Consider the following 133,403-nt stretch of genomic DNA (forward strand, 5'->3'; position numbering starts at 1 on the left):
AATGGAGAAGTTCTAAGGTGTCCTTGAAGGAAGCTACGCCTTAAGGATTAGAAAACCCTATGGCCCAGTAAGAAATGAACTTTGTGGTCTCTTTGTACTGTTAAAGTTTCTTCTGGAAGTGAACTCCCACTGTCTAAAATACTATAACATTTTACAAGTTTGCGAAAGATGAAAATGYTACCAGATGTGCAGTTCAAGGAGCAAGTTAACTACTGTTGTCAGATGGAGCTGCTTTTGCTGTTTGATAACTTCTTCACCTTTTCTCCCTCTCCTTTTGCTTAGTCCCAGTTAACCGTGACCGCTAAAAACTGCTCTTTCCTCCTGCAAATCCCGTTGCAGTCACATAAGTGAATGGAGAGGTGTATATGTTGTGCAGTATGTGCAATTAAGTGAATTTGGTTTGCCAAACTCCATTAATATAAATGGATTAGCAAGCCATACTGTGTAATGAACATAGTTTACTATTAAATGCACACGCAGTAAGAGAAGTAACTGACTTTGACATACTRAAAAAATCTGTCAAGGTCACACAAAAAGGGTGGCTGTTATCAGGCAGTCTCACCTCCGTGCTATGACAATACTGCTGTTTTTGCCTTAACGCTCTTTTTCATGACGTGGTTCAAGTGTCTAAAAGGTTTATGGATTTGAAGCCCATCGGAGGTCATTTCTTCCCGTGACTTGTTAATCAGCGCTGCTACTTTCATGTGTGCACCAGGAACCTGCAGACAACAGCAAGATTAGCAGGCAGCAGACAAAGAGAAAGTGGAGGAAAATAATAGCAGTGGTGAGTCCTTGCATCAAGTGGGGGTGGTCCAGTGTTTTTAGGGCCTCTTTGATAGATTGCTTTGGATACTTGTGGGAAACATTGAATGCAGCATTTTTTATCTCTACCCCAGAAGGAAGGATTATTCCAGTGGTTCACCTTAGATTCTGCCGAGAATATTACTTTGATACTGTAATCGCTTTGGAAAAGCTCTCCTTTGATGTCGAGAGCAGTATGGGACTGTTCTTTTGATTAAGAAATACTTACATGCTTGAAAAACCTAATAATAGATAAAAAAGGAGAAAAGTGATTGTCGATTGTGCTTTAACAGAGTGTATCTATAGCAGAGATGCAGAATGTGTGTGCATCTGTATCTCGCGTCGTGCTCTGTTATCTTTCTGTTGGAAGCCCTCACAGTAGGCCTGCCTCTCACTGCCTTGAATAGCTCACGAGGCTCTTGGCTCTTTTTTTTTTTTTTTTTTTCCCATCACTCCAGATCTTTCCTTCTTTCTTCTTCCATTGAGCACATGTAGACGGAACAACATGTCCAGTCTGGTTGTTTTATTCCCCCTCTTCCCATGTTAATGGTCAAAGATGACTGTGTACAGTTACTGTGCAAAACCCAGCCTGGTCTATACTGGGAAAGCAATGGGTACTAGTGGCAAAATATTTAACTTCATCTCCCATCTACAATCGGGGCCATTTCAGACTAAAACATTTCAGAATTTTAGTCAGTTAGTGGCAGGACTTGTTAGGCTCCGAGACCCCAGACCTGCCATTGAAAGTTTGGGATAAGGGGAAAGTCAGAGCATCGTTCAAGTGCCCGGGCAGCTTGGGAGCCAGCGGAGAAGGTGCCGTTGTCTGACTGTTAATCCCCAAGCTCTCACCATGAAAAGAACCAGACACAAGCCTAAATGCTCAAGGTGGGAAAACTATGTGCTTGGGAGAGATTTAGCAAAAAGCTTGGCAACTGTGAAGCAATGAGAAGCAGCTGATGGGCTGCTTCATCATTTACTGATTTTTATCTATAAAAAAACAGAGAGATGAGGAGTATGTAGGTCTGAGAGATCACCTATGGCTTCACAGTGCTGGTAAGTGCATGTTCAGCCGTGGATAAGGATACTCCTGTTGACAGAAGTCACTCTCCTGTGAAGGACAGACACACAGATGTCTTTGTCTGTATTTGTGCACTGAGCCCGTCGGAGATGCAAGTAGGTTGAACTGRATCTTGTCTTTGGCTGCTCAGAGGTGGCGAAACGTCCCTGGAAGGTGCCTGTTGCTTGGGTCGTGTGGTTTTGGGTGTGAGGGGTGACACATGGCCCCTGGATACCTCACTGTGAACTTCCACAGTTCTAACAAGAGCCTGGTATTAAGCATGTAATGGGACGCTGTTAGCAGCTTTTATCACAGGCACAAATATCTTCCCCTTCCCTCCTCCTGTGCCTGGTCCTGAGCTCGGGGGGTCTGTGGCTACCTGCCATCTCCTCTGAACTGGTGAAGCAGACCTAGATCGCTGGCACATGGGCTGAGAATCCACAGAAGCAAGAACCTACGATTTTTGGTGGAAGAAGGGGCTTCGCTTGGTTCACCTCCTGGAATTAGCAACTGAAGCTTGATATTTTGTGGTGGGGAGCCTGGCCCGGGGAGCAGGCTGCAGTGCCCCCTCCAAACATCATTCGTGAGCAGTACCCTGAGGTCCCCTCCTGCTCTCCCACGCTGAGGTTCTAGCCATGGAGTCGCGTTTAACTTTATTCTCTGTTTCCTCCGCATTCAGGATAACTCTTTTGTTCCCTTTCCAGCCCACACGCTGACACAGCTCTGCCTTGCTCTGCTTCCCCTCGCACTGTTGTTTAAGCATGCTGTAAACTTAGCCGTTCCCTACAGGCAAGCGCAGCTATCTGAGCAACACTTTGTCAGCATAATACATTTACAGAATGCATATTTATGAACCTTTGAGCCTTTATTGTTCCAGAGGGCAAATAAAAAACATGAAAAGTAGCAATATAGTGTTTCAAAGGTCCCTCAAGGAAAACAAAAGTAGTTGGAAATAAATTTAGAAAAAGAAAAGTTCTTCTCCAGAACAGGACCTGGAATTAGTACGGACGGAGTATCGGCTGCTTAACGCTGTTCTCTTCCACTAGCTACCCCAGGTGCTCTTAATACATCTTGCAAGAAATCTTRAACTTGAAAAAAATCTATTTTAAACTTTTTAAAATAGAGTAAATGAAGTAGGGATTTAGGCATATAGATAGATAGGTAGGTAGATAAGCCTGAGCTTGCTGGAACAGCGGTTGTGTTTGGTGACAGTAAAGTTAATACAGCTTTTAAATGGAAATAGTCACTTTTYTTAGATGCCTCAAGATCACTGCATTATATAATGCAGAATTGGTGAAGGAGGAAGTTGCAAAATCAGTAAAATTCCCCAATTATTATTTTGTCTGACTGCACAATTTTATTAACTTTATAATGTACATGTTGACTTCTAAAATGAATGGGTTGCAACACATTATTGCTGGTAATAAAGCCAGAGAGCCACTGTCTGTGTGCTTAGATGTGTTCATTAACTCAATTACCACTAAAAGGCCATTATTCCACTATTCTTTGATGATGCAGCCTAAAATTAAAAAACCTGTTTTCTCCCTGCACAAACAGTCTCGTATTTCAAAAGGAGAGGTGCGACTATGACTGCCTGTGGCTGCTACAAAATATTAATTTTAAGTGCTCTCAGCAGTTGAATTCACAGGAATTTTGCTAAACTAAAATCTGAAGTAGTTGAGAAAGGGAAATAGCTGAGCACTAGGAGAAAATAGAGCGAGTTCCAGATGGCCAAAAGGAACTGCAGCCAATCCACGTTTCAGCTCACCTAGAGCAGCGGAGCTGTTTGGGTTTGTATGTTGCCTTTTCACAAGAAAGCACAACTGGGAACTGTTATCCTGAAAGCACATATTAAGTGGGAAGCTCATGTGGCCCTGATCTCCATTGCTCCTTTTGACTTAGATTAAGGGATGAGGTAGGAAAGCTCTTCCTTGCAACTCTGCAGAATCCCAGGGAAAGGAAAAGTCAGCCCATGGATGAGCTGCAAACTGCTAAAGTCTACCCCAAGGTCCTGGATTATTTGTGATGAGAGGGAAGGCTGATCCAGTGCCATGGTGTCCTTAGTCAAAACTGTTTTCCAAAGGGATGGTGGATGTGTGGCCACATCCGTTGGCACCAGGGCTACTGGTGACTTAAATAAGTGACGTGTTGTGAGGCTTGTGTGTGTGTTTTTGATGAGTTTAGAGTGAAAAGAAGGTCTTCATCTCCCCGCTTTTACATACTTATAGACTCCTATTTCAGATTGATGGAAAACTTTGGTTCAACCCCAAACGAGATTTTCCATGTMATCTTTGCTTTTGACAAATGCCGTCTTTCTTTTAACAGAACTTTATATTAGAAAGAATAATTAGAAAGAATAATACACATATTGAATATTGTTTTTAGCTAAAACAGTACTYGGAATGCACATGAACTCACGGGTCATTTCACTGTCTCCAGAGCCATATTTTTAGCTGTTATTAACAAATTTCTCATTTTATTCTTTTCTTTCCTCTTGAAATGTCTTGTTCTGCTCAGCATGACCCTGGACATTGAGCACCGCAGATCAACTTTGCTCCTGAATATCATTTTCCAGCAAATCATGGCAATCGTTACTTTTTACTAAGCAGAAGAACAAACTTTATAATTACYCAGTAACACCTACATGGTTCATGCTCATCCGCTAGGGTGCAGTGATTTAAAAATTTTAAAGAAAAACAAAAAGATACATTTTGAGTTGGTATAAGAACAAGGATGCTCGCAGTGCTGCATGTGCTCTGGCGTGAACCTTTCCCTTAACCCTCTGCCAGCGTTTAAAGGATGTGGGTTTTTTAATTTTTTGTTTCGTTTTCTTTTTTTAACATATATGTAAACTGGTGTATAAAAAAGCTCTAGCTGAAAGGCTGGTGACCCAAATGCCACTTGTGCTTTTGGTCTTCCAGCAAGCTCAGCCAAGTGGTGCAGGTCGGCTGGGCCCTGCACCAGCCCTTGTGCCTGTCCTTTAACTAACAGTGGGAACAGGTACAAGGGCATACAGGAAAGTGCATACAGGAAAGTGGGTAAAGTGTTTAAGCTGTGCTGGGGTGCAAACTAAGTGTTAATAAGGTTAGTGGGCAAGAAGAGGAAGGAGAAGGTGAGCTGGAGGCAGGCCTAGCAGGCGCACTGCTTCACCTCGGGGCTTATCTCAACTGAGCATCTTGCAGGAGGTACCTTGCTAAGGACCCTTTGCTGTGGCTTGGGCAGGAAATTCAAGTGAGGGGAACGCCTGGTTCCTGTTCCAGTCCAGATTCACGGAGACTKCTTAAAAAAATAAATAAATACTCGGTGTGCTTCAATTAAGAGCTCTTAGAGAAGTGGCAGCTCAGTCTCTGCTCGTGCACTTGCTGCTGGTTCATCCAGGACAGAACTGCATCCTTTTCGAGCAAAAGAGGCTCTTGGACAAGTGCTCATGACATACAAACTTCCCACTACTATGGGAAACATCTAAAACCATAAATATTAATTAATAGAAAACATGAGAGAAAACTCAATTTGCTCTCTCCAAGCTATGGTTGTCTGTTCTAAATGTCTTTTCAGTGTGTGGTAGCTCACACAGATTATTTACACTCTTGGCTCGCTGTGAGGAAGGCTGATGTATGAGGAGATCTGCAAGTTAAGAAACATGCACAGAGCACACTGTCGCACTTAAATCTCCTATACATGACAAAAGTGGCAGCATGCAAATATGAGGCATTCTAGATCAAAGCAGTAAATGTGAAGAAATTTTTATCCAAAAATCATACAGTGATATTGATAATAAATATTTTAAATCCAGTGAATGGAAAAAAAATCTATAGGAATCTTTCTATTTCACTAGGAATGTTGGTGTTGCTTAAGAGCTTCATATTATTAAGTGTTGCTAAGATTGGAGGCCTCTAACACTAAACCAATGGGAATGTCACACAGTATTTATAGATATTTTAAAAATGAAAGGTTTAGCATTCTTGTCTCTATAATTTCATTTAAAAAAACCCACAGGGATATATACAAAATTTGTGCTTATGTTAGAAAAGGTACAATAAAGGAATTGTACTTGGAATGGAAATATGGTAATAGCTGCTACCAGTCTTCATTTCTTCTTCATGTTTGCTTTATAGGACAAGATTATTCTGGATGATGAAAGTGAAGAGTACGTGAACAGAGAGTACGTTTCATCCCCAGCAGATCAGGTGAAAATAGCAAGGAAATCTGGGCAACAACTTTCTTTTTGAAGAAAAGCCAAAAAAAAMCAACAGAGAACTGACATTTCCAAAGAAATCACATAGAGCATCCTCTATCATAACTGATGAGTCGGGAAGCATAGATTGTTTGGGCTCAAGATGCTCCAGTAAGAGGAATAGAGACAWATTGGATTTTGGAGAACTTTATAATTCTTTTTATGGATTAATTTAATGCCTTAAGCCCCACGTCTTGTGGAAGGGGTGACCTTTCATTTATGCTTATAAAGGTCAAGCTACAAAATCCAGTAATGAAGTTGATGTGCTGAAGGAAGGGAGGGMATCCCTCCGCCAAGCCTGCTTTCGAGCTTGACTTGTGCCCAGCCTTCACTTTGGCTGCCTGGGCTGGCTCTGAGTTTTATAGATAGGTGTAAAGAGAGGAAATTAATCATTGCACTTCAAGGCAGCGCAGGCTTTGCCAGGGGGGTGCCTCTTCCTGAGGGAGAGGGAATTGGGGGATGATCTGACTGACAAATGAGAAGAGCGGGTGCCAGAGGAGCTGTCAGAGGCGCGAGGGCAGCAAGCTCCCCGCAACTCTCAATTCCCTCCTGCCTGTCAGGGTAGTTTTAATATATTTTGTACATAGCAGTCATGATAGCGGAGCAGAGCCCAAGATCTTGAGAGGGAGCTCGCAGTGCTACATGAGATTGATAGTATTTCAATAGGAGAGGGAGAAAATATACACTAGGGAAGACTGGGGATGGAAGGGATTCATTTTATGATTTAACTCTGAAGGTGATGAAGTTTGGGACTTTTTTGCTCTTTTGCAGAGTAGGGAATTCAACCTGCTTATTTGTCCTGCATTCCCACATCCAGTTTGTTCCCGATYGGATGTTAGTTAACATTTTAACATTACTTAATGTTGAACTGTTAAGTAGTGTTAAACATTCTTTTTAATCAGAGAAAATAACGGTTTTAATATTGTGCTGGAGAATGAATCTGTGAGGGTCAGGTCCCAACAACTAGAGCCCAAAAGCAGAAATGCAGAATTTTTGAATGCATTAAATTGAGACAAGTCACGGTTTGTTATTTACCTAATATTTATTTTGCAGCTGCTATGTTAGTCTATATTTAAAAGTCTCTAAAATTATTGTTGTATCCAAGATGATAATGTTAATAACATTTTATAGTAGTAATTTCTTAAACCTCTTTTAGTATGGTTGCTTGTTAGGTCCTGATCACACCTCAGAGCACTCAAGTTTGGTTTATTCCCATTCCCATTTGCTAGCTGTGGAAGATGTTGGATGGATATTTTGCCTTGTCTGCTRTTCAGTGTGGTTCATGTTCATGCCACTTTCCTGTTCTCTGCTTGTACGTGGGTGTGAGCAAGCCTGAATCCTTTCAAATGGGGGCTCCTACACCCAGCCCTGGCCAAAACGTCCTGTTCCCTTTGAACGACTGAAGTTTCTCTCTGTTCGTAATTTGGCTGTGCATTAGTGGCTCTGTTCTTAAAAAATAAATACCTAATGGAGGGTTTGGTGTGAGGCTTGGCCAAGTCGAGCTGGCTGCCCATGCATGACTCACAAGTTGAGGTGTTCTTCCCGAATTGCATCTTTCTGTCCAAGGGAGAGTTCGGTGCTGCTAAGGCAGGGGCTGCCTTTGCCACCTCCTTGTTTAAGGATCTAAGACCTGGTCTGATAGTAGCAAGGGTTTGCTGGAGACTCTGCGCCAAACTGAGGCAGAAAAAGAGAAAATTTTGGAGAGAACGTGTTTATGTGAAAGAGGCAGTGCAGTTCTTGTTTCTGCTGATGATGCAGTAATGCAAGACACCAAGAGTCTAACGTATTTATTAAAAATAAATATGAAGATTTACATTTATTGGCATTTCATTTGGGTGTTTTTCACTACTTCAGCTTCTGAGAAGCAGGATTAGTTTGGCTAGAGGATAAAAAGCCCTTTCTTGAGCTCTTTCCACTGGCAGGTCGGTGACACCAGCCATAGGCTGCACCAGGAGCATCGTACTTCTGCCTAATAATTAAATGAGATCCTCATTTTAATCACAGCCTCTAACATGAGCTAAACCCAGTGAGCCCACCAGCTGTGTGCTTGCTCTCAGAAAGCTACTGCTCTGATGTTGTACTGAATTTCTCCCAGTCATCCCAGTCTTATTAATGCCTCAGTGTGGCATAAAGCTTCATTCATTATTCATAATAATCCAGTCAGAGGGCACTCTGAGACCTGATAAATTCTCACCTAAATGACAACAGCTGACAGGGCCTAGGGTTTTATAGCCCTGCTCTTGCCATAGCAAGGTGCTGTGGGCAAAGGTCCAGAATGATCCTCTACTAATGACCAACGTGATATATGAGCGGCTGCTGATTTCCTGACGTGAAGTCTACTCTGCTGAGCATCCGACCCACCAGCAGCRAGCAGAGCAAGAATATCTGACAGACGATATACTTCAAGAGCAGGTCACGCAAAATCTGTCTCAGGTGGGAGGGAATAAAAGGGTTAATCCTGTGCTGGAGCACTGGCAACATCAACAACAGCAAAAAGTATCCTGGGGGGAGAGAAATCAGAAGTCTGTAAATTCTGGTCGTGCTGATGTGGAAATGAGCATGCAGTTCTTACTTCTGAAAGCTCTTCCTTTCTGACACCCAGAGGGTTGAATAATCATGACTTTAGAAGCCTGTAAATTGCTTTATAAAAATCAATAATCATCCGCTGAAGGATATTAATTGCACTTTTTCACAAAGAAAAAAGCTTCATAATATTTTATTGTTTTTTAATGGGCTCTTTGATACCACAGGAGGTAAGTGAAAAGCCTCTTTCTTTTGTTCACGCCCAGACCTTGCTTTTCAAAGGAGTCTGTCTACCTATTTGAGTTTTAACTTCTCCCTTGTGCTGTGGGTTCAAATTAAAAGCAGGTGGAGTCCTTTCATTTTGCCCTTCTGTTTTGCTTTCAGCAGTGATTGATACTCAATTATATCATCTTACCTTTCCAAATTATATAGATAAACGTCCATTCTTTTGTGTGCTTTATTTGCCTTGCAAATCTAGGGCTTAATCCTGACGGCTGACACYGAGACAGCTCGTGAAGCTGAAGCTCTGAGTGCTTGTAAGGGGTTAGGACCAACAGTGCTGAGCAGCTTTTGCTTTTAAGCATAGTGAAGATCTGTTTCCAAGTGCCTCATCCTYGGAAGAGTGAGTGTCAAGGAGTGTGGTTCCTGTTTTCTGCATCTGCTGCATGTTGGGTCTGTGGGCCAGGAGGCCACACGGTGGTTCTGTGGGTCAGTGCCCGTCAACGTGAGTTTCTGTCCACTTGACCAAGCACCACTCGAGCGGCAAAAACCATGGCCTGAGAAGGTGGAGAGCTGGAGGCTAAGATGGTCCTTGGATGACTGGAGTTGAAGGTAGGAAGGGTTTTCTGTGATGTGGTGTTTTGACCCAGTTCTTTCTATGCCACAGCAACAAGGAGAGACCCGCGGTCAATGGGAATCTCTTCCCCCTCTCTTCTCACACTGGTGCTTCCTAGTCAGTCAATGGAGAAACAAAATCTCCCTGGCTCCCCAGTGAGGTCAGGGGAAGTAACCATTCAGTAGATAAGATATTAACAGAAAAAAAGAAGTCAGGTTAATGGAGACGGAACAAGCCCTAGACCGATTCTTGCACTGTGTCCTAGGCAATGCCTKGGGCTGTCAGAATAATTTTGGACTCGCCCATCGACTGTGGAGGAGATTGGATTATGGGAAAGTGGGATGAAATATCCCTGGAAAAGGCAGAACTTAGAGCCTACTAGCTTCTTAACTCTTAAACTCCAGTTTTGGTCCTTCTGACAAGAGAGAAAGTTCCTCATTTTGCTCAGGGAGTGTGATTTCAGGGTGTGTTAATTCCTGCTGTGTGTTGGGGGGCATCTTGACAAAACAAAAACAGGGCCATCTAAAACTCATGAAACATGAAACATTATGGAGGCCTAAGCCCTGTTCCCAGTTCTCTTCCATCTTTCTGGCCTGTAACACTGGCATTGCTGTGTCAGAGGCTGCTGCCTATGAGCCAGCTTTGGGGTCTGAAGGCCATGGAAATTCYCAGTCCACTGGAATTATGTGAAGACTTCGTTTTCTTGACTCCRTTCTTTCCAACAGCCTTATTTGGACTTGTTTTAAGAACAAGTATTTCTATTAAAACTGACACAAGACTATTTACAATGAGGTGTGCCTGAGCTATATGAAACTTAAACATATTCCAGACAAGTTTAGGCTTTGTGATTTGCAAGGGCTGTGGGTGAAAGTATTCCTGGAATCTCCCATGGTTGCCAGAGCGACCTGTGACTACAACCAAAACATGAGTCATTCTTGCTAGGTTCCTCCGTCAGCTTCCTCAACACTTTCTCCTTCTTTCTGTTATTTTTTTTCTGTAGAAATAAACAGAACTTAACATTCTTTTTGGATGATCTGTACCAGTTGGAATATGGTCTTGCTGCCCATGACCTGACATGTAGTTTGTCAGGCCAAGTGGTTGGATTTAGTGATCCTCTGCTGATATCTTGACCAGTATCTCCATTGGGTTTCTTCTCATTGCTCCTCCTCATTCAGGAATGAACAAAGAAGAGGCCGATGAGTTCTTTGAACATTAGGAAAGGTGATGGGAAAACAGACTGGTGGATATGGTAAACCAAGAAAAACTATTATSAATGAATTTCTGAGGTAGCATAGAAAGATAGGTCTTTGATGTTCRTGGGCATCCTGAATGCCTTGTCTAGCTTCTGTTGGCTGTGCAGCTCAGATGGGCTCTGAGTGAGCAAACTCTTGTTCAGGCAACCATCACCTGGTAAGAGGTCCAATAACCCCCTTTACTCCCTCTCACTTGCCTCTTTTTGTTGTGGGATGTTTTGTTGTGTGGTGCTGTGGTCAGCTACAGTTTTTCAAGTGCATTCATACCTAAGTGTGAAAATTGTGTTTTGAGGGATTTTTTTCTGTTTGCTTGATAGTTCCTGGGGGATGGTGGTAGTATTTTGGTGTGCTAATTTTTATGTTTAAAAAAAAATTACTTAATATATTTTGATAGAACATCTAAGTTTCCTCCTACTTGTTTAAAAGGCCTTTAAGTCYCTCAGCTCCGGTTCTCACAAAACTTCTTTCTTCCTCCCTGCTTTCTGTGCCTTCATTTTCAAAGGCAGGGAAGAAGAAAACATCAAAAATACAGGGTTATCTTATAAAATTCTCTAAAAAGAAACTACAACTTTGCAAAATCTTTGTTTTTAATCTGAGGCCGATGCTTTAATTTCATTAATGGTAATCTATCCTTTCGAAAATCAAGCTGTATATTTAAATGTGAACATTTGGTTTCCAGCCTTTAAAAACTTGTCCCAATATCTTAAGTTTTCATATGTAAGGAAGTCATTTAATAAACATTAATGAAAGAGAGAGAAACAAGAGGGAAAAGGTGTGTTCAGAGAGAGAAGATACTTCCACCTTTAATGGCCTCTCTGTGGGGTTTTTGACTTGCGGGCGTTTTGGGCACCCTGGTGTCAGAAGCAATTGCTTTTGTAACTCTTGTTCTTTAATTCCATCCGGGACATTACTTAGGGTGGAAGTCCCTGCAGCGATTTAATGGTAAGTATTTAACAAGGGAATTCTCCTTTTCTTCTAGGATCTCAGATTCTGTAAACTTATTAAGACAGAAAACGTTTCCTTTTGATTCAAGTCCTCAATTCTTTATGACTGGGAATTCTTTTCTTCAGCTGTTTCCATTCCAGGGCTCTCCTGGTAGACAGTTTGATTTGCTCTRCTTGGCAAACAACCTACTGACAGAAAGCATGTCCAGCAACTTGTCCGCTCACAATTAAATGGTCAAAAAGAGATGAAAAATAATAAAAAAAAATTAGTTTTGGATAATATTTATTATTTTGGTTGTTCTTAGAGCCTCTTCAGGACTACCCAGTCACCTGAAGTATGTTCACCAAGTGCCTTCAGAATTCATTCAGCTGCASAATGTTCCCCTCTTGAACTGCTGGCAGTGTTAGGGAGCAAAGACCTTGCAGCACCTTGTAGCATTGCAGCACTGCTTGTTCTTCACTTAAATCCATGCGCTGGAGGGGCGTCCTTGTACCGGGAAAGCAACCCCATGGAGTGAAGGCGGGCGGGGATTTTAGTGAGGTGTAGCCAAATGTACAGACTCCGAGTGGGTTTTCTCTCTGTGTGCCTCTCACRTTCCCATCCCAAGCTACTACTTCTGTTTCTTTGCTCTTTTGCTGCGCCATGGCATAYACCTGGGCAAAGGGATTGCTACAGAAATGTCCAGCTTTGGTGTTTTTCTGGGGCAGGTGTCTTATTTTCTGTAGTACAGCTCTGCACTGTGCAAGCTTGTTTTTTTTTGTGTAGTGGGCAAGTGGGGATTTTTGAAATTCAAGATTCTGGGACATAAAAAGAGAAGTGGGTTGGGTTTTTTTGTTGGTTTTTTTTGTTTTGTTTTTTTTGACAGTTCTGTGGTTTGTCTCTAGGCACATTGGGTGCTGATTTTTCATTCCACTGCATCAAGGCAACTGTCTGAACTACGATCCAAAGAGAAATCCCTCTGACAACACACCACTAATATCACTTGTAGTTCCAGTTGTTCGTGCTTCTGTGTGCTCTGCCTTTCCATGAAAACTCGCTTGCCCGTCCCACCGCCTTGGGCTAATAGTGGGTAACAAAGCTCAATCTCTGCCATGTCCTGTATTTGAGTTAGAAATAAGGTGATATGTGGGAAATATGAGCTCATAACAGTCTGTATTTATCTAATGATACCTATTGACTCGGGAAACAAGGGAACAATTACTTGAAACACAGTGTTTGTGTTTTGCACCACCGTGTACCTGCGTGTGTTGCACCCTGGGGCAAATCCCTGGCAATGCAGCTTGGAGTGAGGGAATCTTCCTTTTCCAGATCAGTGATCCTGGGTGTAATTATTACTCACAATCAATAATGCACAGTGCAGTAAGGCAACTCCATTGGATCCGTAAGGATATTCCTGAAGTAAGGTATTAAATAAGGCCTCAAAATCTATCTGACTGCCTAGAAGTGCCATTGAAAATCAGAGTGAGTGGGAAGGAAGGAGTCCCTAGTAATCTGGGGGAGGCAACAAGGAAGTAGATGGTCAACGAGGGCAACTATTTCAGTCCATCCTAAGTCAACCATATCCGTGCGTGCTTCGGCATGTGCTTTTCTCCAAGTRATCTGCTGAATCAGGACTGTTATCAGTGCCCAGCCATTCCTCCTGTAAGGTAAAACACAACAGCAGGAAGTTAGGTAATTTTGAGAGGTTTTCTTTATGGAAAACTTTGCATTTTTATAGGGCCTTTTATTTAAAAATCTCAGCAAGCTAAGCTACAGCGATAAATTAAATTTTACAGCTACCCCATGCCCTAAGTAAACACTGCATTATTATTTTTTGTTTTAATAAAGAGCAAATGTAGGATACAGAGAGAAAAATTTTGAAGTGTGTCCAGTCAGCTGAGATGGCTCCTTTTACTCATTTTTAATTCCCCTTCTGACTCCCCACAGGATCAATGTTATTCTCTTGATAACTAGAGTCAGATGGACAGTTTCATCTTAAGTGTGCTGTAAATCAGGAATAAATTCTTGGAAGACAACTGAAACAGATTTAAAGTACAGCCAGAGAAGAGTCAAGTCCCTTTGTAAATTTAGGGAAATATTTGGTTCAGCTTTTTTTAGTCCCAGTTTCCCCAAAATGAGCAGGTTTCCAAGTGTGCAGTAATCAGTATGACTATTTGCCCCCCCARGATACAAGCCTGAGTAGCAGATGTTGGGGAAGTTGAGTTACAGCTCAGCAGGTTTGGGGTGTAGAAGGTCCTGAATATGGTAYGTTCCTCTCATCTCAGAAAGGATATGATGTGATTGAGGAAAAATAATTACGAAAGAAGGATGTTGCACGTTTCCTAAGTGGAACCAATTTTGTTCATAGCCCTTTTTAACGAGACAAGCACATAAGGTGAGAAAACTTTCTAGTTGTGGGAGCAGTTGCTGTGTTTTGTGCTATTTTGTTGAACTCGTTAGGCAAAGGGTGGTGGCTCTAAGCAAGCATCATAGCTGTGGGATGGGTCTTTCTCTGGTGACAGGTCCTAGGAATGAGCGTGATGCAGAAGGGGACACGTGTGATGATGGAAGAAAACTTATTATTATTAAAGGAAAGAGCATAAAGGGCATTTAATGAAAAAGGAAGGTCAGTTCTTCTCTGATCAGACATGGTGGTTCTTTATGTACATGGGTAACTACCTGTACTTTGCAAAAGCTTCCATGAGGCAAGCCATAACTTTAACCAAGTCATTGAAAAGAACAATTTGAACTGAATTTGCAAGCTAGAGAATTAGCCAATCTAGGGCAACTTGACTTTTATTTACTATCACCTCCTCTTATAGACTGCGTAAGAATGAGAGGCTGAAAACGGGAAGAAAAGCCGTGTTGTGCCCCACGATGTGCTTCTAGCTCAGTTGCATGGAGCTTCAGTGGGGTGTTGTCCCTGAGGGTGCAGACGCCCGACCAGGTGTGATCAGTTGGTGGGGCTTCCTCGGCCTGTCTGCACCTGGTGCTCGTAGTAAGATGCTTGTGCTCCGTGTGTGGCGGTTCTCCTGTGCCGGCTGCRGGGAAACCTGGGAGACACCTCGGCCGAGAGCGCATCTCGCCTTTGCCCCATGGAGGCAGCCCCACGGAAGCAGCACGACTGTCATCATGGGGGACCTTGCTGTGCAGGTCCCTGTCCTGTCTGCTCCCAGCCGGGCCGCTCTTTCTGCCCCGCTTTGGCAAAGCGTTTGCCTTCCAAGTGCTTCCAGAAGGTTCTGTGTGCTGTGCCAGCTGAAGAGCTTGTGGGAAGATGCAAGGGGATTTCTTAAAGGGAGGTGAGGCCTTCGCTGACGTTGGATGGAGCTTTGTCAGTGTGTGGAAAGTTGTTTTTATTCCCAGCCTTGGCAGCTCCCGTAATCATGTGTTAATCTGAGGTAATGGAAATGTATAGAATATGGCAGTGGTTCAGGGCAAGGGATGAGCGAGGCATCCGCCTGGCCGCGCTGGCGACGGGGAGGAGGAGGCGGGTGGCAGCCGGCGGCGGGGAAGCACTCGGTGTCCTGCGTCCCCGTGTGTCCCACGGGAGCCATCCGAGGAGGAGGAGCGGCGGGAGCCATCCAAGGTGCGGGTGGGAAGCTGTGGGCTCTGCGTGATCAAGGCCATGGAGACAAATATCCCTAACGTKGAAGGGGGTCAGTGGTGTGTCAAGCGGTGGCGTTTGAGAGCATCGTGCTGAGGTGAAAGCTGCGTTCATAGCGTGCCTGCATGAGCGAGTTGTCACTCACTGCCTTTAATGCCGTGTGTGAGGCTGCGTTTTGCTGAGGCGACACCCCTGAATACATGAGTCAATAGTAAATCCTTCTTTGCAGTTCCAGCAGGAATTTTCAGGGACTTAAAGAAGTTGAAGTGCTGAGCCTCCTATTCCAAGTTGCTTGTGAGAAGTGGCTCTTGGGGCCCCGATGCTGGTCCTCCTCGCGGTCGGCGCGAGGCCGAGTTCCCCGGATGCCCTGGGGGCTGTGGCCACCAGCAGGACCCGGGACCAGGGTGACTCCCAGATGTGGCTCCTGGAGCTCAACYTGCGTAAGTGCTGTGGGGCTTCCAGGGTGCCTATGGATGCGGGTCCAGGCCTGCCCCTTTGGGAATGTCATGCCGAAGCTTCTCCTTTGTTCAGGCCTGGTGCTGGCTGCTCAAAGCCCAGTGCCATCTGCCCAGCTTGAACTTGTGAGGGCAGCAAAGCCCCTCTGGGGAAAAGGGACATATGGAAAAGGAGAGTTGGTGCATCCCGGGAAAGGAAAGTCACAGAAACTGCTTAATTACCAGTGCTTAATAGCTGGCAAATTGGCAGCCGGGCGCTCGGTGGCGCGGTCCTGTGGCATAGCTGCTTGATTACGCTGACAGCCGCCGCTCCTGGGATACTTTTGTGTTTGCAGGGCTTTTCTGCGCTATCGCTGGAGGCCTTCAAGCTGCAGATAGTCCCAGTGTCTATTCAGCCCGGCCTAACAAGGGTCCTCGCAGGAGCACCCGGAGCGACACTGAATGGAAGTGCAGGGGCCACCGGAGCTCGGGGGTTGTGAGGTCCCCGAGGGAGGCAGCGGGGAGGGGACACAACAACCCGGGTGCCTGGAGGCACCGCTTCAAAGGGTGTTAAAATCTGCAGAAAGGAGAGCTGCTTTTTCTTTCTTTTCCTTTTTYTTTCTTTTTTTTTTCTCCCCCTCCCTTTTTTTAACTTGGATCCTAATTAAAACAAGGCATTCAAATTGTTGCTCGTAGCCTTAGAAGCTGCTTGCAAAAGCATTGCCATGGCAATTGAAGGGACTGAATGATGCTGATATTAAGTCATGCTTGTAGGTACACACACCAAATCAAAGAGCTGAGCTGTGTGATTTTTTTGTTTTGTTTTGTCCAAGGTGTGTTAAATACTGTTTYTGACAGATCCCAGGCAATAGCAAGTTGTTCAATCAAAAATTAGTTTGGAAGGAGGTATCTGAGATGGAAGGTTTGTGAAAGGTGCTTATATGAAAAAATATAAAGTTAATGGTGTATTTGTATGTTTTTGAAAGCCTTTTTCTTTCAAAATAGGCAACTTAATTCACCGCAGTGTAAAAGTAACAGTGGCAAGCCCTGGAGTGCATTCATCTAGTGCTATTTTTTCACAGATTAGAAGTTTGCATAGGTTTAGTTTTGCCTGAGCACGTGWCAGTGCTTTAGATGGGGATGGCAGATGTGCCAGAGCTGCCGCCTCCGCGACGCTCCCGCCCGTGCAGCTCCATGAGGAGCGAGAGGGAAGCGGGAGAGCGGCCAGAGCACCCGTTTCACCCTGCACTGTCCTCAGCTCTTGCTAGGCAGCTTCCTGGTGGGATTTTCCTTTATTTTCCCCCCCACCTCTAGAAAGGGTTATTGCAAATTGTGCAATTGTGGCAGGAGAGAAAATACTAGCTGGGATTTGGTGCAGTTCGTGGTACTGAGTTCCTCTGTGTAGCACTTGTCAGCTTTTTGGTGGGATATATATATATATATTATTTTTTATGTGCTCTAATTAAGCTCTAAATAAGATGGGTTTTCCTGGGTGCTTTATTTTAGCATATTGGAGAGTATTTAAAGCATCATTTTTTTTTGTTGGTAACTGGTGACACAATCAGCAATGCAGTTTTCGCCCTTCTGTGTGCACCAAAAAGAGATGATGCAAGTGTGTGTGTGTGGGGCGGGGGGGAAGCTCATAATTTCACTGCACAGAAAAATAGTTCTGCTCATTCAAAGAGCTGTCCCGGTGCAGGAGCTGCTCAAGATTCAGCAGAGCACGGGGGATTTTACATGGCTGAACGGGTTGTAAACTCTGTCACTTCGGGGTATCGCCCGCTTAAACAACATCCTCATCATTTTTTCTTAGGAAATGATCTGAGACAAAATATTGAATTATTTAGAGTACCGCTGGGAGRGGGAATTGATTCCTTGCTGTATCAGAGAGAAATAGCTGCTCTTTTGAGGCTTGATCCAACGCCTGGAGAAGTCAGTGAGGATCTTTCCATTGATTTCGGGGGGCTTTAGATGATGCTCTTATTCACTCAGCAACTCTTTCTCTTTGGTCAGAACAAAACAATACATCCTCTCATTAAAAGCTAAGCACTTTGCTGTTTATAAAAGAGAAATATGTTCTGCCTCCTTCTCCTGAATATAAAAACAGTTATGAGCAATAGAAATAAGTAGCAAACGGCTTTTTAATATCACTGAAAGTTAGATTAAGGCTGTATGTGGGAAAAGAGCAGCAGAGAGCCCTCATCGTCTTCATCTTTTACCACCGTCTTCATCATTTGCCACCGCAGTGGTAGATCACAGAGTTGCCATGTGGCTTTCTGCTATGTACGTTATCTTATCGTGCACTGTTTTTGCTAAAGCAGTTTTGTCATTGCAGTAGCTGATTGCCCCCAGTATTTTGTTTCTTATCTGTAGCTGTATGATTATTCAGTCATCCAGAGGCACTTGTAGACATCAGATTTAGAGGACCCTCAATAATGCTGAAAATTCMGAAAATGGGCGGTACCAAACTGCAAACCCTACAAAATGATASGGGATGATGAAAGGAAAATGCAGTTAGTGCAATGGGAGCAGCAAGGGTGGTGAAGCCACCACCTGGAAGAACTCGAGGTTTGGTTCCCCTTTCTGTATAGAGTTAACTTTAATGGCAGGTGTATTAATTACACCTGTAAATGTAAATGCATCTGTAGTAGAACCATAATGATTCAACTATGCTGGTTATTTTGCATATAGAAAATTTTATGGGGAAGGTTTGAATAACCTTGTGGAATGAATATTCGATGCTTCATAATTAACAGCTAGGATTTTACCTGCAGCTGTTGATTAGGTTTCTGAATAGTGATCATTATTATTAGGATAGAATTTTGCTCAGTCATTTGTTTTTTTCTACTGTCTAGTGTGCAATCATTGTCATTATAATCAGCAATGAAGCAATGAGCTTGCAGGGTTGCAGTGCTGAGATGTTTTGGTCTTGGAAGATATTTCATAATTACAAATACACACGTATCCCTTTTTCCCCTCCCACTGGCCCCCAGTCTTTGGCAAGCTCAGCCTAAAATATTTCCTTGTTATGTGTTGGTGAATAACATGAAGATGAGCATGAGTAAACACTGCTGATCTGGCCCCACTGCAGCGTGCAGAGATGTGACGGGGAGTTTCTGTTGCCCGAGCCCATTTCTGGGCGCAGAGCGAGATGGGTAGCTGGCGTGAGAACAGCTTTCACTAACTGATTATTTGGCTTATTTGGTTCCCAATCCTGACACTCGCTCAGACCAGGTGTGATTTTGTCTCTCAATAAAATTCCTGGTTAAATTTTACRAAATGATTCTATGAAATTTCCATTTGTGCAGCAGACTTGGTAATTATCTATCTCTCCCTCTTATTAAAAAACTAAAATAAATTGGGGCAATCCCATCCCACATTCAGGCAAGTGTCCTATTTCTGGTCTCCATGCCAACTCTGGGGGGAGAAGTGTCTACTATTTTGTGCCATCATTACGAGCACATTCTCCTGTTACAGATAATAAACCCGCTCTCCTTTCTAATCCCCCGGTCTATTCATGTAAAAACTGTTCCATTTTTTATACCCCACCAGTGTTATTCTCCCCAGCCTGGCAACCCTGGGATAATAGCATAAATCAGTGAATTATTATTTTTTGTTTAAGGCGTTTCTAATTTTTAATTAAGAGGAGCCAGGCCCTCGCCCATCACCTACAGGACAGCGGTTCTCCACGGCTCCCTGTCGCTCGGAGCGGCCCAGCTCCAAGGAACGCTAATTAGCGCCGGTAATTGAGCTGCCCAGACAGCCTGCAGAAGGAGCCCGCTCCCATTCAGCGCTGCCATCTCAATGCACTAATGCAGTCGTGAAGGTAACGCCGCATAAAAGAGGTAGGGTGGGGGGGGGAAAAAAAAAAAAAGCACTCGGGCTGTAATTTTTCATTTTGACTTGCAGGTTGTTTACTGAAGGGTATCCTGGAAACGCGCRCCCGGACCAAAAAAGTGTCACTCGCAGCAGCTTCGCTGGCAACCTGAGCCTGGAAAGTGCCCTGGTTCCTCTGCTTCCCTCATTCCTTCCTTCCCTCGCTGCCAGCAACGGCTGCTGGTGGCCAAGGGGGTGGCAAAGGGTGCCCCGTGTCCCCCTGCGCTGCTGCTCCTTGCGCCTCTGAGCAGGGCAGGGAAAAAGGGCACGCAAGGGGCGGGAAAACAAGAAGGCACTCAACTTGAAACTAGTGAGAGAAAATGCCCCCATTTCCAGTTTTCTCATGGCAAATACTGGTGCTTTTCTAGGTACTTATCTGGCTTCTAGACTTGGAGCATGGAGGCACCTTGGAAGCCTCCCTGCATTTTCCATCATGTTATTTTGCAGGTGGGAAAGGCAGCTGGGTGAGACAGTATCCCCGGGCAGAGCAGGAATTAAACCCAGGCTGATGATGAAGGGCAGGCAGTCCGGCCCTTCGACAGCCCTCATGTCAGGTGCCTCCAAAAGGGCTGGATTTTTGTTTATTTCCCCTTCTTTCCCTCTGAATGTGGACACAGGGCACCTCCTGAAGCTCTGGTGCCTTTGGGGAAGAGGGCACTGCAAGCACCCCGGTCGTGCTGCGCTCTCGAATTTGCCATTTGGATTCCTTGTTTGTGCCTCCTCATTCCCCCCATACGATGCCGCGTCTGAAACTATCTGTGCTTTCAAAACCTGCTGCTGTTTAGCTGGGCACATTTGTGTCATYCCTTCTGCTTTCACAGATCTGCAGCTGAACAGTTACCCCGTCCCGAGGCTCTGCCGCGTGGGCTGCAGTCACACGCTCACTGGCTGTAGGAATAACGATTACTACACTTAAAAATATACTGATCAGCTAATAGATTAAATAGGAATTTCTCTGTTCATCAATGTGTGCAGTTTTAGTAGCAGAAAGATCATGGATTGATCTTGTAATTGGCTAAACAGGGTATGTGCAGTATTTCTAGACTATATTTTATCAAGCCGTGAATATTTAGGAGAGMTGCTCCCTTTAGCATTCCGGGATGYTGATGACTTCTTGTACTAAAATGCAAGGTTACTGTAATRCAGAAAGTGCCCCAGCTGTTACCTTGAGTGCTGAGTGAAAGCCCAAATCCCCTTTATCTGGGATCAGCATCATGCAGTTCCCTCTGCGATGGACTTCCCTGCAGCAACAGCCGTGTGCCAGGCTGCGAGGTGGGCAGCAGGGGAGGGCTCTCTTTATGCAAGTCCATCTTATGTTTAATTAAAACTGCCCCAGTTTGAGCACCTGGTTTGGGGCACCGTGGATAGGARCTTCCCATGTTATATTAGAAAAATATGGTCAGTTCTTTCATGTTCCTGAAAGATTGCCATGGCAGTTGGAAGAAGCGGGTGGAGAAGGACCCGTGTTTCCTTGCTGTATGATTTATACGTCCTGCTGTCCTGGAAAAAAATGTGAATTTCATGGTGTGCTCGGGGTGGGGAGCGACGAGGCTGCCTGTCCGTGCCYGTCTATGGGAAGCATCTCGGGCTGGTGCCCTGGCTCTTGCCACCTATTTGCAGGCTGGRCGCGAAGGGGCGAGACAAGATCTGCTCCTCAGATCTCCTTGAGGACATAGGAGTGACACCAGCTAGATTCACCAGGGAGAGCTCAGGAGATACCAGTTGTCTTGAGCGTGTGTCCTCTTGGTCCGTGCAGGCTGCCAGCAACACAGCAGATATTGGGAAAATGGCACTTCTGGAGGTGCTTTCTGGTCCCTGCCTTGACTTTTCCAGAGCAGAAAAGCCTTTCTCTCGGGCTTTGTCTGCAAAATGGTATTTCTGCCTGTGRTTTTCCAGGTAGAATAATTTATTGAATTCAAAGTCATGTTAACTGGAAGCACAGATAGCTTTGCACCAGTGTCTCTGCTGAGGTCAGTGCTTTGCTGCAGCGCTCTCCATGCAGCAGCAGCTCTCCCCTGTCTAGACAAACCCTCAGCCAAACTCTTGTACACTTTTCCCTTGCAGCAGATAAATTTCCAARCACTGACTGGCCCTCATTAAGGTGAAAGGGGGAGAGGTTTCATAGTGCAAGAAGAAAAGCTTTGCACTGAAAATAGCTTTGTAAATTAAAAAGTACATATAAAATTGGGACGTTTGCAGATGTGCAGGCTCCAGCGGTCGTGGTGCCCGGGGAAGTGTCCACGTTGCTCCTGCTGAGCCCTGGAGCGGTGGGTACCTCTGCCCGCCGAGCGCCACTGCTCCCAACTCCAAACCTGGGGCCATCCMTCCATCCCTTCCAATCCCATCTGTGCCAGGAGCAACCAGAAGGTGCAAGGTTGAGGGCTGCCGCCTTCCCCACGCTGCAGCGCTTTGGGGGCTGCTGTTGGGTGGACGCTGTCCGAAGGCCGCGGCGTTGGGGCTGCCGTGCGGGGCCCCAGGCCGTCCAAGAGCCCGCTGAGGCTGCGGCCGCCCCCACAGGGCTCTCGGGTCCCCCTGCCCGGTGCCGGGCCCCGCTCTGCACCCGCCTCTCTGCGATCCCTGTGTCCTTCCTTCCTTCCTTGGCTGATCCAGCTGTGGGATGGTATCAGAAAGCTCAGCACACGGCTTCACCACCGCCTCGCTGCCACAGCYGCCTTACGGGAGACGTGGGAAGTGACTCACAGCCTCGGCCCCAAGCGGCAGCGCAGCCAAGGAGGGCATCTTCCCCAGGACCAGATAGAAAATGATAATCCGACACTCYGAGGGCTGCATTTCACAGTTTACCCTTCGTGTGAATTGCTTCTCGCGCTGCGAACTTTTGGTCTGCGGGGCCGGGTTCAAGACGGGGAGTTTTCCTCTCTATCCATCCTGGGCTGCAGCCAGCGAAGGTCTCGATGCGGAGACRGTGACACTTGTGGCTGGACCTGGCGGAGGTGAGAATGGAGTTGGGGTAAGGATGTCTGTCCTGTGACAGCTTTCCAAGGCAAGCAACAAACTGCCCTTAGTCTTGTTGAGCATTGGAAACCCTTGGGGGATGCTAGCGTGGCGTGCACTCGCTTCCTGATTAACGATACCTGCTGAAAAAGCTTTTTTTGTTCTCGGCATCTCATGAATTGCTCCAGTCTGAAGGATTACATTTCAGAGCGGTTCATGGGTATGGCATTTCCTGGAACATACGCAAAGAAATATGGTGCAAGTGCATATTTTGGCATACAATTTTCCACCTTCCTGTAAGTGAAATATTACCAAAACTGAAAAACAACCCCCGCCAAGAAAAAGGCCGAAGGCATTAAAGGTCTGTGAGACATCGAAAACCAAGGTGTGGACTTTCTCACAAAGTGTGCTTTGTCAAATAATAATATTATTTTTATATATATATATTATTCTTTCAATTGTAATTGATATAATTGTATAATATAATTCCTTSAAACGTGTTTTTGAAGCAGCTGTTGTTTCTGCAGTACGGAAGCCGTGCGTTTTCCGTGGGAGCTCCGACCCGGGCGCCGCATCCGAGGAGGCCGCGGCCGCTGCTCGGCCACCGCAGGATTCAGCCGTGGGGCTGCAYGTGTGGGTGAGTGCCCTGTGCCCCCCGGGCCGCTCCGTGGGGCGGGCAGGCCCTGCACAGCCTCGCTTTGCAGGGCTGCCTGGGGGGTGCCAAGCCGGGAGATGGGATTCGTGGTCTCCTGTGTCCCGGGGAGCTGCGGGGCGAAGGRAAACCCCACTGAGGAGCAAGAGCTGTCTGAGGTTTGAGGAGCAAGAACTTGTCCACAGGGAAATGTCCTCGGTAATTCCGAGTGCTGGGAGAACTGGAGAGAGGTGGGGGGCTGATGTAAGAGGCGTGTTATTTATCGCCAGAGACAACAGCTAAATTACATTAAATATCTGATTAATTTAGCCATGTTTTCATGTGGACTGTTACTGAAAATTCACACATACCATGTGTTTGTCGCATAAAATTCTGCCCTAAATTACTTCGCRTGTAAGGACTGAACAGAGGTGCTTACAATGAAAATACTGTTTGGAGCTTAATGCCAATCATGGCTTGTATATCATAGCAGGGTAGCAGCCTAGATGTGGAGCAGCTGCAGGTATAGTCAGAAAAGCAGAAATATCAGCGTGTATGGAAAGCAGACACCGGTGCTGAGGCACGTGGTGGTGTGGGGAGAGCACATGGGCTTGGCAGGCTGGGACATGGCCTCGTGCAGAAGCCACCCTGGCAATTCTTGTTTTTATCACTTCCACTTCACAGGCAGGAGGTGGAAGGATTTGGGGTTAAATGACAGTGTCTCTGGCCAAGCTGTGAATTCAGATTCCAGTGAYTGCAATACACCAGTGCATTCAGATTCCTCCCTGTCCTTCAGGAGGACAGCRTATTTTCTAAATCATTGCTGTGAGTGGCCTAGGTAACCTCCTTCAACTTGCGCTCAGCAGTCTCCTTCCTCACTGCAACCCCTAGAGAATGAAATACTCTGTTTCAGCAGGAAGGCAGGGGAGGATCTGCACGGAGAGCGAGCAGAAAAGGCTTGATCCAAAACAGTTGCACTATTAACTTTCAGTATGGATTTCAAATCGGAAAAGCAGGCCCGGAAGCAGCCTGGAGCAGCATTGCACCGTCCCTGCTGCTCAGCAGAGCTGCTGCAGACCGTGCAGGCCTCCCCTCAGCGCTGCAGCCGCCGCTCCCCGGGGACCGGCTCCGGCTCCTTCCCTGTCCCWTTAGCAGGTGTCGCAGGGAAGCCGGGAATATCTTTGTGATTTAATTCCTTGATTCTGCACTGCCGTTTAATGCCCATAGCTCTGTCTTTCCCCAGGAACGTGGCTTCCCACCCTCCATGGGCAATTCCCGCTYAGTGTCTGGCAAACTCCTGCGGAACAGCCAGGAAGAAAGGTGGCTGTGCAGCAGAARCAGCCAGGCAGCATCCCCTCCCAGGGCCCAAGACGAGGTGCTCCGTGGCATCCAAGGTAGGCTCCTCTTCACTGCTCTGCCTTACTTCTCCCTACGTTTTAAAAGTCACCTTTTTCCCTTCTGTGCTGTGGTTGGAACCAAAAATGTTCACAGGACTCTTTGCTATTGACACAATTTACAGGCTTTGTATGGTAGAGCTATTGCTGCTCGGCGCAGCACTCCTGCTGCCGTGGATTTTAATTACCACTCCTTGAGAATAAGATAAATGGAGCTTGAAGCCTATGGTTACAGGTAGACAACCCAACTGTGCCTGTTATTGTACTTAGATGATGTCACATGCAGAGTATTTACTTAACCTATAAATGTCACTTGTGTGATTTGTGCTACTGAAGAAGATTGAGGAGAAATTCTAACACGAAGCAAAAAAAAAAAAAGAAACCTTTAAGGAACAGATGGACAGAGAGGATTTTCACACTCACTCCCCATACGTAAGAGTACTGAGAGCCCCTATTTAAGGCAGCAGGTTTTCTGTGGGGGTGACGAGAGGAAAGAACACTCTAAAACTTTCCCTGCAAAACTTGGAGGAGGCTACGGGGCTATGTAGGTCAGTGGCAGGGCTGGGGACACCTCAGCCACAGCTACTGTTTGTGCCTTAGSGTCTAATGCAGCTTGTCCCACGGCGGGGCGTTTTCTTAGGGGAAGAGGATGAAGGTTGCAGCTTCTGGATTTAACTTCCAATTTATATGTGTCAAATTTGGTGTGTACTTTGTGTTGTTTCTCTTTCTTTTCTTTTTTTTTTTTTCCCCTTTTTTCACCCTTTTTACAGGGATAAATCTCCACTTCTTACAGGTCTCTCATGGGTTTGATGAATTCATGGTGCCATCTTGTGATCAGAGGTGGAATTAGTGCTCGGTGCTAGGCTGGAAGAATAAAATAAGAGGTTGCTTATGTGACTAAGCAATAGCTTAAAACACGGGAAATGCCGAATGCTGGTTTTGCCCCTGGGAAGAGCTCGGCCCCTCTGGTTCCCATTTCTGGAGGGAGCTGAGGATGCAAATTCATCCTTCTCCCTCCCTAGGACCAAACACATCTGTGTTGCTCTGTCACTGCAGAGAGAAATATTTTTCCAAAGCCTGTTTCAGCTTTTGGACTTTTTTATTCCTTTTTTTAAAATTCTTTTCCTGACRTAAAAATAGTGAAAACAAGTAAATAAAAACCCAACCAAACCAAAAACAACAATAAAACCTAACCAAACCAACCAAAGAAATCACCAGGGAGGGGGAAAATCCATCTCGGCTGTCTCCATGCGCGATGATCCTCAGTTTGGGTTCTCGAAAAGCCCCGGCCGTGTGGATTAGCAGGTAAGTTAGTAGCTCGTTGTGTATAATTCTCAGTTTTTCGTGGGGGCTGTTGCTGGCTCCCGTGGCTCTCGTGGCTGCCGCGGCGCTGCTGCTCCCTCCTCGCAGCCGCGGGCGGACGTGCAGCCGCACCAGCCTGCGGGGCTGGCAGCCAACCTGGAGAAGGGGACGGGGCTCCAGGGGCTCCTCCAGCAGCTCCTGAATCCCAGGTGGCCCTTTCCCCTGGACAGGGCTCTCCACGGGGAGGGAACAACAGAAAGTGAATGGAAAAATCCAAGCAAATAGAAATAGCTTTAGAAATATGAGCTCCTCACTGAATGCAAAATGTCCAAGAGGCTTAATTGATATAAATTGGCTTTCCTTCTGCAATATGTGATCCTTTTTCTTTTGAAAGAAAATACAAAATGTAACCTAAACGGCAAACAATTTCTGCATGCGCTTTGAAGCACAACTTCTTTTTTGTCCTTCTCCTGCAAGCGCAGTGATTGCCTGTAATAGCTTGCCGATGCTCCTTAGGTTAATAGATAAAATAGATAAAAGATAATAGTGCTCCATGTACTGCTGCTGTAGGGAATACAGTGAATATTGAGGTAATTGGGAAGCCTGTAAGGGGGGTCACTGAAGAGGAGTCAAGGCAAGATGAGAAAAGCTGAGCTGCACAACTCAGGAATATTTGATAAAGGTCAGAACTAGAGGCCTTTGGATCATTTTCTCTTGAAACATCAAGTCAGGAAAAAAAAATGAAAGAAAAGAAAGAGGTCAGAACTAGAGCAATACCTACTATTCCCAACGCCTAATTATTATATATATAGTTATTTTAATAAGGTTAGCCAGCAGTGGTGGCACGGCAGAAGACCCTTCCTTTCTCTCCATGGGCCAGCAGCCACGGGCCGGCCCGATGGTGCCACCTCRGCGCGGGCAGCGAGGCCCGGCCTTGCACAGAGGCTGGGAGGCAGCCGGGACCTGGCTCGAGTTGCGCTGCCCCTGTGCGTATGGAGAGGGTCTGGAAGTTGGGGGGTGGTTATTTGGAATCCAGGTCAGACCAGGTAAATGAAGCTCTTCCAGTTAAAGCATTACAACGGGAGCTCTTGATGTATGGTGCATCCTTTTTGTTCCACCTAGGGGAGAAACATGAGGAATGTTCTTGCTCTCTGCCAAACCTATGAGGGACAGGTCAGCATTTCCTGCTGCTTTTAGGTCTGGAAAGACTAATTGTGTGGCTGAGCTTGTCCCATTTACAGTCCGGGCTGAGTTTAGTAAATATTGTGCTCAAACTCTAAGCCCTTTGCTATAGCTGGATAGCAATTGCTTCACGATACTTGAGGACGTTCAGYTTGACATGTTCAATAGTGGGTTACCCTGTAGAAAGCTCCTTCTAAGTGTTGTATTCATCTGAATATGTATTCACCTTGCAAAACATCTTGAAACAGGCATGTTCCTCCATCTGTGTAGTGCTCAGCAYCCCAGAGCCACAAACTCTGTTATTAATAGTGAGTATTTGTGCTTGGGAGCACTTGGGCATCTTGGTCACAGACCCTGAGTCTCTGAGGATGGGACGTGGGGTTGAGGTGGGAGGASATGATGGTTCCCCTCTCTAGCAGCTTGCAGGATGTGGTAGAGTGCAGCAGGCCGCAGATAAGTAGGGACACGCTCCCAGGAGAAAATAGAAATTACTGAGCCATTATTGGGTGACATGATAGTCAGAAGTTTCATAACATAGTTTGTTTTATGGCTATTATCTCCTTTTGTTGGGGTTTATGGCAAGAGCAAGCCTCTCAGGTGGAGGAAAATGAAGCAATGAAGCTGTGTCTGCAAGGAAGTCCTGACAGAGAAGGGAGCAGTCTAGGAAAAATAAGGAAGATGGGGAAGCAGGAAGGAACAAGAGTGAGAAAACAAGGTGAGAGGGGAAGCAGTCATCTAGTTTTCCTCCCACTTTGAAAAGCAATTTCAAGTACAAAATGCAGAATAAAAGTAAGCTGTGCCAGACGAGAATGCCAGAGGCAAGTTTCTATGCCAAAAAGCAAGATAATTTTAAGGATATTTTTGAATTTGTTAGTGAATTTCAGAAGGTGTCAGTTAAGATTTCTAGCATTTGAAGAATGAAATATGATGTAGAATATGATGGTTGTACCCTCCTGACACCTGTACCCTCCCGGTGTGGTAGATGCTCGCAGTGTCCCCAAGGATGCTGTGAAAGGGAGCCCAGTGCAGTGTGTAGGGTTACAGGGAGATGATCTCRAGACCCTCATGGTTGTCACAGTTTCCCCCACAGGGAATGCTCCTGCACATGCCCTTTTCTCCCCCCTGAACATTTGCAGCTGCCTCGGTGATGATTTAAGCATTATGGGCAGCTGAACTTGGTTGATATTGTTGCTCAGGAGAACCCTGTGAGCAGCAAAGCAGGAGAGAGGCAGGATAACGTAACCCAGCTGTGCCCGCTCCTTCAAACCCACCTTCACCTTCCTTGGACGTGGCAGCTGGAAGGCAAAGGAGCAGTTAAAGGATATGGAACAAGTGGCAGTGGGGTGGGAAAGCAAAGAGACTCATTAAACTTTATGGATCTCAGCTATAAACAGCAATGTTTGGTTTGTTAGTGCTTTGAGTTTAAATTGTTTGCTGCCTTAATTAGCATGTGTCTGATCTCATCCTTTGCCATCTGACAGGAGAGAGGAGATCTCAAGTGGAGCTGGGCGCTGTGGTTCCGGTTTTGTGGAGTGCTGCGTGTGAGGGGGGGACCAGTCTGCTCCCCATTGCAAGGTACGGAAAGATATTGCCATGCTGAAGCATAGCATGGACTTGAGTTGACTGTCCCCCAAGCAATTAAATTAATAACATATTAGCATATATGACTGTGCTTGGTGTTTGCCGACAAGGCCACATGTCTCTGTGTAGAACAGATTTTCTTCTGAATATGACATCTTTCTTAAGCATGGAAGAATATAAATATTGGTCCTGGTGCTTGAACAAGGCCCGTCTCAAACAAGTGAGGCATACCATATTTTTTGAAGCATTATTGCTCTATTTGAAGCAAGTGGAATTACTGAATTTCTATATAAATCCACGTGGCCACGAATTTCCACACCACATGTGAACATCACCAGGTCATTTGTTCATTCTCAACRGTCCCTCTTCCAGGAGGTGTTGCAATGTGTTCTAGAATAATTTCTGCTTCTAGAGCTGAAYGTTGTTGAAAATAATATGGAATCACAACTTGATTCTTGAGCTGTGGAAGAAATTCTCATGGAAATAACATTTTCTCAGAAAATGCTGATTTATTGAGGCACACTCTTACCTTGAAATTCTCCYTAGTTTTCAGCTCTACAGCCTGTTCACTGCCATCATGCTATTTTGGGACTCAAAGTGCCTGCATAGAGCCCTGGAAAATAGTGACTATGCCCATCATCTTTATTCTGTTACCGTGACATACGTGACAAGGTATTTTTCTTACTGAATCCGCTTTCAGGCAGAAGAAATTATAGAAAAGATCAGCAAAAGTGCTGGCACATTATGGACGAACCCAGCACAGCAACTGCCAAAGGTAGGTGCTGATGCAGAGCTAAGAAATTAACCCAAAAAGGAGTTGCCGACATCTCCACGGCTGTCACTTGACCTATGCTGAGTCACAGCAGTTGGCAATCAAGCTTCCCTCGCCAGAGTTCCTCTAGATAAACAAAATCAAAACAAAAAAGTGCTGAATGCTAATTTGCTTAGGCCACAGCTTAATGAGTAATGGGAAAGTTATTGGGGGGAACAGACTAAATAGGCTCGGCAGCCTGTGCTGCGGGAAGCGCGTCCCGTCGCRCGTGCAGACAGAGCAGCTAAGTGTTAATAGGAAACAATGATGGGTTTTTTTATTTGGTTGGGTTTGTTTGTTTTTTTTTGTTTTTGGAAGATATGTTACTGGGAGGTGTAAATTTGATCCAAGACAAATGATTTCATTTATTAAGCATTCTTTACTACTACTAACAGCTGGAAAACCGTGAGCAGGAGGTAAAACACATCTCCCTGGTGTACAGAGTGCCAGGGTTGTGAAGTGTGTTTAAAACAGGGCATAGAGTAACTGCAGAGGTGATTCAGGTTCCCAGGGGAGAGCACCCACCGACTGTGSCCCTGAGCCCGAGGTGGTCACGGGGCAGAGATGTGACAACCTGCAGGCTCCCATGAGCAGCCTCTGCTTCCTCGTGGTATCACTTACGCACCGTGACCCCCAGGCTCACTGCACTTGTCCTTCACTTAATTTTAAGGTAGGAATAATCCTGCTACCATCGATGGGATTGCCTGTGTATTTGGAGTATTTCCCCAAGTTAAGTTTGAATGGAAAGAGGATGACCACAAAACACTATTTCTGTGCTAAAGTGAAGCACGTGTGCTTAAATTACACTTAAAAAAAATGGGATGGGGATCGATTACAAATTAGGTTATGCTGATTTGCGTTAGACTAGCGTTCTGATTATCATTGATTTGTTATAAGTGAATGAAATTATAAATACCAGGCGTTTTAAAGAGATGGCTATTTAATGCCAAGTACTGAGATGATTTTTTTCTGGCATGGTATCTCACGGAAAGCTTATATTTAACCAAATGAACATTTTCTGAAGCAGCACATGAGTCAAAATGCCTCTGTTTCCAAAAGTGGTATGGAAATCTGGTAGTATGTTTGTGTCTGATTTGCCTGCAAATAAATCAAAAGCTTGATGCAAAAGGGGCTTTGAGGAATCACCCTGGGTCAGGTAATTCAGTCATGGCATATCTTTCATAAAAGCGACCAGGGACCTCAGCACGTTAATAAGCTTGCAAGTCATCAGATTTTCCACATGCAGTCATGTCCTGTAAGTGCAATAGAGTGCATTAACAGGGCTCTGATGTAACATTTTCCAAGTGTTTTGTTGTAAAGCTGGTTGGGTCATGTACTTCTAACAAGCGGTAACATTCCTCGGGGAAGACTCAGCGCTTGAAGTGCCTTATACTACCATAAAATGAGGAATAATCAGATCTGTAAAGGACAGGGCATGGTGAACTCAGCAGGAATATATGGCACTTGTGTATTGTGTAACAGGCATTTCCCCCATTTCTGAGGAGGGCTGGAGAAAATCATGCACTGCTTATGTGAGTAAGAGCATAATTTATCAGTGCAGGGCTGTGGTGGCTTCTCATGGTATAGTGGGACTGAAATTGCCGTAGTTGTCCCTAATCCTTGCCTCGTTCAGACCACAGCTGCCCGTTCTCTGACGAGGTGACATGAAGGATTGCAGGAAGAGGAGCTCCATCACCTCAATGATGAACTCACTGTCTGCTGATCCATTGCTGTCCAGAAAATTATGCCCATCGGTCTCACACCAGAAGCACAGGTGAGCCAAGCAAGGCTTTTTGCTTCACCAAGACTCAGTGCAATGAAAAGCTGCCCACGTCTTGGGCCAACATACCTCATGCCAACCTGCTCCAACCATTCCTACTGCAGTGTTGGAGCTCCACAGGAGCAGCTCATCTCATCTCAGCCCATGGGGAGACTTTGCTTGTGGTCTTTGGAGTAGGCAACATTTTAGGTGAGGAAAGGAAGTGTTTTGCTCCGTGAAGAGCTTCATCCATGCCTTTATATCCTATGTGTGATAATCTGCAAGAGTCACTTATGTTGTACTGTTAATGTTCCAAAAATATTTTAATATGGAAAATTTAATTGCCGCAGCTAYGTAGCGGGAATGGAATCCAATTTCCGTTAACATCACAATTAGTGGAGTTGGCTGAAGCTGGTTCTGATTCCCCAAATCTTGTTTTCCAATCTCTACAGTAGGTAATTAACAGAAAGTCACTAAAAAGCCTTCATATAGAGCATAGTATTTATTCTTCATCTCTGTGAATGAATGCAATCTCGTGCATTCCTGTGCCTTCAGTGTAACTGTGCAGATAATGATAAATATGTTACTGCATGCCTTAAACTAAGAGAATTTCATAAATAACAATTGCTTCTGTTCTCGTTTTTAGACTTCAGAAGGCCTTGTAAAGCTTGTGATGTATTTATACAACAGGGCAGTACCTGGAGTATGGTTTTTGTGCATAAATCTGTACAAGTTGGCTAATTTTGCTTTAAATTAACATACAAAACCTGCAGATAGGTTTTGGTCTGTTCTGTTTGATCAAAAGCTACAGAGTTCCTGTGCACTGTATAAACTGACTAGTTCCTGCATCCCAAACAAAACAGAAATATTCTGTTTCTAATTTTTGTAATATTAGTCTCTTCCACATGCCTTTAAATACACTAAAGATTGGGATGAGCAGATTTCATGCAACATCACGTCTCCTAWGGACCATTTTACACAGAAAAGAAATAATGAAAGTCACTAGAAAGATCTTGGTGTCAAAGAATCATTTATTCTGCTGTTGCTGACTTACTCCCGTGTCAACAACAGGGGCTTAGCTACCATCAGGAAACAACTCCATTCCAGCAAATGCTTGAATATTTTTATACAGCATTAAAAATCAGCGTGGAAGTGCAAGCTTTGGGCTTTAGTGCTCTTCTCTATCACACGTGCAGCAACACTAGGGGAGGAGACATTGATCCCATCAAGAAAAGGGGCTGCTGCTGCTGACAAACCCCTTCCCCAGCACATCAGTGGATCTTAAACTTCATATTTGAAGTTTGGGTGGATTTCAGGATTGATGTCATATATCGTGTTCAAAAGCTTTTTCATCATGCCCTCCATGTTCTTGTGGTAGCTGCCRGTGAGGTTTCGGATCGTTTCCGTTGTTTGCTCCTCTATTTTAGTGGAGAGGTTGCCTTGGGAGCCCATTACCTGCAAAGCAGAAGTCCTCTGAGYAAAATAAAGGCTTCCACATGACTCTGTGCTCCTTGTACCTGAAATAACCTCTAAGAATTTCTCTTTATCGTCCAATATAAACATTATGCAGGCACTCACYGTGCTTTTGAACGGTAAGGGTACGAGCTTGACCAAACCACTCGTGTAATAAACAGGATTAAAGAGAGCTCTCCCACATGCTCATTAGCACTGGAATCTCCCTGTGTAATGCAAGTTTCCCAGCTCCTTGTGGGAACAACATTTTACTCACTTTGTCTTTTATACCARTCGTTATAATTTGCTGTATTTTAATGACTAGTCAACTAAACTCTATCACTGGTTTGCTTCCTTTGGCYTCCCTGAGTATGAACATGGCTATAGAGGAAAACATGGGAAAGTCTTCCTGAAAATGTGCAATTAGAGTYTGGGAGTGTTTGAAAAGCCTTCAGTACTTAGGGATGTGTAACCCTCTACAGGCCCCGGAAAGGCCTCTGAAACGGCAGGCAGCTTCTGGCACGCTAATTCTGGGACATTCCCTTGGAGTCGAATTGATTCGAGCCTAGTTGAACATTTCAGCAAGGTTATGTCACAAGAAGATGTGCATATTCCAAATCCAGGACTTTGGTCCCCTGTCTCCACTGTCCCAACATCCTCTGAATTCCTCCCTGATGGAAAAGTCCACCTGATTGGAGATAATATTTTATTTCTAGCTCCAGAGATGCAGAGGGCACAGCAGGAGACGGTTCTGTACCCTGATGGTGTAAGAGAGGAATAAATCACATATTTTTCTTGTTTCTGCCCCTCGGATGGACAGCCAGGTGAAGCTGGTGAGCAGATGACATCTAGGTAGCAAGTACCTAGATGACCACCACAAACAAAGGGCAAAGCCACTAACTTTATTCTTGATGTGATTTTTACCTCAACTTAGTCCTTAGAAGAAGGAAGAGAAGCTAAATTCTTCTGCACAAAGCACTGCTGGAATTCTTTTTATCTGTACCTGGCGATGTAGTAAGATGTGTGTCTGTAATCCTCATGTAAAATAATTTCTGATTTGGAAGGAATTAAGGACAGAGACACCCATATAAATGCTGGGAAAAGATTATAGCTTTCAGTGGTAGCTATTTTTAGTTTGCATTTTATATTAGCTTTTAGACAAGTAGGGCCTCATGGGGAAAGGATTGTACAGTTTAGACTGTATTTATGGAGCTGAGTTATTCCACCTGGGAAAATAATTTTTTAGAGTTTCCAGATAATTATGTGTTATCCAACTACTAAGTAATTCTGAAATATTTCAAGAAAAGCATGATAATTTTAAAAAAGGGCCTCTGTAAATTGGGAAACTGCTTGCATGATTCATGCTAATTCAATAATTTGAGTAATCAATTCTTACACTTCTATGTACTTTTTCTTTCTGCTTTTCTGCTTCTGAATTTTTAGATCTTGTTCTTGTCAAAGAAATGCCCTCCTTGGTCCATGATTTGTACCGACCTCGAGGGCCTAKTTTGTAACAACTTTACATTGGCTTAAACACAACGTTGAGAATGAGGCTTCATCTCTACAAGGGCAGCGATCTCCAAATCTGGGTGTGGACCCCACAACCAGTAGCAAAATTACCCCCAGCTCTGGGCTTACATTTTCAAAACTTATTTTTTATAAGTTTTCTTCATTATGCAGAACTTTTGCTTATTGTCGCTCAAATGAAATGCCATTTTTTCTCCCTGCTGTCATTGATTCTGGACTGTGGTGACCAATCCACGAGGTGGGAGCAGGGCTGCAACAGGCTCGTGCCACGGGCTGTGTTTTGGGGAGCAATAAGTGATCTTCCTGTGTAGGGTGTTTGGCCAACAAGCCGCACTGGTTTTGTCTGGGAGGAGAAAATTTGAGTTCACACTGGAACACACTAAAAAATTTTTTCTCCTCAGCTATTTTGGACCATAAACCACAATATATGCTTGAACTGAACAAGTGAACGTATTTTAGAGGTATTTTTATTTTAGCATTGCTAATGACCTGAAATTGTGGGTATGAGACAAGTTCACCAGGCCGTGCTGTGTGACATTGTGTCTGGGGGCTGCTTTTCCTTACTAGGGACTTTGCATGTATATAYATGTTCGTAAGGCCTATGATGTCTGATGGAAAATGTTTTAAGGAATTGTGGCTGAAATGGCAGTTTTGTAAAGCGGTTTCTGTTTGACCTCCTTGCCTTTTTTGTTTTGCTGCTACTTTGGCAGATGGAGTTTCCCTTGGCTTTGCACAACACAAGCAAGGAAAAATATAGGAACAAAAAATGGAAAAGGAAGGTCACCGAGGGGAAGAAAAGAGTAGTTTGTGATGAACCTTCATGAAAATGCTAGAGAAAGCTGCAAGATAGTGTAAGTACATAAAATGAGCAACAATTCAGGTATGAAAATRTCAGCCTGACCGCTTTTACTTTGCAAGTGTAGTGAAAACTCCCAGTATTTGGATGGTTTCAGTTGATCAAAGCTGCAGTGCTGTGTGCCGTTAAAAAGGCAGCAAAAGCAGAGCAGGAATCAAAAGAAAGATTCTGAATCTTTGTTTCTACTGAAACAACCTCATTTCTAGTTCCTGTTTCAGGAGGAGGACGAGGTCTGCCAGAAATTAAAGCAAGCAAACGCAAAGGTGTTTTTCCTCTACCATCAAAGGCCACATGGGAACGGGATCCAGAAGGGGGGCAATCCAGAAGAGGGGCAATGATGTTTCAGTCCAGAGCAGTGCCACCCGAAGTGGCTTGTTTTACCAGTGAGCACAAGGAGCTGCCAAGGAGCACGTGGGTTTCTTTCTTACRTTGCTCTGCTTGTGCCTAAACTCTTTCTCCCTCTGCAGCCGGTAGTGGTCCATCTCTGCCATGGCCTCTTCCTTGGCCTGCTTTAGTCTCTTCCCCTTCCCTGGACGTAGAGAAAAAACAGGGAGTGACCATCCCAGAAGATAAATCCCTCCATTTCCCAGTCAACAGCAGTTTTATTTGCAGGGAATTGCCAGAAGAGCCCAAGTGACGTGGTTAGAGTGCTCTGATTCCAGACTGGCTGTGCAGACTCCTTTCTGCTTCCCTATRCAAAAAGTTTGTTGGTTTGCTAGTAACAGAAGCCTTTTTTTTTTTGCAACTAGACATATTCTCATAACACAACTGTGTTTTTTTTTCTCTTTCRTCACAGCTTTGTGTTTAAATAAATATCTAACTTTTCTTTATCAGCAATAGTAGCCAGATAACAGATTTTAGTTGTCACTGATTGGAAAAGGCTTTATTCTGTGAGATTTGCTGTATTGACTGKTTGCCAAAATCCCTTCATCCCACACCAACTGGATTCTGTTTGGGGCTGGCAGATGTCCAAGATGCTGCAAAGATGCATCTTAACCACCAAGGAACCGAGCTGCAGCCTTCCCGCTTTGTTGTCTTCTCTCCCACCTTTTTTCCCCTCTAGCATTTGTTAAATGTGAGAGATTAAGAGAAAAAAGGGTGTCAAAGGTATTCTTTGCTAATGTRTAGAAAACTGTGCAAGTGTTTGGAATAGGAGAGTGATCTACTATCTGATATTTTAGGCTTTCTCCTAAAAAAAGGCTTGATGAAATGCTTAATTTTGTGTGTTGGGAATAGTTGCTTTGTCCTTTGTAAAATACTAAGAGTCTGTAAAGAGAAAGCCATGTAAGGCCTTGCAGGACTGCACATTTGTGGCATTCCCTGTGTCTACCAGGGCTGTTGGGTATCAGATGAGAGGTGAGGCTTGAAGGAAATGTGATCCCCAAGGTGTTTTGCAAGGCAAGGCCTGAATGCATCATACCCATGCAGAGGTGGCACGTCTTTGCTTTSTGTTTTGTATGAACTGGGTAAGGGCCCGTGGGTCTTGGCAGCACTAGTTTCTGAGGAAAGAGCCCTGTCCTAACTGATGGGGCTGTCAGCCTCTTGCTTTTAAAGCTGACACGTTATATCTGAGACTCCTGGGCTGCTGCTCATCTCTTTTGTGGGCCCCTCTGCTGGCAGCTGCAAGTTCGAGGGTGGCAGAGGTGAAGGTTGCTCTCTTCTCTCAACAGATGGAAGGCATCTGAAAATAAACTCATTTAGTTAGTTAAATAAGGATATCATAAGAATACAGCARTGGAAACTGGGCATCTCAAAAGGCTTCCTTTTATTTCTTTGTTTATAACTAYCTGCTTGATATCAATGACTTATGTGAACATTTTGAGAAGATTAAAAAAAWAATAATAATTCAAGTAGGAGAGCTAAACCCAGTGCCCAGTGCTGGAAACCCTAAGGAACATTCTCCAGCCAGACCAGAAGACAAGCATCACTCTTTCTCATTTGCTCTCTCAGGCAGCCGCACTGGATGGGTTCTACTTCTGCTGGGCTTCTGAAGCCTGATCAGATGTGACATACAGGGATCAGCTTCCCCTGGACACGGCACCAAGGTGAACCTGGATGCTGTGAGGATAAACYGTTGGTTTTGATACATCTGTGACTGGAGCAAATCCTGGATGAGAGGCCTGATCCAGTGATGAGCTATTACCTCAGTGGATGACCCATTTGAAGCCAGTGCTTGTGGGTTGGTGAGTAGAGGCAGAGATGCCAAAGACACATGTTTCCTGGTCAGGCCTTGGTTCCTGGCCTGTTTGGCTCAGTGCTGTCCTGCTCATGAGGTGTGAGGAGAGCTGAGGTGAGACTGTGCAAAGGAGCAACACGTTGGGGCCCTTGTTAGATTTACTGCCCCTCAGTCCACTTGGAGAGATCTTCCTCGTAGAGGTAACTGCCCTTATCAGAGCCCACGTGCCACCAGGGAGCTGTGATTGTGTCTAAATGGGCAGAGGGGCCGTTTACAAGCTAGCAAGGTCGTTTCCAAAGTTTGCCTTTGTATGGAAAGAGCTGATCACRTCAGCTTCTGTGGCTTGGGACCAGGAATTAAGGCTTGGGACCAGTAAGTAAAAGCATTGGTCTGGACAGCAAAAGTCAGAACCAGCTTGAGGGTCTGTATTTTGAAGTTCTCCTCATCCCCATGCCCAAAAACGGGGCTCACCAGCCTTTTGCAGAGTATGTCTGCAGCAGAGCTGCAAGTCTGTGGAAACGGGCCGCGAGGAAGCGCTGCCAATTTCACCAGCTGAGGAACTGGAGCTCGATAGCAAATTAAATTATTTCGAAATCAGTGGGATTTCAATTTCAAATTCCATCTGCGGGGCCATCTGTAGTAAATATGTTGCATACTTTGGCCACCAGATAGATAAATAAACCCATTTAAAATGCACGCAAGAGAATGAGACTCTAGGAAACAACAGTTCTTCCTGACAATGCAGCTAGTGAAGCTAAATAAATATATAAATACATGCGTGTGTGCATGTGGCAGCTCTTCAAAGTGCCCTGGATTAGGCACCGTATATAGGGTGGCTGCCGTTTCCCTTCTCCGTGATGCCTTTAGGACTGGCACAGCAGGAACCTGCTGCTTCCTATTTAATTAAGTGGAAAAGCTGTGAGTAAATGACTGCGAGTTCAGCAGTGTTGTGGTCAGAATCTGCAACTGCCAACATATGCTGCACCTGATCAAGCTGAGCAGAAACTAGAGCTTAACCTGCTGTTTCACCAGAGGCACCCCCAAAATTAATTAATCAGCCCGTTAGGAACCGCTCGTTTGCTGCCCTGGTCATRCAAGAGGGAATTGCCTTTTCCAAGCCTTCCTGATCCCATTAATTTTAGGGACAGGGGAGGTGCAGGAAGGTGCAAGGTGGAAACGTTTCTCACCRAGGGGCACATGGGGACGTCTGCCTTGACCCTGCCCCTTCCTCCCTGCGTTAGGTTTTGATCTTACCTAATCACTGGGGAATGTTCTTAGGGATAAGCATARGGAAAATTCCAGTTATCTTCATGGCTGTTTCTGTGATAGCAGCAAACTAGCTCTAKTTTTCTCCTTCCACTCTTTTACGCCATTGGTAATTTTTTAGACCTTACAAGAAAAAGATGGCAGAAACCAAATATTTCTCAAAGTGTGGTGCTCGAATTTGCTTAAACACTGAGTTATCTTACTTTGCAAAAGCTGCCTTGCTAAAACCGGGTTTTTGGTTTTCAGACATAGAATCTAGGTTAAACTTCTTCATGAAAATCATGCTATACAAATAAAGTTGCCAAAAATGAATCAATTTTTACTCTAAGTAGGACCATTTCCATTGTTTTTGAGTGTTAAATTGTCTGCAGAATGGGAATTTGGAATGCTTTTTTTTAAAGCTAAAAAGAAAATCTTAAAAAATGCAATAGAAGCAGCTGATCAGTATACATAGCTTTTTCACTGCAAGAAAGTCCTGGATATTATGAAAAAGAGAGCCAAGGATATAAGTTTGAAAATATTTTATTTTGGTTAATATTTGTTTTATAACCTGATTTCCTGAAAGCTTTCATACAAGCTTTATTTTGACATTAGAAATCAAGCCAAGACATGAAAGCCTACAGGAAACCAATTTTGCTAAATCCTGGGTTCATCACACATTCATTTCCCTTGTTTTACTTAAAAAGGTTTTTCAGGAAATAATTGCCATCTTAGCTCTGACACCGCTCATTTATTTCTGGGATCTCAGTTATACTTAAAGAAGAAACAAGAGCCCAAGTAGTGCAGAGTGCACGAGAACAGGGCACCACAGGCAGTTTTGTTTCGTTTTTAATCAATTCGGGAGTTTCAGCCTTGCTAACCCGCTGTCTCCAAAACTAATAATGTGTCGGGTCTAAGTGACATCAGCCAACGATGCACTAAAGATATTGCACGCCAGGGCAAAGAGTATTGGCCATGAGGTTTACAGAGGAGCTTTATCAAAGTGTTTTTTGCTTTGTTTTGGGTTTATATATAGCATTTTATTTGTTATTTTTTCACGATAAAAGTGGATTTTGCATTACAAAGAACTATGATATGTCAGGAAGAAAATGGGTCTGTCATCTACTCATTTACTCATTTGTGTGTGTTCATGCTAAATTTTGAGATTATCTGAATATCTCTGAATAAGACTAAGGCTTTTGCTTGAAGGTAGTTTTGGTAATCCCATTTCCTTGAGAATGGCTTGGCCTGGTCACCTCCTGCCAATGATTTACCTTTCATTCCTCCTATATTTAAATGTAAATAGTGACTCATGGACGCAGTTGTGCCGTGCRCAGGCTGTGTGTTGTGCAAAGAGGGTCATATTTACAGTTGAACAGGGAAGGGAAGGCACAGGCAGGGCCCAGGCAAGGTCCTTGTTTTCACCTGAAACCGAGACCAGGAGGTGCCCTGGTTCTGAGCAGAACCTGCTGATCTGAACTGGTGCTGATCGGCCCTGAGCTGGCGCTCTCGAAATCCTGTGTGCATAAGTTAACTAATTGCACTGCACCGAGTGGTTGACTGCATTTCAGGTATTTGCCTTTATTTTACTCTGTGCATTTGATCAGGGACAAACTGTGCAGTCCTTTATGACGATGGAAATGCAGAGTAACTCTGGTTAAAAGACTTGGACTCRTTCAGAACAGGATTTGGCCCTGGAAAAGAATCCCGTGGGCTTTGTCCCACACTGCTTGTGCTATGCAGGAAYGTAGGTGGCTTCAGTGACACTGCTGTGGAAAGTGTGGAAGTTAAGGACAGACGTGCAAAACTTCTGCCAATACAATAATGTCTGTTTGGCATATGGGAGAAGGGACAATTATACCAACAAAAATTATTAATGTGGAACTTGCACAATTTGGAGAAATGCAATAAACGAAATCTCCCTTTTTAATTTTTTTTTTTCTTTTTTTTTGGAGTGTGCTTGCTGAAAAACTCTTGGAATTTTGAGTGTAGATTGTCTTGGTATAATTTTTTCTTTACCTTAAATGGTATTTTYTTTATTTCATTTTGTGCTTTGGCCTCACTGCAAACTGAGAAGTCTGGCTCCATTTTCTTTATGCACAGATACTTGTTTTCTAGGTATCTGCCAGGAGTATATATTTTGCTTACTTATTTTTTTCTAAAGGAGGAAAATATATTTAATATATAAAATACATTTAGCTATAAAAGTAACAGAGAGGGAACTCACACTGATGTAATTTTTCTGATCTATTTGCTGATGCCCGGCTTGGTGTAGCTGCTGAGCACTGCTTACCTCAACCTGGTGGTTGTAGGCAGGGGCTTCAYGGAGGTTTCTGGTTTGGAAGGGCTTGGAAAATACTCTCTTTATAGGAAGCTCAGCAGAAGGGCTGTGTTTAGGGCTAAACTGATGTGTTTTTGTGCAGAGGAGAGTAAACACACCTGTAACTCTGTGCTTGCATATTTAGTAAGACACTCATCTTCTGCCATTACTTTGATGTATACTGTTATATCTCTGGTTTTTGGAGTGTTCTTAATTTACCAAGCTTCTTTACAAGTGGCTATTAAAAAACAAACTGGAAAACCTCCCAAGGAGGCACGAGGAGAAGCCAACACCAAGCTGTGGTAGCTCCAGCGCCGGCTCTGCAGCCTGTGCAGACCAGACCTTCGTCCTTGTCTCCATTTAGGGCTGGATGGTGCCTGCCCGGGTCCTATTCTTCCTTCTTGTCCTGAGAAGGGCACGTTGCCAGTGCCCTGCATGAGAAGGGAACAGCAATGCCACCAAGAGCACCTCCTCTGGCTGCCGGGCTTGCAGAAGGGTGCTTGTCTTTTGCCATGTGCACTGTACAAGTTAATATACCATGCTAATAATTAATGAATTAATTATTGATGAATATGCTGATGCATATAGGGCTATGAGAGCTAACAAATTATCTTTATTTAGCTTCTACTTCTCCCTGGAAAACCAAATATATTTCTTCATCGTGCTCTCTTGCTGCACATGACATCATCTTGGCGTGTTTTACGTGAGGTAGGTACCTATGTGAGGCAGGACATCAAGTTTCCCTGCTGCTGTCATCTAAACCACCCTCACTCTGTGAAGCAGCATCAATGTTCCCCCCAAATGCAGCCCGGTGACTCCTGTGGGTCATTACCTACCTCAAGAGAATATGGTCACCATGTCTTTTTTGCATTAAATCACTGGGAGATGAATGCAGGAGGAAAAAATGTAAGAAAAATAGATAATGAAGGGCTCTACTAACAAAATATTTAATTAAACTACTAGCAGATTAAGCTAGAACTTTTTTTTTTGGCTATTGCCCTGATTTTTATATTGGTTCCTGTTATTTTTTGCTTATAGTTGACTGGAATAAAATTGTTTTAATTTATTCTTGAGTATTTACACATGCTTTACCTTGGGCACTTGGGCATTCGGCAAATGAGAGTCTGTTTTAAACTGAACATTTAATCAGTTACTGATTGCCTATGCCAAGTTAGGCTCATAGGTACAAGCTGTCACAGCAGTGGCAATTCTTGTGGTTATAATAATCACTGTTCTAAGTCTGCATTTACTTGCATATACCTTTTTTGAAGCCCAAATGACATTCAAAGGTAAACTCCTAGTTTTCACAGGAAGAACACAGACAATTTTGTATACGACATGTCAGAGTTTGTTTTTCTTGAGAGTTTACAGAAAAAAATACAATACAAACAGGCCAGATACTTACTTTTTTTGGCTTCTTCCAGTTTGTCTTTGGCCCGTTTCTCTGCCTGCAGAAGCTGCTGGATTCCTTGGGACTGGCTGGTCATGCTGGTTTCTGGAGCAGGACTGGGGCTCTGCCGGGCTGTCCGTGTGTTCTGCTCCCCGGCTCTGTCCAGCCGGCTCCACCCGGCACCGCCACCRCTGTCATCAGCAGGAACAGTCTGGGAGGCTCCGAGCGACATTCCCTCCTCCTCAGGGTCACCTGAGAGCTCAAGTGTCTGATTAACACATGGGGGAAAAGAAGGCAGGAACACTTCCAGTAGCTTACAGTCCCGTGGAGAAATACAGGTGTTGTTAAACTCCTGTTGTTGGAGTGGATTTTAGTTAGTCTCGTTAGAACAACTGACAAGAAAATAATTTTGTTTCATGAAGTTTTGATGAAACTTCCCATTGGCTTGTTGCTGTAGGTCCTGCTTTCGATACAGGTGAGCGTGAACGACAGTGGGAAGGGGGAGCTGCACCCGAGCATCCGGCTGCCTGTTGGTGCRTCAGGAACGACCGGCGCGTCCCGGGAGCACCTCTAAAAATCCAACGTCCCCGTCAAAGTGGCCTTCAAACACAGGAGCTGGACGCTTCTAGACTCACAATTAAAGTAGGTTTTTAAAATACTTCCTGGCATGAGTAAAGCATGTCCATTGCAAGTTCCTTTTGCAATGTTAAGGTCTAGAGATCACTTGAACCTCAGATATACCTATTTTATTCTTATTTTTATTTTTGCCTCCTTTTTGGGCTGCAGTTTCCATTTCCATACCTTTGCTATACAGTTATCTTACATTATACCTGACCAGCAATAGAAAGCAGAAGTGGGAAATGAAAGTTAAGAAATGAAGCCCTCTGCAGAAAAGCCAGGCTTAGCACCTTAAAGCAATAGTTCCTTCAAAATTAAATAGGAAGCAGAAATATTGTCAGCCTTATCTCAGACATCAAAGGTACATTTAAGGCACAATGGGCCGTGTCAGTCAATCTCTGTGCTGCAAGAAACGTTACCAAAGGGCTGGCAGGTTGAGCTGCAGTTTCGTTTCAGGGCACAGGTAAAACATCAGGGATCACGGCCTGTGATTTTCAGAGCGGTTCTCAATGTTGTTGCATGTTTTGCGAGGTTACACTGGTCTTAATATTGCTGTAAACGTTCGTATTTACAATCTGTTAGTTGTAATATTTCAGAGGAACGTTTTATATGATTTCTTTAAGGAAAAAAACCCCACCGTTGAACAGGTTATAGCATCCTTCCTTTGCTCAAAAACGCGTGCATTTCCGAAGCAGCTCAGCTCATCTGCAGCTGTCAGACTTTACATATTCCAATGCTGTTTTTTCCCCTTTCTTTGTAATCAAAAGACCCAGGTTTGTTGTTTCTCCCCCAGCTAATGTGTGTGGAAGGAAGCCCAGACGGGAGCTTCCCGCTCTCCCCTTCGCAGCAGCTCCCAGCACTCCTCCCAAGCTGAAGCCCTCGCCTCACCAGCCAGGTAGGGCCATGTCTCCACAGACGACCACTAATTGAGGCTGCTGCTCGTGCACGTTCGTTAGGCTCCGTGCGGGGGGCTGCCCCTCAGAGCTCGTTTGCCAGGGATGATGGTGGGTGATCTCAGCCTCCGCTGCCGTGCCAGCCCTGCACACTCCGCTTGGTGGATAATTCATTAAAATAAAGTGGGTTAAGGCACCGCCTGGCCCCGCAGACTCCTACTTCATCAGGCAAGCTAATGAGATGTGCTGCACTCACCGTCTTCCTCTCCAAGTTGGAGCGAACTCCAGAGTCCTTTAATTAGAGGAGAGAAGCKGAGGTGTCGACTGGCGGGGGGGAGAAGGATTTGTGGAGGGAGGGGGGTAAAAAGTAGGATTTTCAAAGACGAGCCCCTTTCCTTCCCAGCAAGTTGTCCTTTCATCTGGCTGTCTCGGCCGCCGGAATTGCCCGCAGCCCTTCCTGGCCCTTCCTGCTGGCGGGAAAGGGGATCAGCTCCAGCGCGTCTCGCTGCCTCCAAACTAACCCGCAGAGCCAGTAAATGAAGTCAGATGAGGGACGAGAGGCCCTGCAGGGATCTCCCTGCCCTTGGCAGCGCGGCTGGCAGAAATGCTCTAAATTAGGCATTTCTAGCGCAGGTGGAAGTGGAGCCACCCGCTCTCCTCTGTCTGCAGATGGGCTCTGAGCAACCCCCAGGTTGTCCTCATTATTTTGCTGGGGAAGAAATAAAAACCCACGTGTTGTTACTCAGGTTGATCCTTACCTAAGGTGAACCCAGCTTTAAAGACACCGAAGGGTAAAGGCAGAGCCATTGCCTCCTTCTACTCAGGTCTGAGAGCAGCCCTGCACGTAGAGGGGCRTGTGGGATATGTCTAGGTTGAAGGTTTCCTATGTGTTGTGTCTCCTCATAATTAAACAGTCATGTTTGCTTGTATTAAAARAAATATAGTTATGAATTTTGTGCTCAAGCTGTAATTACGCCTGCAGGCTCGGGTTCCCGCCGTCATGTTTTCCAGCAGCGACACTGGTGTCGTCAGAGCAGTCGACATCAGCAGCCCCAGTTGCACCCGGAGGGCTGAAGGTATGGAAGGAAATAGGTAAAGCCAAGCTGAGCCCGYGGTGAAATACTGCCTGCAGCCAGCGGGCCGGGCGGCCTGGCTGGCACAGCCCCAGCCCGGGCTGCGGCCGCGCCGCGCAGCGCCCTGCAAATTTCTCTCTCCCCCACCTTTTTTTTTTTYTTAACATTAACCCAKGTGATCATTCAGATACATTAAACAAMAMAAAAAAAAAGCCGGAGTCTAGAACTCCCTTGTTAAATTTCTGGTAATTTGACCATAAAGATGGCTTGGATTACTTCCCACTCGCAGTGTTTTGTGTTAAACATTTCTATTTTTTTTCTTTCTTTCCTCATACAGCCATTTGCTATTTTCATTCCCAGCCCTTGCACACAGAGCACACCTCTTGTTTACCACATCCTCTCAATGACTTTCAGCSCTGCTGCCTGTCCCAGAAGAGGACATGGGCCTCGCTGCCGCCCTTGTGCAGGCGGCTGTGAAGGCAGAGGAAGTGGGAAGCCCTGTGAGTATATTCTGCATTACATAGGCTAACCAGCAACTTGCACCCATTTCACAGTTCAGCATTCACTTCAAAGCTTACATTTGTTTTTCTTTGCTGGTGTTATGGACCGTCAATTGCATCATTTGTGTGTCTTCCTGCAGATTGTGCATGGTCTCATGTGCACCTTGTAGGCCACCTTACACATCTCCCATTCCACCCAGCTGCGGCATCCCTTGAGCTTTCATCCAGATGCAGCTTTTGCTGGAGCTCCTGAGATTTTTCTACCCAAAGGGCCTCCCTGATCTGTGCTACYGATGTCAAGGAATGGGCTGGCAGGAGAGAGACTTCCTGCCCTGTGGTGCACCCCCTCTTGCAGATCTCCCCCCTGCATGTCTGCATGGCAGCAGGGCCACCCCGGGGAGGACCTGGCAATGTGGCTCCAAGAGCTGGTTGGGGAGATGAGCTGAGCTCCTCAGGTAACGTTCAGCGTGTCCCCACGTGTGGCTAGACGCCGCATTCCTCACAGATGCCAAAGGCTCCGGTTCGAGTTGGCCGGCATGTCTCAAGGCCACCTCGGACACGTGCAGTGTGGCATGGGATGAGCTTTGGGCCCAGGGTGGCCTGTCGAGGGGGCTCTGCCACCTTCAGTYCTACTGGGTGCAGCCTCGGGAGATGGGCCACATCTCATGTTCACTGCAACTTTCCCATTTTTCCACTTCTCAACGGATAGACCATTCCACAACTGTTTTTTTTGTGCTAATAAGACATTTTGTTAACAACCACCATTACCGAGCTGAAAAATAATGACAGGAAGGTCTTTTTATTTTGGTTATTCTGCTTGGGACATGGAAAGTCAAGGATGGGTGAGCTGAAGCAGGAAACGCCCTGCTCTTGGAGGCCCTGCAGACACTGGAATCCGTTCCTGAGAGCCATCCCCGTTGCTGCTGTTTGGTGCAGGGGACGGCCCCTTCCCCACGGAGGCTGCAGGCGGGAGGCCGGGGCGCACAGTGTTTATGCACCAGCTCTCACTGAGGGGACTCCTGAACTTCGGGATGGTCGCCGTGGGTTCCTCCCACTCCATAAAACACRCAGGGAAAAATCCCCCAGAGCATCTAATGCAAATGTTCATTTATTGTTCTGTTACTTTATAGATCTATTTTTTCCTGTTTCTGTTGCAAGTTTTCACATGCGGTATATCATAACATTTTGATGCTGCCTAGAATTAGATTTACGGAGATAACCAAGACATAACAAAGATGATTATCCAGCTCTGCAGCCCAGCAGGGCTAWACCTGTTGTTTTTGGTGTCATTTCACTTACGTGCTTTTCCTTTGCAGATGACTCAAAGAATGTTTAACTGTATGCTGAACTTTGACAAAAACTTGATTTTCTTCTCCATTTCTCGTTGTATTTCATTCCAGAGTTGAGCAACCAAAAATGAGTAAAGGGAGTAAGTTTGAGTCTCAACCAAAAATGAGTAAAGGGAGTAAGAAGGATAGCCCTTTCTTCTGGTGAAAATATTAATATTACAACCAGAGAGAGAGGCATCTTAGTCCTCATAAGGCAAACGAACATTTGGAAAAGCTGATGTATAAAATCTGAATATTGATGAGCTACCTTTAAAACCAGAGTAGATGTTGYCTGTAAATGTTACATTTTATAGCGTTAATGATAAAAATTATGAAGGCGATAAGAGTTTTTCCCCTTGACTTTCGTATGCTCTGATTTTAAATTGCAGACAGTGTTTCTGAAATGGGAAAYCTGTGATCTCTGCACGTACCTGTTTTTGTACACATGCATACATGTGTACATGTACACGTGTGTTTGTGCATTGAGATTAAACTATGTGCTATTTCTTCACCTTTCAGAGCTGCCTTGGATTTTTGGAGCATTTGCTTGCGTGTTTTTGTTTTTAAGAACTTGCATCCCTTCACTAAAGAAATAAGAACATTAATTTCAGGCTATTCCTCACTTTACATCACGTCTCTGGTATTTCTGTTGTTTCTCTTGCTGCTCCTGCAACTGCAAGAAGAGCAAGTCTTGCRTGTCAGCGAGTTCCTCATCTCCGTGGAGGAAGTACTGTGCTCATCAAGGCTCCGTGCACTAAAAAACAGGTTTGTTTCTTCAGCCGGTCCCTTGATACACTGTTCAGGTTTTGCTTTACAGAAAGTGATTCTGCTGCTGGAGAAATTTGCACTTTTGTGYGCAGCACTTGTCCCTATTACATCCCTGGAGAAAAAGATCAAAATTAATCCAATCTGCTTTTCTTTCACTTAATTACAAGTGATTTCAGAGCCTAGCTAAACTAAGCACAGTTATAGCACATTAAGCACATCCTGACTTGTGGTGTAAAACTTGTCTTTAAAAGTTGGATGATTTCAATTCATGAGCATAGAAGGTAAAAAAATAAAAATAACAAATGCTACCATGCAAGGAGTCTTCACTCACCACGGTTCATATTTCTCTATACTGGGAAATACAGAGATGAATTTTGCTGCATTGCTTAGTACAGACATGTACCTAAGGCTGTCTTGATAAATTTTTCCTTGCATTGTCAGGAGTGCTACTTGAAAAATTATATCTGATTATTTTCTCTAAGCCAGCCCTGGTGAATATTTTAAGCCTTGGCGTGATGCTCCATCAGTCAGTCAGGTTTTCTAATGCAGTGCTATCATTTTTAAAGTATTATTTTAAGAATAGCATATTCAAGATGCAAGTATTATGGCAGGAGCTGTGAAGAAAAACAAGGTAGCTACGATTAAAAAGTTAGAGCCAGTCAGTGCTTAAAATTGGGGAGCGCTGAGTTTCCTCCTGAGCCTGGCTGGATTTCTCTCTGTTTGATGGAGAGAAATGGACATGATATTTTTGTCCATGTACGTGGTTTGCAAGGTCCTGTGAAGAAGGAATCCGTGGCCAGCAGATCCAAAGCCCACCACGGGCATCACTTAGTCTCACTTTGGTCGGGAGACGGCTGCTCTCGCAGTAGGATTGGTGTGCAGGCTCATCACAAGAGCAAGGTGGATGCAATTTCCTATTTATTATTTTTATTTAAAATGTATCTTTATTAATGTGTAGGGCAGATGAACATGTATCTCCAGTAAATACATGGTCAGAAGGAAGCTGCTGAAAATGACATTATGGGCAAATTAATGATACTGTGTTGGTTACTCTGAGCAGGTGCCCAATTTATCTTTGACATAAATGGCTGGAAAGATGTTTTTGCAGCAGTGGAGAAAGAGTTGGAATTGGGCTACTGTGAAAGGGGGAAGCTATTCTTGATATTTCTGCCTGAGAACCTTGTGGATATTTGCATGCCTCTCTTTTTGACACCTGGGTGCCAGCAGCAGCAGCACGGATTCATCCTTTTTCCATAGAGCATGGTGCAGGCTGCAGTGGAAGTCTCTCAAAGCAGAATTCATTGCTTTGAAAAACCTCAAAAGGTACATTAGAATAGAAGCTTTGTGCTTATGATAACCCTTGATAAAAGGCTCTGCAATATTGGTTCTCAAAGCTCCCTCAAATGAAACCCATTAAAATCCTTCGCTAAAGACCCAACGTGTGACAGCCTTTGCTTTGTCATCTGCCCCACTGAATCTTTTCCTTGCTGGCCACCCTGATGTCCTCCTGTTAGCAGCGGAGGTGACTGTAGATACTTGTGCTAGAATTCAAAATATTACAACAAAGCAGAAAATGTTCAGTTGTCCATTTCATTTCTCTCCTCTTCCTGGGCAGAAGAGGAGACCTTATGTCAAAGTGCAGAGAACCTCAAAAAAATTCATTTTCTACCTCTTCACGGCCACTTTTTTCATTCTTGCCTTCAGAACAAGGGCAGCTTTGGTTTCCTAACAGGCAGAGGCTTCGTGTCCTAAGCACTGCCTGGAGCCCCGTGTTCAGGACGAGACAGACCAGCTCTGTCGCTCGCTCTTGCAGCTACATTTTTATGAATCCTACATCGGAAGGAGAGGGAAGAGCTGGCGAGGAGGGGGTGAAGGCTGTTCCTTGGGAGCGGCTGCRTGTGGGGAAAGAGCCAGCGCTCACTGGCATTCCTGTATGGACTGCGGCTCTCCAGGTGTCGTGCAAACYGACTCCAAAAGCAGCAGGTTGGGACACTTTCATAAGGTGCATATTGCATCCTGCATAAAAACAAACAACAGCAACAAAACCCCCAGAAAAATATATTATTACATTGTGGGGCACGTCGAAGCACTACACTTGGGACACTGTCACTTCCTTGCAATGATGCAGTGCAATTTGCTTTGTTTCACGGCAATATCTTTGATAATGGTGCTTTTTTCTGACCTTCTTTTTCTTTTTGCAGTTCTGCAGCATGTGAAACGTTTGTTATTACATCAGTGATGAGACTGAAGAACTAACAAGGCTCTGCAGGGTAGAAAGTTGTGTCAAGAGGTATGTGAATTACGGGGTGGGAGGAGAGCTGGCGGTAAGAGGCTCAGAAGCCCAGCACTTTACAGTAACTTTGACTTCCTCAAAGCGAATTTTGACTGTTTTGAAGTTTGCAGAATTGAAAAAAATAAAGGGATGACTTAGCTTGAACTTTCCCTTTCCCCGGACACTATCTGATGAGCTTGTTGCCCATAAACCCAAGGCTGATGTGAACTGCAGAGAGGCCCAGGGCTGAGTGCACCGTGGGCTGCTCTCTTTCCTTCTCCTCCTTTATTATTGACTGTACTATTGTCTTAAGTCCTATGCCAAGATTAAAAAGAGAAGGTGAAATGAAGCTGCCTGAAACAAACTCTGTGCCATGCACAATTTTGCAAATCTTTTGTGGGTTACTTTCAGTTACTGTTCTGCATGCAAATCACAAAATCTAGGTATTAACAGAAAACTGATTTCAGTTACTGATTCATAGCCATCCTCAGAACTCACTATCCAAACGTCCACAAGTAATATTTTCACTGCTGCTTCCTAATATTTCAGAGTGAACTTTTTCTCATGTAGAGAATGATTAAAATTTACCTATGCATGCAAATTCTTATGCGTGCAATATAATATGTTCTGCAGATACTTGCAACTATTTGCATTGTTTTTTCTTGACATTCATATGCTCGGCTTGAAGGGAGAAAAATGGTGAGCCTGTTGCTGAGAAGTTACGGGGTCCTCCTGCAATTAAATAAAGTCTCTCCCCTGCCACCAAGTTTCCATAGGCTAAGCCCAGAGATAATAAAAAAAGGTGGAATGTACAAGTATTGCTGTATAAACCAGAGGAGAACAAAGCCTTTAAGAATATTTTTTTAAAAATGATTTTAGAATTATTTTAGAAAAAGGAAAAACAGCAATAAGATGCAGTGATCACTTTGGTCTAACCAGAGACTACTTTTAACCTGTACCTTTTATCTCTTCTGCCCTTCTCTTCTTGAGATACCATTCCAATGTATTCACAAAAGTGATTTGGGATGTGCGACAAGAGACCACAGGGAGCTAAAGCAGACGGGTGATACCTAGAGCAGACCAAAGCACATGTAGCACCCAACATGTTGTTATTAACAAAGACTGGATAGGCTCTTTACTGTGGGTAGCTGTGTGTCAAATGTTCTGAGTGTATGTGTATATAATTTTATATAYTTTATATACATGTATATACTGATATATAGATAGATGAATGTCAGCACTAGTTGTGTGAAAAAAATCAAAGCTGCCCAAATTCAGCATGATAAATCTTTAGTGGTTATTGGATGTATTTTAAATGCAATTTCTCTTTCCATATGGACTCTGTTTTTCTTGTTGCCTTTTACCTCCCTGAGGTATTCATTTCCTTTGTGCAGGAGGATTTGGTCTATAGTTTTAGTGTTCATGAAAGAAATAATGGTTATCTTTGAAAAAAACAAGGAAAATCAGGGACGTTTTGTCCACTGCTACAGCAGCATTGGCAKTAATTGCCTTATGCAGTTCACAAGTCTTTCCACTTTATGTAAATACATTGCCTTTTGAAAAACCCCTTATATCTGTGAGGTGGGGCCCTTTTGAAGGAGTTGTTCTTTTGAAGATTCACAGCTATCTTAAACACACGTTTTTTTCTTCAAAGTAACTGCTGAAGACTCCCTGTCACAAATCCTTCTTGTTAGGAATTCTGCTTGAAGAGCACTCTGAATTTCAATATCAAGTATTTCAAACAAATACATCTAGTGCCTCGGTGCGTTTTTCTTATGGTCAGTCAGTGGCCCCAAATAAGAAGGGGAACCTTGGATAATTTGAAGTCTTTTCCTAGCAACCCTTTGAAGAAGAAAAAAGTCTACAGTCGTTATAGCTATTCCTGGAAAGTAAGAAAGRGAGAGTAATAGTAAGTAAACCGTGTTTTTTGAAGCTATTACAAAAATCACTGCAAGCCCCGCTGCAAACACTTCCTTAAAGTCTTCTGATTCATTTATGCAGTGGTGCTGCAGAGCAAGGGAATAATTTAGACTGGCAGGGATCTCAGGACAGAGSAGAGTCTGACTCTGTGTCCTCTATAACCACCAGTTACCTATTTCAAGGCAGAAATGAGATCTCTCTTAGCTTTCTTTTCTTCTGGAAAAACAAACTTAGTTCTGTCAGTCTCTGCTTGTTCATCATGTGCTCCAATTCCTTGTGCTCTTATAGATGGGATGCAGCTTCAGGGAARCCTCATACCAAGCTGGACCAGGGGCTCGCTGTCCTGCCCTGTTCAATCAACAAGGAAGGTGGGAAACCCTTAACAGGAGATGAGGCAGCAACACAGGAGTGGCTGAAATAAGTAACCTGTGACCACAGGATATGTTCTAGCTCCTAYGTAATGGAAGTAATTGTAAGTATGTCTGCCATTAGCAATTTAAGATGTGGTGTGAGGCCAGGAGCATTTCAGGTTTCAGCTGCAAACRTTCACACTGTTCTGGAGGCTTTAGCTGATTTCATTGAACTCTGAACTGCTTTCTGAAGCTAACTGCCTATTTTTATATACAAATGTTACCCTCTCAGTGGGTGAGTTTCTTGAAACAAATGTTTGAGGTAAGGCCTTCTTGTAACAGACAGATGGGACATGTAGGGGATCCAGTTTGCCTCATAACATTTCTGTGTAAAAACGCAATTATTTTGCCACTTCRTACATCTGTGTTCATCTATACAGTCAAATATATATATATATATACACACATGTAGACATACCTACACACACTGAGTATTAATTCATTGCCCCTSTTCTCTGTGGGACTTGCCAAATGCTGCAGGGCAGAGGGAGGAGACTACAAGAACCCGACGTGTAGGTGGAACCAAATACAGTGCCGCACGTGGTGCCCGCGCTCATGCTCTCCCTGCTGAGAGCATTATCTGCACCTTGCTGTCACCTGGTGTCTGCATGATCACCTCTTSAGACTTCATGATTTGCTTCTCCTCCTGCTGCCCTCCCACAGGTGTTGGCACCGTTCTGCCCAAACATCTGCAGTTCTTCTGTGTACCTGCCTTGGGCTGGGCTGAGCAAACCATGCGTTGCCCTAGACACTTGTAGGGGTAGGGCACAGCCAGGGGGACCTGAAAGACTCTGGCAAGGCCTGTCTCCAGCTTAGGGGAAGAACAAAGTACACCTCCATAATACTAATATGTGGTCTTCCAGTGTTGAAAATCTGCAGATTATAGCTATGGATGCTGCAGAAGTGGCCATGAAGGCAACAGCTAGAATCACAGCTTCTAACTATAGACAACCTCCCACCTTGTTAACCGTGGAGGGGAGGAGGGCCTCACTGGTGACCCCGCACGGCGTGGATGGAACCAACGTAGGGTTAAGCTGCAAGCCACGGCCCACGGACGCAGCACATGCTCCACGCTCAGCACTGCTGCCAGTGACAGGCCCATTCCATGGAGTCTTTTCTCCTATAGAGCATCTTGTTCAACTCCTGTCTTGTCAACAGGGAGCCATCAACAAGGTGGAGCAGCAGCCCCAGGCCAGGAGGAGCGAGGGAGGCAGAGATGCTTTCAGCACTCTCGCTGGACACGGCTTTGCATTTCCACACACTTCTGCAACCTCACCACTGCCCCGGAGCAGCTCGAGTTGGCTTTGCACAGCCTGGGAGTCAATGTCACTTAGGCTTCTGCTCAAGGCAAACCTTAAATCATCAGATGTATCTTGACAAGAGCTACGAAACCAGCTTATCAATTTAGAAGAACCCCAGGCAAGTGACTGAAAAAGTTGTGCTGAATCTCTCAAGCAGCACTGGCATGAGAGTTTGGCTGGCACTTGCCTGTCACTGTTCTTTTTTACTTCCAGTAAGCACGGGCTGGCTCCTGTGGCACATAACATACCAAGCCAAACTGGTGGCAACGGGTCCTGGGTCTCTCAAGTACCAAATGAAATCTGAGATATTAATTAGGTCCTCCACGCCCCGGGGATACCAGTCATTTCATCAGGCCCAAGGTAAGGAGGTACATGCCAACTGAAAAGGTTCCTCTGTGTTACACTGCGGCCGGGGAGTGGGGCTGGGCGCCAGGATGGATTGGACATGTGGGAAGCGGAGCAGCTCACGGGCATCTCCGCAGCTTGCGGACACGGAGCGGGAAGCGAAACYGCCTTGGAAAGCTGGGATGGGCCCTACTGGCGGGCCAGGCCCAGGTGCTCAGAGCAGCAGCAGCCAGGAGCTCTTAGCGGTTTTCTACCTGTGTTAACTTAATATATGAAAATATCTCAGCCTAATGGGCTTAACCTGACAGTCTCGAAAAAATCTCTGACATTTGTGGAGCAATTGACAGTAGAGATGTTAAATGCATCTCTCAGTGCAGTCAAACAAAATGTGCTTGCAGTCACTAATACGGGTACGTATATGCAGCATAAAAGAGGGATATCATCAGTCAGGAAGTTTAAGTGGGTGTTTGTTTGAATTCAAAATGCATAATGTACTTGATAATGGGTTTTGGTTTGTTTTTGTTTTTTGAGACTTGGCTTGCAATTTTAAGATGTTTTGAGGGTGTAAATGATTTGTAAAACAAGATTTTCACAGCTTACTGTTGTGGCTCACGGAAAGSAGAAGCTAGGCTTTCCCTTAAATAATTGTCCTTCTCATGAAGGCAAAGAACACTTAAAAACTAAATAATGGTCAGAGAGTCCCTCTGACTGGGTGCTAATGCAAAGGACACCTATTGTATCCGCCTACCTAGCCCCCAGGGCAGTGCTGGGACATGTGTCCACATGGGCTTTTCTCAAGACCCCTCTTGACTTCCCGTTCCCCCTTGGAGCTGGACAAGCAGTTCTGGAAGCAGCAACGTGCTGCTCTTCCCAGCCCATGGGCAGCTTCTCCTTTCCCAGGCACTCTGTGGGCCGAGGGTCTCTTGCCAACTGAAGGAAAGAGCTTTCCTGAATGAGCCTGCCCCCAGCTCAAGGTTGGGTTGGTGTTGGCTTGGCAGGACGCTGAGGTTGGGCGCCCTGATGAGCTGAGCCCTGCGCRCAAGTCCCTACTTATGTGCAGCCATAAGGAAGTCTAGGCCTCACCTTAAATACTTGCGTCTTGAGAAGGCAAGCAATCTGTGAGCTGTAGAGTTGAAGTATCCTGCCCAGCACATACTATCGGCTGACCTTGTTTTGATCATTTTTTTACTTGTCCTTATTCCCACTCATGGTGGAAGAAGGACAGAAAAATAGGCAATGGATCAATAGCTTTCCCAAGCAAAAAAATCTTTTGTGAATCCATATACTTATTGGTGGATGTGCAAAAACCTGTCAGAAATTTCTCCCCTCAGAAAGAGTCTCAGTCGATCAGTGTGGGTCATCGCACTGCTGGGCATCAGCAAAAGGAAAATCAGGCTGGGACATCAAATAGATACAAGGTTCATTTCTTCTTAAGTGTGCCTTAGGGTCTGAAAAAAAGACCTTATTTTTAATGTATCAGTTTACAAGCCTGATTGACCTACCTTGCTCCAGGAACTGGCGATATTTAGCCAAGAAATTAGGATTTTTAGATTTTTTTTTTCTTCTAAAAGTAGTTTTAAATAATACCTCTGTGCTTTAACCCAGAATTGCATAAATGTAAAGCGGATCTTCTTATGAGTGGACAGTCACAGCCTCTTGCCAAACCATCATTGCGTGGCGTTTCGTCCTCCGCGCCGTTTCTTAACGAACTAAGTATAGGAAGTAACACTAACTCTAAGATAAAAAGAGGATGTGCAAACATTTTATGCTGATCTTTGGAGGAAGAACATGTTATCTCAGTTGCCCCGTCAGCCTGAGCTTGATATGGGAAAAGTGAGCTCTCGTTGCTCTGCCAAAGTTTATATTGCCGCTATTTTATCAGTTTTTAAAACAAACTGATGAAAAATAGCTTCAATAGGGATTTTCTCTTCTTTTCCTTTTTTTCTTTTTTTTTTTCCAGAGAGTTATTTTTTTCGCAGTGTGTATGCAAGCACAAATTATAAAATTAGCTATGATGGAACTGTAGTATTTCTGTGTGAGACACATGAAAGGATTTTCCTGAGCTCAGAGGATTCAATAGCGTTTTCTTCCCAGTGCTGTTCAGCAGTTTGTGTGCTCTGAGGTGATCACAGCATGAACTGTGTGGGCACGATGCTCCAGCTCTCCCTCCTGCTCTTCAGGAACTTTTTTTTGTCTTTTTTTGTCCCGCAGCCACGTGTTTATAAAAGCTCAGCTCTATGTTCTTGTAACAGTTCTGACACAGCTAAAACAACCAAAAGGTGCTTAAAGCTTCTGAATGTTTGTTACAAAACAAYAGTGAAACAGAAACGAGATATAAAACTGTAATATTAATGAAGCAAACCCCTTTATTTCCAAGTCTTTAAGTTATGCCTACAAGCCTACCTTTTCTCCTATTTGTCTTTAAGTCACCCTGTAATTTCTTGTTTCTCTGCCACAGTTTCTCTCTTATGCAAGAAGCTTCTCTCTACCTGCTTGTTCTTTTAAAACTATTTATTTCTCTACTCTTCAGTTATATGGATATATATATATCCATAATAAGGAGAGCTAGAGAAGCATTTGAGGTTAAATAAATGATTTTGTAAAATATTCATATTACCCTAGTGGAATTGAAATGCTTAATTGAATCTCTTCTCACTTTTGCTGAGATTTAGCTTTTGCAGTTCTCGTTGAGACTAGGTACTAGTCTAATAATCTAGCATTGGCTTCTGTTTATCCATTTATATTTTTATCTTCAATCTTTGCCTCACAGAACAAAAATAAGGATAAAGAAAAAGGGTATAAAGTGACCATCAAAATGGAGGTAGGGAAAAGAAGCCTGGTAATTTAGTAAATCAAGATTTAATGTAACTATTATTGCAGAGGATTAACCAGCTTGAAATATTTTGACCAAGAAGCACATAGAACATGTGGCCATTAATCCTCTTCTCACATTGCCACGTTACCKCTCACACTTCCTGCTTCTGCCTCCTCCTACCGTTTCTGTATCGTGATTTAATTTTTTCAAACTGCTTCATTCTAAGATAATCATGAAAGATATATGGTATTATTATTATTATTATTTTACCTTTCTACTAAAGGAACAAATATGCAAGGCTGTGAATATAGACTGAACTGCAAGTAGTTTGGGACATCAGTGATTTCACAATACATTTCCAAAGCATGTTTCCCAGGATATATCTTCATGAGATTTTCAACTGAAATAAAGAAATCTTCTTCATTCTTTTAGTTTTGCAGTGGCAGTTCCTTGACAAGTCACTGAGGAAGAAGTAATGCCTGCCACATGTTTATCTTCGGAGACATCTTTCTAACTCATTTGGACATCCCTAGAGAGAAAAATCATGTCAAAGCATGGAGAAGGGTAGGAGAGGGGCTATCAGAAGATGCCCGGCAGCATCACCGCAAGCAGACCAGCCTTCTAGGTAAACATTTCTGGTTTATGATTGGAAATACCTTGCTGAGAGGCCTTTTTATGCTTCTGCACTATCATACTTGCAATCAGCTGTAGGAATATATTTCTATCCACAATCGATCAGAGCCTGGATGTCAGGAAAGCATTGGATATGATCTATTCTATAAATATGTTGTCCAAAACTGGACAGAGAAGTGGCAGAATGAAAGCCAGCCTATTGATTCGAGACAGAGGCTAACCTCTAGAAGTAGGAGGGTGTAGGAAGATARTCCAAAGCCCAGGTTCAGCTGCCTACCCTGACACTGCATGCCTTGCTTTGGCAGAACCCGTCATTTAAAACAGAGCAAAATAAGGCAGAACATCACAACAAAAAAATCTGCCCATCCTCTTTGGTTTCATTTAGGGCATATGTTCAAGAATAAACTGAAATATATCTTTATGTAGGCTACAGAGCACGCAGGAAATAGTGTCCAGGGAACTGTAATAATATTTGTGTCTGTTTTTTTTAAACCAGAACAGAAATATTTTGGGAAAGATTGGTTTTGTAGATTTTTATATTCCTTTTTTCTTTCCCCGTAGACTCCTGGGCTGGTGTTAATGTTGCTTTGAGTCGTGTTCCCTCTTTGGTAAATATGGCACTGCTGTGGCTGCTGTGCAGGGAAGGTCTCACCTTTTGCCCAGGATTCTGCCCTGCTAAGTTGTGTGAGCAGCTATGAGAATTTGAGGAGTCTGGGTTGCTGTTTATGTGCTGAGGGTGACCTTTGAGGTTGCAAGTAGGAAAAATGAAACTGGAAAATGAGAAAAAAAAAAAARRAARRAAAAAAAAAGAAAATTCTACCATTGCTGAATGAATCTTGTATTTTTTAAAGGAATTCAGCACATTCTAGTACTACTGTGGCCTATCTCTTGCATTGTATTAAAATTGAATGGCATAAGCAAAGGACTATTTTGAAATCATCCTAATTTCTTGACAGGTGTTTCAAGCAGGCTACTGTTGTAACAAGCAGGATGTTTCAGACATGTCAGGCATATTCCAGATGAAAGTCTTCCTTTCCCTAATGTCTTAAATATAATTCAGCTTAAAGTCATCCTTAAAAAGCAGATGTATGAGATTTATCATCCCTTGTGGCGAGGAACCCTGAGATGTTCATGGCAGAAGAAAAGACACAGAATAATGTGAACTCATTCACTGTGCCCCTTCTGAGCAGCATAGAGCCAAATTCTTAACATTTAGCTCTCATTCAGGAACAGGAGTGGTGCATCTGTTGCCTAAAGTGATCAAGTTCCAAGGAGGGCCTAATATTACATGCCCAAAATTCAAAAATGTCTAGTCGAGAATAACTACAATATCAAGCGTAAGTGAGAGGTAAGTGCAGGAAATCTTGGAGAGCCGATGGGAATTATTGCTCATTTTGGGCCAGACTGTGAATAGTGCCTCAGGGATACCGAAATACGGTCTCTGTCCTGAGCAGGTACAATACAGAGCATGCAGGAGAGGTATGAAGTGAAGATGTCAAATCAGCATTGCCTCAGGGCTGGTAGCAGCACAGCAGTCTGCCTACACAAAGAGCTGTGTTGTATGCTCCTGACCTTAAAACAATTTGATCTAATGTGTCATATTAAGTAAAAATGTTTTCTTTCTTTAAGAAACAGCTGTTGGCAATGGTAAACAAGCCTGATAAAGATATATGCAAAATAGAATCCTTAGCTCAGATTTAGCACAGATTTAGAATCAGATACTCAGCACAGATTTAGAAGCTGTGCAACATCCATCCTTTAGCACAAACAATGTTTTCACAGTGAGTCTGTCAAATTAATTTTACAGGATGAAATGCCTTGTGGAGGAGGCTGCCGTGTAAACAGAGTTGCCCTTGGGAGGAACTGGTCCCGTGTCCTTTACAATTTGCCAAGGTGTGTCCATTGCAGTTTGCCTTCACACTGAGTGGGAAGCTTAATTCTGATGTGCAGACACGGTGCGTGTGGTGTAAGGGAGCTCTGGCATCGCAGCAGACTTCTGCACAAGAAAAATTAGGCAGGCCAAAGAAAGTGTACAGAACTTGTCACTCAAACACGAGTGATATATWGAGTAAATGTGGCATTTCACTTTTATTGAATTAGATGCATCCTACTGCTAGGATTTCTTTGTCTCTGCTGAAATCGTCTGATACATAAAATTTTATATGTTGCAACATTTAGAGTCTTCTGTCTAATGCACCTGCTAGCAGCACACATTCATTCTATCTGCCTAAACCTGTATTATTTGCTTAAATGTGCACTTTTTAAATGTAAGTTTTAGCTTCATGTATGCAGTTGCTAATTACCTGCTTTCAAAGGCTTGAATTCTGAAGCGAGAGAGCTTGAAAGAGCTTCACGTCCTACACTTCCTCCTTCGGCCAGGTACGCAGCTGTCTCGAGGACGTGGTGACTAAAATGCACATGGCAATCCACAGTATCAGYTTATTGATTAGCTGCTTTGAAAAGCCAGTGTGTTAGTGCCACAATAGCTTTCATTTCTTCTTCAGATATTCAAATAGACAAATGTCAAATACACGAGCTGAACTGATATTTGTATTTCTAATGCACTGCAAGCAGATGGAATCTTAAACTTCTGAGGCTAACCTAAGATCAAAGGCACATGTAATTTCTGTGAAGGGTGTTTGTTTTCTCTCAGATACAGGACGGTTGTTAAACTCATTGCCAAACATATTGCTTTCCRAACCACTGAAATGGATTTGTTGAAAGAGGAGTTTGCTCTGGGAAAGAGAGAGCTGTTATTTTTCTTGCTAGCACTTCACTGAAACTCAGGATATTTTGTTTGAGTCCCTGAAACCTCTCCCAAGTTTCATGTGTAGTCTGTGTTCAGTAATTTGGCAATAAAATGGCAATCTATGGTTTATAGTTCCTTAGCTGTTAAATGTGGGGTAATAATAATAATAACAATAACACTAACGATAACATACCCTGATTTACAGTGATGGCTAGTGTGTGTGTGCTGTGTATCATTAAATAATAGCCATGATAGGCTGCAATATTCCAGTGATGTGGAGGGCTCAGCGTAAGTATCACACAGAAAGGTCCATCATGTAGCAGTTCTTCTTGGAAAGACATCTTGARAAATCAGGCAGAAGTTCTGTGAAACTGCTGGGAGGATCTGACAGAAATRGAACTTGGCTCCATTTATTGACAACCTTTCTATGAAATTCTCTGCAGAATGAAAATGGGATACTTCAACGCTATGCCTTTGTCCAAGAATAACGGGGAAGAAGATACCAGTGTTGAAAACAGTATAGGACTGTAGTCTGGATTCATCTTGCAGCAACTTCCCAATGCCTATCAAAGCTAGGGTGTCTGGAAGACTGCCTGATACCACTAGGTCAGATTTATGCTGAGCACGTTTACAATRTTATTATTACAACCAGCTGCTATACTTGTTTTGGTGTTATAGGACTTCACTTGAACTTGGACCTGAGGAAGCTGATTTTAATCTCATGGGGAATCTGATTCACTGCTTTCATATGTGAATTATTTTGTGAATTTGTGCAACTTTACAGTATGGCATGTAGGAAGTCTCTACAGGATTTATGACATGAATGAACAATAAATTCCTTCATTTGGCACTTTCAAAAACTTGAAAATTGTCAATCTCAACATTATTGATGCATTCAACAACATTGATGCAATCTCAACATTATTCCCTTTGCAATTTCACACTACCAACTACTAGAAAGGTACAAAATATTCCATTTTCCAAGGATTTGTAGTTTTTTTATGGAACGAGTGAATAGTTTGACTTTACATTTTGTTGTTGGCTAGAAGTAAGTAGAGCATTGTGTGCAGCTAGCTAATTAGGAACTGAACATCACAGAAAGCAGACGATGTATTTTTCATGTACAACTGTCATACCTAGAATTGCATTCTTAGGCTCTTTAGAAAGAAATACTCCGTGTTTAGAGGCTGTTCATCTAATCAGCAATCACTTCCCTTGAGGACGAGACTTTGCTGAAGGCCGTGCTGCCAGTGTAGCTGTTACGTTCACTCAGGTTTTCTTTCTTTCTTTCTCCYTGGGAAGTGTCTATAAATAAGAAAGGACTCAATGAAATGCACACTACAAAAACATGAATACGAGGAAAAAGAATGGCTCTCGGCWGAAGTGAGTCTTCTGAAAAACTAAGTCTTGTTCGGGTCCTCGGTTGAAATGGCTGAAAACGTTCAATTTCATTTGAATTAAGGAAGCTGAGCATTACTGTAGCAACTTAAGAAAAACCCTCTTGACTTCCTGGAAACTGAAAGAATTTTTTTTTTTTTTCTGAAGAAGTAGTTGTCTCTGACATCACCGAACTGTGCTGCGAGTTTGCAAGTGGTTGGTTTGGGTAGCAGAGGAAGCAGCTCCTTCACTGTGATAAGCAGGCAGTGCGATGTATGTGCCTGGTTATTCTCCCTTTTGATTCAAATTTCACTAAGAAATTATTTTGCAGAGAGATAATGCTTATTTTGCTTTCCAGAGACAGACACATGCTGTTTCATAAGGATACGCCTGATTTCCAGAAATAACCATGTTTTTGTGGCTTAAAGTCTTAGCACTAGCCTTTGTCTTTCTGGACCAGGATGCTTTTGTCAAAGGTAGGTGGCACTTGATATTTCATTCTCTAATTTTGAACCCATAATGTTCTGTGCGGAGTTGAAACAGTTTAAAAGCTTTGAAAAATGGAGAACTAACATCTTTGTTCAGAAACTAGAATCTGACTGTATGTGATGTTGGCAGAACCTAGATCAAGAAGRTGACTCATAATGTGCAGGGCTAAAATGTCTTCCGTGTGGTCATGGGTGAGCGCTGCATGAACTACTGCTTTAAAAAGAAATTCAGTTGCATTTGAAAAAAAATATATTTAGATCTCTTACATGAACCTATTTAATGCAATCTTTCTGTTTGATTTCATCTCACAAGGCAKCACTTCTGTTTTCTGTGCTTAAAAACTTTAAGAAAAAAAAATCCCATCCGTTTAAGCCACTCCCTGATCTGATTCTGCGTACAGTTCCTCAAATTTTATTTTTTTACTGCTGTGAGGCTGGGGAAAAAAAATGAGACGCTGTAGGCTTCTTTCTGCTGTTGGAAAATTACATTTATAAATTATTTATAAAATTATAACTAAGTTTTTATAAACTGCTGCTTCCAAATGCCTTCCAAATTTTCAATAGCCTGTAACTTCTCACCCATGGCAGGTGAATTTAAGTAACTTGACTTGTTTTTGCTTTTAAAAAAGGAAGTTGTAGCTGGAGAGGTTGAGGTCTCAGAACACACTAGATGYGTAAGAGTTGAGATGGCGAGGAGCAAGGCAGTCAATTAGTACTGGACTAACAATTTATGTGAGAGTAAGTGTTTGGTGGATCTATATCTGAAGATTTTATTGAAAACAACATACAGCATCATATATCTATRTCTCTGTCTTCAGTTTAGGTAGTTAATACAATTTGGCTCGGTTTATGGCCAATACAAAGTCTTTTTGATTAGGTAATATTCAGGTAACGTTCATCCTACAAGTGCTTTTAAATTATATGCTCTGAAACGGTAAAAAACTACGTGCAGGGTCAAAACTGCATCTCATTTTTGTTAAATTTACTTGTTTCTATCCTCAGTTTATCGTAATAACTCCAGATTTACAGTGATGTAAGTAAGAAAACGATCTGCCTTGAGTTGATAACCAGCTAAAAGAGCATATGAAGTGTGGACATCAGTTCCTTGTCCTTCAAAGCCTCTCTCGAGAGACATCAGCCAGTGCAGCTGGCTGGGTGTTGTGGGCAAGCAAGTGAATGCTGTGCTGTGAAGGAAAAAAAGCAAATCTTCCTCCCTCCCTTTTTCTCCGCCTTTGTTTTTCATGTGCTGCCCCACTTTTCATTCCACAGGCCTTTTTCTCTGGCTCCCCACGGCCGCCTGTTTTCGGAAGGGCGGGATGAGCCGGCTCGTGCCGCCACCGGCACAGTCGGTGCGTGCGGCAGCTAACRCAGAGGGCTGGGAGGCAGAAAGGGGGGCAGCAGGGCTGTATTTCAAACAAAACTTATTATTTTCTCCTTCTGTAGACGGTAGCCTGGCTTGATCCAGTTCCTCACTACGTGTTGGTGCCGCGCAGAAAAGCCTCAGAGAAATGTAATGATTTAACCCTTCTCTGGACCCCTTAAAGCCATTCGCAGGCCCATTCTGCAGGATGCAACGTGGTGACCGTGTTTGCACCCGGTCACTGAGGTGCCTGATTAGTTGAGACTTCTGCACCACATTTCCACAGCCATGACCTGTCTGTGTAACTTCCCCCACAGGCTGAATTTTGGCTTTCAGGACCTTTCTGTCTACTTAAAACAACGGGGAAGGGCAGGAGCGGAAGGCTCCTGGAGATCAGCTTTCCCATAAGGGTGACAGGAATGTTGTACTTGGTCTTTGCTCTGCAGACTGCTCTGCCTGGCAGCTCTGAACTCACTGCTCAGCCTCTCAGGGAGGAGTTTGCTGCTGGCGGGGCCGAATTAGGAGAAGTGTGTGGCAGGCTTTGGCTTTAGGGCAGGGCAGCGCTGCGTGCRCTTTGGGATTTGTTTTCATGCTATGATTAGTGTCTGAGAGCCTCATCACTCAGTGATTTTGAAGATTCAACAAGATAGCTTTAAAGTTTTTGGATTTTCGCTACATCCTATAAAGCATCTCAAATTCCTTGCACTATCCAAACCACTTTGGAGAGCCTCAAACTGCATTTGAAAAACGTAAGTTTTTCTTACCTAGAACCTGCACAGAGGCCTCTCCACTATCTAAATCCCCCAAATAAAACTCATATAGGACTGCTTATACTGGGAATAAGGAGTGAGTAATGGTATTTGTGGATGAATGGATACCTACGTTCCCATAAATAACAAAGCTTTCATTTGAAAGTGGATGGGGCTGTACACAAAGAACCAAATCCTGGAGCTGGATCTGCCATTGTAAACATTTTCACTGTTGAAATATCCCATTAAACACCGCAGTGCTTGTGCAGTATTGGTTAGTCTTTCATCTCCACCTAGGTAGAGTAGCTATTTTTTTTTTTTTAAATCTTTCGTTGTCAGGAATGTGCATTTGAAATCTTAAGTGCAAGGCTGATACCCTAATACCTTCTATTATCTARACTGATTTCCTGGTTGAAAAGCTAATGCTAACCCAACTGATGCAGTGCATCACACAACTTTGTAAAATGCAACTTTGCTCTTGTTAAAAAGAAAGGAGAAAAAGAAACTTGCAGGATTTGTGGCACTCTTTTTCCACTAGCCCATCAATTCAGGCTGTTCCCCCACCCTCCACAGAAGTATTACCAATTTAGTAGCTTTCAAAAGACTTTACCCACTGCAGAGCAACTTCCTTTATTTCAGAAAACTAAAATAATTACTTGATAGTTTCGTGTGCTACTTTATTTTCCAAGTGTATGTGTAGAGTTTGAGTAGGCACACGCAGATCTGCAGCCCTGGAGTCTGCRTGCTCAGGAATTATGGAGAATTCCCCTGGGAAAGGCTCATGGTCTCACTGGCTGCGTGGATTCTGGGCTAGAATTAGCTACAGGCTTGAACCAAATGCATATTTTCCTCTACCTGCTCACCTAGAGCTAAACAAACAGAGAATGAATGTGTGGTTGGATTGCTGCTATGGTGTATTTATGGATATATAGCTAAATAGAGGTATGTATTTATTGATACATGCAGAATAGTAAAGAGATGTTGGTTCAAGACTAATGGATCCTGCATGGAAAAGATGGTTGTTGGTCACCTTAGCAAGTTGACATACAGAGAACATTTTACTGGTATCAACCTAAAGCCAAAATAYTACATGCAGAGCTTAGTTGAAAGGAAAATCCTGCTCTCAGTGGCATGCAGAGCTGGAGCTGCTTCCTTTACTTTTGCCTTTTCTTTGGTCATCTTAGGTTAATATATTTACGTTCTGAAGAACAAATCAGCAGCAAGTGGAATAGAAACAGCACAGATATCTAATGAAATAAGGCAGAAAAGGTGGGTGGAGGAAGCCCTAGCGAAACCCCGTTCCCATTCTTGGTCTCRCTGTAAAAGCTGACATTCCCAGGCGCATGTGTGTCCCCAGGGAGGCCAAGAAAGTGCTTGAAATTCCTGAGGAGGCCAAACTCAGCCTCCCCACTGTAGGTAGAAGGCTCAGGTGACGCATGGAGTGGGAAGGCTGRTTCCTCCTGCCCCTTTCACGGATGCTGCCTGCGTGTCCAGCTGCCTGTCCCAGACACGGACCGGTCTGGTCACCGGCCCCGCTTGCTGTCCTTGCCGCAGCTTTCAAGCATTTCAGCCATTTCCAGGATTCCTCCTCCTTCAAGTTTGGAGCATTCGGTGCCAGGATTTTAGGAGCTAGCTGTGAGCACCTCAGTGCCAGCTCATGCTGTCTGCAGTGCTGAACAGGCAGCGGCCACCTCGCTTTGCTTTAATGCTGCTCCTTGCAGCACTGCTCTCAGCCATCCCCCCGTGCCGCTGCCTGCTCCCTTCGGTTTCTCTTCTCCAGATTCAAAGGCCTCTCCTTGGTTTGTCTGTTCTTCACTGGAGATCCCACCAGCCCGTCCACAACTGCCTGCTGCAGAGGCAGCTTTTGTTGTGCCCGAGTGGGTATTTTCTGTTGCTGTTGCAGAAACGTGGGCCCTGCGGAGCGGTATTTTTAATTGCCTTTTGAAATACATTTCTCTCCCCGACGAATGGTGAAGCGAGACAAAAAGAAAAATAATCAAGCTAGCTGTCCTGCCAGCAATGGGAAGCCACACAAAGAAGCTTTCATATGAGCAAACAGCAGATCCTTAAATGAATTGTAAGCATCCGAGCACCTGAAAGACTTTGGGATTAGGGCCTGTACTACAATGCAGATCCAGTATGGAGCTGCACAGCTAGTATAAGTATAAGCCTTTCCAGGTAATCATATAGATGCGGCAAAAGTCCTCTGCTGACTACGGCTATGAGTAGAATATTTTAAATGTTAGCTGGTCCTGAACTCTTTTCATTTCTCTAGTTGTCGATTTTGCCATCTGTTAAGTTGAAGGTAGTTATACTGACTGCATTGTAATATGCAGAGCTATAACTCCTTAAGTATTTTAAGAGATGAGTGGTGTTAGTGGAAAATTACTGCGAATTATTCTGAAGAGATTGCTTACATATTAGAGATCTCTGAATAGTGTGTTTGTGCAAAGAATGAAAGCCGTGAAACGTGACTCGTGCACACGTTTGCAGCCTGGTCTCACTCAGAGGTGGGCAATGGGGAGCTGTTACTTTCTGCTGAGTAAGAACAACCCAGATGAGACTGCTAYCGAGCTGCACTTGAGCAAATCCAAAACGGGACGCCCAGTGAATTAGCTTTTTTTTCAGACGTTTGGTGACATTTATGAACTCGAGTCAGTTGTATTGGAGAAATGCAGCKCAAGTCAAGTCCTTTAAAGTCCTGTGCAATGTTGGCCAGTGCTGCTGGTGTCTGTTGTAAGCAGAGCCGCAGTTCCCCTTCCTGCCAGCCCGTGTGTGTGAGCTCGGGCACTTTGCACCTGCGAGTGCAGGGGCAGAGCTTAGGGTGCGTGAGACTCTCCAGCGCTTCTGCGAAAGGACTTGACCTTGTTTGCAGTTTCCTTAGTGCTTCTGTGCTCGGCTGTGCTGGCCCTGCAGAGCTGAAAGGCTTTTCTACATCCTCCACACCTGCAGCCTGGTGCTTTCATCTGGAGCACGAAACGTGCCTGAGATCTGAGGGGAAGGTGTGGAGCAGCAGCGAGAACGGGGCCTCGTGCAGCACGTCTGGTTTTGGTGTCCTGGCCTGCTGGCCACGTGCTGTGGAAAGAGGAGTTCCCAAGGGCTGTGCCACGCACTGCTGCATTGGCCCTTAACACTGTGTTCAAGACTGGCCTGTTTGGCTATGAGGATTTTGAGGTGGTAACGCAGACAAATCCTAATATGTAGTAGGATAGTGTTTGTARGGGCTTACTGACACAGGGAAAGCTGATCTGCAAGCGCAGTGTCCTAAATCCAGTGAAAATCATAGAGATCAGGATAAAAGATCCCACAGAAATTCTGCCTTTTGAGAGTCATTATGAAGTTATGAAGTTATTATCAAGTTATGAATGATAATAAACAAGCCAGGGCCACAACTGTTTCACGACAATGATTAATGCTGGTCTTGAGGGCCTGCTCCATTACCTGCACCTTGGCACCATCCTGACTAACCAGAGAAGCCTTTGGAGCAGCAGCTGCCTTCAGATTTTGGGCTAATATTGGGAAAAAAACCCTTTACATGGTGGAAGTGCTTTGGCTTCAGGGATGGGTGTCACTCGGGTGTCACCTCTGGGGTGACGTCAGTGGAAAGTGTGCGAAAGAGGCAGAGCCTCGAGGCCCTCGGGGCTCTCACAAGATTTATTTGAGCCTTGTGGTTTTTCACTGTGGTTTGCTGAATTTTCTTTGGCTTTATTATTAAAACAGGAAAAAAAAAATCCTCAGTTTCTACTCACGATAAAGGACTTTGGAGTATTTCAACCCCAAGTGCCATGTTCMTGCTGGCTGCCCCAGGAAATTCGTTTATAGGAAATACCCCAGTTTTGACTAAACGCTCCAGAAAACTTGGGAGCCCCTTGTGCTTACAAGGAGGTGACGAGAAGACCTCCATGTGTTGGTCCATGACACGCTGTGGAMAATCTGGGTGTCCAGCAGCAAACTGGCCTCTCCTGGATGTGTCAGTGCAGTGGAAGGGTGTTCACTGTCTGCGCTGCCAGCAACACACGGGTCGTTGTTCAGGCGTTGGTGCCAAGGGCCCCGGTCCTGGTCGGCTGTCACCGCTGTGCTGGGCGCACGGAGAACGTCCCTGCACGTGGCCTTGGCTCTGGACAGCACAGGGACTTCTCTGAAAGGTTTGGGAGAGACAAGCAAAGTTAGGTGGGGGAACCAGCAACAGCCGCGCGTGTGTCCAGCCAAACGGTGTTTCCCTTTTATAGTATTTCCTTTTCTGAGCACTTTAGCTGTTACGAAACTCCTAAAGGGAAAATGCTGATGCCTGTCCAAGGCTCCTCTCGTACTATATAAAAATAATAATTTAAAGAATTCAGGTCACGTATGAAGGTGTTGTATTTACTTGCAGTAATTATTTGCTCCAGTTGTTTTGTCTTAAATATATCGTGTTCTCTCAGCAGTGAGTGATACAGTAAGCAAACAAGAGAACGTGTAGAGGATGTTGCACACAGGCACACGCTCCCTCCTTCCCTTGCAGGGAGGGTGTATAACCTCATGCCTCCGATCCTGATTTTTGTGAGAGAAACCCTCTCTACGTGAAACTATAGAATGTGAATAGCATCTACCTGGGAGAGGGACTGTGTTCTACTCTGTTCGATTCAGAAACTTCTACATTATGTTCAGCATTCTCATATTTGAACCTTCATGAATAATAAGAACAATAATAAATTAATACTGACTTGTCATTGGCCCAACAGGTTTATTTAGACAGAAAAAAAAAATAAAACTATATTTCTTTTGTCTTAAAAAAAAAAAAAAAGGAGTAATAAGAAAGAAATAAAAAGCTTTGTTCGGCGTGCAAAGGATAGCACCACATTTCCTGGATATCAGATGGTGAGTAGATGCAAGCTTTGGGAATTGTCTGCRGTTCATTCAAGTGTCACCTGGATCCTCATTACAGTATTGATATTTTTCAATATTTATTGAACTCCACAGATAAATTGGTTGTGATTCATTTACTCAGCTGAACTTCATTTACTCATCGGGACCTTCAGGTTCTAGATGGTTGCAAGTTTGAGTGGAAAAGATTTTGCTTCAAAATGCTAAGAGTCTGAAAGGCTGCGTTGGGTACTAAAATATTTATTGGAAGATATGGCTGAGTAGGAACTGGAATGAAAGTGGTGTCTAAGAACTGTTTGCAAAGAGCACCTTTCTCTAAATCTCATCTTTCTGTTACATAAGTTTGTCTTCGTGTTGATGGGCAATATATATAGGCAGCAGGAAACAAGTATAACCCTACAGTCTTTAAAAAAAAAAGTGCTTCAGGTCTTCGAGATAGTCTTTGAGAAGTGTTGCACTGATTGATAAAAGATGAAAGATAAAAGTCCCTGAGTTTCACCTCTCCTCTGCTGTCAGCAAATACCTGCAAAACTGATTGATGGAAATGTTCTACCTCTGACCAGCACTTAAGATACCAATACATYAGTGTTGTCGGTCCTTCCTTCACCCCTAGAAGCAGATCTGAACAACAGATAAACACATCCCAATCCAGCACTGCGGTGCTCCTTTCAGAGAGTTTCTGTTTTTCTTGTTTTTGAAGGTGGAGGATGTTTTTAAAGCTAAGAAATCACACGTACAGCAGGACATGAAGATTGCAAGTTAAGCATTCGCAGTGTGGAGGAAAGCAAGCTTGGCAGTACAGTTTTTACTGGCAGGTTCATGTACAGTGTTTCAGCACAGGATTCTTTCCTCAGCATGCAGAATGAAAATACAATCAGTATGTTATTTTATCAGTGTTTTCAATGCAGAATTCCAGCTTATTTACAGAATACTATTCCAAGCTTTCTCTGCAGCTGCAAATGTTTCCTCTTAAGTTATTAGATGATGGTGCTCATCTTCTGCACCGAGGTGCCCCCCACATACACAATTTCGTATTTGTAATGACAAAGTGATCCAAAGAGGGAATCAGTCTGCCAATTCAGAAAGCTTCTTCTGAGACCTAGGAAAACCTACACTTTAGAGGGCCTCTTACTTCGGCTCATTTGCAGTTTTGAAAGCTCATGGTGCTCGCAAGTCAGATTAGTATCACAGCTCAGATTTCTGGAAAATTGAGGTAAGTAGCTTTGCTAGCAACACACAAGCATTCTGTGAGAAGAGCTGGAATATGATCAATATGATCATGTTACCTAAACCAGCATTTCACTCCTTAGCCATAACATCTCTTTTCTTTTGTGGTGCTTGTGTAGATGATGAGGTGAAAGTGTCTTCACTGCAGATCCTGGGTAGTTCTCGGTTTGTCCATCTTGTGATGGGCAAAAAGAGCAGGATGTGACCAGAGAATGGAAGATGTTATCTTGGGGAATATTTGTCGGCATTGGGAAGGGAAAAAGAGCTACGACTTTGCTCTGTCAGTCTGATGGACCTTTGCCAGCTCCTGAATGATTGTCTTTGCTACCCCAACAATGCCTTTGTGTATAGAAGCAAATTATAAAACATTAATCAGATGTGAAAATCATGAGTATCTGTGATCTTCTCTGTCATTCTGTGCTGAAGTTCTTCTGGTGGTTATGAACTTAGGTTCTTCAAACATCTACAGATAAAGTTTCTTGCACTGGTGTTGTATTTATTGCTATTATTTGACAGAGGGCATTAAATGGTGTTTCATAAGGTGCTCTTTCTTCCTGCCAGAGAGTGGAACATTGTGTATTTCACATTTAAAGACAACACAAATACTGAATTTGGGTAATTCATATAACGATCTGCACTAGATTAGCATGGCACCAGAGATGTGTTAATTAGACGTTTTTAGAATGGGTTAAGTTGCAGTTTGGATGAGGATGATGCAGTTGTCCTTCAGTTGCTGGAGCATAAGATTTACATGGGAGTAGAAGGAAACAAATAATACAATCAAATGATTTTCTTTTGTACCTGATTTGAGGTGTAGCCCTTATTTTTATATCCTTAATTAGCACCTAGACTTGGAAAGTTGGTTGTTGGTATGAAATTCAAGAGGAAAATATTATACAGGAGTATGTGATATCTTAGCTCCAGTATAAGAGGTGTTACGGGATTTAAAAAAAAAAGAATAATGAATTGATTTGTTGACTATTTCAAGTCTTTCAAAATTAGGAAGCATATTTTGTGTTACTGCTGTAAGTCTAAAATAAGCATTGAGTAACCAAAAGGAAGTATTTCAGTTCCTGGTTCAGGTTAGGATCCCAGCAGGAGAAATAGTTTTTGCTACGGCTGTTAGAGATGCCGACAGAACGGGGCTTCCTGTATACTTGGTGGGTACAGCAGATATTTTTAGGATCACTAGGCTCCTTGTTTTCTTACATACTTGATAAATTTTGCCTTTGAAATGCTTACAGTGGTTGTACTGATACATTAATAACCTGCACTAATAATCACAGTCTTGCTATCAAAACAATTCCAGTAAATTGGTGGGATTTGTTCCTACCAAGGAGCGAGTGTRTATTGGATGTAACATCATCGCTTTGCATGGGCATCTGGGAAGGATGAAAACCTACGGACCGATCTCCATCATTTATTCAGGGCAGCCGTGGTGTCTGAAAGTGAAACACGGTTGTTCTGGGAGCGGAGTGACCAAGGAAGGTTGTTTTCAGTAGCTCTTGGTGTCCGTTGCTCCCTAGTATCCTCATCCTTTCTGGCAGTCCCCAGAACCAGCCCAGAGCTGTGTTGTGGTGGCTGGAAGGCCTCTATGAACTGGGTGGCCGCCCGGTCCCACCGTGTCAGCTGGAACTGACTCCAGAGCCAGGGCATGTTTGGATCGGGGGCGCCAGAAGGAGCTGTGCAATCTGATAACATAGGTGTTCTGAGCACGGCTGTAGYCATGGAAATCGTGTCCTCCATTTTCACAGTGATTAAATCTGATTCACTTTGAGGGACAAGCACTAAGAAGTCTTGAACTGATTCATCAAGATAGGTAGCATCTTTGTCTCTAGATGAGTATGGAAAATTACCTGACCTTTGATGGATATTCTGATAAAGGCAGACACATAGGTCTGTGTTGAGTTTCCAGGAAGTGTAGGCAGAATAATACCCTTCTTCCATTTATACCAAAGATTAAAGGCCGTTCTTGGGTGAGGTGAGGTGGGGGCAGGAATTCTTGCTCAGAGAAGCAGCTCRCTGATCATGTCTGTGCAGACATTACGGTGTCTATGAGTGAGCAGTGCTGTGCACATTGAATGCAGGTGGCTGGGAGCAAGTACTGCAACTCAGTAATTGCAGGGTTATTGCAGCGGGGTGGGAGGAGAAGCAATATCTAATCAAGAAAAATGCCTTCTTTTTTTTTCCCCAGTGAAGAAGGCATTTCATTCTTGTCATAATAATGGTTACAGCTGCAATACTGTAATGATTATAGTCTCCCTTCAGCAAGTTCTTACTTTTGAACAAGCTTTGAAATTATGGTTGTGAGGACTTGCTAGTCTTCAAAATTAATTTTACTTGTCCTTTACCWGTTTAGAGTCTGTGTCTTTCAGACAGCAAAGGTTCACCCAGTGCTTTAAGAGAAATCTTCAGTGAGATTTCTTGGGGTGAAGATCAGACACCTCCATGCCAAGGTAGGCAACAGAACAAGAGAGAAACACATGAAGCTTCCTCCCATCTGCATGTGGGTGCAGGAGCCACCCAGGGCTTCCAGGCTCTCCATGGCACCACAGTTATTTCTTGAATGAGGTTTCATGTGTGCAAGGAGAAAGGCAGTAATTCCTCCTGAGTGCTGAAGGGTTTCCAGTGATTTCTGTGCTCAGGAAGTTTTCCACAGCTTGATGTATTGCATACATGTAGAAGGGGCCTTGAATTGGAACACCATCTCAGTGATTGTCATCTTCATCTTCTAAGGACATTGATAAGTACATTTTATTTGATTTTATTTTACTTTAGTACCTTTTATTTGATAAATAYCTGGTACTTCACAGAGCTCAAAGCACTTCTGCTGAGTAAGAGAAAACAAAGAGGACAGGGAAACTGAAGACACAAGGAGAATATTCTTTTTAATTCAAGGATTAATTATTTCTCAGTTATTTCACTGAGTAAGATGGATTGAATTTTAGCAAATTCAAACCAAATAAAGTCTTATTTAACACTGTAAAAGGGGAAGGACAGTGTAGCATTGATATTCTGGAGTGCAAGCCGGTTGAGACTTAACTGTAAAGGGTTAATCACAAGTGGGGCAATAATAATACTGCAAATAGCACCGTGCCCTTTGCAGCAGGGTCAGTGCCTTCAGCAGCTGCGCTTGCTGCATGGTCTGGGAGCACTGCAACACTGCAGCAGACAAATGCAAATCAGAATTGGCCTGAGGGCAGCTATAACAACAGGTTTCCGCAAGGCAAATATATATTAAAGATACCATGCACCCTCCCTTGGAGAAGAAAGCCCATCCCCAAACCAAGAGAGTTGAGTTTTGTTGGTTTAAGAGACTCTTGGTCTATACGTTATGTCCCTGAGTGTGAGATCTTTGAGTTGTGTCAATCTGTGCGCCCGCGGTAGCGTTTTTGCTGGAGGTGGAAGGTGTCGCAGAGGATGTGTGGTTGCAGCGCTGGTGCCGACGTGGAGAGCAGGGGGACGTCTCGCTACAGGAAACGTGATCATTAGGGAAATGATCTGTCACGAAATTCACTGCAATGGCACTTTTGAGAACAAAAAGTGCTTCAAAGCTTCTAGCTCAAAAACAAACTCAAACCCAACTCCCTGTGACTCCCACTCATACTGAGACAGGAGGTTTCACTCATGATGAAGAACGCTGGGAATGGCTGAAAGCGCCTCGTGTGGAGTGTTTGAAGTCTTGAACGTGGGTTTTCTTGTCCACAGATTTCGTCTAGAAACTTCGCTGCACTTCTGCTAAAGAGGAAACCAGTGCGACTGCAAACAGATCTCGCTCTGGCTCCCCTCTGCACGCTGGCTTTCTGATAGGGAGCACTTCACGTGCCTGTTGTTGGTAGAGCATCCAAAGCACTTTCTGAATTCCAGTTCTTTGGGTGATTCTTTGCACTAGATAATGTAATTTTAGTGGTTATTGTTTACAGTTTTACTGGTGCATGTTTTAATATTGCTTTTGATAGCTTTTGTTAACATAATACACTGGTTAACACCAGCTCAGATCATGACRTCTTTGCAGGGAAAGCCTTGCAAGGAAGAAAATAAAAGGAAGTTGAAAAAATCCTGTAGAATTTTGTAATTAGAATGGGCGTTTTCTGCATGCTACAGATACAGAAAGGGGGAGGGGAAAAAAAAGTGCAAACCTCATTCTCTGCAAGTTCTCCAAATCTGGGGGGTTTCAGAGGATTCTCTGAGACAAGGGGGTTGTTCATCTTGTGAGAAATCTCCTTCCTGCCACATTTTTGGTATGCAAGACCAGAGGCATTTCAAGGACACATTGAGGTTCTTTGCACTGGCCTTCTGAAAAGGAATGAGAACATACTAAAAATTTGGACTATAGTAAAAATTAATCTGAATGATTTTGCTGTATTTATAAATATACCTTTACTATGTATATATACACACTACATATATATATATATTATATATACACACATATATATATTATAAAAATACCCTTCATCCAGAGTAGGAATAAATATTTTCAGTGGCATTTATAATCATCCTATCAGGGCAGCTTTACTGAAATCAGTAGGGKTTTTTTCGCTGCTATCTAATAATTCTGTTCAGCAGGAAGAATGAATTATATACTTTTTTCTTTAATTAAAGCAAATGTTTTCTAGATAGGAATCTGTTTCAAAGACTCGGTATGATAACAATGCAAGGYTAAATATTATTTACAGTTTTATAAATAAGGATAATCAGTCGGAAACTCGGTCTACATAAGCTTTATTTCTCCATCTTTTGGGGTTACTGAGTGCTGTGTTTTACCAGCATTTACATCACTGTTTTTTATTATCCTTTGTCAAGTTGGCTGTTTAGACCTCAGGTTCCTTAAAAGGGATGGGGTGGGTGCAGACCTCGTAGGCTGGGTCTCTTCTGCAGGTAAAGCTGCAGAGCTATTTCCCATTAAGAAAAGTGCAGGGAAAAATGTGCACATGTGGTAGTGTGTTTTGTCCTCTCTCAGTTTTAAGGTTGCTCTGAAAAATCTTCCTCCACTTCAGAAATCCATCTCAAGTGATGCTACTAACTGAAGATAGTATAAGATGCTGTAGATAATATTCAAGATAATTACTAATCAGATATAGAAGAAGTTGGTTAAGGAAATAACAGAAGCCATAATATATTATTTCAATATACGAGAAAATCTGTGAATAACTTGATGGGCCTGCAATCAAACAGAAGACTAAAGACTTTTTTTATACAAAGGCTTCCTGCAGTACTCACTGGTTTTATTCAGAAAGTTTAGATTAGCTTGATGTATGTAAATTCTTTAAGAAAGGAATGTGAAAAGAGTGAATAATGAAAATAACAAAAATAGCTGGTTTATTCTRTTGGAATTTTGGAACATCTTTGATAATTTAAAGAGTGTAAAGTAAATACTGAAAGTGAATGCATTCCCGTAAATAACCCCGGAATATTCACAAAGTAAACTTGCCTTGAAACAGTTGCCCCTCTTATAAAGCTTTGCTGCAGAGATCCAAGGAACTGTAAAGTAGAGAAAAAGGTGGCTGTGCAGTGAGGCTTCTGGCKTCAGTAATGGGCAACAGGCTAAAGATATTGTCAATGACAGTAATGTGGATAAGAGATGTTGTCGAGGAGTGTGTTGACTGGCTGTTGACTAGATAAGGGAAAATATGTATTTCTTTTAAAGTTACTCATGAACTGCTTTATTTACTTTCTTGAGGAAGCTCATTTGAGTCAAATTATATCTGTAAGAGTGTTTCTGGAGAGGGAAAAACCTTGTAAAAACCTTGTGTTTAGTGAGTATCTGCTCGTGGGGTTGTTTTCTTGGGTGACTTCCACCTGTCCGGTTGTCACAAGCCAGCGCAGCCGTTCGCAGGGCAGCTCCTTGTTCCTGCTGCCTGCTCCGGGTAGAAACACCATGAAGGAGTTTGGTCAGGGCCAGCAGCGCTCCCTGCGCTGCTGAGCAGGTAGGCCAGGGAGCAGGTTGGCTGTCACGCACCACTTCTGGGGTTTAGTTTTGCTGAACGCTGTGTTTCAAGGGCTGCAGGCTGAGGTGCCGGTGCCGGTGCGCGCGGTGTCGGCCTCGCGGCGGGTGACGCGCTTGCGGCTGCCCGGCCTGGCCTGCCCCGSGGGAAGGGGAAGGCGCTCGCTCGCCTGCAAGGCCGGAGCTCGCTCGCGAAAACRCAGGCGAGCTCGCTGCAAGCGGAGATAAAACGAAGGCACCCACATCCTGTGATACCGTGCGCTTCTTGCAGGCTGCTGTTTACCAGGAAATGAAGAGGAGATCCATTAGTTCCAAAGTGCTAAAACACTCAAATCCCCCAAAAGTTTTTCTTTATTCCCCTAATATGGTGTSAGGTTGAAAACAAGGTGTGTGGGCCAGGCTTTCTTCTGGTAACACTCGGTCTCTGTCAGGAGGTACCAGTGGAGGAGCAAAACCCAGGCTGTCTACCTATAATCATTGCCTGCTTTTAGTTCCCGTGTCTATTCCAGTGCATGCTTAAAAGTAAAAGATATATAGCATTAACTCAGTAAAAAAAAACAATTTTTGTGAAAATAAGTTAGTAAAAAATAAGAGCTGTGTTCTATTTCTGGAGTASGTATTTCTGGAGTAACTCCAGAGAGACTAGGTAGAAATGGATGTTTTCTATTTATTTCTGTGTCTAGCAGCAACACAGGCAGGGTTTTGAAATTTTCTTTATCAATAAATTGTTAAATAGCAGGTTAAACCTGGGAGAGCTGTCTAGTCTATCTGAAGTCAAAAGATATTTCCCCAGTGAAGTGAAATKTTGTCAAGGTTAGGAAGGCCACACCACAAGCTTGGTGGGCAATCAGATATAATTACTTTCTCTATAGTAGGCTGATCAATGTCTTTAATTTTAATCTCTTCAAAATTGAGATTTTGGGGAAAATTTTAATCCCTTAATCCCTTCAAAATTGAGATTTTTGATCAAGCTGGCAATGAAGTGATTGAGGCCTTGCACAATATGCAACCCAGAGAGTAATTCTGAAGCAACTGCAAGTTTATAACCAGACCCTTGTGTTAGGGCTACTTTTAAGAGCTCAAATATTTCTTCTGTCATTTCCTAGCAAGGTGATGGGTTGCAGTGTAATTTATTTATTTTACATGATAGCTCTAAGCCAAGGCAATATATGGAGAGCAACTGAAAACTTTAGGACAACTAATAGGCAAACACCAAAAGTGACCTCTTTATTTTACCCACTCTTGTCCAGAGGCAGAAACTTCCTCAGATAAAGGGAACCCTTTATGGTTAAGCCATTCACATCTAAACTAAATTTGATCTACACTGAAGTGAGAGCCTCACCACGTATTTGATTATCTGTAATGACTCATAGCCAAATAGGATGTGACTACAGGATATCTTGCAAGCCAGAGAGATCCCTAGACAAGCAGTAACAAGCAGAGTTTTGCTGCATTTGATAGTGTGGTGCATACCTAAAATGGGGAAGGCAGCGCAGTGGGTGAGATGTTGGGGGTCAATGATGCAATTTCAAGCATTTGGGGAATGCTTATGGATAAGTCCTGTTTTGGTTCCTGTTTCTGAGTGCTTTCTTTCTGAGAGCTTCCTTGGGAGAAGGTGCCTGCCACAGGTGTCAGCCGCAATGAAGGGAAGCACCTAATTCAGCTCTCTTTTATATCCCGTTATGTTCTTCCAGGTTATTAGCAACTCCTTCACTAACAGGTACATCTGTGCCCTGGTTAGGGAGTCCCTTTACCTGCACACTCTGTAGCTTCATTTTCTAGTGTATTTGCTCAGCTTTGTTATTCCTGAGGTTTTCTTTGGCCCTATCAGCATAAAGAAACCTGATGGTTTCCAACACTATAATCCACTGCTTAATTTGTATTGTTGCACCATTATTGTTGCTCTGTCTTTAGTTTCTTTGAGTCCTGATTATGTACRGGTACACAAAAATCATACCTCATTTTTCAACCCCTTCTGGATGTGAAGCTCATCTTGGAAATCCAAACTGAAAGGCGGTTGCTTGAGTCAACAGGTAGAGCAGTCTCAGTAGATCTTGAAGAATGTAATGCCTGTTCCGCAAGAAAAATACTGCTAGTGCTGGAAATTACAAGTTCTTGCTGTAATTGCAATGTTATAGAAGGAAGGTAGAAACCACTATGCCAAGTTGGATCCTCTACACAGGATTATGTGTCTGGCTGTGACCCGTGGCAGGTGTCTTGCTCAGATGCTGAYGTGTGCTCCTCATGCCATGTTACTCCTTCTCTGATAACCTGGCTTTGCTAATATTGGGCACGTTACAAAATCTCGTTTTCACATATGGATGAAATTGCCTTGAAATGTTCAGTTTTCAGCATCCAGAGTTGCAAAACGCAGACAGTTTGCCGTGGAGTTTGGTTCTGAGTGATAGATGAGGGCTGTGATCGTGGCCTGTTAATTAGCCTACACAACTTTCCTTGGCTAAAAATGAAATAGAAGCTAATTTTACCAGGTTACACGGTCATAAATTCATCACTATTTCAGCCAGATTCTGAAGGGACATAGGCCTTGAAAGGCCTTACCTTACCCACAGTCACAGATCCTGTGTCTTTCTGCCTCTGCCCTTCCCTATGTCCTCACAGGTGGCATTGCCATTGTGCTGCCAAACGGGGTTGCACACGTACAAATGGATCCTTTTTTTACTGATCAGATAAACAGCTCTTCTGACCTCTGCTACTAAGCAGTTGTTCTTGCTGTTGTCCTGATAAGATGCGTTGTGCCACAGTATGCACAACTCCTCTTCTTGGGCATCAGAAATGTTTACGGGTCTGCTCAGTTTCCTGGCTTGTGCATTGCTGTGCCTGTATCAAGAGCTTAAAAGTATTTGGAGCATGAAATTAGATGTTCTCTTAGCTTGGGCCTGAGGGCTTTCTCTGGGTCACTATACTTTGAAAGGTCCATAAAATACTTTCCCTAAATAAATCATTGTCTAGTATTCTTTATATGATATCTTTGATTTTTTTTTTTTTTCTGGATGGGAAAATTCATTTTGTTAAATTAATTTTGTTGTTGTTGCTATCTTAATATTCCTTTTGGAATTCCGATTCCTTGTCTCTGTCTTGTCTAAATGATGCCTTTCCAGGCATAAATTGTCTTACATAGCATGTTTCCTTAGAATGTAGCACCAAACACTTATGACCAGCTTTGAGGCGTGTTGTTATTTCCATGGTATAAATGAAATTAAACGGGAAGGGGACAACCTCACCTTCAAAGTTAGGCTGTCATCTGAAGTTCTTCCCTGGCTCTGGTTACAACAAGCATCCAAGGTTCCTATAAAAAGAAAGAAATATATATATATATATATATATATATATAAAATATATATATATATATAAAGAGAGAGATTAAAGGAAATGCTGTTGTCTCTCTTCGCAGCCTATCTGTTTTCTTTCCCTTTTTGATTGTGCTTTGATGCTTTATTTGTTGGAAAGCTGAGTGTCTGCAAAGCCAGGGGGAGAGGTAGCTGTGCAGAGCTCTTGAAAATCAGCTGCTTATCTCCCGGCAGCAGTTCGTAGGCAGGGCTCGCTTCTGGAGAGCAATTTTGATTCTTCATTTTTTAGTTGCTGGCTGCCTCCTTTTGCAGGTTGTTGGTTGTGGGCATCGATTGCAGCCGCCTCCTGTTGTTAAAGCTCCCGCTGCCAGCGCTGGCTCTGGCTCCGGCTCTGCCCAGCAGCTCCCCCAGCCCTCACGGAGGTGGCAATGACGAAACACTGTGCAGGGACGGGATGAAAAATGCCGTATCTCCCACTCTGTCTTTGGCATCTGTGCCACCAGTGCAGCATCCAAGGGGCAGCTCCTTTGGTTTCTCACATTTGGGATGTTTCAATGACTGGGGACAACACCTCACCGCTGCAGCGGGACTCAACACCCTTCCCTCTTGCAGGCGGCAGTCCCCATCGAGGCGAATGCTTCCTGTATCCCCACTGTATCCCCAGGGATCGCCACCTCCCCCCGTGCCGCACTCACGGAGCAGGAGCGTTTTTATTTAATAAATGCAAATAAATGTTTATTTGTTAAAGACAAACCCCGCATGYGGGGCTGCGCTCGGAGCTACTGACTGGGGTCCATTGGTGGCTCTTGGCAGGAGGCTATGGAGRCTTGTTCTTCCCCTTGTCCTGGTGGACCTGCCACATGGGGCTTCTCCTTGGAAGGGCCACCTGTGGGTTCTTCTTCATTCCACCTCTCTCTTGTGACCCTGCACTCTGCTGCTTGATTTCTGGCCAGTTTGAACTCATCACCATCTCCAGCACTGCAGCTGTAGCTCTTYGAGTTGATTCTGAAATACACATATATACATACAGAGAGAGAGGGAGACAGCTAGAGCTGCTGTCCTGGAAAATGGATGTCAAGAAGAAGGTCAAAGATATTGTCAACAAAGCCTAGACGTTAATGGTAAGAGTCAATTTGCATTAAAAGCAATATTAAATTCTATTCTACTTAGTTGTAATACAGGGTTGCACTTTCTCCTAAAATGTCACTTGTGGGAAAACCGTGCGTTCTCTGATGCGTTTCACATGTGAGCACAGGTAGGTGTCTCGGGAGCTACACAGGCTCTGGATCTTCAGATATATTTAATGTACAGCCCAAATCTTAAAAAGCCTTTCATATGCAGAATAGAGTCTGCAGGAATATTTACAGAAAATCGAGTAATTCTCAATATACAGTCACGTGGTTCCTTAAAGTASTTATAGTAGTTATTATTTGTGCGAGTCTTCCAAATTATTTGAGAAGTTTCTGCATGTTAAACTYAAATGAGTAGTTTTTTTGGTTTTTGATCCTGAGCATGCAAAACTTCGCTTTTTTTTTTTGTTCTGTGAACTTTATATGACCTCTTTCAAACTTTTTTTTTTTTTTTTTAAACAGCATTTTTTCTCCTAAAGCGGTTCATGATAAAGGAATAAAGTGTAATTCTGCAGTCTGGTTATGAAAGCACTTCAGCACACATGATCCTACCTATAAAATTTGAGGGCCCCTCTGTGGTGTGGAGTTGCTCAGATGTTTAAGTGTTTGCAAGCCTATTTATAGGTCTGCCCAGACTTATTTGTAAAGGCGCCCGGATCCCTTTATTCTGTGATGCAGCAGGAGGCGGCAGCAGCATCCCTGGCCCCCGTGCTCGTTGACTTAAGGTCCCTGTATCCTCTTCTAACAGTGCCAGGGAGCCTTAAAGCAGGTCTCAATTACATCCTATCTCACTTGAAGTTTAAGAATAAACCGAAGCGGGGCGGCTGGCAGCGTCTTGCAGGGCTCCTTGCCTTGCTCCCCCTTCACTTCCCACCAGGATTTGCTCCCTTTTCGCGGCGCGGTTCAGCGCTGGCTGGCGGGGAGCTGAGTGAGTGAGGAAGAGCCCGTGGCCGCGCGGGGCTCCAACCACATCCTGTTGCTGCCGCTGCAGATGTGGAGGGCCCTGAGTGGCAGAATGGAGTAGTGTGTGCGTTATCTTCATGATGTGTTTTTGCCTGTAAAAGCGTGGTGATGTTTGACTCCTGCTGCAGCATCTCCAGCCTCTCTCTTTAGTGGGTTGGCGTTTCCTCTGATAACTCCCAGTGCAGGAGGCACGTGCTGGCRCTTCCTTCTGCTCTGGGAGATGAGGCTCGCTTGAGTGCAGCATCTTCTAAAATATGCTAGGTCTGGGTTGCTTTCTGTTGAGTCACTTGTTGCTGTCACTTGGGAGGACTTTTAACCTAGACTTGTTCTCCATTCTGCCTTTCCTGAGCAGCACAGTGTGCAGTGGATTCCCACCAGYGTGGGACGACCATCCACAGCAGCGGGTGTGAAGCCACCTGCTCCTGTGCCCCTGTGTGTGACCAACACAGCCCRCGCTTCTTGGGTTTGACACACTTGGCCTCTTTCAGCCTGGTTCTTCCCCTTGCTCTTCCTCTTTAGCTGCTAGAGATTTCTTCAAAGTGCAACAGTCCCATATTTCACTCTTGGGCCTTGCATGGCTTAGAGCCTTCAAGAGGAAGGATGGGCAGCCCAGCTGTTGGAGGTGGCCGGCCTTGAAAATTTGCCTTCCCATCCAAAACCTTCCCTTTGAGGCAGCAGCTGCGCTCTGTCTGCCAACTGGTCACCAGACATGAAGGGGAGCTAAAGCAATAAGTCCCATCTTGGGGCTGGATGCACCGTCGATGTCTTTTTGCAGGACATCAGAATAAGGCCAGAAGTGCCTAAACATCCTTTATGGAAAGGACATAAGTCTTCTGGGCAAGTCAGCAGGAGCTAGCTGCTGGCCAGGTCGAGGGAAGAGGGAAGGAAGCCTGTGTTCAMCCTTGGTAACTTCTTGCATACTTAATTCTCCCACTTGAATTATCTTTATATTATCTTAAAAATAGTTTAAGACTGACTACAGTTTAAGATTTGAGCAAAGGTTTTGGATCATTCCTGCTTAAACCCATTTTGAGGCAGTCGTAGCTCGCAGCGTGTTGTTTGGGGTTGGACATTCTTGCTCAGCTTTGAAGATATTCTTAGATTAGCCTTCAAGTTTCCAGCCATATGGTTTAGAATATAAGCATGATTAAAGAGAGTTGTGACTTCAAGGTTAGTTTTGCCATTACTCGGAGGAACTGGATGCTAGTGGGATATTTGGGGAGAATTGAATTCATTGTAACTGCCTCCTAACACTGGAGTTGCACAGTCTGGTGCAGAGCTTGGTGAAGGTGGGATCCTCCTTTTTTCTTTCTTCCATTTTTTCTAGTATTTCTCAGTAAGATAATAAGGGAAAAATTATCTGCTTCACTTGTCTGAGGTTTRGGGATTTTTTGGTGTTCTGGTGCCACCTACTGAATTCTTTCTAAATGCATCCTCTTCTATTGACATAATAAAYTCTGTAGTAAAATCAAGTCAGGTAAGAACAGGAGATGTACAAAATGATTAGAGTGATGCAAAACTGCCACGTATGTCTGTTAAAATGCCAGGAMTTCTTTGGAGGAAACAAAGGGAGATCTGGAAGTCTACCAGTGTTTGTTTGTTGGCTGATCTCCAGACCTCACTCAGCCTCACCACTTCTGGGGAATTGGGATTTGGGAAGAAGGGAATAAAAATAATGGAGTTCAGGTAAACCAGCTGAAGAAAGAACACTGAATTTAAAAAGTATGAAGATACATTGATAGTGCCTTATTTGTGACAAACAGGAAAATTGATGTTATCTCCTACAAGGTTCTCAGGCTTCATTTAATGGGATTACTATTAACAAAGGTACTGGTCCTTACCTGGGATTTCTGAGGCTGAAGATACTTGGATARTTCAAAATATCCCCTGCTCAGCGCTAGAAGATAAGTCACTTAAACATTGCGCCCACTGGTTGTCGGATTCTTATGGCTGTTGCAGCCATAAAAAGAGGCTGGTGAATCTGTGGTGGCTGCTGAGCAGTCAACACGTGTGTTGCTGCTTGTCAGGTCAATAAGGAGAGGATCTTCGGAGTCTGGGGAGGTGTGCTGATGCTGAAGTTGTGTGTCAGAGATGAGACACAAGGTCTTGACCCTGGCTTGTCAGCAGGGCAACCAAAKGGGTATCTCCTGTAAGTGCTGTAGTTCCTCATTGAAGTTGGGAATGTGGTTTAAAGAGTTGAATATGTCTCTCTCCGAAAGAGTAGGATTTCAACATGTAACTATATGAAGAACCATGTATTGAAGTACTTTATGAAGTACCATGTATTGTAGCTGGAGTGAAAGAGAAATAATGAAGAGGGGAGTACTAGCTGAAAAGAGAGAGACACAAAACCCAGGAAAGAAATCAAGTAGGAAAATGGAGGTGAGCTAGTGGAAGGAGGGAAAGAAAGGAAAAGCCAAGTAGATGGATGAAGTTTGTGGATGGGTACAGAGAGAAACTTGTGAGCAAGCGGACACTTGATGGCCAGTATGGCATGCTGCATGGGAGAGAGGTGGCTCAAGGAAGCGAGTGTGCTTCACGAAGGCTTTCGGGCTTCCCCTTGCAGTGTGGAGGCCTTTTACCCCACAGGGGTGAAACGTGCACTGACAAGAACAGTCTTCAGTTTTGGTGGTGAGGCAGTAACACCTGCAGAACGTGCACAATGTTGTATCACTGCTGGCATCTTCTCAGGACTGCCCCAAGTGCCCCGATTCCCCTGGTTGCTGATTTAGAAATGAGTATTAGGAGAAAGAGCTTTCAGGAACACTGACTTTTGCATCCCTTCCTCTTGCGGTGAGGATTATAGACAGAGGGGAATCTTCTACTAGGGTGGTGTTGGTGTCACTTCTTAGCCAAAAGAAGTCGTTCTTCATTGAGCAAAAGTTTGTGCAAGTTTATGCTGCTTGTGCTTTTGCGCATTGCTGTGTGTCAAGACTTGCAAGTTATTAGCAGATACTGTTGCAAAATGTATTGATAAGCATGAAAGTAATTACCTATGAACCATCAAATCTGGTCTGAGAAGATGCTTTCAGAGAAAGTCATGCAAACAACTGACATTTCTGACTGGAGATGAAGTCCTTGTCTTGATGGGTCATTCAGCTGATGTTCTCTCTTCCTACAGCTGCAGATGACAATTCCACAAGTGCCACCTCTCCTGGCCCTGTGTCACCTCCACACACACGCTCCACTCATCTCTCACCTGCAGACACCACCAAAGGTACTGGTGGCATCAAGGCTTCAGCAAAGCTACTTTTCTCCCACACCAGTTGAGCTAACATCTGCTCTTGATTAGCTCCATCACTGTTGAAACTATTGCTTTAGCCCTTATGTATTTCTTGCTTTAGTGATACATGTTGTCTGAGGCCGATCTTACYGTATTAAAATTTAGTAATGGGATGAGGACATCCTTACAGGCCTACAAAAAATTGGTCTGATGAGAGATGATGTTTTTGTCTTGGTGGGTTGTTCAACTGATGGTTTCTTTTCCCAACCCTGCAGCTGCAGATGACAATTCCACAAGTGCCACCTCTGCTCCCACTGTGTCACCTCCACCCACACGCTCCACTCCACTCTCACCTGCAGGCACCACCAAAGGTAACAGTGACACCGGGGCTGAGGCACCGTTGCTAAGCTCCCTCATCAACTGAGCTGTCATCTGCTGTTGATAACTCCATCAMCATTAAAGCTATTGCTTTAGCCCATAAACATTTCTGGCTTAACAATACATGTTTATTGCATTGAAAATTATTAATGGGATTAAGATGTTCATTAGTTAAACCTATGTAAAGAGCTTGCCTTTCTGACTGGAGATGAAGTCTTTGTCTTAATGGGTTGTTCAGCTGATGTTCTTTTCCCCACCCTGCAGCTGCAGATGGCAGTTCCACAAGTGCCACCTCTCCTGTTCCTGTGTCACCTCCACCCACACGCTCCACTCCACTCTCACCTGCAGGCACCACCAAAGGTAACGGTGACACCAGGGCTGCAGCAAAGCTGCTCTTCTCCTGCATCCACTGAGCTGACATCCACTGCTGTCCAATGTGGTTTAACTCCATCACTGGCAGAACTATTGCTTTAGCCCATAAATATTTCTTGCTTTAATGACACATGTGGTCTGAGGACAATCTTTCTGCATTTACATTTGCTAATGGGATGAGGGTGTCATTAGTTAAAGGCCTGCAAACAAGTGGCCTTACTGACTGGAGATGAGGTTGGTGAGTTGTTCAACTGATGGTCTCTCTTCCCTACTCTGCAGCTGCAGATGACAATTCCACAAGTGCCAYCTCTGCTCCCACTGTGTCACCTTCACCCACACGCTCCACTCCACTCTCACCTGCAGGCACCACCAMAGGTAACGGTGACACCGGGGCTGCAGCAAAGCCACTGTCCTCCTGCATCCACTGAGCTGGCATCCTCTGCTGTCCAACGTGGTTTAACTCCGTCACTGTTAGAACTATTGTCTTAGTCCATGCATATTTATAGTTCTAGTGACAAATGTTATCTGAGGACGATCTTACTTGTTGATGGAATGAGGGTGTCCTTAGTTAAAGGCCTGCAAACAAGTGGCCTTACTGACTGGAGATGAGGTCTTTGTTGTGAGTTGTTCACCTGATGATCTCTCTTCCCCACCCTGCAGCTGCAGATGACAATTCCACAAGTGCCACCTCTCCTGTTCCTGTGTCACCTCCACCCACATGCTCCACTCCACTCTCACCTGCAGGCACCACCACAGGTATCGGTGGCACCAGGGTGCAGCAAAGCCACCTTCCTCCCCATGCTGAACGGGCATCTGCTGCAAGCCCTCGAGAAGCTTTCTCCCCATCAAGGACTTCCTCCCCAAGGAAGAGTGATCTCAATGTGGAGAACATCAGTCTGCCTATCATAAGCCTGAGATTTTGGGAGTCAAGTTTTCACAGCATGTGGTTAAATTTCACTTTAGCACATGTAGTTCCACGTGAAACAGTGATCTGAAGAAAAAAAGTCCCTTTCCCATCATGTAGTGTGAATGCTCTTAGTTCTGTTACAGTTTTATTTACTCTCTCTCCCTCTCTCCCTCTCTCCCTCTCTCTCTCTCTCTCTCTCTTTTTAAGGTGATCAGCCAGCAACAACTGCAAATGGTAAGAAACTTCTAATTGCATTACAAAACTGCATTGACTTTTTTTTCTGGTGATTTCTCCATGCTTTGTGTTTTATAATTAAGGAATTACATTGTTGATTATTGCACTGCTGCCTGGCAGTGTGTGCAATGCCCTTCCCTTTGGCTAGTGAAATAGAAAACACTGTCTTAGAAGGCAGAACATGATCAAGAAATTGACCTGCTTTGGAGCAGGAATTTGTGTATATCTTAAAATACCAGTGAAATGAATGAAAAGATCAATGAAAGAGTTGCAGCTCTTCCTAAAGGTGTCCTAAAGGGTTATGTTCCCTCAGTGTTTAGCTGGCTCTGGTTGGACCTTGTAGGAAATTGTATAGAACAGGAACCAAGTGGAGAGCGTTGGCCACGTTTGCTCCACACCTTGCCTGTTTCTGGAGAGCAGCGTGAGATGGTCAGGCAGAGGGCAGGAAATGGATTGTTTTCCTTTASCTTACTTACAGCCTTACAGCCACACTTACCAGGGAATTTTTTTATGCTGACTCCCTCATGGATTATGCCTAAATAATGTCATAAAAGAAAGTCTGTCGCAGTATATTGGAAAACTCCTTAGTAGGCATTGCATTCTTAAAAGTTTGCTTTCTAGTTAAATACTTGTTTTCTGTGTTACTGGGTGCGTGGGCGTAATCTCACCTTCAGGGCTCTTCTCCAGCTTGCACAAACCCTGTAAGGAGGAAAGGGGGAGGATGGACTGGGCAGTGAGATCTGTCTCACGACCTAATGATATGAAAGACTGGCTGTCACTATTCCCTGCTGATGTGATGTGTTGTTTATTTCCTTGCAGATGATTACAGCCCAAAATCCTTGCACAGCACCACCTCACCAGCCAGCATGCCAGCAAACACTGGGATCAGCCCCACTCTCACCATAGGTGACAAACTTGCACACAGACACCGCAATTATGATACTGCAAGCACAGGAAATATTTCAGAATGAGGGCACTAAAGCTCTTTCTTTTTTTTCTTTTTTCTTTGCAAACTTCAGGCATACGCATTAGACATACTGCTGCCTTGAGCTTTAGGGGTGTTAGGAACGTTATTAGTAGTGTATGAATGGTATAGAAGGCCTAAARCCTAAAGCAGTGGTGCACAAAGCAGGTCGATTTGGCCTCTGGAGGGACAGGCAAGACTATTTGGTTGGCACTGCTGCAGCAGCACCACCGTGGGAAGCCAGGCAGCTGTCCCGTCCCTGGGAGAAGGTGTGGTTTGGGAATATGGGAATATTCCCCTGCTTTTCTTATGCTGAAGCGTGCAAGAAATGCCATAAATAACCCACGTGGTACATAGTAATGTCAATGAAAAATGCTGAAGTGCAATGCACAAGGTCTGGAGAGGGAAAGCCAGGGTTGTGGTTAACTAGGTGGCATTTTCTTCTATGTGTTCACGTATGAATGAGCTGCTAAATACTGTACTGGTATYAAATGACTGAAAAAGCTTTTTGAGTGGGATCCGTCATCCTGCTCTCAGGCTGTGTGGAAAAAAAAAAAGAAAAAAAATGGGCAATATTAATTTTGTTTTCTTTTCTTACAGCACCCATCAGAGTGACAACTGAAGAGCCTTGTTGTAAGAACCAAACCCCTTATTAATCTCAGTTCTGCTAGTTGACCAGATCAATAAACTCAAATTGGCAAACTGCATGAGAGAAAACTGATCAGTAAACCAATTAGTTAGCTCCCCAGATTGTTTTGCAAACTGTCCTTCAAGTCAGGAAGTGTTATTAAAGTCACGTTTCTGGTGTTCTCATCTCTGCTAAATGCCTCTCCTGCTTGTATTCAGCAAGAACTTCCCTATTTTTCCCCCTGATGCTACAAACTGTAATTCATAAGTAATGTGAATGCAGAGTTTAGGCATTGGTTTACCTTTCTTCAGAATTAGAGAGCTCTCCCCTTTATAATTTGCAGGAATAGACTGCAGCCATTATATACTAGGTGATTTTAAAAGCTCTGAAATGCTGTGAAAGAGGACATGATGTGGGTTTTTTTGTTCAAACAAATGATTCAATGTGTCAAAGTGAAATAATTATTTTTAAATTGATGTTATAAATTAAAACAAACACAGTTCTGGAATGTTAACTTTTTAATTCTCTAATTCTCCTAATAAGAGAACTATTTAAAAAAATATTTTCCTAAGGAAAATTTCAATTTTGACTAATTTATTTTTTTCAAATAAATGATTAATTTAGGAAAAAAAAGAATAAAAATCAATAAAAGTCATCCAAATCTGTAGTATTTTCTGATTCTCAAAACACAAATGATGTTTGAGATGCTAAAACACACAGTACTTAAAAACAATTTTAATCAATTGTGCACTTTTATCTCTCTTTTTCCTTTAGCTGATATTCGTCACAGAGTACAAAACGGGGCAGATGAGAGTGACGTTGCCCAAGTCACCCTRTACAATCTCCAAGCAAATAAACGATATACTATTTTGAACCGTGTGATCACCAATCAGGAGAGCTACACCCTGCCGCTTCGTCGGTGCCAGAACTACAGTGTTGCACAAGATAACTGTCCAGCAGTGACTTTCACTGTCCCACCTGGTAGGTATAGAAAGAATTTGCTGTTATTTTTAATGCAGATGTTATTATGTTTAATTTTGTTGTACTTTGCTAGTAATCTGTTCTGATTCCAGTTTTGCTGCCATTTGACAGATTATAGATATTATTTAATGTTGCAAGTCCCTTTTAGGAGGATAGTCCATTACCTCCCATCCTTACCTGCAGTAAGGCTTCAGTATTCCCAAGATCCAAATTGTGCTTGGAAATAATTACACTGTGAAAATTGTGTATTCATATTACAGACAAATAAACAATAAAAAAAGATAAAACCAACACTTAAAGAATCAATATAGCGAATATCATCATAACATATAATATTGATCATTTTCAGATGGAACAAAATATTATTTAGAGAGTTCGAAAATAACAAACAATTCTGCAACGATATGTTGGAGTAACCTATTCCAATGTCCTGTGAGCTACTCTCATATCTGTTATAATGGTAAGATGCTTCTAAGATATTTTAAAAGTTGGAAGTTGGTTGGTTGGCTGTTTTTTTAACAGTTTTCATATTTTSTCTTGATGAACAGTTGTCAGATTTAAGGAAAGTTCGGGTCCAGAGAGCTCCTTCCCCGAGTCCACCAGCTTCATGTATTTTAGGCACTGGAGATCTTTGGGCTGGAGATTTCATTTTTCAGGCAGCTGAAGTTTGAAATCTGTGTGGCATGCAGATTTTTGAGAGACTTCCATGTAACCTTTTGATTTCTATGGAAAAACATTGTTTTCTTGGAAATTCAAATCCRTACTATGAATTTTTCCCGATGATTTCCGTGGCACATGTTCCTGGGAATTACCAAATTCTCCTTTAAATGTTACYGGTGAAAAGTAAATATCTGAGCAGATTCAGTGAAAATACACAACCTGATTGCCTATAAGTAATGATTTAATACCTTCACGTTTAATCACTGTACAGTTAATCAAATACATGCTAGAAATCTGTGTGGCCTTTGAAACTCACATTGTTATTTGTAGCATCTAGATTGACTTTTCAAGAGAAGCAGAAGGTATGGCCTTTGTAGGTGTGTATCTTGGTTATCTTGGAATTTGATTTGCTGTGAATCACAGACATTTATTGCTTTGCATGACTTGCCTGCCTTTGTAGACAGCTAGTTTCGCTGTCAGGAAACCTGTGTAGGAAGAAAATATATGTGTACTTGTGTAGGAAGAAAATATATGTGTACTTAAGTCACAGTGGTCTCTAAGCATATATCTGATGTTCTCTTCCTACCTATTTTAAATGCCAATATTAAGTTTTTCTTCGAATATTTAGCAGGATGAGAGCAATAGATTGGGAATGCCAACTGCTAAGATGTTTTCAGGTTATATGGTGTTGGACTGGTTACCTGCTGAGTGGACAGAAATGCATTAGGCTGTTTCTGAAAGCCCCAGTTAAATTAGGACTGGGTATTTTGGGGATTGAGAAAAACATTGATAAAACCTTTCCTTTTTTTGAGTGTAGGTCCAGACTCTTTAAATAAATCTCCGTACGTCTCAGATGGGTATTTGCCTTGTGTGCATCTGCAAGAGTTGTTGCCTGACCACAACTACAGCTGCACTTTTACAGTACAGTATTTGGAAGACAAGTTTCTGAATCAATCCATYGTCATAGAAACAGATTTTGGTCGTAAGTATAACATATAGCTTTGTTTCCTATTTCACAAGATGGTGCAGAGGCCCCTTAGGAATCCCTGTTCCTGTTTCCTGGGAGTGGCAATACCTTTGGAGCACCTTTGCTCAACTGGCCTCAGGTTGTCCTCCAGCTCCTGCTCTCCTTTCCCCCTTCTTTACGGCTCTTCCTTGACTATRGCCACAGTTTGGTTTTCCCTCTCTAATCCCATTCTCAGGCTTACTGGCTTATGCCATGGGAATGTGCATCCACATCCCAAGGCTGGTCAAATGTTAAATTCTTGCTTCTGAAGGCAGGTGTGATGGAACAGTTGCAAAGAGTGGCTTGAGGTAAAATAATGTGGTTTTCCTTGGCCTTGCACATGGCTTAGGTGTTTTTGCTGAATTAAGAAAGAAAGAAAAAAAGAAAAAGAAAAAGAAAAAGAAAAAGATATTCAGCCTATATCGAGTGGCCTGCAAAGGCAGTTTGGGCCAGACGTTACATTTAAAGTTTGTTCCATTCCAAGGAAATCAGAAGAATATAATTTAATTAGAAAAATTAGAATTTAATCAAAGGCCAGCAAATATAGGAATAGTTTTCATTTTCATTCAACCATTTTTTTTTTCTTCAACAGCTCCAGAAAAACCCCGAATTCTTCACGTTTCTCCTTCTAACACRTCGGTATTACTTACATGGCAGGCAGCAGATGACAGTATACACGGCTACTCCGTGTGCTGCAATAGCACTGCCGACTGTGGTAAGTACATATCCCGTTGGTGGGGAATCTTTCATCGCCTGTTTCAGTGTTTACAGAGCACCAAGCATGATGTAATGACAGATCACACTGGAATCTCTTACAACTCTGCAGTCAAAACACTCGAGGGTTTTATTTGTACCCAGCTTTTGTTAAGCTTCTTTCCATTGACCTTGCTCCGGCTTGGCCTCGCGGATCATTCTGTTCTTCATTTCAGAACATCACTCCACAAGCAATCCGTGTTATGCGCCTTTTTTTAAGAAAAAGTCAGGAGAAGATTGTCTTTTCCCCTCTCAGTATTGTGTATGCTGCATTCTGCCTCAGAAAACATTCCTGTGGCCAGTTAGTACATTCTCTGAGAGGTTTTATTCACATTTAATTATGTTTTAAACTTTTAGCAGGTCAGAAGCTTGTGGGAGCTTCATAAATCTCTCTTTACAGATGTACCTGATGTTAGTTTCTGATTTCTGATTGCACCCTTTTTAAATGAAATACTACCAAGAAAATAAGGAAGAAACGACGCAAAAGAAACCCTGAGCCCTTTGCCTGTTTGAGGGGAATATAGTGCTCCCTCTTCCTAAGTGTTCCCTTAACATTAATGAGTGAGGCGATCACGACTCCATCCACAGTAATTAAAGTACAAGTACTCATGACATTGAGTTCAGACAGCTCTGATGAAATGTGAAGGTTCCTGTACACCTAACATAAAATCTTAATTTACCTTATTTTTTTTTCTAGAGGAAAGAGACAGTAACACAAGTGAMTTTACTTGTGAAGGATTATATCCTTATAAAAAGGGTTTTGTATTAGTCACTGCCTATAAAAACAGCAAACACAATTCAGGAAAAATTAGAGGAGCTGTGGCAAATGGAACATATATGACAAAACCAGCAAGTAAGTCTCACGTTTACTTTTATTAACAAGATCATGACTGCAGGAAATATATACCTCCTTATTTTAATTCGTTATATTTWTATATTTTATTACTATTAATTTATTTGGTTAACTGGTAAATATTAAATAATTTTACTGACGCTCTTAGCATTAGTTTTTTGTTTTCAACTATTTTAATGTGCTTTTAATTGCGTTTTCATTATTGGTATTCTTTTTTTTCTGTACTTGACTTTTTGAAAATCTTCCCCTATTCATTCTCACTTCCTGATAAGATTTTTGAAAGTATTTACGTTTTATTGTATAGAGAACAGGATTCCCAGGATTGGTGCCTGCATCCACGTTTGGATCAGTTTCCCYATGCCTGAGTAGTGGTGGTTTCCGAGGCTCCACGTGGGATGAGGGGCAGCTCCCTTTGCTGTGGCAGCCCTTGCATTAGCAGAAACAGCCCCAGTGCTCAGCTCCTGCCCCCACCGTGATCCCAATTCTTTCTTTACTGTACATAATCTATTGATAATCCTATTAGAAGAGCTGAAATAAATACAGATGTTGCACTCTATACATATGTACTTATATACACATATATTTTTAATGCTCAGATTTGGCCTCTTAGTGATTTAATTCTTTCTTTGATTAAAAAAAAAAAAAAATAGAAAAGAAAAAGGCTTCTCTTTTTCTAATTTCTTCCAGTACGTATTCAGTCTCTGGTTCCATCATCTCCAGACTCCACTAATATAAAGATTCAGATAGAGGGAAACTGTAATGGAAATTATAGAGAAATTATACCCGTTGAGATTCTGGATTCAAGTTTATTTTTTAACCATATTGAATGATCAAAAAAAAAAAAATCTTTTTTTTTGAGGGGGTGGAAGAAAAATGTTCTAATGAGGCTGTGATACTTTAAAGTGGTGGGTTTTTTTGTTGTTGTTATTACAAACCTCATTGTTTGGAGCTCCTACAAACATACAAAAATGGATATATAAGAAGCTGTTTGGTCCCTTTAATCCATTTGTGGACTAACATCTTTGGGAAATACAGRGCCTTGAAAGGGACTTCTGGCAGAGTGTTGTTTTTTTTGAACCCTGTCCTCCTGTTGAACATATAGAGCCTCTGTATAAATTTTATTGGTTATCCAATTCTCATGAGCATTGGGATCTCCCCTATGACTCCTGGTCTTTGAGCTAATGAATTTCAGTTTATAACTGAAAGAATACATTGATCACAGTTATCACAGTTACTCCTCTCCTGTCTTTAAGATTAGTTAATTTTTTCCTGGCTTTATGCCAGTTACACAACAGCATGACACTTGAAGCAAATGGATATGAAACCAAAGGATGCTCTTCAAAATGTTCCCTTGGCAGCGAATTTCATTTACAGGCATTTTGAAAATGATAGAAGGTTCTCTGTTTTCCTATATTTTGTCTTTTGTCCTGTGTTCTTCAAATAAGAAGGCTGAGAGAGATGGTTGATACTGTATTTATCTTTGCAACCTGACCATTGCTAGAGCTCTGATATTCTCAGCCATTCCAACTCCAGGCTACAGTTCTTCCACTTAAGACAAGCCTGTGATGAACAGGAGATTGATCTGATTCATCTTATTAAGTTAGCATTGAAATTTTATGAAATACCTTAAGAAAAAGCATGAATAATAGACATGAACACATTGTTGAAATGGTTAGCTTCAAATGATTAAAATAGCTTTTTTACATTTCTTCTGTGAACAGAACCACAGCAAGTGACTGACCTTCGTGTAACCTTGACAGATGATAATGCAGTCCAAATTAAGTGCAGAAATCAAGAAGTGTATGGTCCAAAAAAAATTTTTAGATTGATTTGGGATAATAAAACAAAAAATAAAGAGAATGAGTGTCTTTTTGTAGAAGAAAATCTTTCTTATTTGACGAACTACTCATTTAAGGTATGTATGGTTATTAAATAAAATATATAAACTATTGATGCAAAATTGTTTAAATGGATTTTTTTAAATTGTTTAAATGGATTTTTTGTGTTTTTAGAGTAAAGGTGGCAAATCTGAGTTGTACAATAGCTTGTTATTGGGGACTCATAAGTGTAAACCAGTTCAGACTGGTTTACAGTCTGATGTCCTTACATCAACCTCTCCCAAGACAGCCCTTGTTTCCATATAAAATACCGTCTTCTGAGTGGTTTGTTTATGATTTTCCCTTTCCTGAATGCTTCCTGCTGTTTTCCCTCCTTTTGGGCATTTCATTCTTTTGACTTTTACCTTTTGTCAACTCCTTGGGGCAGCCAGCTATTATTATTATTATTACTATTAATAATAATAACAATAATTAATATATAATTATATAYATTATATAACATACATTATATAATTATATATAATATATAATTAATAATRTAATGTAATATAATTAATAATAATAATAATAATAATGATTATTTGCATCCTGATAGTTCCTCTCAAAAAAGTTAAAGAAAGTAACTACTGGGAGCTGACTCCATTTAGGACTTTTTTTTTTTTTTAGGATTTGAGATGGTGTATTGTAAAATGTGTCCCCTATTTCACTAATATTTTTATTCAGACATCTACATATTTTTGAGACCTAGATCTAGATAATTAGGAGAAAACCTGAACTACACTGTAAATGGCTATACAGAGGTTGGCAGCAGATACTGCAGGCAGGTTAATTAATTGAAAACGAATAGATTTATTTTGAATGCCTGACTTGTTTTCTTTTGTTACTTATTTTCGTGTTACATCTTAACAWCTCTGTTGTTTTTACCTGCTGCAGATCCTTGTCTATAATGACTATTTTGAAGGAGATGCTACAGCTGGCTATGTAAAAACCAGATGTAAGTGAACACATCCAGCATTTTTACATTCGGAATTTTCTCAGCATCCATGATACAGTATAGAGCAATAGTGTAAAATTCAAACTCTGTTTTAATTGTTTCTGATTTGAAATCCTCCATTTTTATAGCTAATGCTATATCTGCAATTTATAGTCCCTTCCAACCTTAACCRTTTTCTGGTTCTGTGTGAAAACCTGTTAACCTTGATCCTTACTGTAGATGAAGTTCACAAATCTTTGGCTTCTTCAAATACCTGTTACTGAAATGTCCTGGTAGCCCTGACAAGAGCTGACAGAAATGGGGTTAAAAAGATTCCAGGCAAAGCAAGAAATACAGGTAGGGTTAATTTAGGAATAGGTCTTTCTGTGCCCAAACACACAGACATCTCATGTTATTTCTTGCAATGAATGTGCAGACAGCTACAGGATGAGCCATTCCTGCAGCGGAGCAGACTGGGCTGGGTCTCAGCTCCTCTCAGCTTCCCTTGCTGTGAAGTTGTTGAGGGTTTTTTTTTTTTAAGACATTAAAGAAAGCTCAACATTTAAAAGTTAATATTAAAAAATATTAAAATCTAATGAGTCCTTGTTCTGAGATATATACAGATAAAAAAGTAAAATGCATGTGCTGTTGATTATTTGTTCAAGACATACTATGTTTATTCTTTTTCTGTTACTAGACAATTCCAGGGCCCTGATTATATTCTTGACTTTCTTGATCATTGTGACCTCAATTGCTTTACTMCTGGTTCTGTATAAAATCTATGATCTCCATAAGAAAAAGCTCAGGTAAGCTTCACACTTCTCTCCTCCTTTTATAAAAATGTAAAGTTTTACTCTGTTTTTCAGCAATGCTTCTCACAGTATTGCAAGCTTAATATTTTGGAACAGACTTAATATTATTTGTATTTTATTTGGAACAGACATTATTTGTCTATTCCAATATCGTCAGACAATATTATTTGGAATAGACATATTTTCATTTTAACAAGTAAAAGAAACTCAGAATCATTTTTGGTGATTTGTCTAGCAATGTAAAGGTGAACTGATGAGCCAGGGCAGAAGGTGTTTTCATTACTTTTGTGGATAAATAGTTTAAAGGATCTAGGAAACTTTTCCTTCATGTTTTAAATGAAAATAAGAAGTGTGACACCCGAATCTTTAGCAAAAAATTGAAGAGCTGTAGTCRGGACAGAATCATGTGGCCAGTAAAGCAGCTTTATGAGGGCTCCTCATTTCTCYCCCCGACCTGTGCCAAGCCTTCCCCAGCTCCAAGGGGACAGGGGATCCCAAGGCAGGGACCCAACCACCTCTTCCAGGTGGCTCCGAGTCCTAATTGCAGCAATCCTCATGTGCCAGGGGCTTGCAGGGTGCTCTGATGATGACTGAAYTCCCTTTGTGGTCATATATGAACCTGCATCCATTTAACTCGTTATCAAATACATTTCTCAGTAGTCAAAGCTTTTACTGATGCTTTTGCTTCTTACAGCAATTCTTCTGAAGATGTGAGTCTTGTCAAAAGTGAGTATTTTTAATCTATATATCTACCAAATGGAAATAAGGTATTAGTCATATGTTCTGTTGCCACTTTTTAATGATTTACATGCTAAATAATGTGCATTATAGATACCAATGTGAAACTCATTTGGAGAAAAAAGTACACCAGTAAATACATTCCATAGGTATTTATATAAGAATGAACTGAAATTTTATAAGAATATTTGGAGAGCTCATATTATTTTATCATGCAAACAGTTTTGTTACCTTAAATAATGGTCATGACATATTTAACTTGAGAGGATCTCCAGAATCTTATATGACCTTAACTTATATGACTTTAACCAGAATCTTATATGACCTTAACCAGAAATTTCCCTTTTCAGAGCAAGAATTCAAACATATCCTATCACTGCAATGTTTTGAATTCATTTTTTTAATTTAAAATTTTGAGCTTTGACTCTTTTTTCAAAGCCAAAAGTTTGCAAACAGCGTTATATGCAACCTTGTGTACAGGATTTCAGGCTCTGTGAAGACAGAATCATGTAACTCTAGTGTGTTTGCTGTGACCCAAATGTGACAACTGCCACTCTGTTTAACAGCTTGGCTGATGYGAGGTCCCTGCGTGTGGCCTCTTCCTGATGTGTCCCCAAGTCCATAACAGAGGAGATGCTCTTATTCCYGTGGCCTGTTTGTTCACAGAGGAGGCTTGGGGACAGCATTTTCTGAAAAATAAACATGGTTTACGTCAATTGAATAGGCTTGTCCTTTTGTTAACTCATTTGCCAATGTGAAGAACACATTTACTGAAATGTTAATTTGTGTTTTAAAAGCCTGTAAAGATAAATAAACATTCAACATCTTTACGCAGTTAATGATGATGAAAAGCAACTTATGAACATCGAGCCAATACCTTCAGARCAGTTGTTGGAGACGTACAAGAGGAAGATTGCAGATGAAGGAAGACTTTTCTTGGATGAATTTCAGGTTTGTCATTGGCTCAAAATACCCTCGGACTTAGAGACAGGGTATTGTGTTCACTCTATATATGTATATATTTCTCTGTGTGTCATTATACACAGACACATTTATAAAATCTAAAAATTAGAAGTGATTTCTTATCTAAGCTCATGTAAAGTCAAATACGGCTTCAGTTAATTTTGTTACTTTGTCCTCTTTTTTTTCTGAGAGTGTCTTTCAGCAAAGTAGAAAAGGTGTGATCTTAATTCTTGTTCAAGAGTATTTTTGAAGCACATTTTGCAGTGAATTGTTACGTAGCCATGGGGATATAAAAGTTAAATAATCATAGTTAATGGAAAACAGATTTCATATTTATTTCAGACAACATGTAAGAAAAATATGAAAGAGCACAGTATGGGAATGTTATCTTCCAAATTGTTATTTGCACCAAACTACTTTCATATGCATTTTTTTTGTAAATAGAAGCTATTTTGATTATCTGTGCTTATCTAATAAATACTGTATTTTACAGAGTATTCCTAGAATTTTCACTAAGTTTCCAATAAAGGAGGCCAAAAAAAGCCATAATCAGAACAAAAATCGTTACATTGATATTCTCCCGTGTGAGTATTTGTCACAATTTCTTCACGTTCTATTAATATTTGTTTTCACTTAAATTAATGCCTTGGTTGACAATGTAATTATTTTGTTTCAAATGATTTAAACAGATGATAAGAATCGTGTTGAACTCTCAGAGCTACCAGGAGACCCAGGATCTGACTATATCAACGCCAGTTACATTGATGTGAGTGACTTTGGTTCATAAAATGTCACAGGTGCTTTTGAAAAAATCTGTAGTCTGTACATACCAAACACCTTTGATGATTTCCATCTTTTAATGTGTTTGGTATTATTGGCATTTTGCATGTTGAACTCATTTCTAAAGTTGCAAAACATTTTATATTGTCCATGCTTTCTTTTTAAAAGCTGAATAACATTGTATGTTTTTATAGGGTTTCAAAGAACCAAGAAAATACATTGCTGCACAAGGTAATTTTTAACCTTGAAAGAATTCCCTTTCTTTATTCACCTACTTTTTATTAAAATGTAGTCCAATAATCTTAATAAATTTAAAGAAAATTTAAAAGACTGGCTTTTGAAATTTAACACCAAAAAGTTGCCAATGTGTTTTAGCTTAGGGCGTTTTGTGAAGATGGCCAAATTATACTTCATAGGCAGATTTGCCATGATGGATTGTTTCACACCAACAGTTTTTGTTTCACAGCTATGGAATAAAAATACATATATATGATTGTAGGTTAATGACAGCAGTCATAACAAAATCAAGTCTGTTGCTRTTATTTGCGTGATCACTGGTGTTAGCTTTTGAGACTGTGTATCAGCAAGGAAAGGGCTTTTCTGTCCAGCTGCACTCTTTGGAAAAAAAATCTATTCAAATATCTCTTGCTAGGCCCCAAGGATGAAACCACAGATGATTTCTGGAGAATGATCTGGGAACAGAAGGCAACAATTATTGTCATGGTGACTCGCTGTGAGGAGGGAAACAGGGTGAGAAATATCCATCCATCCATCCATCCATCCATCCATCCATCCATCCATCCATCCATCCATTTTTTTAATCTGCCCTCCTTGCCCTTCCTTTAACATGAAGGTTGGATGTTCTTTTTTTCCCCCCTTATTCCAGGTACAGAAGGGAAGCAGGGGGGTGGAACCTGGATTTTGGCTACTTTGAAAGGTTAGCAGCATGCAGAATTTATGGGAAGTTGGAGAATTGTTCTGTGTTATTAGTGAAATTAGATCAGACTTTCCTCTAGCTCTCGCCTCTCTGCCACTTTGCTGTCATGCTGCTCACCAACGATTTTCATGTTTTCATAGAACAAATGTGCCCAGTACTGGCCGTCAATGGAGAATGGCTCAGCAACATATGGGGACATTATTGTGAAGATCAACGAAAGTAAAGTGTGTCCAGACTATATCATTCAGAAACTACATATTACAAATGTAAGTTGACTTAGGAATGCAAGAATTACTTGAATTGGAATGTATGTCTAGAGTCCGATCAGTTGTATTGAGTGATTATTTAAAGCATGAGAGGAATCTGCCAGCAACGAAAGATACTTTACTGTTTTGCCCCAAGAGACATGTAGTTTGAGAGAAAACGTGTGGATGAAAGGATTGTTAAGAACCTGTAGTGGCATTTCCACAGTTTGACTTCAGGGAGGCAGCTTAGTTTTGGCTGTGTTATGYATTTAAATTAAGCATACACTGAGAGAATATGGTCAGAAAGTCACAGCAACTCCTGATTCTTGACAGCAGAATTCTAGCCAACCAGTCTTGGTTGTGTTTTTCTTTTCTGCTGTATCTTCTTTGGTATAAATCTCCTTGTTGCATGTTCTCTTAAAAATAAGAGAATGGAAACAGTCTGAWTGGACTGCTGGTTTATTTTCAACCATTTTCTGCAGGAAAAAAAAAATGCCATTGACATGTCTTTCTCATTCTGTTTTACAATCGTGCTTATAAAAATATATGTTCTCTCCTTGATTCTAGCAATGGCACATGAGAGTAGGACCTAAGACTAGATGTGCTGTAAGCCTTAATCAGCTGACTTAGAGAGAGACACTCTCTTTGAGTGTGACTTAAGCTTTCCTGTATCCTGTACTCCTACTCTAGGTTTATATTTTGTCATAGACTAGCCTTAACAGTAAATGTTTGTGATGTGTCTGCAGCAATGCTTTGTACCTCTTGCCTGCMCTCTATTCTGGTTGTGTATCCCTGATGCGTAGTTCTTGATTGCTATTTTTAATTAAAATTAGGTRAGAAAAATGGCTTAACCCAAGAAACTTTTAGAACCATATGACAATATACTGATTGACGTTTCTGTTACAACATCTAGTGACTGCTTTAAAATATATTTTTTTTCTGCTTTATATACCTACACTTTATTTTGGTATAGCATAAAAAAAGCATTTCTCATTTTTTCTAGGGAAGGGAAAGGACAGCTGGAAGAGATGTCACTCACATTCAGTTCACGAGCTGGCCAGACCATGGAGTCCCTGAGGATTCACATCTTCTTCTCAAGCTGCGGCGCAGAGTTAATGCCCTCAGCAACTTCTTYAGTGGCCCAATAGTGGTTCATTGCAGGTGAATATTAAGAAGTTATGCTAAATGCTAAATAAACAGGAAATGGAGTTATTCAGAAAAAGGGAGCTGTTAAAGGTCAGTAATATCTGTCCAAAGCCAAGTTTTGTGAGTTGCTTACTCGCGAGTGAGGTTGCCAAAGATGCATTAAAAAGCCTGTTTTCTTTGAGATCAGTTTCCACTGAGGTTGACTATAACTGAGGATACACACACCTTTGGAAAGCAGCCAGATAAATGTCAGGCTACCCTGGCTATAAACACCATGTTTTGAAATATTATCCTTATTTTCATTAACAGTCATTTAAAATACAAATCCATCAGTTTCCCTATTGCTGAGCGGTTGATAACAAGAGCTGCTCTCCTTTGTTCCATCTCCAGCCGTTCCAACGGGTTTTCCCCTTGGCTTTGCTCCCTGCTCCCCTCTTGGAGAGGGAGCCAGCAGTACCCCTGCCTCCCAGTAACTGCTTCCCTGTGTGCTTTCCAGCGCCGGCGTGGGCCGCACTGGGACGTACATCGGAATCGACGCGATGCTGGAGGGCCTGGATGCCGAGGGCAGGGTGGATGTTTATGGCTATGTTGTGAAGCTGCGTCGACAGCGATGCCTCATGGTTCAAGTAGAGGTATCTCCATAAAATTCCTCTCACTTAACACTCTGCCACGTTAATGCTTCTTCAGTATTTCTTGAGGAAGAGTGAGGTCAGTCATGGGTGAAGCCRGAGTTCAGTTGAAGCTGTTTAGAGAAAATACAATTCTGAAAAGATGATGAGAGAGAAAAACTTCCAAAAAAAAGTTTTCAACTTTAGAAGCTGTACAATTTTCATACTGTAAAAATTGTGTGGGATTTTCAGTTGAGTTGAAAATACAGTAGAAGTTGATGAGATGTATGTGTGCTTGTAATTTATTTAGACATTCTAAAGGTATTTCAGATCTTAATTATTGTTTCTTCAATGACATTACATATACTTGCAGAACACCTTTCATCCAGCATACCAGATTTGCTCAAAAAGGTTTTAACAGGAAGCCATTAAGATTTTTAATAGCTGTATTTAATGGCACTTTAATGTTAATGTTTATTATTCTTACCATGAATAACATCATGTGAGTAATAGCATCTTACAATAGTTTTAAAAAGTGATATGGCTTTTTTTTGTTCATTAATAACCTCACTTTTAAACCTTTCCAATGGGAAACACCAGTCACAGTACATCCTCATCCATCAAGCACTAGTGGAGTACAATCAGTAYGGAGAAACCGAGGTCAGTCTCTCAGAACTGCATTCTTACCTTACAAATCTGAAAAGAAAAGATCCTCCAAGTGATCCATCTCTGCTGGAGGCAGAATTTCAGGTAAATACAGCTGTACCCTAGCTCTTCATTGGCTTAAATTAGAATTTGCCTTGCTTATTAATCATGAGAAAAAGATACCATGCCTAACAGATCACTTCGTGCTATTTTAATTCTCTGGCACAGACATAATTGCTCCACCTTCACGAAGAGACTTACAAAGCAATGAAATTGCATTCCTACCTTTGATATTAATGTTTTCCATAAAGTTTAGGGGARTTGAATGATTACTTGTGTCTGTGTGCATGATTTCTTCGGTCATGGTATATGGTATAGTGAACGCTTTCAAACTGTAGTCCAAAAGTTTATCGAATTAAAAATAAAAAGAGCAGAGGCACTGGGAGATGAATGTAGGTTCTGGCTGTCCAAAAGAGACCATGAGCCATTTTTATAATCCCAAACATCCTGTTTCTTTAGAGGCTGCCCTCCTATAAGGGCTGGCGGACGCAGAACATAGGGAATCGAGAGGAGAACAAAACTAAAAACAGGAATGCCAACACAATTCCATGTGAGTATTTTCCATGAACTTTGTTATAGTCTCCATTTCCCTGAAAGAAACCTACTACATTTTGAATAAATTRAGGCAGTAAATTACCTTATTGACATATATTTCTCATTTGTCAMTTCTATCAATGTTGTAAAATTAGAAACTAATAATGTTTTGAGAAAGAAAATAAGATTTTTTAACRTATGAATTTTCAGGAGTGTTTAATTCTATTAATTCTATTCTGAAGGAGTCTTTCTCATATCCTCACTTTTCCCAAGTTGGCTTTTGACATTACCCAGTATGGAGAAGGCCTTAGCCCTCTCCTGTGAGAATCTTTCTCCTCCCACCTTGAGCCTTTTCCCAGTAAGGATAKTGCTGCCTCACATTGGTCTTGGCTTGTGTTGCAAGAGTTTTACAGAATCGTCCCTCAGTTCCCTGATTTCCTTCTCTTGCTAGGAGAGTAACAAATGAGTGGATATCTGGTAGCATGACCCCCTATTCGGAAGCTGATACAATCCAGGGTGGTTGGATGAGCTTGTCTTTGCTCCCAGTGCAAAGTGACTAAACCCGAGGAAACACAAACCATTGTTGTGTGTGGCCATAGTCACCCAGTGAATAAAAACAGCACTTGGGATTCCCTAGAAAAAGCAGGAGAGTGATGACACGAGGAAGGACGGTACTCTTGCTGAGCAGCATCGTGGTGACACTTTGTCTTACACAGATGACTTTAACCGAGTGCCAATCAGGACCGAAGAGGAGCAAAATAAGGAGACTGAACATGATTCAGATGATTCCTCAGATGGGGACAGCGACTGTGAGGAGTCAAGCAGATACATCAATGCTTCCTTCATAACTGTATGYATTTACATCTCACAAGCTTTCAACCAAAACTTGCTGATAAGTATATGCTAACTTGTACTTTGTTCTCTTGTTGGCTTCACAAACAGAACTGCAGTAACCTGAAAAGGGAAGATCTGACATTTGATTGGCAAACCCGTTTATGGGTTTGAAAAATTGAAATCATTGAAATCTTTTCAATTTTGGTGCAGGAATGAGATGGAGTTTTTCCCCCTTTCATAGTCCTAGACCATGCTATCACCAAAAAGTTCTAACAAATACAGAAAAGAGGGATTTTTTTTTTCTTTATGTTTTCTTTTCTTTATGTTTAAAATCACAAGATTTCAGCTGGCCTAGGAGTGGCCAACTTTTCCAAAACAGGGTATTTGTCTACACACAAATTGATTTGTATTAGTATTTTCAACTGCAAGTGAAACATGAGTATACTTATTTGCATTTACAGAACTGTACCAGTGAAAACTGAGGCCAGGGGTATTTGGAATAACATTTACTTCTGCAAGAAATAGAGCAGCTACTGGTCACCAAAGAAGACAAATGCTTAGGAAATTATCAGATGAATTATGGTTACCTGGATTCTCTGAAATGAGAAGTACAGTTCAGATGCCTGATCAGAGTATTTTTACTTTTGGATAGTTCAGTGTGAACTAACTGGCTCATCAGCTCAGTTGTATGGGATAAACTTAATTTGTTAGAAGACTAATAACAGTTGTTCAGAATTATGGTCACATGCATTATCATACATACACAAATCATAATCTGTGTACATTGGCAGGCTGAGCTGTTACCCACTGCAGCAAGGGTATGTCTTGGTGTCATTCTAGAGGGATATCTTTATATTCAGTTTCAAATCGCTTGGCTATTCCTGTTCCTCTAAGATCATTGCCTTCTGGGACAGGCAGATTTTCCTTCATAAACAAAAGGGACCATTATTTTATTTTACTGGAAGGTCTTTAAATGACAAGACAACTTCTTGCATGAAGATAGCGTTTTGGAAAAATTTAAGGAAAAGATGTTCTAAATTTCTTTCCCAGGGCTATTGGGGCCCCAAAGCCATGATTGCAACTCAAGGACCACTGCAGGAAACAATCGCTGACTTCTGGCAAATGGTTTTCCAAAGAAAAGTCAAAGTCATCGTTATGCTGACAGAGCTGAAGGAAGGAGATCAGGTGAGGAAGGCGTCATCTTTACACTGCACCCCAAGGGTCTCTGTGTGCAAAGAAAACGCTTCACTGCAATCTCTTGTTCCCTCCCTCCATTTAAAAGTCTTTGATAACAATTTCTAAAATACTTTTTTTTTATGATTTACTTTGTTAATTTACCATACACCGAATTTTTGAGGGAAAGAGTTCATTGGTGATATATTTTAGAATATAGCAAAACTSCTTCTACTTCAAACTGAATGCTTTCTGTAAGTGCACACAAAAAGCAAAATAAAAGCAGATTTGAAAAGTACTGACTTCTACTTTTATGTATTTTAGGAATTCTGCACACAGTACTGGGGAGAAGGAAAGCAAACATATGAGGGCATAGAAGTACAAATGACAGATACTRCCTGCTGCCCTAGCTATACCATACGTGCATTTGATGTTACACATCTCAAGGTAATTTATTTATTTTTTTTTAATTACAAAAAAAATCACATTTCTTAGAAACTTCGTGTAGAGTGAAGAAAGATAATGCACAGTTGCCAGGATAGTTCCCATAGCACTTACCTCCTTCTCTAAGAAATTGAAGTATTTTTTTTTGTTTTGGACCAGAAGTCAACCTTTAGTAATTTACTGAGAAGGGTGATAGACAATTCAAAGGAGGTGAGTACTGTTTTACTTTGGTTGATATCTAAGTTTTGCTCAATCTTATGTTCACAAAAAGGCAAAATTTATCTCACCATGCAGTTTACAAGCTTTATTTTGTAGATCATCTGCAATAGATCTACTATGTGAATCTTTACTGATAGTGTGAACATTGAATATGTTTCTGCTGCTGTTTTGCAGAGGAAAGAGACCCAGAAGGTTTATCAGTATCAGTACCACAAGTGGAGCAGCTYGGATGTTCCCGAAAACCCCAAAGACTTGGTCAGCATGATTCTAAACCTCAAAGAGAAGCTTCCAACTAGACCAAGCTCCGAGGACAACAGAGGCAACCGCTGTGTCCCAATCGTCATCCACTGTCGGTAGGTGTAGGCACACACCTACCTTCCTAGCTCTACCTTCTACATTTATTTAACAGCTGCATTTTTGTAATTTCCACCTTTTCACAAAAGTCTTTGTATGTGCCTGGAGACTCAGCTGTCCCCTTGAATAGTTCCAAACTGAACATTTTGATTGCAGTGCTCAAAAGTGAAAACTCTGGTGTATCATCTAAAACAGAATAATCCTGGCTAACAGTTGCTGAGGCCATGTTCTCTCTTCTCTCTTAAATGATCATATGAGATRTAGGTAGAACTTGGACAAGGTAGATATGCCTTTTTGTGCCCTGCAGATATTTTTAGCTGCAGCAGCTTCAGTCAGTTAAAAATGTTTGGGAAATGTAATTCACTCTTCAGTCTTTGAAATAAATCTATCTAAATCATGCYGATTTTACATTTTAAAAATGTGCATCTTCTTCTAGCGATGGATCCCAGCAAACTGGTGCATTTTGTGCTTTAATGACCCTCTTGGAAAGTGCAGAAGTAGAAGAAGTAGTAGATGTTTTCCAAGTGGTAAAAGCTCTTCGGCGCACCAGGCTCGGAGTGGTCTCCAGCTTTGTAAGTCTATCTTATGAATTACAAGGACAAGCTAAGAGATTATGTAAAACAGTCAGGAATATCTTTGCAACTTCATGCATCATTTCTGTGTAGGGAACACTAATTATAATGAGGACATTCACAGTCTTTCATAACTACTTGGGAATTGGCCATTATGGATGAGAATGAAGGAATTTGTGGGATGTCCAAAGCTGCATTTCTGTACATCTTTGTGGAAGGGTTGTAAATTTAAAAAAGGTTGTAAAATTATAAACTAAATCAGTTGAGGCTTCTGCAGTTGCTTAAAGAAGTGACATACGCAGTGTCCTTTAATCTCTGCAGAGCTGAAAGTCTGATTCATTTGGGAGCTTAGGAGCCATAAAATTAATTTTAAGCACTCTACAGCAACTGCTGCTCTGTGGCTTAAACTGTGTGTTTAACATCCAACAAACCATCTAGTTTTGGTCAATGTGCAGCAAAATAGTAGATAACTCTTCTTGAGTCCTTATAATGTGTGTTGACTACAACTTAGATATTCTGAAAAACATATTTTTGGTACTTTACCTTGTAAAACCAAGAGGACCAAGAGGTATTTAGAGATGCTTAACTGAGAACACCTGGTAGAAGCAGTCACAGAGACATTACATAAATGTGAAATTAAAACTAAACCATAGAACCTAAACCCTGTAGGCCAAAAGTTGTGGAATTTGCTCTGTATATATCCTCCATGTTCCACATTTTCAAGATTTAATTAAAAAAAAAAAAAAAAGAAAGAAAATGCATGAGCATTTCTTCTCATGTAGTGGACATTGCATTCATCCTAAACTTTTTTTTTTTTTTTTTAATTAGGAACAATATCAATTTCTATATGATACCATTGCCAACACCTACCCTGCACAGAATGGACAAATAAAGAAGAACAGCCAGCAGGAAGTTAAAATTGAATTTTGCAATGAAGTAGAAAAAACAGATCAGGAAGCTGACTTGATCACTATTGATCTCACCTCTCCGACGCCAGAGGGAAATGAGGCTTCTGAAGCATGTATGGATTCTAAAGCTGCAGATAGCACTAAGGAGACAGACAGCTCTATAAATGGTCCCACAACTCCAGTTTTAACTTAGAGGCTATATTAAAATTAGGCACGTGTCATTTTTCTATGTGCAAAAAATCGTAAACAAAATAGGAAGTACATGATTTCTTCCTCTTCCCACATATTTTTTTAAACATTTACTGTTATATCAGTTTTTCAAAGGTACAGCTTTGTCAGAATACTTGAAAATAGGAAAGTGTGACAAAGAACTGTGAAAAAATATTTTTTGTAGACTTGCATTTCATACTTCAAAATTATTTTCACAATTTTATACTTTTAAAAATATGTACAGCATAATACTATGCTCTCATGCTGAGCAGTGGGAAGATCTTTTTTTAAAAAAACTTGTGTAATAAGGAGAAAAAGAGATCTCAGAACACCAGGTTTACTGTGTTACAAGTACAGGTCTGTTTTCAAAGCTACTAGCAAGTAAATTAACTCACAGGTAAGAGAATGTAATAGAACTTCAGGAGTGCTTAGCAAGCACAGATTTCATTAAATTTTGTGGAACTTGTATAACTTTGCCAAGCAATCTTAAATGCTTATCATTTACACTGTGTATGAACCAAAGAAGTCAAACTTTCAGAGCATCTGACCCTAYGTCCTTTCACATCCGTGTGGACTATCAGCTTTGCATTTTTCTAAACTGCCTCAAGATGTCCTTGTTGCTCCACATAAATTCATCTGAGATTTCCATTGCAGACTCAAAGAATAAGATGTGGAAACCAGCATGCTGAATGACTGCAAAAATCCTGATAGGAAATGCATTGGGTTGGCTTTGAGAGCTTCAAATACTGTGTGCTGGCACATCTGTTKCTTTATATTATATAATTTAAAAAGAATACTTCCCTGAAACTGCCTGTGCATTGAAGAGTCTTGTGCAATTTATAGTACATGCTTCCCCCCCATATTGTAGATTTTAGATTTTGTTTTTGAATGATGAGGTTTTGTATGTTACTGTTGTGACAATTTTGCTATTTCTTACCTATTTCCTACTGGATTTTAGCTAGCAATTTYAGAATAAAAAGGATAATATTTGAAATGGTGGAAATGATTTTGTTCTACTGGACTGTGTAAATAGATCATTTTCTTGCAGAGTATCTTGTGTTGCCAATGAGTGGAGTTTTCAATAGAAAAAAAAATGCACCATTTAATATTTATAAAACTGTGTGAACCCAAGTTATTGCTCTAAGCCTGTCTTTACAGATGAAGAAAAGCCCTTCATTCTGCCACTAATGGAGGTCACTAAAGTCAGTGGCACTGGCTGAGGGCTTCTCATTTATCACTGCATATTCCTAATYTCCCTTTACAGAACATAACTGAAAATACAGGTAAACAACATGTAGAGACATACTTGGTTAAAACATTAATTGTGCAGCTGATGTAAATTAGATATTCAGCTGGAGAGGTGAGTGAAAAATTCTACATCTAGATAAAAACCTAGATGATTTTACATTCTTTGAATTGTTGCCTAGAGTGGCACATTTTCAAAGAAAAAWTTGGAACTGTGTTAAATGTTGCCTAATCGCCATCTCCGTTATCAGACTTATTGGCAAAACAAGGCCCTGCATTGAAGCCCTGCTCAGGTGCATCGTCCCTGAAGCGCGCWGCTCCAGGGGGCAGATTTTGCCTTTTTATTGTTATTTTCATGTCAAAAATACGAATCRCGGAGGTGCTGGGCAGGGCACGTGCGGGAGCGGCGCGTGCCGAGCCCGGCGCCCGCGCGCGCTAACGACCCGTAACGGTCGCCTAACGGCCGTTAACGGTCGCCGCSGCGTGAAGCAGGCGGCGCGGGGGGGAGCGGCTGCGCTTAAGTTGAGCAGTTTCTTTGCCTTTTTCCACGCATCAGCTGTACGTTAGAAAAACGGTAAGTTTTTCCTCCTGCGGAAGGACGGGCTGCAGCCTGTTTTTAAAGATCTGGTGAAGTGCAACTGAGAAAGTGCGTAACCTTGAAGGTGGAAGGTAATTGTAAAATTCTAAGCAAGTTTATATTCCTGTTACCTCTTTGATGTTGGAAAAATAATGAGGGATGAAACTTGATAGCATAAAAAAGATGTTGCATTATTAGCCCTAATAAACAGGGCGTCACTAGGTAATTCTGTACTGGGGCTCAGGAGCATCAGCAGCGCGTTGTGGTACCAGATTTGTGAAATTTAGGGGATGAATGTTTTTCAGGAGAAAAGGCACCTGTCTTTTCTTCCTTTTCATCTTTTCTCTGGGATGTCTGTCGGATGCCCCAGCTGCACACACATTTGGCTCATGGTGCTGATGTTCTCTTATGCACTCCTGTCTAGTTGCCACTAGGAAAAAAAAAAAAACACAGAGTTTAATGTAGAGTGTTTAAAATATTTTAGCAAGTGGRGGCTCAGGCTCTTCTTGGAGACTGCACTTTAAGCTCTGCTGGCCCTGCCTGGATGTGTAGAAGGCGCCAGGGCCACGGGAGCTGGTGGCCAGGTCCGTGGGCCGTGGCCATGAGCGCCGCGCGCCGCCAGGCTGCGCTGAGCCCCTTCAGTGCCTGCGCTCTGCCACGCTGCTGAACACGCTGCTGAACATGCTGCCGAACACGGCTGTGTCTGTGCGGCACCGCGCACACCGCGGCTGCGCCTCCCCAACACCAGGCACTGCACCTGGCCGCGAGGCTTTGCCAGGCCGGGCCTGCTTAGCGCCAAGACTTGCTTGTGTGCGTCATGTAGTCCTAGCTCTGAACTAAAGCAGTTGATGGATCCTTCATTGGCAGGTCCGAGGGTAAAAATGCAGAGTGGGGAAAAGGCACCGCTGGGTGTGTGGCTGGGGGATTTGAGAGGGACAGGTTTCAAAAAGAAGTTGCCAAAAAAAAAAATACGAACTGCAGGTGAGCTAGAGTGGGTTGCACACACTGCAGAGTGTCTGTGCTGTCACAGAATAAACCCATGCTGGCATTGGTGTCTACTGCAAAGTTGTTTGTCTGCTCTCCTGCTGCTGCAACAAAAATCAGTGTGGATGTTCTTCAGCTGCAGAGAAAGATGATAAAGAAGTGACAACAGAAAGTTATCCCTGGAAAATGCAGTTTTGTCCAAGTGCAGACATTTGGCAAGGACTTGTCAGATTAGATTTTTTTTTTTTTTTTTGAGGAAGTAAAAAAAAAAGAATTCTGAGAAGGTAATACTGTCCAGTACTAAGTTTAGGACTGCATTTATTTTTATTTCTGTTCTTTTATAAAATATTTTATTGCTATATATTTTATTATGTCATTGACACTACTTGAAAACAGAAACAATTAAATATCATTAATAGTAGTTCCTTTTTCCACATTTAAAAAAGAATCTCTTCAGTAATAAAATGAAATTCTGACTTCATTTATTGATTTAGCATAAATAAATGAATTCTTACAGAACAGGAATTCATTTTCTTTAATGGCCCTAATAAATTATTCCATAAAGAGTTAGATCTCACCCCGAGAGATTTCCACCATCAAATAATACTTTGCCCCTGTTCCAGTCGCAAGGGCAGGACACTTTCTGATGGCATGAAAGGCAGGCAAAGTTTGCAGCTCTCTCTGCAGCAAGCAGCCATGGTCTCCCCTCCACAGTCCAATCGGCGGAAGTCTCCGGTCTTTTCTTCTGCAGCTCTTGTCTTAGATACTGAGTGGTGGCTTCTTACTACTTKAATATTTGCATCACTTTCTACATTTTGTTCCAGTTTCAGATATCAGCATTTATGAACATGAGCACTGCTGCCTGCTTTCTACTGGTGACCCACAAGGCAGGCAAGGCAGTGACCCCACTGGTGTGGGTGCAGAGCCACAGCACCCAACCAAGGTGATCAGAGCAGGACTGGTGACAGTCACTAGTGTTAGTCAACAGCYAGGTTCTCTCCCCTCAAAGTATCGACACAGGTTTCTGGTCAAGCCAAGAGGTTGAGCGCGTGAGCATGAGTGGGCAGGAATGGGATCAGGCATAGGCAGACTGACTGCAGAGCAGCAAGGRTACGCAGTACTCGTTATCTAAATGCCTCTAGTTTCCCAGAAACTAGAGRAATGTGTCAAGAAAGTGTTTCTGTTTGGTCTTCACTTCTGATGGTCTTAGGCCATTTTGGAGCCACTAGTTGTGCTAAGTGCTCCTGCCACTTGGCTATGCACTGTGCAGGTTGATTACTTGTCATAACATGTCTTGTTTGGAGCGTGTCAAGTATGGGCTCAGCAAAGCCACTTAACCAGATTAGTTTTGGGGCGTTCTGACCTTTGACTGCTAAGCCATCACACTATCAATTACTGACCCAGTTTGGAGAAAAATATGCTCTGGCGTTACACGTAACATTGCTTTGCCAGCTTTCTGTTTTCTGCAGCTCTATGGAGCTGGCACCACCTCACAGTTTGGAAAAGCAGAAGCTCTTGTATCATGGTGCACAATTCATGGCATCTCTTTTAGCGTCTCCAAACACTGCTGAGATTTTAGACTTTGCATGTTTAGCTGATGGGGAAAGCACTGACTCTGGTAAAATCAGTGCKTCAGGCAGAGTGCTGACTGCATGCTTTGAACTTGAAACTTGTTGAAAAAAAGGATTATCATGTTCTATCTAATGTTTATCATTATCTAAACAAAATTAAGAATTAACCATATAGTGATTAGAAGAGAAAAAAGAGGCTGAAATCAGTGACATATAGGATGTGCGTATAGATTTTCATTTATGCCTCATACTTGCTCTGATAGTTTCATCTGCATTTGGGATGAATCYTCCCATCTCCTGGCTGTTAAGATTTTATTTTAAAAGATTCTGTTTTTTTTTTTTTTTCCACCTTAGAACATATTTGAAAGAAATTCCCACCACCTAGATACCTTGTCAGCATTCTTATATTGTAGGAATAGTTTCTTGAACCACTGTTTTGTAAGAGTTGCAGTTTCAAAAGTGCTGGTTTTGACTTCCTAATTCAGTTGGCCTTGAAGTTGTGAACTGTGGGGTTTGCATTGCTACACAGAAGTTAAATTGCAAGTCTGCTAACAATCAGTACATCTAATTTTCTGTTCTTTTGTCAAGGGACGYAGCTATAAAATGTGGGATAAAGTTGCTATTGCCTTCTGCAAGAAAGATATTAAAATATATATATAAATAAACAAGTGAGAGAGCTGGGATACTACTTACTTGTTTTTCTTTTCTCACCTTTGACAATGCAAAGAGGAAAAGGTTTTCCTGCCCAAAAGACTGATGTACTGATGCAAAAGAATGCACAATGGGCTGTGGTACAAATTATCATTTATGTTTTGGTTACAGGTGTTATTGTTTGGTCTTAGCCATATTAAGCCTTAGTTACTGTTCTAGTCTGTTACAAAGGTGATTATGAACTGATGGTGTGTGGGAAATTATATAGGCAGGTATGTTTTCCTTCATACCTATGAATTTTTCTCTCACTTTGGTTCCCTTCTGCACTGCATTTTTAAATTCCATCTAGCACTCTGTTCCTTAACTTCAGGCTTTTGCTTGTAGCTAAAAATATAAATAAATCAGGAGTTTGTTTAGTTTAATTCCTGTTACTGCATTTTTTTCATCCTAACTGTCATTTTGAGTTAGTCGTTTCTTTGCTCAAAATCATCAAGCACAATATCATCCAAGGTAAATACTTCAATAAATCAAATTCAATAAATTACATAGTTATGACTTCAAAAATCTAAGATAAATAGGAAGGGGAGAATATTTTTGCAAGGTTTATTCAGGTTTCTTTGGCAAGAGCTCAGCGTACGGTAGACATCCCGGCCAACATTTCCCCCCTGCAATCTGACACTCTTGGCTCAGAGACACGACAAACACGGAGCAGCAGCCGCGCGATGGCGACTGTGCCGAGCGGCTCCCAGGCCACGATCGGCACCTGGGGCAGGATGTGCCCCCATGTCAAGGAAATGGGCTGTGTGCCAGAAGCACGTGCAGGTGTCCTGCTGTTGGCCAGCTTCGATATGGGAAATGGGTGACTTGAGCGCTTTCTAGCTGGTTATCTCACTGTATGGCAGCATTTAAGGGAAAAACTGCAGAGTGCATTAACCATCTTGAGGGCAAAGTGAGTAGCATCGTGTGATGGGAAAAAATTCGCTCAGTCCCTTAGCTCCCTAGTACTGGTTTTGTAATTGAGGTCCTGTAAATCTGAAATACCCGGAGTCTATACAGCTGCTGCTCAGCTCTCACAGGGGGAAAATGGCTTCCTCGGAGGGGACAGAACTGATACCCAAGGCTGCAGGGCTAGTGCTACATGCTGTAACAAATACCTGAATGTCTGTTGTTTATGAAAGGCTAGGAAGAGAACAATAAAATATTCAAGCAGAGAACACTAATATTTCTTTACTCTCTTTAGTTTGAGGTAAAGGATGAGCTTGAAGTGAGCTTGAGAGATCTGGAAACAGAACCTCTTTCTTCTCGAGACTGTCCAAGTGGCAGTGAGTCTTCTGTTAGAGGGCATTTCTGATGACGCCAACAGACTTCGGAGGGCAGCTGTTATGAAGCACAGCTTAAGAAGCTGTGATGCCTCAAAACCCTAGAGCAGCCTTTTTTCTTTTATGTCCTGGCTAATGAATAGACTGCCCTTTGGCATCTGTTATATAAGCCAAGGGTTTTTTAAGTTCAATGCATTTCACATGCTCTTGGGGGGAAAAAAAAAAAAAAAAAGAGAGAGATTTTTTTTTTGACCTGATAGGATAATATATAAGCAATTCCCTGAGTTACAGCTTTCCCCGAGTTTTTCCAGTGTTCATTTTTGCTCCACAAAGCATGTTATGTGCATGGGGGAAGCACTTCCATAGACAAGCTGCTTTTGCAATGTTGAATAAAATTGCCCAGTGCTGTCAATTTGATTGCACTGTATAGCTGAGCCAGGACTCTGCCCTGTATCAACTAAAATTAGTGGGAGTTTTTCCAGTGGTTTCTCTGTGCAGTAAGTTGGGACTTAAATATGAGAAACAAGTATAAATGGATTACATTTAACTTTTTGTGTGTGTGTTTTTCAGTACTAGAGACACTGACACTCAAAAATACTGCCTCTATGCAGAAAGTTTCTCTCCTTTAATAAGCTCTTTCTTCTCTGAAACAAGGTCAACTATATAAAATACGCATTTGGCACTGCTGTGCCTTGAAACAATTCATTTCTTGGATCCCGCTGCCCTGAAAGTGGAGATCAGCACGAGGCAGGCTTATGGCGGATGCTGGATGTTAACCTTCAAAAGGCAGAAACCTAAGAATCAATATTAAAAATTATAGAAAAATTAAGAATCAATATTAAGTTTTGTCTATAGACTACTATTAAATTGATCCCCAACCAAGAGCAATTTGAGAGTAAGCTTTCATGCTGATTTGGTTGAGCAGTAAGATCCCTGCCAGCATGACGATAGTAGGGAATCTGTGTGTGGTTAGCCTCTATTCCTTGGCAAACAGGCTCAGAATTTGAGTAGCAGGAGGGAAATTCCTGTTGACTTGGTTATACTGTTGTTTGGAGTCTCACACCTGTTTCTTTTGCAAAGCCTGTCTTCTTTACCATCAGTTTTTCTGTGTGAAAGATCAAAGCAGGAGGCATCAGAATTTTGCCTTTTGAAGTGTCTKCTGTAATATTAAAATTCAGTCCAATAGACTAAAAAACAGTATTCAATTAAAAAAAAAAAAAGAACTGCCACTTTGTATCATTTCTGCAAAACTCATGGTTTATTTTTGGATATAGCCAATTCTGTGAACATAGTTGGAAGATATGCAACAGCCTGTTGCAGTCTTGGAGTTGACCAAGAGGAAAGTGTTAATTAAATGTGCTCTTCTGGTGGGCTTGAATGCCTTTTAGAGCCGAGCAGACCACTGGGCTTTTCAGCAGCTTCAGCACGTGCCCCTCAGAGGAGCTCCCAGACTGGGACAGCAGCCACGTTTCGCTGCTCTTGCTGACTGAGGGGCATTGATGGAAGGGGGAGAGTTTACAGAGGGCCTGTTTGCACCAAAGCTTGATCTGGCTGGGATTAATCTCTTACTTTTATGAGCACTAAATTTCACCATTTACCCCCAAATTAAAAACCTAACAAAATTATATTACTAAAGCAAATAAACTTTTTTTTTCTCCATATATAAAACAGAGTCTTACTTAATCTTTGTTGCCTTGTATGAAAACAATGTGGTATTAAGTGCCAAACCTTTCACAGCCTCCTGGATATACCTGAAATAAACTCCTAAATAAAGTCGAAGTGACAAATCGCACATTTGTCTTCAATTTCCTTTTATCTCCCATATAACTGGAGCCACATTGTCCTAAGCTTGAACTTCTTTGGGTGCCAGATCACACCATTTATTAGATTGGYTTGAACTGATGAAACCAGTAAGAGGTGTTGCTATGGTGGACTCACATCCTTCATCTTGAATAGTGATGTCCTGATCCTGCAATAAACTGGGGCTTCTGTGTGACTGTTTATGATATGCAACTACTTTAGAGCAAAACATAATTGCTGTTGCGTGAACTATGCTAGTGCTAGACACCGTAGTAGTTTGTAAAACTGTGGTCAGAATAGGAAAATATTGAATTTACAWGTCCATTTCATTTCAGTTAATGGACTTAAAATTCAAGACTTTGAAGGTCTGAGCCAGGAATCCCTGGGGAAATAAAAGGTAAGATTTAGGTAGCCCTGTATTTTGTTCTATCTGCAGAATACAGCAGATAATAGCTGTATTTTTGTCCAATGCCATACTGAAAATAGGTAAGGATTCAGTAGAAACTTACACAAGAATAATTAAACTTCGGAACAGTTTATCTAGGGAGATCGCTTCCCTGCCCCCTTCCATCTTTGCTGTTTTTGCGTGCTGAATGTCTGTCTAAATTGCTAATGCYAAATCTCAAAAAGAAGCTTTAGAGTTTGAGAAGAAATTACTAGGGGATATTCTGTGACTTGCTGTGCCGGAGGTCAGACTAGAAAAATCTCAGTTTTTTTTTTTTTCTGTCTTTAAAAGCACAGAGCCTGAATGTCATTTTCCATACGAATGATGTTCCTTTTACTTTACCATTAGGGAAGTGCATTAGTATGTGCTTTGTCATGAATTAAAATCCTACCCTGTTTTATCTGTATGAATTGGTTTTGTCTCGTGAAGTCAGTAACATCCCTTAGACACTTAGAATTGTAATTCTGTGAAAACAAAACAAAACACTTTTMTGAGAAGTAGCGCTAATGGGGAGACATGTTAACAGGAGTACTGATTCATATCACTAATGTAGGCAGGCAGGAACTAAGGAGACTGAAAGAGCTGTTCGAACATGCCTTTTTTGAGAGCACACCTAAATTAAGAGGCTGTTGGAGACATGTTTCATAATATTAGCAACCTAGGTGTAAGAAGTTTCAAAGATAAAAGCTAGTGAGTACTATGAGGTTAAAAAAAAGCTAAAAAGATATCTTGGAGGCCTAAGTGTCTTACGGGACTGGGAACTGTGAATGCAAGTGAGAGTCAGCTGGGATATTTGGGAAACATCCATCATAAATGAAAGGGTTCAAATCAGCTGATTTGATTTCCAAAAAAAAAAAAAAAAAAAAAAAAAAAAAAAAGAATTAGGTTTAGAGGGAATGGAAGAATCATCTTGTGTTCTTCTAGTGCAGGTTTTTTCTGCCTTCCATGTCTTTGCCTTGGACAATGGCCCCTGGATATGGTTTGGCATGGCCAAATACCTTCCTGTATTTGCTTTTTTGCTGATATWTATTAAGAATAATGCTTACTGCACCAGGAAAAACATTCTCGTTCTGTTATTTTTCTTTCCTGAGTGCTACATTATTTGAAAATCAYGGATCAATTTCTTATTGTAATGAAAACAAAGAGATGAGAAGATTTGCACTTTCAGTGCTCAGATAGTGGCCAATAATCTACAACAATAGAAAGTCTAGGCATGTGACATAAGCAAGCTAGATGTTGTGTTTCTTGTAAAAGTTAAGTATCTTGCTATTAAAATGTTCATCTGTTTGACAAAAGTCTTTCTTTAAAATTCTTTCTTCTGGAAGATCTCTCTGAATTTTAAATGAGGGTTGAAGAGAAGAGGTAGAACTTTTGATACTAAAACATTTGGACAGGCTTGTCCAAATATATAATATAGATCCTCTGTGCTTATTAGTGATTATTATGATAAAAGTAAAAATGACCTTAAGTTTTGGCACTTTCTTTTCAACTGTCAGGCCCACAGCACCTCCAGCTATGGCAGTTTAAAGACATGAAGATTCACTCTATGATTTTGAAAAATATTTTCTTGMACATTAAAGCTTTGATGCTGATAGTTATTAAGTGCTGGCCCTCCCAAAAACCAGGGCTGGCAGTGGGCTAGATCTTGCATTCATTGAATCAGTGGGACCTACAAGTCCAGTGAAAATGATAATATTCAGACCTCAAAAATGGAAGGTTCTCCAAATCACATTTGAAATGCTTGAGGTGTTTTATCCAGAAAACATTTTGTAAATCATTTATGTTAGTAGCTGAACTCACACCATTCAGGCAGATCAGAGAATGGTGGCTGCTTATAACTCTTGTACTCAGCCTTGAACACAAGCCTTTTACAATTACTCTGTATTCCACACACATAATTCTGCAAGTTTTACTGATTTATGAATCTAATTGATAGTGTTAATTAAAATTGTGCCTAGGAACACTTTGGAAGTGCATGTTATTTAAGCTCTGGGTGGGGAAAAAAAAATCCTGAGAGACAAAGGAATGGTCATTTCCATTATTTACCTCTTTCTGATGATGGCCTGCAATGAGTTCTAGCAAATAGTCAAGCTATACTTGGAAGCTGCACCTGTGATGTTTTCTGGAGAAGAGACAGTACCAGAATTGCAATTAYACTCTTCTATGGGTCTGTGGCCTATTACAGCATCTGCGAATGTGTCTTAGCTAGATAGACAGTAGAGGCTAATCATTCCTCTCATCCACTGTACATAATGCTTGTCACGTGTGACCATTTCGGGTGCCCATTCCAGGCTGGCAGAATCCTATGAGCCCATGGTTATTCTGGGAGGAGATGAACACACAAATTATGGTGTGATCTTGTTTTTTTGGCATTAAAAGGAACCCTAGGATATAGTTTTAGGCTGTGCCTGCCCTGCCCCTCTCACAGCAGTTTTCTTGAAACCAAATACCTTTGCTATTCATGATGTGTTTAAACTGCCCTCAGGCACAGTGAGAGAAACCTGACTGGAAAACGTTTGCCCTCGGCTGCTGGGTTCATCCTTCACATGCTGCACCCGCCCCTGCAGTGCTCCCAGGGCTCCAGCACAGGAGGCCCTGGGAGAGGACAGGCAACCAGAACATGCAGGTCCCGTCTTCCTCCRTCCCCTGTTGCTGGGCTAAAAGGGACCGGTGGGATGCATGGGGAGCCAGGAAATGAGTCGGAATCAGGTCACAGACTAGGAAAACCTGATGTAGGCTGACGGGTTGCAAACACATGCCTGAGGTTTCCACTGAGGATGGATTTAGGAGGTCTTAATGCCCTAGAATCATTTTTTTTTAAAGTATGGATATAGAGCTCTATAAAGCTGTTTATAATAGTTGTTTGTCAGAAGCTTGGCACATTTTTTAATCAAAGCAATTATARAAATAGCTTTTTCTTCATCAATGTTGAGTTTTTGGCAGATGGATGGCAAAGACATTCTACTATTTCAAATAGCCATATTGTGTTAAAAAAATGGTCAGGAGCTGCACTGGAATGACTCAGCTGAGTCCGGCGGGGACTGCACACCTTCACACTAGCATTCTGAGAGAAGAAAATGGCCATTTTTGAACATTAATTTTTTCTGGACAAGGCCTATGTTGTATCTTCAGTAAGGATTCATAACCTCTCCTGAATGTGATCAATGGAACTTGAAGAATGAAAGGACTATCAGGCCACAACTTTGTTCTTTGCAGTCTGTTCGGGCTAGTGATGCGTACGCTGTATATTTAACAACAAAATGCCTATCTTCTTACATTTTTGGTGTATGTGCATTGTGTCACAAGTATTTAATTTCTGTTTTTATGAGCACTATCCTGTTTATATTATAGTATGTTATAAATGAACAGCTTCTACAGTGGTTAGGAAAGTTTTGTCTCCCTAAAATTGGATTTTAGAATTCTTAAGTAGGGCATTCTCTGCAATAACTTTCCATCATTCGTTCCAACATTCTTTGTCTCTTTTGAAAATCACGGCTGATTAAAAGCCTAATGCAACAGCTGTTTATGATCATATGATTGATATGTTTTCTAGACAGATGCTGAGTATTAGAAGCAGAACCATTCTGAATTCTTTGCAGGGCTTGGAAACTTTTAAATTGGTATTTTTTTTAAGTCACAGTAGGACAGAGCTGCCAGGCAAAGCAGATTCTTTACATATTTAATTAAGAATTGGTGCAACTCAAAAGACTGATCACATAACACACGCACACAGACACACCCAAAATTTATAYATGACCTTAGGAGGTCATGTGCATAAATCAAAAAGTGCTCTGAAATATATATTCTTAGAATACTGTGTTGTGATTTGTTTTGCTACTTAATATTTGAAAGGCAGTCCCTCGTGGTAGACTCTGCTCATTAGTTTGTGTTAATAGGTAACAGCTCAAGCAAAAGGCTAAAGCACAGTGAAGCCAACAGAAGTTGCAGGAAAAATGCAGATAGGGAGAAGGCATTTGCAGTATGGAAGATGCTGGGTTTTGTAATCATTCTTAACAAAAGAAAACCCTTGAGGTCAATCAAGGGCAGAAGCATTCCTGATGTGTGTTTTATCTGATCTCTAACAAGCAAGACTAGAAATGCAGAACACTACTCCCATCCCCTCAGTGATTTTTTCCTAGTTATGTAACATGAACAGATTTTTCCAAAAGGTTGAATGAACAAGCAGCTTTTTTTTTTTTTTTTTTTAAGTCTGCTCTAGACATTTCCATAAAGGCTCTTGTGATAATTACTCAACAAATATGTGCAAGAGGTGGATTTAAAGCAGCACCTAAGGAATATTCACATGCTGGGGTAAAAAAGGGCAAAACCCAATGCAGTACAGTTGTTAATAAGATATGTTTGTTCAATGGAAAGCCTTCTTACTACAGGGTAACTGCTACTTGATAGCACCTGCCTTTAGCTATGGCTGCTTCTTGAACACTTCTGGCTGCAGCGGTCTCTTTGGCCACTGGCTGGGTATCACCTCCCTGTTGACCTGGGGCAACTTCCCAGACTAAAGCACTAGTTGTGACCACCTTCCCGAGAGGACACTGTTTTGAGCAGTCACCTAGAAAAGACTGTATCCCTGCCAGCCTRGGTGGAAGAAGTAACCACCACTATAGCGGGGCAGTTAAGATGGGGGTTATTTGGCCTTACTGGGAGCGTATTTAGGAGCTGGGTTGCCGAGCTGGTGCTCACGTTGCTTTTAGACAGCACAGATTTAGGCAATTAAGCCAATTGCTTCATTCTATTTTCTGTATTTCCACCTTGGCAGCAGCCCTTTGGGCAGGTGCTGAGAAGCGATTGGCAGCAGCTGCCTGGGGGAAGGGGTTAACGAGACAGCCCTGGCTGCCTSTTGCTTTGATTGCACTGGGCTAGGGGGGCATTTCAGAGCACAGATCCCCTTCCAACCACCACGTGTAGGTGAGCACTGAGAGCCAAGGCTCGGGCTCYGGAATAGCAGTGACCAAGCAGGCTTTGTTTGACTATGGTTCATACTTCTAYATGTTTTTTCTTCGCTCCTGGGACACTCAAGGTGTCCCCATGTTGTAGTTTATACATCAGCTGAAGCTCATAATAATTCCCTGAAAGCAGAGGAGGTTCCCACTGCCATGTGGCTGTGATGGGGCAGCTGTGGTGGGTTCTGCATCACTGTGTAGGCTGAGGGGCAATAACTGTGCCCTGCCCCCCACAGAAGTTATAAGGGCTGGGCCCCATAGTGAGAGAAGAAGGAAGTGTTGCTGGATGGTTGTTGCTTCAAGATAGCCCTTGGTTGGTCAGGTGAGTGTTTGGTGTTAAAATCTGCTTACAGTCTAGATAGACCTTTGCATATAATAGCTGTGTGGCATGAAGGAGAACAATTTGACATGTTGTACGGAGGTGCTTTTGGTTCTGAACTTCTGAAGGATAGTAYTTTGCATTTATGGTATGGTTGCTGTTGCCATAGTCTTGTGTATGGGAGAGTCTAGATGCATAAATGTGTTGCATGCTCTGCTGTTGCAGGCCCTGTGTTTCACTCAGTCCCATTGTAGTTTGGGGTGCCTGAGCACTTGTGTGGCTGTGCATGTGTGCTGTAARATAGATGCAAAGCTTGGATCCCCTAATGATGTTTATATAACAGTTGGTGAATGGCTTTGGTGAAGTATTGCCCTACTGGCAGGGTGCTATGATTCACAACTGGAGGTTTAGGAAGATGTCTTTATCTCTTATGTGAACTGTTGGAGTTTCAAGCTGTTTTCCTTTTTTTTTTTTTTTTTTTTCCTCTAGCATTGTGTGCCCTCCTGGGATGTTATGAGCTTGGATCAATTGTTCTTTCTATATCAAATTACCTTCAGAAATATAGTTGAGAACGTTTAATACTTTTAGAGAGGAGAAATTTTCAGCTCTGTTTTTGTTCTAGAAGAAATAGTACATTGATAGTTGGATTGAATATACAGTCTGTCTTTCCTCACACGAAGAAGCTTTTCTTTAGTTTTCCTATTGGTAGCACCAGGAGTTCTAGGATCAAACTGTTCCTTAAGTCTTTCCTTTTTTTTTTTTCTTTTTTTTTCCCCCTTTCTCCCCATTGCCTTGGATTAAAACCAATTTTATTCTGTCTTGTGGTGTTACATAAACTTTTAAGTTGCCTGTTTAATGAGACAGAGAGGAAGTACTTGTATGATTTCTAACCTACAAAATATTCCCAAACTTAGGATGAAGTGATGTCTTAATAGAAGTGCTTGCAGTAAACCTAAGTGTAGTACTTGTGGTAAACCAAAGTGTATGCCTTTAAGATCTGTATAGCTGAGCTGATCTTTCTCTTTTTTTTTGTTTTGTTTTGTTTTTTGTTTTTTGCTTGTGGTATTTCTATGCATATTAATAGAGATAACGTGCCATAATTATACATGGTACTGTGTGCCTTATTTGCCTTTAGTAACTGTCCATTTTCTTCCTTCTTTATATGTAACTTGAATAAYGTCACTGAGTTCAGACTGTGTGTCTAGAATAACATGTAATATTGAAATATAGTCCCTGTATAACCAGCACTGTTGCCTTGCTTGGTGTCAGGAAACACCTTTGGAAAGAGAAGGGCAACTGGTTCAGTAACTTACATAAAAGAGAGCCTACCTAAGAGTTTCAGTACTTTAATTTCTTGAATTCTTCTATCTTGTGGTGCTTCTTCTAYGTTCCATCAGGATAATTTATTTTATTGCAGTGGGAAGAATAATCATGGAAGAAACTTATCTCTTTTAGCAGTTTTAAGATTTACTATAGTTTGGTGGAACTGCTGCAGCTGGATGAAATACAAAAAATATAGGGGGGTTGTTTTTCATGTGAAGTATCCATTAATTGTAAAAGTCTTGTAACACAATCAGGGTTGATTAGTTGGTTGATTACTTATCTTTTAAAGGAGTGTTAATGTAAACATCTGGGAGAACAGGTGGTGCCTCTCTCATGTGCCATCTGCAAGAAGTAGAAAGCTGCCTTGGTTATCTGTCTTGCTTGAATCTAGGGGCTTTCTTGGACTGTGCATGGGCATTTCTCTAGTCCCAGCTTGTAGTCCCAATGGGAATGTGCCCACATTGGCATTGTCACATTTAATATGCTGGCTATGATTCTGGTTCTGTGGCAAAAGTGTTTAATTGTTAAGATGCGGAAGGCTCCTTCTGAACGGCCTTCTTGACTCCTAGGTGGGTGGATTCAAAGCACTAAAACAGATATAAACAGATATAGACCTTAAAACAGATATAAAACAGATACAGACCTTAAATATGACAAAGCTTAAGGTAAATGAGAGGTCTACAGCTCTTTCCTCATAGGGGCGATAACAAAATTGATATGGAATTTAACCCAGCAGGACGACCTTGTGAATATTAATATACAGTAGTGTCTAAATATATATATATTCTGGTAATAAGTGTGCAAAAGTAGAATGTGGCTTAGGTTTCTTTATTAAGCAAATGTGTGTTTTGAGAGGCTTGGCGAAGCTGTCTTTATGAACGTGACATTATAAAGCTAACTCTGGARATTCAAGGCACATGTTTGTTTATTAATGGTATACTTTGTACTATATATCTAAAGAAAGACCATCAAAAAGTCCATTTCTGATTTGYAGCTTGTAGTCTGAGTCTTTATTAAAACTTGTTTCTGTGCCAAATACTTTCCCATAAAGATATATGGGCTTGTGTGTAGCTTGGCTATTCTGAGATTAAACTGGTGAAAAAGGCAAGCTTGACTGCTTTGTTTATTAATAGGCAGAGGGCCTGTCTGAAAACTTCACAGTAGAAGAGTAGTTGTAGACAGACAGAAAGGCACCACAGTGAGAGCTGGTTGCTCGTTATATTTATAGATAAGCATAGAAGCAATGTGTAAAAGATTGCTCTAAGGGGTGAGGTTTTCTAGTATATGMTATGAAATACCAGTTGTTGTTCCTGAGAGCTACTGAGAATGCTGATTTGGAAATGAGACCTTGTTTTCAGCTGCTCCTTAAAGATACCAAGTGAAAAGTCTTTCTTCTAAAGACGTTTTTTGAAGTTGTAGCTGTTCGTGTTGTGTGAGAGAGGACATAGCTGATGAGCAACGAACTCTGCATGTGTGATGAGGAGCTTGAGATATGAATAAAGATTTATAGGAGTGTTGCATAATCTGCTATCTGGAGGTGATAATCCTCCCCAGTGTTTTGACTTAACCTGACCTAGCCTTCGATTTCTGTTAAACCATGTCCACTTTAAGCCTAGTGAACAAGTCAATTATAAATAAATAAAAGGCTTCTCAACCAGGCCAGATCACTATGTGTTTAGGTAATACTTTAAAATTGAGTGATTAGTATTATACTTGTGTTTTAGTGGAATCATCTTTTGTGCTTGAATATCTCTGACTTGGAGTAGTATTTTTATTTTTAAGATATATGTAGTTGTATGATTTTGAGACTTCAGATATTAACTGTGTGCTCCAATAAACCTAGCATTGGTTTAACTCACYTTTTTTCTGAATCTTGTGGAGGGTTAAAATCACTGTGTAGCTGACACTAAAAAACTTGTATTTATTTATTATCTTCAAACTTTTGTCCTTAACCTGCCTCAATGCCCAGGGAATTCTGGCTTGCTAAGGTGTTGAGGTGGTTTAAACTGCCCAGGGATTCTGGCTTGCTCAGATTAAGGACCAACTTCCAGGTGATGCCAGTAGTTCCCCTGGAACCTGTATGGACATGCTCACTTGTGCTAGGGGCCAACTTCACACCTTAGCAATGAACTACTAGAAGTGAACTGAGTTAAATTAATCAAAATGTAAGTTTTAGTCTATGTTTAGGTAGCTAATTGTTGTGGTACTCTGTTCTGTTTTCTGCTATTCAGACTCATGTTCAGTGTTTCTATGTGCTATTGCTGTGGTGTTTTCATAGCAAAAGCATTTAGATGGAATACAGAGTTAAATGATGCACATCAAGAAAGCATTTTCCAGAAGCAGTGATGAGAAGTACTGTGACTGGTTTCATTTCACTTTTCATTTTTAGAGTAAGGGAAATAGCTCTGGAATGAGACTGAATAGGATTTTTTTGTTGTTTATAATGGAAAGCAAGCAGGTCACTTTGACAGGAATACCTGAGCAGTTACCTGCATGGAACGAAGCACACAGGGTCCCTTGAGCTAGGGTATGGGTTGTGTTTATCTGCAAATTAGGCTTTTTTTATATAATCAGTACTTTATTACTGGATTTTTGAAAGTGAGCAGTCCTAAGGTGTTAGTCATATACTCGGTTTCAAATTGAAAATTGCAGTCTAGAAAGTAACTGGACAAACTAATAGCAAGTTTTCTGCATCTCATATAGACCACCCTGGTGGATGAAGTTATCCTGTAAACTATTTCTGAACTTTTCCACCTTACTTTATCACACTTGGCTACTAATTAGATTTATTTATTTGAAACAATTTAAATGTACAGTAGAACCCTGACTGCAGATGTTTCTATGACACTTGCTTGTGGATGATGAAAACTTAGCTCACTCCTATAGGGGCTCTCTTTTTTTTTTTTCTAACTTGTTAAAACTATTTAGAAATTTAGAAATCCATTTGGATTTAGACAAGCCACCCTCAGTGTATGCCAATCCAACTCTTCACAATTAAGAAAGTTGAATGAAGAGTCATGCTGCTCTGCTCCACATATGCTTTGTCATCTTCCCCTTTCCTTCAGGATTCATATATAACATGTGCTCAACAGTTTGAACAGGTGCCTCTTAGGTTTTTTTGAATGAAGATTTGTTCTGGAAGACTCCTCTCTCTAAAGGCTAGGCAATTATTTGGAAAAGGAAAAAGAATGGGTGGTAGTAGGAGGTTATTTTGAGTGCCAGATTTTATCACTATTTCTTCACATTCTGGTTGCCATTGCTTTCCTTACACGCTTGAATTTTATTATGAATAAATACTCTTGGTGTGTATATGCGTCAGAAATCTAGTAATGTCTCAGGAATAGAATATAGAAACACCATGGAAAATTGTCCTTGCATCGGCATCATCTTTCCTTCTACTTTTGCATTAATAGATCAAAAGTTGTATTGTAGTCTTTGGGTCCAGTGAAACAGCTTTTGCTGCTTTCAGCRTTTTTGCCTTTTCAACTTTTTGCTGTTTTTCAGCATTTGCTGAATGCGTAAGTGCTGAAATTAACACGGCTGTTGCTTTTGATGCTTTTGGAGGCACTCAACTTCACTTTGGGATGAAACAGAGGCAGTTTGGGGCCTAGAAGCTTAGCAAGTGATAGTTCCTCCACTGCCATATTTGCTCTTTAGTGGTGCCCAGAAGAATTGGTGCAGATCTCTTAGCTGATCAGTTTGGTGCACGGCCCCTGACAATCTCTAGAAGATGGCTAACAAASTTCTTCCTTGCAGAGAAATTAAATACTGCTTAGCAAAAGGCTATTGCAGTCTCCCAGCTATGATATATGTGCATCAAAGCACAGATGTTAAAGCCAAAATTTTCAGTTCAGTGACTGGATAAATGTGCTTGAAAGGAAGAGAGGGGAAATGGTTTCAGGACAAATCAAAACAGATGGGAGAAAGTTGGGGGGGGGGAGTGGGGAGCGGATTAGATTTTTTTTTTCCTCCAGCAATTTCTTTTGGGTTAACCCAAATACTTGATCTAAAATGAGTGTTTTAGGTTAGAAAATATTTAATATTAATGTGTTTTAATATTGAGAGGTTAATTTTGTCAAGGAAGAAAAGTGCACAGTGTTTTGTTTCCAAGTGCTAAAACAAACCACTTGGACCTCCCAGTTATTCTTCGTGTTTCAGTTGAGGCTGCTCACTTAATTAGACTGGAAATGAGAAAAGGTTGCTGTAAAAATGTAATCTTATGGTTGATATATGACTGGGAGGAGGAAAGTCCAGTTGTCATATTAGAATAAACAGCCAAAACACTTACATTTGACTTCTGCTTACACAGTTCAGGCTGGGACATGGGAAAACTGTTTTAGAGGTTGAGTTGCACTGAGTGTCAGATCCATCCATATCAAATAATACAAGAAATGAACCTGTCATCCTTATTTTAATTTTCTGTTATGTCTCATTGGGGAAGTGATTTTTAGCCTCAATATTCTTATGAAAAATATATTCATACCAAATTACTATCTCTTCCCTATGTTGTGTACAGTAATACTGGATTTGGAAGCATTCATTTTTTATTTCAGACAGAATTTTTGATRAGAAGGCAGATGTTAAATCTTTCAGATCAGCAGAAGTACCCCCTCTAAATCTGGACTATCTGTTGGTTAGAAGATAAAGGCAATATTCACACATGCTAGTGAAGAAACTATTTTGATCCCACACTTCTAAGTCTCTATAGGCTTCTCTATATATTCCTCCTCCTACCTGCAGAATCATGTGTATGGATGGTTGCAAGGGCTAGCACTGTGGCTTCTGCCCTGCATTTCATTAGGGACTCTGCAAACAGGGATGTAAAAGGGCTACACAAATAGTTTCAAATAGCGGTGAATACTGTGGTTTTGGCAGAGCACATTTATGCCTTCTATATGAAAATGGAAAATGAGTTTGTTGGAAGTCTTTTTTTGTGAACTCCAACAGTTTGGAAGGTGAAGGAAGAAATTGGCTCAAAGAAAAGGAGAAGCATGAAGAGAAGACTCTTCTGAAGAACCTTTTTTCTYATTTGTGGTAGTATCGCACTTGCCTTCCTAGTTGTTTCCCTGTCTCACTAACCTTTCAGGCTGAAAGCACCTGTCAGCAAGGACTTGGGACATGGGAGAAAGTTGCTTCAARAAAGCATTTCAAAATGCTAAAGGAATTTAGCCAAGTATAGCTGTCACTGCCTAAAGTTACTGAGTTTTCATAGGATAGACTTTGAGGGCAGTCAGTCTTCTTGTATTTCTAAAAGCATCATAAAACTTGGATATTGGTCTTAGTCCCATATGGTAGTGCAGACAACTGCACTGTGAGATTTTTGAAGTATCTGTTGGGGATGAGCATACCACGCTGGTAAGAATGGGATGCTGATCTTCAAAAATCCACTTGGAAAGAAAACATTGTGATAGGTTTAAAAAAAAAAAAAAAAAGAGGGGGAAAAAAAAGAAAAAAAAAAGCAATGAAGTGTTGAAGGATTTTGATCTTGGGTCTGGCTACAGNTTGAAGGATTTTGATCTTGGGTCTGGCTACAGAAGAYCTAGCGTTGTGAGTTCTGGCAAATAAATACACTTCTGAGATGCTGTTTTACTTAAAAACAAATCTTTCAATTGGGGGGGAGGGTAACTCTCCAGAGAGGGGAGAAAAAAAGTAGTGACTATCCAAGTAAGCTTTAATTATATTTAACTCTTCTAATCTGAATTTTCTAGTACTATATTAGAAACAGGCAATCTTATTTTGAAAGTGAGCTAGCAAAGATTCTTCAATGGAGTGTTACGTCTTTTATAGTGTCTTTTATTTCAAAAATTTTTAATAACCTCCCCAAGTTGTTCCTTACTTGACCTCGGCTATCAAGYACTCCTTTCTCATCATGCCTCCTCCTTCTGCCATTGCTACCTGATCYGATCAGGTTGTCCAGCACCCTGAGATACTCTTTCATCTCCATGCTGCCTCTGTACAAGGCTCCAGAGGATTCCTTAACAGTGCCTTCCCTGTAGTGAAAATGAACTTAGTCATTTTTAACCATTGAGTTGTTGTGAGGAGATGAGCAAAATCTTCAAATTTGGTTCTATCAAGTGCCTAAGATTAACACTTTAAGCTTAGTATGAGATAACTTGGGTTTCCTCCCCAGATTTTTCCCACGCTTGCAAGTTGTGCTTTTATAAGAGAAGATCTAAAGCCTAGAGCTTTGTGGCAGGGACAAATGGAGTTGAGCCCTTGTGCATTAGGAGTATACATCTCTGTATACTCAGATGGTGATCTGCAGCTTAGAGATTTGGGGCAAATAGATTTGTTTGTCAGGCAGCTGACTCCACATTTTAAGTACCGTCCCACCCTCATGTTCTAATGTAGCATCCTGAGGTTTTGTGGCTCTGAAAAGTTAACTGTATAGTTGCAACATCTGTTTCCCAATGGAAAAAAGCTTATTTTCTAATATAGGTGGGTTAATCCAAACCTGAGGTATAAATATCTCCAAAGGTTGCGGTGGAAYAGCAAACTATTATGGTTTTACTTATTGTTAATTAGCATTAAAGCATATTGAATTTTCATATTGAAACTTGTAATTCTGTCTTGGGCTAGTCCTATGCACTTAAGCATGATAAATCTGGTACTGCTGCCTTATACATCTGTAACTATAGCCATTTTATTTTTATAGTAAAATGAGTATAACTAAAGATCACTATTCCTTCATATGGGCCCAGGTAGAGCTGCTAATTTTAAGTATCCCAAAACTAACATCAGGTTAGTAGTATAATGGTGGTMTTTTTAAGACAAGAAGCATACTAATGAGTTGATGTAGTGATTAAAGACATAGCATGAGAAGAACTGATGTTAATGCTTGTCTCACAAGAAGAACATTTCACATCTGTTAGTTATGATGTGTAGTGCAATTGGGGATTACTGATCCAGTAACTGTGTACATAGTAATACCTTTAATTAGACTAGCAGAATAAATATTGCACACAGGCTTTAGGGATCTCATAAAAGCTTTACCCATGGTGGAGAGGAAATTGGTGCAATTGGAGAGTGATAACTCCAGCAGGAACTGTAAAGTGGGAAAATCAATACCTCCAAACTTCTCTTGCACATTGATTCTTGCAGCATTTATAGATAAATCTGTGATTCCACTCTGACCTTTTTCTAAAACCTTCATGTGAACTCAGCTTAAGTATAAAACTTACTTGTCAGTCAAATAACAGAAGGTCATCAGATATTTGTTATTACTGTGTCTCTAAGTGTGTGTTGTTTTTTGTGTTTTTTATTTGTTTTTAAGTACTGCGGAGCTGAGGTTGCTTATTGGAGCAGAAAATACCTTTAGCTGGGTTGTTGCTACCTCCCTTTGAGGCTGCGCTTCTCGAGGCGCTGAGCTGCAGTTGGCAGTACGAGGGCTTTGAAGTTAAAGCCAAACAGCCTCCTTGATTTCTCTGCTTTCCACTCTATAAAGGGTGTCTGAGAACTGTCCCCACCTGCTGCTAGCTGGGTCTGGCACCACTGCTAACCTCTACCCTGTGGCACAGGGACAGCCACAGAAAYCCCCTTTTCAGCCTTGTGCTTTACAGTAGTGAGAATGTGTATTGTGTTTTCCCTATGCCTGAAACCATTTTCCCCCTTGTATTTCAACCAAAGCAATACCTGCAAAAGCTGAGGCTTATTTTTCATCTCAGCACTTCACGAGTATGCATGACAGTACTRTGATCACAGCACATCATCTGTGGCTTGTGGAGCTGGTTTCTGCATCTTTACCATGGTTCAGGGGTGCTGTTAGTTGGACTAGATGTTTTAATATCTATTGCTAGGGATTTGTGCCTTGTTGCTTACACCTGGCTGTAGGTAAAAGGCCAAGAAGTCAGGCTACAGAGAAGAAATGGGGGTTTAACAGTGGGTGGCTTTGCATTGCCCTCACAAAATGAAGGCTTCCTTTTGTATGCTGCATGTGTGCAAAGTGAGGGGAATTAACAGCAACCAAAAAAGTCCCTGATCTGAACCTTGTGGGTGGGCTGAAGAAAGTGCATGCAGAACTGTGGAATCCTGATAGCCTCAATTGTGAAATGTCTCCTCTTCTAAATACCTTCCTAAAATGCTTAGTTTTAAGTCCACTTTATTTGTGGAGATATCAGAAAGCCCTGCTTTTCTGAAGAATGCCCAGTATGCAGCTGTTTTTTTACTTCTGACTGCTTATATCTAAATGCAGGGCTTGAAAATATAACTAACCTATTAACTTCCTATACAGTAGGGCTCTGTCTGCTATGAAATGTAGTTTTTAAATTTCAAGTTTTAGCCTTGAGACTTATTGTGGACATACTAAGATAGCAAGTTCTTATACTGAAGTGGAAATTCCTCTCCATTTTGCTTTTGCAAGTAATCTGAAGCAGTTCTAGTRGCTGTTTGCACAGCCAAAAATCCCATTAAATATGAAACCTGAGCATCCATTACATTATTTTTCTTTTCTTTGAGTTGGTTTTATTAATAGTTATGTGAGCATTTGGATAAGAACAATTATTTTGACAATTATAGGAAAAATTCTATATGTGCATCAAGAAAGCCTGGTTATAGGGAAGAACTAGTGAAAAGTAGGTCAGTCCTTCAGTCTGGCTTTTAGCTACATCTTTAAGACTTTCCTCTGTAGTGATTTGTTGATCCACTTATTCTTAATATTATAATCCTAAAATTTATAATCCTCACTGACAGTTAATGATTGCTAACACGTGTAACTTGCCACGTCCACTGTCAACAGCCTCAGTGATGTACTTGGTCATGTGTTTTTAAATGGTTGTCTGTTTGAGAATCTGGTTATTTAAAGTGTATCTAATTTAATTACCAAACAGCAAAAACACTGTCTGTAAAAGTCACTGACCTAGAATGTTGCCTTTAAGCTTTCTAGCATGGCTGATAATGGAATGATGTAAAATGACATGAAAGCCGAAGACATAATTGCTCATTGTGAATCTCTTTTTTGGTAGCTAACATTATTCTAAAAATGAAAAGTGACAGTTATATATTTTTGGCATCCTTTCCTGTAGGAAAGGAACATGCAACCTACTTATTTTTGCGGCTGCTGGAGTTGACTCAATTATATTCATGAAGTTTATTTACTAACATTATGGACTGAATTTTCAAAGTAGTCTCTTCCCAAGTACTAATTTAGGGCTCCTGTAGTCTAGGTAGTTCGTGCAAAATGTGATATTTTGTGGATAAACCTCTAACAGCCTGAGTTATTTCTGGGAATGAATACTGTGTTTTGGGAGTGTCCAAAATTAAAAATAGTTACGTAGCCAAAATTCAGAGGCTGCTTCTGAGTATTTGGCACCACATGGCTCAGACATGCCAGCTGGTGACAGTTTTACCTTTTATGCAGCTCCCATCAGATAATGTATATGTGTGTTTGTGTCTGTTTCCATTACTTTACACTCGTAGCCGAAGGAAAGGTTCGGTATGTGAAAGCTTGAAAAGCAGCTAGTGAGCAACCATCCTTTAAGTAAAAAAAGACAGCTGATTAAAATGTACCGGCTTATCTTAAAGAGGGGGAGGAGGTGGAAATTCTAGCAGTGCTTTCAAGCACATATTGCAATATGATGTGGTTTTAAGCACATGCTCACTTTAAGATAGTTGGCTGCTTCATCTTTTAATAATACGCTGTATAAATTGAAGGCAGCTCAGGAACCTACCCGTCCTGTCTGTGCAGTGCAGAGATACCGAGTTATTGCYCAGCAGGCTCAGGGGGTCTGTGACAACAGTGACCATCCTGCCTGATAAGAAAAGTTGCAGCCCTGCACTATGAGCTCGGGCATCATGAATGGGGCGCTACACTTGCACCCGAGTCAGAATCCATTTGCTGACCTGTGATATCTACCAGTTCATTTCTGGAAGAAAAGAGGGCAAAAGAATCTGTGTAYTCAAAATATTGTCTGTTATTTTTGGACCCCTTGGCTTACCTTTCAACTTTAGCAAAAGCTTGCCTTTATCTTCCTGACAAAGGATTTTATCACTGTTACTGACACAGGATTTTATCACTGTTACTGACACATTAGCTACTCTTTAAACTGAAGAAGGAAGACAGATTTCCCTTTTAGGAAAATGTAGCTCAGATATCTGAGTAGAAAGGAGCCACAAGAGCTAGATGTGACTCTTGGACACAACCAGCTCGGAAGCTGTGCGCATGGTTCTAGGCAAAAATCTCTGTGCAGATGTCTTCAGGCTTGGGTTMGTCCTGAGCTCCTGGCTCTCATTAGTGTCAGAGGCAGTAGTGCCCCAAAATACCWATATGGGATTGAAAGCAAAAGTCATGTTTCCTACACAGTGAACAGGCTTTCTGGGAGGAAGGAAAATGAATATTTTTTTTTCCCTTTAAGTATGGAGTGTCTTAAGTGCCTGTCTGCACAAAGCAGACCTTTTTGTTTGTATGAAGATACTGGTTCTGTGCAGTTGTTTGTGTAGCTTCAGTAAGGAYAGAATATAGTGAAGTGATTCCTTATAGGTTTACAAACCAGAGCAGTTGGAGAGGAAGAGGAAAGAGGTTCAGTGTTTTTCAGTATTAAGCTCTTATTTTAAGAATTTAACTTTTAACAGTCAGTATATGGTACTTGTGTTGAAYAGACCTGCTCTTTGAGTGTCTTATTGTTGATGTGTGTTATCAGATTCCAGAAGGTACTTGCAGTCAGCGCTTTCAAGTCTTTGTAGGTGTACCTGCCACGTAGGAAATTTTGCTGAACATAAATTATCTCTTATAAAGACCATAACAAAACACAAGTCAGTGAGAAGGATTGTAATGATTTGGTTTACAGGTCAGAACCAGTACCAGAAGCATCTTGAATTGGGAAGAAGCTCCTGCATATTCTGACAGAAAGTATTTTAAAGAGCCAGATTTRGCTTTATTTTCATTTTGCTCCAATGCATCAAATTAATAGCTCATTTTTATACAAAACTGAAATAAAACAGAAAGTGGTTGTGTGGACTATGCAGGCTGTGGTCCCTTCGTCAAGTATGTGCCCTGGTGCTGTGGGAACCATCATCAGGCACGGATATGCTGTGAGTTCTTTTCCCACCCACATACCTCTCTCTCTATAAAGCTAGAGGCACTGTCATGTGGTGCTGAAGACCAGATTA

General features: G+C 42.0%; 2 protein-coding genes across 2 annotated transcripts; one reads left to right on the top strand and one right to left on the bottom strand.

The window, feature by feature from the left end:
- Positions 1-32,434: 32,434 nt before the first annotated feature.
- On the bottom strand, positions 32,435-42,216 carry ATP6V1G3 (ATPase H+ transporting V1 subunit G3). Its single transcript, XM_026043898.1, has 3 exons — positions 42,135-42,216; positions 35,417-35,517; positions 32,435-32,608 (listed from the first exon to the last, which is right to left on the bottom strand). The coding sequence occupies exons 1-3, from the start codon at positions 42,214-42,216 to the stop codon at positions 32,435-32,437; spliced, it is 357 nt and encodes a 118-aa protein (XP_025899683.1).
- A 19,290-nt stretch (positions 42,217-61,506) lies between these two features.
- On the top strand, positions 61,507-107,173 carry PTPRC (protein tyrosine phosphatase, receptor type C). The gene is made up of 28 exons (XM_026043776.1): positions 61,507-61,597; positions 86,244-86,270; positions 87,835-87,867; positions 88,637-88,843; positions 89,193-89,303; positions 90,321-90,485; positions 91,102-91,224; positions 91,960-92,115; positions 93,837-94,030; positions 94,887-94,947; positions 95,624-95,732; positions 96,433-96,464; positions 97,312-97,427; positions 97,933-98,023; positions 98,129-98,205; positions 98,414-98,450; positions 98,872-98,969; positions 99,297-99,422; positions 100,405-100,562; positions 101,044-101,179; positions 101,756-101,905; positions 102,320-102,410; positions 103,111-103,244; positions 104,279-104,413; positions 104,726-104,848; positions 105,239-105,417; positions 105,855-105,990; positions 106,819-107,173. The coding sequence occupies exons 1-28, from the start codon at positions 61,531-61,533 to the stop codon at positions 107,089-107,091; spliced, it is 3,345 nt and encodes a 1,114-aa protein (XP_025899561.1). The 5' UTR covers positions 61,507-61,530; the 3' UTR covers positions 107,092-107,173.
- The last annotated feature ends 26,230 nt before the right edge of the window (positions 107,174-133,403 follow it).

This window comes from Nothoprocta perdicaria, unplaced genomic scaffold (assembly GCF_003342845.1).
Source record: "Nothoprocta perdicaria isolate Ctin4 unplaced genomic scaffold, notPer1 scaffold_34, whole genome shotgun sequence".
NCBI classification, from domain to species: Eukaryota; Metazoa; Chordata; class Aves; order Tinamiformes; family Tinamidae; genus Nothoprocta; species Nothoprocta perdicaria.